Below are 129,006 nucleotides of genomic sequence, written 5' to 3' on the forward strand. Positions count from 1 at the left end.
GTGAGAGGGAGGGCAGAGTCAACGAGAGTTCCCCAGCCATCTGGAGCTCCCGGCAGGATGGACACAGGTGTGGCCCTTGAGCCCGGTTCACATTGGTCACGCCCGGTTCTGCTCTCCTGACGCTCCCGTTGGAATCACCTCGTTCCCCACCGCAGCCCTCGTCTGCGGAGAGACTGCTCCAAGGAGAGGACTCTCTTGGGCTGAAATTTTGGCCGGGTTCCAGGGAGCTAGCTTGGTCTGATTAGGTGGCAAGGATGGTCAGCCGTCAGAGGGGAGGGGGAGGAGGTCATGGAAAGAGGCCGCAGGTGTGGAGGAGGTGGGAGGGGGAAGAGGGAGGCGGGGATGGGTGTGAAGTGGCGAAGCGGTTCGGGGTGGGATGTGGGCAGAGAGAACAGGGAAAGATGGAGCAGAAAGGGGCTCTGAGGCCAGAAAAGGGGGAGGGGGCAGCGTGCACCCCAGGGCTGGAGGGAAGAAAAGCACCACGGTGATCAGAGCAAAGAGGAAGAGCTGAGGGCAGTTATAAAATAGTTATAAAATGCTTATTGATCAAGGCCCTTGGGCAGGAGGGGCCGAGGGGTCCCCAGGTCGAGGGCGGAGCTGTCCCAGTTTGGGGATGAATGCTGTCTGGGTGTGTCTGGCTGGCAGGAAGCTGGGCAGGGCCCGGGCTGCTGGGTTTGGGCTTCAGCCTGGGGCACAGAGAGCAGCGGCAGGGCGCTCAGCCCCGGGGCCCTGGCGCCGGCCTGGTACCTAACGTGTGAGGTCTTCTAATGGTAGTGATATTTAACTCTGCCACTTACAATCCCATCCGTGGGACTCACATAGCTCCCACCATGCCCAGCCCTTAGCACGCGTTACGTCCTTTAGTTGCCCAAGCCCCCTGCAGGCAGGGAAACAGGCTCCGAGCCCAGTCTCTTCCCAAATGGTGGGACTGGGGTTGGGACCTGGGTCCTTCCTCTGGGCGTGTCCCCCTGTGTCCATGGAGGGGGCAGGAGCTGAGGCGGGGGCTGCAGCTGCTGGGGGCAGTGGACACCAGCCAGCTGGTCCCGTTGACCAGGACCCGTCTCCTCTCGTGGGGCAGCAGGGCAAGGTGTTCTGAGCCACGGGGAGGGTGGAGAGGGTGTGTGAAGGTGGGAGTGAGTGTGTGTGTGTGAGCGTGAGCCTGCCCTCTGTTCTGGGGCTGGGCCAGCCAGGAGACAGGACCCCCCACGGAGTCTGGCTGGAACAGGAAGTCGCTCACCCTCGGCATATGCAGCAGCCCTCCTGGGCCAGGACAGGATGCTGTGGTCTCCACAGAACAACGGGAACCAGGGAGGGACCAGGGAGGCAGTGGCTACGAGGGCTGAGTGGGAGATAGGCCTGGAGTGGGGTGGGGGAGGCCAGGGGCTGGGTTGCTTGCAAGGTGAAGAAACTTCGGAAATGCTCCAAGACACTGAAGGGGGGGCGGGGCTTTGCCTCACGTCCCCGGGGATGTACTGGGGGATCAGTTCCGTATGTGCCCACCTGGAACTGACTTGCCCCTATGTCAGCCTGGCCTCTCACTGCTTTCTTACCTCCTGGGTTCCTCTGCATGGGCCCTAACTGCCAACCCGGGGCCCCAGCCCTGGGAGAGTGCTTTCCTCGGCTCTGTCAGCAGGAACCTTACCCACCTTGGAAGATGTGGCTGGTGCATCATGTGTGAGAAGCCTTTCCACTCGTGGCACAAGGGGTTTCTCCCTCGTGGTCCAAGCTGCTCATTCTTAAGACCTTAGCTCCCCAACTCTGCTGGGGAGTCTTTCAGTCCTCTTCACCCCCCACAGCATCCTGTCAAATGTGGCAGGGCTGGGCTCACAGCCGACACCACTGCTAATGATAAAAACCACATGTGTTGGGTGGATGGGGTCGGGGAGGGGGCATGGGGGAGGCAGGAGAGATCCCACCCCTGCCCTGTCCCCAGAGGAGCCTCATTCCTATTTTTCTTTCAACACCCTTTGTTAGGATTAAAGGCTGAGGAGTTGGGAGGGAGACTAACTGGGTTCAAGTTCACCCTGTTACTTCATGTGTGGCCACCTTTCACATTGTAATCCCACATCTGGAAATGTGAGAATCTGAAGACAATAATCTCCAAAAAATGAAAGACTTTTCCAGATGAAGATGTTCACAGCAGTGTTATTTATAACTGTGAAGAACTGGAAACTACCTGTATATGCTAACATGGGAGAATGGCTACAGGAGTAATGGTATTATCTACTGCATAAATATTAGATAGACATTTTAAAAGATGCTTTGTTGATTTTGTGGTCACATGAAAAAGGTTTGTAATAATGTAAGGTGATCACGGCTATGTGAAACAAACAACAACCTTACATCAGACATGTCTGCATAGGAGAAATAGTGAAAGAAAACACAGTGAGACGTTAATGGTTGACAGTGCCGTGGGTGATTTCTAATTTCTCCTTCCCACTTTTCTATAACAAGCATGAATACTTACATCAAGATTAATTTTATTTAAAAAAATCTTTTTTCTTATCTTGAGAGTCTTTTTTTAAATTTATAAAACAGCACCAAAAAGAAGAAAACAAGCATGTGAACATTTTACGTATTTCCTTCCAGTCCTTTCTCCATGCATATTTCCACATCTATAAATAGACACTCGGTTCACTAGAAAAGAAAAATCCCAAGGAATTTTGGAGGCGTTCTCTCTGGGCTTGGAGGTCCCAGTTCCCTGGAAGTTTCCTGTGGCTATGGGAAGAGTTAGGACATTGGCTCAGGCTCCTGGGACGAGAGCTGTTCCCTGCGTGGAGTCTCGGGCCAGGGTGAGGCCACCACCGCCAACCTGAGAGCTGACCCCCCGGGAATCAGCTTGCTGACGGGCTGCCCCCAGGCCCACTTTCTCCATTCTGGCCTCTAGGTCCTGGTCCTGTGCCCTCCACTGCCTGTCTAAGTATCTTCTAAGCAACCGATTTGCTCATTAATCCTGACCTTTGCAAAGTCTGAAGTTTCTAACCAGTGGGAGACTTTCCCTTTCAAATGGTTTTGGCAGTTGTTGGCCACAGGCTGGGGGTTTCCATCTCAGTTCCACGGGTTGGCCAATCAGGCAGGTTTGGCCCTGGGGGTTCAGTGGGTCCCGGGCCTGCTGGGCCTTGCCCGGCCTCGCCCTGCTCAGTTGGGGACGTTTGCTCCAGGGCTTTGCCAAGGCCACCTCCCTGGTCCCCTGGTAATGTGCTAGCAGGATTCAGGTGACTGTTGACTCATTCACCCCCATAGACCAGGCCAGCTCACTCCTCCCAGGCCTGGGACCATCTCCACGCCCTTGATCTCAGGGATAGTTGCTGCCTCCACTCTTCCTAGGAAATGCCGTGCACTCTGGGGAGGGGGGCAGGAGGGAGGCAGGGGATGCAGAAGCCCTGCTCCGTGCAGCCTGCCCTCGGCATAGGACTCGGACTCCTACCCTCGCCCCATTCCATCCTGTGGCCACATCTGCCCCATGAATAAGATCCCGTGATTCAGAACTTCTCTATTCCCCCCAACGTCCCTCCCCGTAACCCTTCCTCCTCCTTCTGCCCCCCCCACTCCCACTCCCAGCCTCTCACTTGCTCTCTGATAACCACAGCTGGGTTTCTGTCTTGGTCAGAGGTGAACATGAATCAAGAGTTACTGGGTTCTGCCCTGAGCTGACTTTCTTTTTCAGCAGACTGTTTCCACTTAGAAGGCAAAACAGGTCAGGCTAGCCAAGCCCTGCTTGCTGGGTCAGGGTGAGGACAGGGTGGGAAGGCTGGGCTCGGGACCAGGGACCAGGGACCAGAGCAGGCATGGGAGGGAGGGACGCAGCACCCAAGGACTGCCTGCTGCACTGCCCTCCAGAGCCTGGCACACAGAGGAACTTCAGAGTACTTTTGTAGAATAGATGCTCTTCCCCAAGGCCCAAGGGGATGTGGCACGGGATGTGGCCACGTTTTTATTTTTCAGTGATGGGAATTATTTTGGTTCCATTCTCTAACAGCCTACATCCATCAGAAAACATCTGCTAATCACCTACGGGGTGCAGAATATATGGTTTGTTTTCAAAGGAAACCTCTGTCATCCCACTGCTCACCTCTAGCCCAGACTTGGAGCGATGCTGTCTCTTACGTCTTAGGCCCTTCAGGGGATGGAGTGATGCTCTGTAGACCTGGCCTCCTGTCTAGGTCTGGTGTGTTGGAATTTAAGTAAAACTTCTTAGCGACTTCCCTTTAATCTATTAGACATTTATTTTAGGTTGAGATTGTATTTCTAACATCCTTGTGGGTGGTACGAGGGGGCCTCAGATACCAAGATGCCCCAGAATCAGTGGCAGAACCCACAAGGTGGCCGCTCACCCAGGACAAGGTGGTGACCCAGAAGGCAGAGGAAGGAGGCCTGAACCACCCTATGTGCTGTGATCGGACTCCTCTGGTTTCAGGGACAGAAAGGTCCCCAGAGACTGGGGTGTCCACTGGAAGGATGACTGCACAGCTAAAGCTGGGAGGAGCCTCAACAAGGCCACCCCAACCAGGGGGCACTGCTCTTTCTGCAGGACCAGCACCCCTCCCATCCCCTGGTAGCAGCAGCCCACTATCACGCTGTTCCCAGCATTTCCAAGACCCGGCCCTCCTCTCCTCAGTGGTGGGCCCATGACTCAGAGCCTGCCAATCAGGGTACCCATTCACACCTCTGACTGCAGTGATTGGCTTAGGCATAACACATGCCCCAAGCTGGCCAATCAGAGCCCTCCCAGGAATTTTCTGCTGGGCAGGAGCTCTCCTTCCTGCTGGTGAGGGCAGGTGAATTGGAAAAACGGCAAGTTTTAGGTTTCAGGTGACCCCCCCCACACACACACACACAATCTGCTCCTAGAGAGACTTTATCTTAGAGAAGGATGGAGACCTGATGACATCATTTGACCTCATAGATCTTGATGTACCTGAAGCTGAAGCTGGCCCATCGTGAAGTTTTCAGATCAGAGCTCATAGGTTTTCCCCCCTTTAAGCTAGAATGAATTGGGTTTCTGGTACTAGTAAGTAAGAGAGAAGACCACAGGGGTTATTGTTGCTGCTCCACTCTGCTGGATATGGCTTGGGTCCTCAGGAGGAACCGATTCAAGTTGATGTTTTTAACAACTAGACCTGGTACACAAAGTCTTGACCCAGATTCTTTCTGTGTCCTCATGGCACCCCCAGCCCCTAACACACACACTGCACAAGCTGCTCTTTGGCTGACCAAACTGTGGTAGGCAGAATAAGGGTCCTCCACAGACGTCCACATCCCGGTCCCCAGAACCCATGACTATGTGCCCTCACACGGCAAAAGGAATTTTGCAGATGTGACTATAGTTAAGGACCTCGAGATGGGGAGAGTGTCCTGAATTATTCCGGTGGGCCCCTGTAATCTCAAGGATCCTTATCAGAGGGAAGCAGGACGGTCAGAGTCAGAGAAGGAGGCAGGACAGTCAGAGTCAGAGAAGGAGAGGTGACAACAGGAACCGAGGCTGGAGCGAATTGAGGAAGGGGCCATGAGACAAGGAATGCAGGTGGCCTCTAGAAGCTGGGGAAGGCCGGGCAACGTATTCTCCCCTAGAGCCTCCACAGGAACATAACCCTGACACTTTGCTTTTAGCCCCGGGTGTGGTCTACTGGGTAAGCCGTAACAAAATATCATAGTCTAGGTGGTTTAGACAGCAGAAATCTGTTCTCTCACAGTTCTGGTGGCTGGAAGTCCAAGATCAAGGAGCCGGAAAATTGGATTTTTGGTGAGGGCTCTCTTCCTGGCTTGGACATAACTGACTTCTCACTGTGCCCTCACCTGACCTTTTCTCTGTGCATATGGAGAAAAAATGAGAGAGTTCTCTGGTATCTCTTTCTTTTCTTATAAGGACACCAGTCCTGGGAATTCCCTGGTGGTCCAGTGGTTAGGACTCTGCGCTTTCACTGCCAAGGGCCAGGGTTCAATCCCTGCTCGGGGAACTAAGATGCTGCAAGCCGTGCAGCGTGGCCAAGAAAAAGGACATCAGTCCTATCGGATTAGGCCCCCACCCTTATGACCTCATTTAACCTTAATTTTCTCCTTAAAGGCCCTCTCTCCAAATACAGTCACGTTGGGGGTTAGGGCTTCAATATGTGAATTTGGGAGGAGGAACACAATTTAGTCTATAACATTCAGCAAGACTGATTTTAGACTTCTGACCTCCAGAACTACAAGAGAGTAAACATATTGTTTTAAGTGCCTAAGCTTGTGGTAATTTGTTACAGCAGCAGTAGGAAACTAATACACTCAGCCAGCAATGCTCTGTCTCTCTCTGTCTCTCTCTCACCTTCATGTCTTGCCACATGCTGTGCCTTCTGCCTGGCGCTCTTAGCTGGCTGGCTTCTTCCGATGCTTCCTGATTCTGCTCAGGGGTCCACAAAGTTTTCCTTGGCTCCGTATAACTATCTGTTTATGTGTCCGTCCCCCAGCCAGGCTGAAAACTCCCATCTCTCATTCCTCCATTCAGCAGGTATATATTGAACACCTACTATGGGTTCTGCAAAACCCAACATTCTTGTCCCTGTGGAGCTTTTGTTCCAGCAGGGGACAGAGCACAGGGTCTCTTCCCCTCTCAGCTGTGTATCCCAGCACCTGGCAGTGTCAGGCACCCGGTGGACTCCATAGCTCTTAAATTAATCAGAGCCACGGTGGGTGAGTCTGAAAGAAGTCCACCGTTCCAGTCCTCTCTCACACACAAATCCCTATGGCTGCCATTCTGGAAAAAGCCCAGACTTCACAACTCAAGGCTGGCAGATATGTTGGAGTGTGTTTTGCTGGCTCCTCCCACTGCCTGGCTCCTCCCACTCCTGCCAAGCCTTCCTGTTGCTCAGCCAGCAACCAAGGCCAGCTCTGGGGCCCAGGGCACATGTAGCCCATTCATCAGTCTGAGCTGGGTTCTCCCTGCTCCTCCTTTCCCAAGCCCGACGGTTCTCAACATGGGGATGGTTCTTCCCTCCTCTCCTGGCAATGTCTGGAGACACTTTAGGCTGTTGTCATAACTCTGGGTTCAGAGGGGTGCTAGGGCATCTGGTGGGTAGAGGCCAGGGATGCCTCTCAACATCCTGTGATGCACAGGACAGCTCCCTTCAATACAACAAAGAAATGACCAGCCCCAGATGTTGGTAGTCCTGAGCGTGAGGAACCCTGAGGCCTGACTCCATGCTTTTGAACTATTCAATGTTTTTGTCTGAAGAGCTTCAGCATTTGGGTTATGAGACTTGACCCCTCTTTTTAGAACTAGATGGGCAAAGCTCTCCTGTACTGTGTTATGGAAAGGAAAACTCTGCCACCATGTTATCTTCTTTTGAAAGTCTCCTGTTGTTAACTTTGTTCTAGTGGATTCTACGTGCTGGGGCTGTGATGTCTGCAGGCCACACCAGACTGAGAGGAGTGTGTTCATGGATTCCTGACACAATAGCAACTCCCCAGACACACCTGCTGTTCAGTCCCTGCTCACGTCGGCCCCACGGAGCGACGGGTGCATGTCACCATGGCATCAGACCGTCCTGGGCACAAGCCCTTGTCCTGTGGCCTCTGAGCCCCAGCTTCCTGATTTGTGAAACAGGGAGACTAAATCCTACCCTACAGAGTTGTAGGGGGATGAGATGTGCATTCACTGGAGCCAGCTTGGACCGGCTCATGAAGGTGGAATGGTCAGTTTTCAGGAATTTCGTGAGCCAGCGGTTAAATGTGGCCATCACGAACAATTCAGTTTTACAAGCTTACAATTCAATAAATTCTATTAAAAACGAAGCAAATACTCAAATCTCATCACTTCCTCATTATTTTACTATATTTTACTATTGTCTGTGCTCTGAAGGTTATTTACGTCTGTCGCATCTGCGTGGTGGAAACATTGTACAACGGCGGCTGCTAGGTGTCTCTTCTCAACTCCACGGTCAGTGACACCGCCTTGGTGGCTTGGAATCAGCCTTGGTGGAAGCTTTACACCAGCGAATTGGTAAACACTATCAGTCAGGGCTGGCTTGGTTGTTTTGTTGATTTTCTAGGTTTAAGAAGGTGATGGGAAAAATGGTAATAATGCAGGTTAAACTTGAAAGTGAGTCGTGTCTCGGGTCACTGCATCGTGAAGAGCACAAAAAATTAAGGACGTATTCTTCCTGTGTTCAAACACTGTGATGCAATTCAGCAAAAAAGTGAAGTTCCGATGCATATCTTCACTGTTTCACTCTTCCTCATGCATTAATGTAAGTGGAAATATTAATCAACCTTCATGTCAGAACAGCGCTCTCTGTTCAATGATGTGAATGATTTCTTTTGCTGAGGTGGATGGTAATCAAGCACTTATTTGTAGTAAAATTTATACTAACCTTATGTACATATAGTTACGGGCACACCTCCCCCCAGAGAGCCAGTTGTTAAGCATTTATCAGCACAGCACAGAACGTGAGCGTGGATGTCAAAGTTCTTAATGCAGAGACAGTGTTCCATCCGCAGCGTCAGTTCAGCCGATGGCCCTGCAGCCGGAGCCCCGTGGGAAGGTGACCTGCGTCTGAGCTGAGGTGGGGACTGGTTCTTGTAGCCATGGCCTGCAGGGTCCACTCTCCCTGCCCATCAAGACACCTTGGCTGGACATCCTTGTGGCTTCCTGGCACACACACAGGCTGTGTCCTGGGCGCCGGGGAGGCATCTCAGAACCCAAGGTGAGGGCCTCCTGGTTTGGATGGGTCCAGTGCCCACCCATCCCGGGAGATGGCCCAGAGACCCCAGGTGAACCTGGGCTGAGCTGGTGGGAAGGGCAGGATGTGGGCCTAGGTGACCTTTGGGGATGGGGGGGTGACCTCGAGGGGCACACTCAGGGTGAGTCCAGCCTAGCAGGCAAAATATTGGGCACCAGGCCCTTTGCACTGAGTCATTCATTTATTCAAACACCATTCAAAAAACATCCTGTCTGTGCCGGCTCTGGGCTGGGTGCTGTCATCCAGCTCATTTATCTTTCTTTCTCTTGGGGTGATAGTGTTCCAGGCAGAAGGGACAGGCCCCGGCAGCTCTAGAGCATGGCTGGAATTGGTGGAGGATGGGGGAGTGGCCGCATGTGCAGGGCTACATGGGGAAGAAGGGTCACAGTGACCGCTGTAAATAGTAAGCTCTAAGCCAGGCTTACATGTCACTCTTTTGCTGGTGAAGCTCATAAGCGAATGTTGGTTGAACGAAACCATCAGGAGACAGGAAGCTGACACCTGAACTTCTAGGCGGCAGGAAGGAAAGGTTCTCAAATGTCTGAGAATCTGCGTGAGCCTCATTCTGGGAGGGTAAGCCGGGAAGGAGGTTCAAAGCCTGCAAGGACCCCCGCCTGAGCAGGCACAAGCTAAAAGCACATCCCGGGTGGCAGGACCAGTCCACCCGGGAGGATGGTTGGTGCAGTGGGTCCTCGACTAAGATCACGCACCTCCTGCCTGACAGGACTGGCACCGGGGGACTGGTGAAGGCCTGAAGGTGGGAGGAGGGATAAATTGGGAATCTGGGATTCACAGATGCACACTACCGTATATAAAATAGATCAACGACAAGGCTTAACTGTATACCACAGGGAACTATATTCAATGCCTTGTAATAAACTATAATGGAAAAGAATTGAAAAAAGAATATAGATATATACACATATATGCATAACTGAATCACTTTTCTGTACACCTGAAACTAACATAACATTGTAAATCAACTAGACTCCAACGATAAACAAATAAATAGATAAATAGCAGGCCCAAAGGGGAATCTTCCCAGGATATTTCATCCAAATCCCCTTCCCTTGCCCCCTCCTGCTGGGAACTGCCACGTTGCTCTGCAGTCCCGCCCCTAAGAGTGCCAGATTTAGCAAGTGAAAAGAAGACTTCCAGGTAAATTAGAATTTCAGATAAACGACAAATAACTTTTTAGTCTAAGTACATCCCTCGCAATGTTTGGCGACTCTGTGCCACCCGCACCTGCCTGAACCTACCCTGGGTCGTCTTCTCCAGCCATCCCTCTGGGTGGGGACCCAGACTCAAGGAGGAGCCCAGGAGCGGGAGAACGCCGAAGTGATGTGTCAGGCTGGACCGCTGGGGGCAGACCTGCACCTGAACCGGGCTCTGGTCTCAAACTTCTTCTTTTTTTTTTTAATAACATCTTTATTGGGGTATAATTGCTTTACAATGGTGTGTTAGTTTCTGCTTTATAACAAAGTGAATCAGTTATACATATACATATGTTCCCGTATCTCTTCCCTCTTGCGTCTCCCTCCATCCCACCCTCTCTATCCCACCCCTCCAGGTGGTCACAAAGCACCGAGCTGATCTCCCTGTGCCATGCGGCTGCTTCCCACTAGCTGTCGACCTTACGTTTGGTAGTGTATATATGTCCATGCCTCTCTCTCGCTTTGTCACAGTTCACCCTTCCACCTCCCCATATCCTCAAGTACGTTCTCCAGTACGTCTGTGGTCTCAAGCTTCTTAACTCCCACCTGCCAGAGGGCGGGCTGGCAGCTAGCTTCTCTGAGCCCATGTTGTCCCATCTGTCAAATCAGAATACTAATACTACACAATAGGTGGTCGTGAAGGTTACGGGGGATGGAGGGTGCTGAGCATGTACTGAGCATGTACTGAGTGCCTGGCATGTACTGAGTTCTCAATAAATGGTCGCCATGACCATATACTGACCCCTTATTATCTATATTATGTTAATGATTTACCACAATAAAAATGATTATTACTATAGATTGGCCTCTTGTTTTGCCTACTGTTCTATTGCCAGCATCTAGAATGATGCCTGGAACACAGTAGGTGCTCAGTAATTACGCGCTGAGTGACCGTATAGTGGGGGAAAGGTCTTTGCCTCCAGGGAGCTGGAAAGGGCCCAGGCACCCAGCCTGATCCCTGAGGCTGGCCCAGCCTGCCCCCACCTGACCAAGCCACCCGGCATTGCCCTGGTGATGAATAAACAAGACACGCGGGAACGCAGAAAATCCAGGCTGAGATGTGTGGCTTCGTTTCCACTGAATTCTGGGAAATCAGACCCGTGACAGGAGGCGGGTGGCCTCTGGGTGCATCTCAGAATCCTGGCTCCCGTCGAGGGCCTTGTGGGGATGAGGGATGGCACGGTCCCAGCCCAACCCATCCCTCCCGGCAGATGAAGAGGAACCTGGGAAAACAGATGTGGGATGGGCAGCCACACAGTTTCTGTTCTAGACGTCCCTCTGTCCGTCCTCATCAGGCCCCAGCTCTGCAGTGTCCAGCCTGCCTGCCTGGCGTTGCCAAAGGACACAGCATCCCACGGCCCACGCCTGAGGTCAGAGTCCTGGTTTCCCGGGTATTTGGCCAGAGGCACTTTCAAATTCCTGGGACGCTAACAGAGATGCCCTACAAGCCCCAAACTTGGCGGGTCTGAACCGAGCTCTGACCTTCTCCCGCTCCGAATCTGCTTCTCCCCGGGGTCTCCGCCTCTGACAGTGGCACCTCCATCGTCCTGGATCTCAAGCCGGAAACCAGGTCTCTCGATATTTCCCCACCCCCTCTCCCCACGCACAAGCCAACACCAAGCCCTGTCGACTCTACGTCCCAGATAGCCCCTGCTTCTCTCCACACCCACCACCAGCACCCCTGTCCTTCCATCCTGCTGCATCCTGCCTGCCACGTCCTAAGAGTCCCAGCCTCCAAGCTGTTCTCCGTGCAGCCACCCCTGAGTGCTGGCCTCTGCCAGGCTGCTCTCTGTCCCGGGCACCTTCTCTCTGCTTTTCTCAGCTAATTCCTGCTCAGGCTGCAGGTGCCTGCCTCCTCAAAAAACACCTAAATATTCAAGTCGATCACAGGCACAATCACCCTCACTCCTGAATATTCAAGCAAGTGTCTTCTAAGATCCAAATCAGTCTCCTGCATGACCCAAATTCCATGTTCATCTCCAGGAATTTAACTTTGAGGCAGGACTATTATCTAATATACGATCCATGATTTAATTCTCCGATAGTCCCTAAAAGTAGCGACTGGCCTTAGTTTGCTTCAATCCGGGATCCAAGCAAGAATTGCGCGTGGCGTCTGGTCGCAGGCCCTTTTCATCTTGGTGATCCCTCCGGCAGCGCCCGCCAGAGGTGGCCCAGCAAAGCCCTGATCCTTCCCCGTGGAGCGGCTTCTTTAATCCTCTGCTTTGCACACACTCTAAGGGCGAGGCCGAGCCCGTCTTGGGTTTGGTTGTGTTCCCCGGAGTTCCTGGCATATAGAAAGCAGGGAATCCGTATTTCTTGAAGTTGAATCTGGAGACGACCGTTAATTCTGTGTGCTCACAACTATCCTTTCCTCTCATGATGAAATCTGTACCCCGTAAAGGGAGAGCAGTTGAGGAAATACTGAGAATTCAAACTCTCAGTCTAAACCATGGGAAGTGTGAACCTTGAAAACGGCAAGGGCAGCTTGTCTCTGCCCGGTAGGTGGCGTCCATCTGAGACAGGATATTGTCCTTTCGGAGCACAGAGGGAGGCAAGGGACACCCAAGCAAGGATGTGGGGGGAAGGGCAGGGTCAAAGTTGAGCGTCTTTCTGGGTCTTTCTGAGTCTGGGCCTCGCAGTGTCACCCATCCCTCTGCACCCAGGTTCATGAATTCCCAGAAGGTCTGGACAGTTCTGGGTACGTGAAAATGCAAAGCTGGGACGCGGCACACGCTTCCTGGATTATCAGCTCGCCAGGCCATTCATTCTCCAAGGCCCTCTCACTAGCAAGAAGAGTGACATGCTGGCTGGAATAACAATGGCCTGGACTTGATCTTTGGAGGGGCAGGAAGGCCCGAACGGCCCTGCGAGATGGAGAGGTCATTCAGAGTCACCAATATTTATTGACACAGCCATGACTGTTCCTGGGACAGCTGTGAATCAGAGGAACTGCCGGGAATAGCACTCAAAGTCCAGACTCACACTGTCTGACCAGCTGCCTGCCGGCGTCTCCCCTACCCCCACCCCCAGCAGCAGGGCAGGAACCTCACTGGGGCCCATCCTGCCCAGGCTCGGGCACTCTGGGTGTGGGAACCTGGGCGGGGGGCACAGCAGGGTCCCTGCTTCTAGCCGACTGCATCGTGCCAAAGACAAACCTCATTCTTTCCTTTGTCCGACACATTTATATTGAGCTCCTACTACGTGCCAGGCGAAGTTCTAAGCACTGGATTCCGCTCTTCAGTGTACCTTTCTTGGACACCTACTGTGCGCTAGGCATTGTCTGGATACTAGGTTCCAGCTATTTGCCCTGCATGTTCTTGAACACCTACTGTAACGTGTGTGCCAGGCATGGTAGTAGAACGCTTGCTCAGGGCAACCCAAGGCAATAAAGTAAATCCCAGAAGCAGGCCCTGCCCCCATCCCTTTGAGTCCTGGCACTGGTGCCCTGGGCAAGGGAGGGCAGTTTTCCCTCAGCCCAACAGGGATCTCTGCTCCCCAAGGTCAGCCCTCAAGGGGGCCGCAAGAGTGGGAGTACCGCCTCCAGCCCAGGGTGTCCAGGCCTGGCCGCTCACAGGCCTGTGCAGCAGGCTGGCCTCGGCTCTCGCCAGCTCCCGGGGTGCCGCCCCCCCCCCGCCCCCAGCCTGTATCAGAGTGCCCCCAGTTGCTGGGAGACACCGGTACAAAACAGTGCTGGCCGTTCTGCAAACCTGGCGCCGCCCCCGGCCCCGAGGGCTCCTGCAAGGAACCCAATCCCCTAATTAGAACCGGCCGGCTTGGCCCGTGCCCGGCCCAGGCCCGAGCTGACTTCAGTGGCCGTAAAACTTGCAAACTCTTTCCTGTGGGCTCCCCCGGGATGCGGCCGGCAGGAGCCTGGGAGGCGAGTCACTTCCCCTGGCCGCCGGCCGGGCAGGTGCAGCTGCGGCCTCCTGGACGGCAGAGGCTCCAGGGCGGGGGCCTGCGCGCTGGCTCACGCCTCCTAGGGCCTGAACCCTGGATGCTGGGAAGGGAGGGATGGCTGAACAAATGAGCCCCGGGCCCCCTCAGCCCTGCAGAGCCCTGTGTCCAGCATCCTCACCCCTTCCTGCCGACCCAGTCTGCCCGTCGTGCAGGGCCCAGCTCCGGGACACTTCTCAGGTGGTTCACTGGAGGCTTCTCTGGGCTTCTGTGCACCTGTGCAGACATACTGTGATGCCGTAATTTTACCTGTCTCCAGGGAATTCCTCTAAGCTAGGGACTGGTTTTGTGTATTTCCACATCTCAAAACCAACCACAGGGCTTGGCACAGAGCAGAATTCAGGGGCATTTGTTGGCTGCTTGAATTGGAGGCTTAGCTGCTGGTCCCCAAACCCCTCTTGGGTCCTGGCAGGAAGGAGCCCTCCCCTGTCCTCCGGGGGCCAGAGATCTCGAAGCCAAACTCCTCCTCCCTGCGGAGCCCCAGAGGCTCACGTGGTCTGGGCCATCGGTGTGTCCAGCCAGGTGGGCCGGTCTGATTCCAGCTCATAGGCCAACTGCTAGCCAAGCCTGGGCCGAGGTTTTCACTTGGAGAAGGTCCCCATGGTTGGGCTGGCCGAAGACCCAACTCGGAATCTCTGACTAATCCCAGCTGCCCGACCTCTAGTCCTGGGTACAAGGCAGCAGCTGGCACTAAACATCCCCCCAAGGTTCTCCTCAGCCCTGCCTGTGCGACAGGTGGCTGGGACGGGCTGGCCTCGACACCTTGAGGCCTTGTGGTTCCCCTTTGCACCCCAAAGCCCACGTCAGTTTGCAGAGAGCCACGGCCCCCACGGTCCCAGCCCTGAGAGCTGCAGGCAGCGGCTTCCAGCAGGCCCCTCCTGGCTGCATGTTTTCTGGAAAGATGGCTGCTCTCTTCCGAGCTCTGGGGGTGTCTGTCCACACCAGAGGCAGTGGGATCCCCTAGTGGGAGGCCAGAGGGAAGGGCTGTCGGCTGAGACAGCGACTTCCAAGGGCTCGTCCGGGCTCCCGGCTCGGGCCCCCAGCTGCAGGATGGGCTGAGCTGCCAGTCCGGCAGCTGGCAGAACAGGGCTCCGCTTGCTCGAGGCGCCAAACTGCAAACAAGGACGGTGCCCAGAGGCAGCCTGCGGATCCAAGTGGCAGCGGGATCCTCCCAGGGAGTGGGGCTCGAGGGCGGCTCCGCTTACAGGCCCAGGCAGGGGCTCCGCCAGCATCTCCCTGGGGCGGGGCCGGGGCAGGGGGAGCCCAGGCTGCTCCTCGGTCACCTCCTCCAAGGGCACGCAAGCCAGCTCTCGCTGATTATTTACTTTCCAATTTGTGAGTGACCCTACTGGGGCAAAGCGGACACTGGAAAGACCCTGTGTCATGATACTAAGGAGGAGAGGACCCTGGCATTTACTGCCCCCCAGCCCCCTGCCTGGCTTGGTGTTGGATGCTTTGGGGGTAGAATGAAGAAGGAGCAGCCCGCGGGGGTGGCAGAGAGCGGCGGGCTGTGAGTCCAGGCTGTGGGACGCCCTGGGATCCGCTGGGGTTGGGGAGGCTTGTCCCCTGTCCTCGTGGGTGGGGCCCGCCAGTGCATCCAGAGAGTGAGTCCTTCGGTGGGCTACGTCCCTGGAAAGGAGGGAGGGGTGACTAGGCTGAAGCTACAGCTGGACCCTCCTCCCAGCTTTCTTCCAGCTTCACTCGCTGGCTGCCGGCCCCCTCCCCCCTGCCCCCAGCCACCTGCCTCCTGGTCTCAGATGGTCCCGCGAGACTCAAGAGGGTGGAGAAACTGCCTGGAAGCATCTCAGCATCCTCTCCCAGCCCCTCCCTGGCTGCCGGCCAGAATTCCCCACCTTTCCCATGGGACCCGGATGACCTGCCTGCCGCTTGGGTCCTGCAGGGCACACGGGATGTGAACCCTGCTTCATCCCACTCAGGAAAAGCCTGGCTTGTCCAAGGGTGTGGCCGGCTGGCCTTGGCCAGAGGCCCCGTGCCAGCTGAGCAGCTGCCGCGGTGCCCGGGCTTGTCCACCCTGAACAGGGGCGCTGCTCGGCTCCACTGATTTCACTGAAGAGTCCTTTGAAATCTCTCCAGCGGCTGGTCGCTGAGGGCTGAACAGGGGATTCTGGGCTCTGGAGTCCATCCCAGGGGATAAGCCTGCTAGGTCTGGGAGAGCTCCAGCCCCCAGCCCTGCAGGACCTATTCCTTCCCAGGAAAGAAACCTCAGGGCCCAGCCCGAGCCTGGGGACTCGAGCTGTGGAGGCCTCAGTCCCCTGGAGTCCAGCTTGACAGGACCTGGCGTGGGCGGTGCTGGGTTTTTACAGAGTGGCCCCAAGGGTGGCAGAAGGCAGCAGGGCAGCAGCCACGGCCGGGATACTCTCTTGGGAGCCCTTTGCCTTCCTTCCCCTTCCTGGGGTTAGCTGAGACCGGGACCCTTCAGCAGGGCCCAGCCCCTTGTCCACACACACCACTGCTGGGGCCCAATGGCTGAGCAGAGGCCGCCAGCATCCTGCTGAGTGTGCAAGTCCGTCCTGGACGTGCCAGCTCAGGGAAGGGTGACCATGTCGGAGCCCACCCCCTTCTCTTGTAAATCACTCCCTTTTTCTTCTTTTTAAAAATCTCTTTATTGAGTCTGGAATTCTGACCCAAGTCCACGTAGGTGGGTCTGAGAAAGTGTAGGGAGCAGCTGGGTTCCCTCCCTCCTTCCAAGGGGCCCTTCCCCTGGCTCTACCTTCCTGTGACTTCCTGGGCAGCGGGGGACAGTGATGCACCAGGCACCGTGTCCTCTTGACTTTCAGCAGCATTGGGCCTCTGTTCCTCCACCTCTGGGGTGTTTTTTGAGACGGTTCTCTGTCTGCCACTGGACTGAGTGCTGGGCCCCGTTTGCATAGGTCAAAACTCGGGGCAGGATCTAACAGGCAGGATGGTTCTCTGAGGCAAGACTGAATAATTTGCCACTAGTAGGAGTTAGGGCTTGAACATTAAGATGGATATGAGGTTAATCCTCGCGGGGGATGTGGTAGGATAAGAGCTGCCCGGAGAGGTCTGCTTCCGAATCCCCAGAACTGTGGCTATGAGACCTTCCTGGCAAAAGAGATTTATAGATGTGATTAAGTTAAGGATCTTGAGATGGGAGATTAACCTGGATTATCCAGGTGGGCCCCCTGTGATCACAAGGGTCCTCACAAGGGAGAGGCAGGAGGGCCAGAAAGAGAGAGAGACAGTTATGGACTGAATGTTTGCGTCTCCCCAAAATCCACATGTTGAAGGCCTAACAACCCCCAACAACTCCAGTGTGGCTATATTTGGAGATGGGGCACCTAAGAAACTAACTGAGATTAAGTGAGGTCATAATGGTGGGGCCCTGATCAGGTAGGATTAGTGTCTTCATGAGACACGGGAGAGGTTGCACTCTCTCCCCTCCCTCCCCTCCCCCATGCTTCCCCTCCCCCTCTCCCTCCCCCCTTCCCTTCTCCTTCTTCTTCTTTTTTTTTTGAAGTCTTTTTTCTATAAGCTTTTTCTAAAATTTTATTTATTTAATTAATTTATTTTTGGCTGTGTTGGATCTTCGTTGCTGCGTGTGGTCTTTCTCTAGTTGCAGCGAGAGCGGGGGCTACTCTTCATTGCATTGCACGGCCTTCTCATTGCATTGGCTTCTCTCGTTGCAGAGCACGGGCATTAGGTGTGCAGGCTTCAGTAGCTGTGTCACGAGAGCTCAGTGGTTGTGGCTCGCGGGCTCAGTAGTTGTGGTGCACAGGCTTAGCTGCTCCGCAGCATGTGGGATCTTCCCGGACCAGGGCTCGAACCCGTGCCAGCTGTGTTGGCAGGTGGATTCTTAACCACTGCGCCACCAGGGAAGCCTCTCCTTCTTCTTCTTCTTCTTCCCCTCCTCCTCCTCCTCCTTCTTCTCTCTTCCCGCTCCCGCCACCCGCCATCGTGTGCATACACTAAGGAAAGCCCACGTGAGGACAAAGTGAGAAGATGACTGTCTACAAGCCAGGAGTAAAGTTCTCACTAGGAATTAAATTGGCCAGCACCTCGGTCTTGGACTTCAAAGCCTTCAGAACTGTGAGACATAAATTTCTATTGCTTAAGTTATTCAGTCAGTGTTATTTTATATGGCAGCCTGAGCAGAGAGAGAGAGACAAAGAGAAGGAGAGAGGGAGAGAGGAGATGGAGGAAGAGGCCATGAACCAAGGAATGCAGGTGCCTCTAGAAATTAGAAAAGGCAAATAAACAGGTTCTTCCCTAGAGCCCCAGAAGTCAGCCCTGCTGACACCTTGGTTTTAGGACTTCCGGCCTCCAGACTGTAAGATAATACATTTGTGTTGCTTTAGGTCATTTTGTAGCAGTTTGTTATAACAGCACGGAAAACTAACACAGGGGCCGTCGAGGTCTGCCCTGCCCTGTCCGGCCTTCCTTCCCCATTCCCTGGTGGCAGCTCCTGGACCTTCTTCTGGGAACCTCCCGTCCCTGCTGTCACTCCCTCCCTGTGTTGGGTGGAACTGACCCCAGCCCCCAGCCCCTGAGTGGAGCAGGTGACCAGAAGATGAAAACATCACAACATCACATCTCGCCAGCCCCAGGGCAGGTGACCTGAATCAAAAAGGCTCTGTCTGGGACTTTTGCAGAAACAGTGGAGGAGAATCACTGAGGATGAACGGGAGCTGGGAGGGCTGGTGGCCATCAGCCACTGCAGGGGGAGAGGCCTCCTAGAGATGGAGGCCACGCAAGAAATCAGGGACCCGGAACTGAGAGGTGGTCCAAGTGCCTCCTGACCTCCTGGCCAAGCCCCGAGCAACCCGATCCTGAACTTGCTGACACATGAACCACTGGAGCCCCCGACTGGCTTAACCCAGTTTGAGGTGGGATTCTGTCACTTGCAATAACGATGTCACCCCCTGCCATTTGTATCGAGGTCCGTTTCCTCAGGTGGGAAAGAAAGGGATGGAGTCACAGCCGCAGCGCGGGAAGTCCTCCCCAACCTCATCCTGCCTCATCCCTACGGCGGCCGCTTCAGTGCTTGTCGTGGGTAATCAGGAAGTATCGCCCTATTCCTTGGACCGTTTGACTGGGGAGCTTCTGCGATAACCTGAGCGCTCCCTGCTTGGAGGTCCCCCCCCATCACTGCACTGCCTGGAAGGAAACAGAGAACTACCCCTCCCCAGGTGGCCCCCACCTCAGTCCTCCTGGACCCCCTCCTGGCGAGGGAGGCCCTCTTTGCTGATGATTTTACCTACGATGATCTGGACCCGAGGGCTTGGGCTTGGGGCACGGGAAGGAAGCACATGGTGTCTCGCTGGCAAATCTCGTGGATGCCCAGGTTATCATAGGCAGAGAGTGACGTGCACAGATACCAACATTACCGTCATCAGCACAGACACGGGTGGCAGGACTCCCCATGCCCTCGGGCAGGCCAGGGTCCACCGAGGTCCCCGGGGCTTCAGTTTCCACCTCCTTGGGATTAGAAGAACCACAGCTCTCCCTTTGGGATCGGGGTGGGATGTCCTGTAATAATAACTGTTATCTAGTATCCTCCACTTGCCCCTCCAGATCCTGGCCTCAGCATTCCCGCCTCAGAGGCTGCCTGTATGAACCACAGCGGGTCTGTGCCCTCCATCTTCTGGCTGGGGAGCCCCACCGCAGGCTAGGGAGAGGCAGGAGGCTGAGGCAAGGTGTTCATTCTCCCAGGCCCCTCCTTTCAAGGCCTGTGTTAGTTTCCTGGAGTGGTCACTACGGGCGCCACAGACTGGGTGGCTGAAAGCATCAGACATGTATTCTCTCGCAGTTCAGGAGGGCATTATGTTTGAAATCAAGGTGTCCTCCAGGCCACGGTCCCTCAGGGCTCTAGGGGACCATTCATCCTGGCCTCTCCCGGCTTCTGGTGGTACCAGCTCTCCCTTGGTTGTGGCAGCATCATCCAATCTCCTCCTCCATCTCCACATGGCCTCTCCTCTGTGTGTCCTCTTCTCCTTAGGACGCCAGGTAGAGATTTAGATCACCCGAGATCCAGGGTGATCTCATCTCGGGATCCTTAACAGATTACAGCCACAAAGATCCTACTTCCAACTCAGGTCACATTCTGAGGTTCGGGGAGACACGAGTTTTGGGGGATAAGCCCTCTTGGACTGGTTGTGTCCCCTGCCCGACGGTCACTGCCCGATAAGGTGCCCTGCCCCACATGCCTCTCTCTCGTCATTGTCCTCTTGGATCTCGGGTGGTAACGGCTCTCCTGGTGGCAAGCCTGGCTCCCACGTTCCCCTTTTCTCCCTTGAGGTTCCCCAGCTTGTGAATAAGCCCTCCCTGAAGGACCCAAAGGAGGCTTCTGCGTCTCACTGGGAGGCCGATGACGGGCACTGAGCCCCTACTCCGTCTCCTCCCGTCCCTACAATTAGTATCATCCCCACTTGAAAGAAGAAACAGGCTCCACGAGGCCAAATTAGCTGCCCAAAGCCGTGTGGCTGAGATGCGGGGCTGTAGGACTTCTCTGGGCTTCACAGTCACGGGCAGTACCCTCCTTCTCTCAGGGTCCCAGAAGAAGCCAGTTCTGCCTCCAAGAGGGGTCCTTCAGGGTGTGGAGATGCAGGGAGAGTGGGGTCTGACCACCCGGACTGCTCCAGACTCTTGTCGCTGCAGGTGATAGAAGCCCAGCTCTCACAGGCTTCGGCAAGAAGAGAATTTACTGGCTCATGTGCCTTAGAAGCCCTGGGGGTGGCCTGGCCTGAGGCGCCTCTGGATTCAGGTGTGCAAATGATGGCCCGCAATAGGCGTGTTTCCCTCCCCTCTCTCAGCCCTGTGTCCCCCTGTGCCGGCTCCATCCTCCAGCAGCTCTGCCCCGCGGGGCGGGGGGGCCCAGGTGGCTCTCATCCTCCCAGCTTCAGCCTCTCAGCAGAGTTGCTTTCCCACCAGAGCCTGCAGGAGTCCCAGGGAAGAGAGTGGTGGATTGGATCACATGCCGGGCAGGCACCTTCCCCCGCCCCCAGCCTAGGGGAAGTCAGGGTACCATGGAGACTTCTGGAAAGGTCAGGTGCAGCGTCCTCCAGCTTGGTGAGGTAGGTGGGCAGAGGTTTTATCAGTCACCTGCAGCAGTGGGGGCGGGGCGGGCAGACGTGGGCCTGGGGCTTCTTCCTCCTCCGTGCCGGGGTCCTGCCTGGCCAGAGATCCGGGAAGCAGGAGGTGGACAGTCTGTCGGGGGCGGGGTAGGTGCAAGCTCCTGGGTGCTGGTTGCAGGTGGACAGGACTTCAACACCATAAACCCTCCCGAGGGACAGGGCTGCTACTTCACAGTCTGCCCTTGCAGCTCCAGACACTGCAGGCCCCTAGAGCTCCCCAGCTGCGCCGCACAGAGGCTCTGATGTAGTGAGAGAGCAGGCCGCACCCCTGTCTGCCACATCCTCGCTGCGTGAGGGGCTGGTTGGCCCCTCTGCCCTCTGGGCCTCAGTTTCCTTTGCTGTAAAAACGAGGCCCGCTGCCTTTGTCAGGACAACTAAGTAGGACACTTTGGATGAGAAAAGGCTGCCGGGGGCCTCAGCAGACATTCACAAGCACCCTGTCCCTGTCCGAGCCTGAGATCCCGACCTCTGAGTTCCACCTCCAGGCCTGCGACGGGCTGGTGCTCTGCAACTAAGGTCTGTGTTTCCGGTCCCCTCTGTGTCCTTCTCTTCACCGTGTGCCCAGCCAGGCCCGTAGAGGCTGGGCTGCTGGTCCTCTGCTGTCCCTGCCACCCCGGCGTCTTCAATAAGTGCTTGTTGGGAGGCTGACGTGTGGGAGTGGGGCAGGGACGGCTCTGTTTTCTCCGGGTCGGACGTTGAAGAAACACGTCTTATTCCGACCCGGTGCCAGGCGGCGGGGGGCACGGGGAGGCATAGGGGCTGGGCCAGCCTGGAATCAGAGCCGCCTCTGTCTGAACTCAGGCCCCCCCTCCTCCCGGCTGCGAGTCTCGCTTTGGGCCAGCCTTTCCCCCCGCCCCGGGCCTCAGTTTCCTCCTCTGTAAAACAAGGACAGGCAGCCAAGCTCCTGGAAGTGCGGCAGCTTGTAAGTGAGGCGGAATGTTCCAGTGCCTGCAGGGGCCGGGTCCGAGCCGCAGGCTCTGCGGCTGGCTCATCAAACAGCCTGGAGTGGTTGGCCTGGACTTTGCTCCTGTCACTTGCCTCCCAGCTGTGCACTGTCAGACCGCTCCTTCCTGGCCCTTGACTCGCAGATTTTCAATCACTTTCAATTTTACACAGCAAAGGCCTCCGCATGCTAATTCTCTGGCCCCTCCTTTGCTCTCCCCCTTCTGCTTACCCGGCATTAACAGGTTGGAGGCGTGAGAATCACCCAACGGGGGGATGAGTGGCCGGTGTCCCCTTCTTTGCTCCCCTCCCCAGAATTTCCCCGGACCTCCTTCCTTGCAGCCAGGGAAGGAAGATGCCTGGGGTGGGGGCTGGCCCCCCAGTAAGGGGAGGGCACTCTGGCCCTGGTGGTCGGAGTCTGTCTGTATGACTGGGGGCGGGTGTAATCTGGGGCAACAGGAAGCGTCTCACTCACTCTCCCCTTATAACATGGTGTTACTACCGAATGCTCGGGCCAGAAATCCCCTGGTTTTGTGCACACTGTCTGTTGGTGTGAGGGGAGAGAGAAGGGGAGGAGAGAAAAAGCTCTCAGGAGGGTGCAGTCTCCTTTCTGAAGAGAAAAAGGCCTCTCCCAGGACTGCCCCTTTGTCTGAGGTGGTCCTGGCAGAGACCTGTCTGCAGCCAGAGGGGCGAGTGGGATGGTCCCTCCTCATGGCGGAGCTGCTCGGCATGGTTTGGGGAATTGCCCACTGAACATTCTGGCCTAAAGATGCCGTTTAGTCCCGATAGGCCAGAGAGCCCCGCAGAAGACACCCCTGCACCCGCCCGGCTATTTCTCTGGGAGCTGGGGAACGGCCCAGGTGCACGAGTTTCATGGCACTGACCCCTCCCGTTCTACCTGCGGCCCCCATTTTCCTCTGACTTGGATCCCAGAGGCCCTGCCCGGTGTGGATGGAGCCCCCTAACAAGCACTCGTCGAAGATGCCGGGGTGGCAGGGACAGCAGAGGACCAGCAGCCCCGCGTCTATGGGCCTGGCTGGGCACACGGTGAACAGCTCACAACTCCCCGAGGCCAGGGTCCATCTCAAAGCATCTGCCTTTTGGCTCTGTGTAAATCTTTCTTCTGCTTTACCCAGTGACCCTCAGGACTCCCCCAGCCCACACCAGAGGCCACACTGACCACGGAGGAGCTAGATTTTCTGTTACAGAGACTCAATCTGGCTGGACCTGGGGCAAGAGAGACGAAGTGGCACAGGGCTGCCTTGTACAGATGTTCAGGTTGTGTATTGCACAAGGGCACCTGTGAGGACAGTTGTCAGTGTAGATATAAACTGACCTATATGAGACCATGTGGGCAAGTGTGAGAATCCAGGCCTGTGCTTAGCCCCACACTGGCCTGGACACCCTCAGAGAGGTGCCTGCACACTCCTGGCACACACACACACACACACACACACACACACATACGGCTGTGCCATCCCCCGCTGAGCTTGGGGGATGCCCCAAGTTTCCTCCACCTGCCTGCTGCTCCCAGGGCTCCCCGAGGGCAGACCTGAGTCAGAGTTTGAGGGACAAGCAGAGACCAAATAAGCGAACGAATGAATGAAGGAGGGGGCAAGTGATAGTTGAGGCAAATGATGACAAAAGGAGAGGGCAAGCGGCTGAAAATCCTGACCTTGTGCCTTGACCTCCTGGACTGAGCAGAGCTCTGGACCCTGGTCGGCTTCGGGGTCTGGGCCGGGTAGAGGGAGCTCCTTCTCTTGGTTTAACCCCCGCTGGTTCTGGGCTTGGGTCCGTAGCCTCTCCCAGCCCAGACCTGGGCCCAGGGACCAGTGGGTGGAGTACTGACCTTGGAGTCCGAAGTTAAAGCCTCCAGTGGCCGCCTGGGTGTCCACTGCTCCAGCAGCTACCACAGGCCACGTGAAGGAGGGAGTGCCAGGGTCCCCGTGGGCCCCTCCAGGGGTGCCTGGCCTCCTTCCTCCCCCCACAGGCAGTGTGGACTCCTCGGCCCCCCAGGTGCGGGGCTGGGGTTTGGAGGCAGGGGAAGAGGCAGGCAGGGCGACGGGGAGCTGTATCCCAGCCAGCCTGCAGGGAGTCTGCTCTCCCCTCCCCAGGCTCTGGCAAGAAGTTGGAAGACAAAGCTATTTTTATTTATGACAGTGTCAGTGGGCTGGCCTCCGTCTAGACAGCTGGTGTTATCATTCGAGGCCATCCTGGAATGCGCAACCCCATTTATTGAGAACAGAAGACAGTGTGCAGATTAAACAGCTCATAAAAATAAGCTGGGAACAGGACTGGGCCAGGGAGACCAAGGTAACCCAGCTCGGTCAACGGTCCTCATTTATTTTGGACACAGGGATGCTTTCAGAGAAAACAAGGAGTGATGTGGCCCTGGGGAAGCCAGCAGCTCTGCTGGTGCCCCTCGGCAGAGATCCGTGGGGGGCTGGGTGGGGGGAAGCTGCAGAGTCTCCCCCTCAGGGGCAGGAGGAGACAAAGGACTGCCACCTGGCCAGGACAGGCCTCTGGAGAAGCCAGGACTCTATCTGCAGAAGCCTTTACCTCCCCGGGGCTGCCAAGCGCCCAGCTGCTGTCTCCTGAGGCTCCCACCCTCAGTGCAGAGGCCTTTGCTGGTCATCCCAGTTATCTGGGCTTCAAGAGAGAGCCAGGCTCTGGGTGACTGATCAAGGAGACACGTGTCTGGGGCATACCTCCTATGTTCATTCATTCACTCACTTATCCATTCATTTGTTCATTCATTCAATCAATTCACAAATATGTACTGAGCATTTTCCACAGGCCAGGCAGCCGTTCAGGTCTTGTCTTCAAGATGCTTCCAGAGGGACATGAGGGGAAACAGATTTGAAAACACAGGTTCGTGTCCTGGAGAGAAATGTTGGAGTGATCTGACCTTACTGCTCCCTTACTTAAGGGGCTCCCTGGTACCCATGAGGCAGAGGCGGGCACAGGAGCCCAGCCTTCCTCGCCACCAGCCTCATCACCCCTCAGTCCTCGCCCCCTGCCTGCCTCTCTGCACCCTTCAGCCCGATGCTGGCATCCCACCCTCCCCTGGGCCCCCCTTCCCCTCCTCGGAGCCTGTCCACGGGCTGCTCACTCTGTTCCAGATGGTGTTTCCCCGGGTCCCACCTGGGGCACCCATCCCAGACGTGCCCACCTCGAAGCCCTGGCAGCCCCCACCCCAGGCAAGGGTCCTCACTGCCACCTCTGTGGGCTGTAAAGGTTCACTGTCCCCCTTGCCGTCTGAGATCCTGCGGGGTGTGGCCTGGGAGCTGAGCGCATGTGCGTGTGAGCCCGGCAGACTGGGGCCTGAACCTCTTAGTCCTGTGCGGACGGTGCAGCCAGCTGCCCTGTGCCTCAGTGTCCTCATCTGTAAAATGGGGATGACTTGGACCCTCCACCTCGGGGAGAGGACTGCGTGGATAAGAGAGCGCTGGCACGCCGTGAGGGGGTCCCAGTGTTAGCACCACTATTGCTCTGTGTGGTCACTTGATCCAATTTCTACCTTCGGGGCCTACACAGAGTTGCAAGCTGGGTGTTTGCTGATGACACGAACCAAGTGACAGGGGGAGGATTGCTGGGAAGTCTCTCTCTCTGTGAGCAGCTCCGGGATCCATTTCTAAGCTCCAAACACAGAAATGTCAGTTCTGGGCAAAGGGAAGGAAGAGAAGGCAGCAAGCGTGGACTTGATCCAGGCCTCCCCAAGGGGCAAGGCAGCTGCTGTCAAGGCTGCTGTGTGGACACAGCGGGGCAGAGCTGGAGGGGCCAGCTGGGGCAGGAGAGAGCTCCCACGGGGCTAAGCACGGCAGCACCAGCTCTGCCCCCAAATCCTGCCACCCTTCTGAGCCTCGGTTTCTGCTTCTGAGGAATGGGGACGCTAGTGGCTCCCCTGCAGGCTTGCCAGGGACGGAGCACCCGGGGCTTGGGAGCGCAGGATGCTGCTTGGACACCTGGGTCCCAGCTTCTCCTATAAACAGAAGGCCAGGGCGTGACAGCCCATGACAGATAAACCCTTCAGGCAGACTGGCCCTCCCACCCTGACCCCCACCCAGTGCCAGCTGAAGGTACAAGTTCCCTCTTCGTCATTGTCTTAGAGGCTGCCCTGGCTTCTCAGTGTTAAGCCCTCATCCTAACATGGCCCCTGCCTCATTCCCTGGGCCTGGGGTCTTTGTGGTCAGAGAAGACTTGGCTGCCTCTCCTTCACTTTCAGAAAGCCCAGGGGTTTCTCCTGCTGGCCCTCCAGGCCTTCAAGAGCTGAGCCCTGCTTCCCAGCCTCTTGTTCACTCCATGTGTATTTGCTGAACATCTACTATGTGCCAAGTTCAAGGAGGAAGACAGACAGACACAATGCCCACCCTCCCATTCCTGTGGCAGGTCAAGTCCACTCCGTGCCCAGGGACCACACTCAGCGTCCTGCACAGAGTAAGGGCTTGGTGGACACCTGCTGAGTGAATGGGAGCATGGCTGCAGGGGTGGCAGAAAGCTCTCGACTTCTTGAGAGAGGCGGTAGAGCCTGGGGTGACGGGTCCAGGGTTTGGTGTCAGGGAGGCCTGATTTTGAATTCTGGCCTCACTACTTCAGCTGTGTGACCTTGGGCAAGGGAATGAGCCTCTCTGAGCATCTGAGGTCATGGCAGCTCCTGCCACAGAGGGCTGCTGACGGGATCGCACATGTTAATGTGTGCAAAGAGAGTCTGCTGGCACAGGGCGAGATCTCAGGATTGCGTTTTTGCTTAGACGTAGACATTGTGATCACACCTGCTTTGGAGGGTGGCAGCAGAGGCTCAGAGAAATGGGTCATTTTCCTAGAATCACCAACCAGTAGCAGAGCTGGGGCTGGAGCCCAGGTCTCCACTCTAAGTCCTTCTTTTTTTTTTTTTTTTTTTTTTTTTTTTTGCGGTACGCGGGCCTCTCACTGTTTTGGCCTCTCCTGTTGCAGAGCGCAGTCTCAGCGGCCATGGCTCACGGGCCCAGCCGCTCCGCAGCATGTGGGATCTTCCCGGACCGGGGCACGAACCCGTGTCCCCTGCATCGGCAGGCGGACTCTCAACCACTGCGCCTCCAGGGAAGCCCTCTAAGTCCTTTTTTGAACCCACATCCCTCAGGAGAGGCAGACCCCAGCTCCTCCTGGACTCCCGCTCAGGAACGACTCTAGGGGAAAGGCAGCCTCAATTCACCTGGGGATGCTGGGCCCTGTTCCCCCGAACACACCCCAAGGTACAGCAGCAACATCGCTGGGGGCTGACCCACTGACAGCCCCGGTGCCCGAGGGAACAGTCACCGTGCTCGGAAGAGGTCTGGGAGCACAGGACCCCCTTCCCGGGACACTCTGCACCGCGCTGAGCGGGCTCCACGCAACCACTGTGATGCTCCCAGACAAACCAGACACCAAAGGAGCCACACAGATAAGCCTGGGCTCTTCTCAGGAGTATAGACTCTGGTGGGTTTTGAGACTGGAGCACTCAGCGGAATTCAGAGCCAGCGCCTAGACCAGGAGCTGCCCAAAGCTGGAAGAACTTCTGTATGCAAGCAGAATAAAGGACCCCGGATTCCTAAAGTTCTGGGTTTAAGGTTCCTTCAAGGGGCTGCCCGTGGGAGGCAGAGAGGCTGTGAGCTTAGACAGCATTATTATTATTAGCAGTAGTAGTATTACTGTTTCTACCCAGCACTTAAATGGCACTCACTGTGTGCCAGAAACTGAATCCTGTACCTTACAAAGAGCCACTCAATGAGGCAGGTCCTATCACCATCCCTATTTTACAGAGGAGCCTACACAAATGAACTCATTCTCCTTCCCCCAGAAAACTCCTATTTATCCTTCAAAACCCTGCTAGGGCATCCTTGGCCTGATCACCTGGTGGAGTCCATTGCTCCTCACTCTGCCTCACTTGGATGCAGAGCCCCATCTCCCACGTTTTTCTGAGTCTGAATCCCTGGTGTCCCCACGTGTCTGGCACAGACAAGGGGTCAAGATGGGCTTGCCTAATGGGATAACAAAGGCTGTGGCACCTCTTCTCCTCATTCCCACAGGGCCTCCTGCAGGAAGAGGTTGCTTTTCTCCCTCCTAGGTGGCCAGGATGACTTCAAGGGCCTGTCCTCCAGAGGTGAGTCTGGGCAGGCTGCTGCTTCAGTTCAACCCCAGCTCACCCTTCCAGGAAGCTACTGGTGGGGTATACTCAGAGGGGATCTCCAGCTTCCAGGGATGGCTGCAGGGTACATGAGGAGAAGCCATAGGACCAGAAGAACGGCTGCTTTCTGGGAGGGGCAGGCTTATCTAAGATGCTTATTTTCCCCACTTTCTTGTAAACATATTACAACAATCAGACCTCAGGCATGCTTGCACTTTGCAACTTCTCCAGGCTGTGCCCCACACCCAGGCCTCGTTTGATTTTTGCAACACCGTGAGCTTGGCTAGAAGGTATCATCATTCCCACTTTACAGGAGAGGAAATTGAGGCTCCACAGGAGCGTGACGCGGGGTGGGCAACTGATATTCTGAATCTAGATCCCAAACCCCAGCCCTTCCGCCCCCTTGCCTGGGTCTCTCTGTGCGTCTGTGGACTGTCGCGGGCTTCACGCTGTGGTGGGCAGGCCTGGGGACTTCCTAAATTCTGCCACCATTTCTGGACTGGGCACACGGGCTCTTGGGAGAGGGCACCCTGGTCGTTGTCTCTCTCTGGTTCTCTGGAAGATTCAGAAGTTCAAAGCGAGCAGGGCTGCAAATGGGTGGTGCAGAGGTGGGTGCCTGAGGGCTGGCGGGCAGGCTGGGGAGTCTCCCGTTGTACCCCAGGGAGGCAGGCCGGCGAGCTGCTTCCCCTTCCCCGCATCCCATCACCCACCCCCCCGCCCCGCCCCTCCCAGCACAGCCCTCAGAGGCCTTTCATTCGCGGAGGGCGAGCCAGACACGGGCGCGCTAGCAGAGGATGTTTTCTTGCCCAGTGGACAAAACATTTCTGGCGCGTTCAGGAGGGGACTGAACACTCTGTCCACTTTGGCGGCCTTCGGGATTCCTGGACGGACACAAGTGTGCTTTCACATGCAACAAGATTAATTGCACAGCCTCCCTCCCTGCCCCCCTCCCTCCCGCCTCCTCCGATCCCCACCTCTCATCCCCTCCCTTGTCCCTGGTCGCCTGCTCTGCTCCGGAGCAGACTTTGGAGAAATCATTCCAAGTGGCCTCAGGAAGTGAACACTTGGATCACGTGACTCTCGCCACAGGCCTCCTCGGGGGGGAGAGGGGATGAGAAACACCCCCTAACCCTGAGTCCTGTGGACCCCAACAGTCTCATGCTGGGACATCTTGGCCTGCTTGATGGGGTTGGCCTCTGGCCTGACACGGTGGCCTCCATCCAAAGGTTGGTCTTACTGGTGCCTCCCTGGAACTTCCCTGGTTCACTGGGATTTCCAGAGGTTTGGGAACCTTTCAGAACCAGCCCCCTAAAATGAACTGTGGTCTCAGGCCCGGTCCCCTGTGGCCTTCTGTGCTCCATTAGAAGAGGCTGGCATCAGGTGGCCAAAGTGGGACCAGGAAGGAAAAGCAGGGAAGAAAGGGTGAGGTCTGTGTCCATGCCTCCCAGGGGACAGCCCTGGCACTAGGGCCTGCTCCAAGGGGCGCTCACTGCAGAGCTGTCCTTGGGGTCTCGAGGTTGGTTTTAGACCCTGCCTATACCAGGGGAACATTCCACAAGCCTCGGGTGCCTGCAAGATGCCCTGAAGTCAGGGCCACGCTGCCACCCCAGGTGGGTTGGATGCTTTGGGGGTCGGACTCCCACTCTCGCTTCACTCGAGGAAGAGCAGGCCTGGGCTGCGCGGGGGGAAGTGGCAAAGCCGCTGAACAAAGGCCCGTGGGCCAGTGCCAGGGCCCCCGAACCCGCTGGGGCGAGATGCACTCCAGCGGGAGGCAGGCTGCTAACCAGTAAGCAAGTTGTAAAAACCCAGCTCAGACACAACATCTGGCAGCTGCTTCAAATAGTTCTCTGTCTGAAGTTGGAGTTGCTCGCAGCCCTCCAGTAAATCAAACCATGTGCAAAGAGGAGCCCTGGGCCGACCTGAGACACCCTGCTTGGCCCGGTCCCAGCCTCGCCCCCGTCTCTCTTGCTCTTTAAATAGCCCGGGGTTCACATTCCATTTCCTTGTACAGATCAGCACAAGTGGGGCCTGGCTGGAGAGGCTGCAGGGATGCGAGCTGCCTCCCCCCACCCACCCCGTCCCAGAGAAAGATGGAGGAAAGTGGGCAGTAAGACCCCACGGGGAACTTGGCACCCGGGCCTCCCATCCCTGGCTCGGTTTCCGATGACCCCTGAGCAATGTCCATGCCTTTCCAGACCTTGCGACCCGCTCACTATAGCCACTCAGAGGGAGACCCAGAGAGAGGGGCCACATCCTCTGTCTGTGGTCACGCTTCAAGTTCTCTCCACATCCGCTGTGGTTTCCACACACAGCCTGGGCACCTACCTCATAGAAGACGCCCATCAATTCCAGAGCAGATCTGCTCTCGTGGGACTGGCCACCAGAGGCTGGGACAGGAGGGCCATGGTGCCGTAGCTAATAACTCTGGGAATTCTTGCCTTTTTGGAAGCACCCCTCACAGGTCTGGCACTGGGCTGTTTACCACCGTCATCATTTCATAAAACCTCATCGTCACCCTATGAGTGGGTATTATTATGAACTCTGCTCTAGAGATGTGTGTAGACGGTTGAATGGTAGAAAGATAGGTCTGCGTCCCAACCCTGGAACCTGTGAACGTGACTTTCTTTGGAAAAAGAGCCTTAGATGCCATCCAGTTAAGGATCTGAAGATGATTTCATCCTGGATAATCCAGGTGGGCTCTAAATCCAGGGACAATTGTCCTTATAAGATAGATACGGAGACACAGAGGGGAGAAGGGCATGTGACAACGGGGACAGAGATTGGAGGGATGCAGCCCCAAGCCGGGGAAAGCCTGAAGCCACCAGACGCTGGGAGAGGCAGGAAGGCTTCTCCCCGAGAGCCTCCAGAGGGAACACGGCTCTGTCCACACCTGGATTTTAGACTTCTGGCTTCCAGAACTGTGAAAGAATAAATGTGTGTTGTTTTAAACCCCCCAGTGTCTGGTAACGCACCGTGGCAGCCTCCAAACACTAATACAATGTGGAGATTGGGGATCAGAGAGAGTGAGCGAGACCACGCAGCTCTTAACTGCTGGGTAGCCTGCCGCCCTGATTATGAGACTGGTTTTTAGAAAAGTGACCTCATTTCCATCCAGGAGGACAGGCGCTCCCAGGCCCAGGCAACGTCCCTGCAAGATGCCCTCCCTCCCGGGAAAGTCTCGTTTCTGACAGCGGCTTCGGGAGATTTTGTAGCACAGACAAGAGTCTCTGGGCGCCCCAGGCGGCGTGCGAATAATCACATCGGCTGCTTTTACTGACCACTTACTATGGGCAGGGCCGAGCTCTAAGGTTTTTACAGACGTACGTTAAAATGGTGAATTTGATGTTATGTGTATCTCACCTCAATTTTTAAAAAGAGCCGGCTGGAAAGCGGAGAGGCACTTCACAGATGGGGACAACAAGGCTCCTGGGGTTCTCGTTCCCTTCCGGGCAGCAAGGAGGGTAACTGGGCATGAATCCCGGGCTGTCCTGGCTCCGGAGTCCGGGCCCTTCCCCTGTCAACACGCAAACCAGCAGGAAGGTGAGGTTCTTTGCTTTTTGGCTGAAAAAACCCTCACCCTTTCTTCCCTGCTTTTCCGTCCTGGTCCCACTTTGGCCACCTGATGCCAGCCCTCTACCTGCAGTCATCAGCAGCCCAACGGTGGCTTTGCTTAACTGAAATCATTGGGAAGGTACTTCATAAACGGGCTCTGGTTGAAAATTTTTCAAAAGATGGGCCTGGGGGTGCAGGTGGGAGGGGGAACGGAACGTCTGCTCCCTATGCCGTGAAGAGACAGGGGCGGGCCGGGGGGTCGCCGGTCTGGGTGGGCGCTGAGCTTGTGGGAAGGAGGCGAGAGCATCTCTGGAGTGTCCAGCCCTGATGGAAGGCACGAGGGCAATGGCGCCTCTCAGCTCCTGGTTCAGCTTTCCGGGGTCTGATTTCCCTGGGGAAAGCGAGGCTCGGGGCAAGAGCCCGGGCCTGAGGTTTCCCCGCCCCCACTCCGGTGCTTCCCCTTGGACCCACTCCGTTCACTCCTCCGAGACAAGGGCCTCTGCGCCTGCGTGAGCTCTCTGGGGCTGTTGCTCACGCTCTGAAACAGTGGGTGGAGCTGAATCCCATGGAACCTCCCACAGCAGTGCTCGCCAAGCTTCTCTGGGTCACGGCCCCTTGCAGGTCTCTGAAGGAAATGGGGACCAGCAGGGGGTTCTGTATGGGTCCAACTCTGCAGGAGACTCTGGGGCCCCAGGGGACAACGTCTCAAAATCAGCTACAGGGTGTTTCAAGATGCAGATTCCCAGGCTCCACCTACTGCATCGAAGTTTCTGAGATTTTGCTTTCTCCCCAAGGTCACCTGGTGATTGGGATGCAGGAGGTACTTGAACTTCAAGTTAAGGTCCCCAGACTAGGTCTTCTTACTCCTGTGCTTCTCTAAAACACATTCTTAGGGGCGGCTGGAAGGTCCACCCTCAGAAGAGCCAGGGAAGGGATTCGTGAGGCCTTTGCCTTTTCTGCTTACAAAGTAGATCCAAACAGGCTGCCGCTGGGCTGGGTGGGAAGACAGACCCGGGGCAAGGTCAGTGCCACCTTCCATCTAGCCAGCTGCCCTCGGCCTGGGCTTTTCTGGCAGGAACATCCCCTCTGCCCAGGAATAGCATTATCAGACCAGCAGCTGTTCTCTGGCCCAGGAAGAAAAGTTCCAGAGAAGCGTTAGCTTTCCCTTTTAGAAAGAAAGAAAGAGAGAGAGAGAAAGAAGAAAGAAAGAAAAGAAAGAGAGAGAGAAAAAGAGAGCGAGAGAGAGAGAGAGAGAGAAAGAAAGAAAGAGAAAGAGAGAGGGGGAGAGAAAGAGAAAGAAAGAAAGGGAGAGAGAGAGAGAGAAAGAAAGAGAAAGAGAGAGAGAGGGAGAGAAAGAGAAAGAAAGAGAGAGAGAGAGAAAGAAGAAAGAAAGAAAAGAAAGAGGGAGAGAAAAAGAGAAAGAGAGAAAGAGAAAGAAAGAGAGAAAGAGAGAGAGAGAGGGAGAGAAAGAGAAAGAAAGAAAGGGAGAGAGAGAGAGAGAAATAAAAGAAAGAGAGAGGGAGAGAAAAAGAGAAAGAGAGAGAAAGAGAAAGAGAGAAAGAGAGAGAGGGAGAGAAAGAGAGAAAGAGAGAGAGAGAGAAAGAAATAAAAGAAAGAGAGAGAGAGAAAGCGAGAGAGAGAAAGAAAGGGAGAGAGAGAGAGAAAGAAAGAAAGAAAAGAAAAAGAGCCCCATGGAGGGCTCGGAGGGCCGAAGCTGGGACAGGAGCTGCCGAGCACACCAGGAGGATGCCCGGGCAGTCCTGCGGCGGCAGCTGAGCCCAAGAAGCCCTCAGCGTCCCTAGCGGCCCCCCCCCCCCCCCCCCCCCCCGCTCGCTAGGCCAGGACATCATTTGTTGATTCTACAACCAATCCCTAGCTCGTGATTTCCTCCCGGGTTGCCATGGCCCCGCGCAGAAAACACAGCAAACTCCTGGCCCCAGGCAGCTCATTTATTTCAAATATTCCTTGCAGCTGGCCTCCAACCATGTTTGGGTGTCTGGACTGGAGCATGAACTAATTGCTCTGTCTTCGGCCCCCTCCCCAGCTCCCCCTGCATACTTTATGGTTCAGTAAATCCACATTCCTCGTCTCGCCGCGGAGGAGCTGGAGGGCGGGCGGGTGGGAAGCCGTGTGCGGGAGATGGACGGCAGAAGGAGGGGGCTCTTGCCATCTATGGCAAAGCCGAAAGCCTGCTACCTGCTCGAAGGCAGGGTATTAATTACAACCACATGGGCCAGTCTGCACGGTGGTTTTATGAAGACCACTCCCTTCAACATAAAACCCTGCTCCCCTAGAAGTCTCCCGGCAGCACAAAGGCCCTTATTTTCCCTGAGCGTCTACTGCCGCCCCCTGCCCTGCCCCCCCGCCTCCCCCTTCTCCTCCCCCTGCCATCCCCTCATAAGCAAGCCCGAGTTCCAACCCAGACATGAACTCCAATCTAAAAATAATTTCAGCCCCCCCGCCCGCTTTTCCTCCAACTGCATGTGGGGAAGGCATCTAGGGGGCCCTTTTCTCCATACGCACCTTGATCTCTGGAGACTTTACCTGGGAAGAAAGAGTATTTGTCAGGAGGTTGCTTGAGGAATGTTCGGTTCATTCTCGGAGACCAATTCCAATCCGGGAGCTGCCATTTTCCAGAAGTGCAGGAGCTAGGAAGGCATTTGTTCGCACGCTTGTTAATAGGCCCGGCTATTCTAAAGCTTTACTGCGCTCTTGCTCCCCTCCTCCAAGGTGGGCACTACGGTGACCGTCATTTTGCAGAGGCTCATCCCAGATCACACGGCTCGTGGGGGTCACAGCAACACTGGGACCCAGGTCTGACTCAGGAGGCCACGTGCTCCTCGCAGGTCCAACCCAGCCACACACCGAAAGAATTTCCCTTCACCCTGCAACTTTTCCAGAGGCAGAGCTGACACGGTGGCCAAAAGTGGTCTCCAAACTCTCTTAGACAAGGTCACTTGGGGAGTTGGAGAAAACTGCACATTCCTGGGCCTGGCCCCAGAAATGTTGATTCAGTCCATCTCAGGCAGGGCACTGAGACGAGCATCTTAAAAAACACCTCCCAGCTGGGGCTGACGCAGGTGGCCTGAGGAAAGCTGGCCAGGAGGCTCTCAGAGAAAGGGACACGGGACCTTGGTGCCAGGGGTCTTGGGCCCTCAGACCAGGGTACTTTTCCCAGCACCACCAGATCCTGACACGCCTTTAGAATTTAAAGTGCCCACAGGGAGCTGAATGCGCTCGTTAATTCTCTGGAAACCAGTCATGGATCATATCTAGTAAACCTCTTGACTCTTCACTTATCACTCGCCAATCCTCTGAGCCGGAATTTCCTGTCTTCTCTGCTGGGGTGTGGAGTGGGGGGACTCTGCCCACAGCAGCTGGCAGAACGGGTTCACTCGGCATCCCTGTGCGCTTGGCTCTGGGGACACAAAGACGAATGAAGGACCAGCTCCTCCCACTGAGTGCCCAGCGCTTGGGCTCCGAGCCCACATCTGGGCTCCAAGAAGCCCAGTCAACTCAACGGCAAGCCAGAGGCGCTCGCTCATGTGCAGAATCCTTTCTACTAGGTCAGCAGTTCCCTTACTCTGAGCTGCAGGCTCAGAAACTTCTGAAAAAGGATGGGGATGGTCTAGGATCCCCCCTCTGGGATTCTCGTTCTCCTCCATCTGGGGCTCCAGCTGGCATCCCACCCTCTGCTAAGGGGTCGGGCGGGGGCAACCACCCAATTATCTGTTGAAAACCATGGACCCGCCCTTTTCCCTTCCCCCAAAGCACAAAGAGGGATTCCGAAGTGTTTGTGTATTTTAATAAACTTTCCTTTATTAGGTGACTATTATCAACCATCATAAAATAGAACGGGAGTTTCAAAACTGTACAGGCCACAAGGCTCCGGGCTGAGAGGAAAGAAAGGTGGGGTCGAGGTTCAGGGAGCTGTGGGGGCGGGAGGTGCAGGGAGATGGCAAGGACCCCCGTGATTTGCCCAGCGTCCGTGGGAGACGGCTGGGTCAAGGCGATAAGGCTGGGATCTGTATAAGTGAGACCCTCTCGTGTGTAACATTCATCAGAACATGACCCACCCCGAAACAGGAGTGAGGAAAATCTTTAAAAGTCTAACAGGTTAGGTTCCCCCCACCCGCTGGGGGACATAAAACCTCCAAATAATAAGGGGGTAATTTACATTCCTCACCCAGTCTTGGCGCCAATTTTGTGCTTTAAAAAATATACTCCACTGGAAGACGTTTTTTTCTTTTTTTTTAAAAGGTACCCTACAGCAGCTGTTTAAAACACAATTCTTACAGACAAATATATATGCATATATATTAAACATTTTAAACAAATAAAGTCATCTACTGTACCTGTACAGAAATGAGAAGGCAGATTCTAAGAGAGTCGACTTCAAGACATAAGAAACGGTGACTGTGCCGGCAGGTGCTGGGGTCTGCTACATGGGGGAGTTGTGCATGGGAGGGTGCGTCCCTCTCCTGCTGGCTGTCCGCCCCGACCCCCTGCCCCACCTCACGGCTCTGGGGCACCATGATGAACCCGGACAGGGGCACCAAGCGGAGACCTGCACTGGCTTCTAGGACACGTGACTCCGCTCTGGTCTCCCCCACCCCGCCCTGCCCCCGGCCTCTCAGGGGATGGAGAGTCACTCATCCTCCCGTCTCGGTTCGGGTGGTCCTCAGGGAAGCTAGAGCTTCCGAGGATGCACGTGGCAAATCTCAGGTAGGAAAGCAAAAACAAAACCCAACCCACACCGAAAAACCCCACAGAAGACTAAAGAAAGAAAACCACGCGCAAAGACGGATGAGCCCCAGCGATGGGTGGCTGCCTGGAGAGATACGGGGAGCTGCCGCTGCCCGTGCGGACGGGTCCCCCAAGGCACTCATATTGCACGTGAGGCTGATGCCCCCTCAGGGGCCCACTCGGGCACTCGGAGCAGAGCCCCCTGGAAACTGTAGGTCAAGGGACCCAGACAAAGACACCCCTGTGCCCACGTGGGGACACACGACAGACACGACCCAGCGAAAAGGCCAGGTGAGGCACACACATCCCAGGGAGGGGCAGGTGGAAGAAAAGCAACAGAACACTCCAGAGAGAGGTGACCCGAACAAGGTGTCCTTTCTAAGTGGAATAAATAAATGGCTTTTGTTATTGTTAAAAGAATAAATACAGGGTACGGGGGCACCGACAGCCAGGACTAATGCTGGGTGCTCACGTGCCTGGGGAAGGTCCCGGGTTGGTTTCTGCCTCGGTGGCCACGGTGAGCTCCTGACGTCCTGAGCTTCGTCCGGCGCGGCTGCCCCGCTGGGCGGGCACCGGCCCTCATCTAAGCACCTCTTAGCACCCCCGGGATCTGCTCTCGGCGCCATGGGACCCGGCAGGTGCGGGGGCACCCAGGCCACCCCGAGAGCAGATCGGAGCTCAGTGTAGTTTATCCTCTGTGTCCTCTTCCCAGGAGGGGCTGTGAGGCGGCATGCAGGGAACTTCTGCCAGTGTCCGGAAGGGGGACAGAGGGGCCCGTGTCCGGAGCAGTCCGTGTCCGGCGGGGCAGCCGGGGAGGCTGCAGAGGAAGGGCAGGACTTCCATGCCGCAGACGCTGGTCCAGGGCGCGGGCACGGCGGTGGCTCAGTGAGTTGGCACCGGGGTGGACGGGGGCAGCCGTGCTGGCGGTCCCGGGTGGGGCATCACTGGTAGTGGAGGTAGGCCTTGAGGGAGGCGGGCAGTGGCAGCGCGTGGATCTCACCCAGGCGCTCCTTCCCCAGGGCCAGGCGCACCGAGCGGCGGCACAGATCCATGAGCGGCAGGGGCTCCGCTGCGGAGACGGAGGAGAGACAGAGGACGCTGGGTTAGCACAGCTCTAGGTGGTTCTAGAACAAACAACACTGACAACAGCAATAGCATCGTTAATACTAGTTTTAACGCCCAGATGAGATGACTCCAGATTAACTCATTTTACACTTTAAGTGAATTATTAGTTGCTAGCACGGAGAACTCACTGGACCAGGCCCCTTTGTAAGCCCTCATCTAATCCTCACAGTGGTTTATTATGAATGATTTGATAATCCCAGGGAGTTATACCATGACCATCATCCCCATTTTGCCAATGAGGAAACTGAGGGACAGAATCCAAATAGCTTGCCCAGGGCCACACCGCTGGTAGGACACGGAGCAAGTATTCCAAGCCAGGCCGTCCCTGCTCTAACCCATCAAACTAGAGGCCCCCTCAGTGCACGTCCATCCGGGACACACAGGATGGACTCTCCCCTGCACGTACCCCCAGCACCAGACCCCACGCGGACCTTTAGGAGGGGAATCATGTGTGTTAACCCAACTGCTCACGGGGACTGTTCTCCAGTCCCTCTTACAGCTGAGGGCGCTCAGGCACAGAGGAGACCGAATTGCCAGGGCTACAGGCTGGGATCCAAATCCCAGCAGTCTGGGCCCAGCGCACGGCAGAGCTGCCTCAGGAATCTGGATTCGAGAAGGCTTCTAGCTGCAGCCTGCAAGGGCACCTCTGGCCTTGTGTCCCGGAGGGCCTGGGGCCTAGCCTCCTGCAAGAGAGGCTCCGTGCAGCCCGCATCTCAGGTAAATTCTCAGCTCCAGAAGGAACCGGAAAGTCATGGCCTCCAAGGCCCTGGAGGCTGCTGGGAGCATGGTGGGCCCTGCTCACCCTGGACCTCTTGGAGCTGACTCCTCCTAGCTCTCGTACAGGTGAGCACACCGAAACAGCCTGGGGTCCCCCCACGGTGTCCTGGACAGGCAAAGAGGTGAAATGAGGGCATATGTGGCCTCATCCACGGTCTCCCCCAACTCCTTTGTGAACAAAATAAAGGTCAGACTGAAAAACTGAGAACCCCCCCACCATTTCCCTTGAGATCCCATTCCACCAATAAAAAGTGGACGCAAGTTCTGTAATATTCACCAGTGTGTCTCAGAATATTAAAAATAACATTTAAAAATTCAGTTATTGGGAATTCCCTGGCGGTCCAGTGGTTAGGACGTGGTGCTTTCACCGCCGAGGGCTTGGGTTCAACCCCTGGTCGGGGAACTAAGATCCCGCAAGCCACATGGCTCAGCCATAAATAAATAAATTAAATTAAATTAAATTAAATAATCAAAATTCGGTGATTGAAGGCCAAATCCTAAGGCTGGGGGCGTTGGGGGAAACGGGGAGCAACTGAGTAGGGGCTCCGTTTGGGGCGATGAACGCATTCTAAGATGGCCTGCAGCAATGGCTGCAGTCGTGAGCATGCAGCAGACCACTGCATCATGCGCCTTAATGGGTGAAACGTATGGCATGTGAATTCTATCGCAATAAAGCTGCCATTAAAAAAAAACAAAAAGTGCTTCCCTGGTAGCACAGTGGTTGAGAGTCCGCCTGCCAATGCAGGGGACGCGGGTTCGTGCCCCGGTCCGGGAGGATCCCACATGCCGCGGAACGGCTGGGCCCGTGAGCCATGGCCGCTGAGCCTGCGCATCCGGAGCCTGTGCTCCGCAACGGGAGAGGCCACAACAGTGAGAGGCCTGCGTACCGCAAAAAAAAAAGAAAAATAAAAAAGAATACATCTTAGGCTTGATAGTGCATTTACTAAATTCCACGCTTTAAAAGAAGACAAACGATGGCTCTTCATCTCCCATGGGCAGTCACAGGAGACGGGATGGAAGTAGTAAATGTTTTTCATGGAAAGCTTTGAAACGGGGCCTTTCCTGGAGGCAGGAGGATGAACTAAATGACCTTCCATCTTTGTGGGTCAAGGATTCCACAGACCTGGTGGGTTGGGCTGGGATCCTTCCACCTGCCAGCCCGCAGAGACTTGGGTCTCCTTCACTGGACCTCGACCTGCCTCGGTGGCCCCAGATCTGGCCCCTCACTTTCACCCTGCACAGCAGCCTGACCTCGAGCAGATGGCTCCCTCCACCCAGGCCTCAGTTTCCCCAGCTGGAGATGAAGGATGTGGACCAAAGCCTCCCCGGAGTCCTACGGGCTGAGCTCCTGAAGGCCACCGACGGCTCACAGCAGCTCTCGGCCGGACCTGCGGCTGAGGAGTGAGTGGTCCTCTGAGCAATCGAGGGGGGAAGTTCAGTTCCTCTCCTCCATCCTCCTCCGGCACCCCCTCCCCCAAGGATGTGGCTTAGCTCCCACTGGGAGGCAGAGGGGCCGGGCTGGGGGAGGGAGGGCCGAGAGGGAGGTCCCGTCACCACCTCTTGGCTAAATGGGTTTCGGGTCAACTTACCAACACCCTCAGGAAGAAACGTTTCTAAACAGCAGGTCATTCCCACCCCACCGCCACTGATCCTGCGGGAGGGCAAAACAGCGATGGCCAGGGTCATGGTCTGATTGCAGAGACCGTGCGTGAGGCTACAGAAACGGACATGGGAACGGTGCCAGGGAAAACGTCTGTCCCACAGATTTTGGTTGGTCGCTCACAGGACCCAGAAGGCCTCCCCGACGACCTCAGTCCTTTCGCCTGGGGGGCTGCAGGTTCTGCATCCGGCTCCATCCGCGTGGTCGGTGCCCACCGCTCTTCCGCGGAGGCGCGAGGGGTCTCTGGCCGCCACGCCCACCTCTGGGAAGCCCAGGTGCCCGCTCCTGTGCATGGTTTATATGAATGAGAAGGCGTGGTGCTCAGGGACCAGGAAGCGAGGCCGGCGCTGTTCCTGGGAGCAGAAGGTTGAGCAACTGCACGAGGCCACGCGCCCACGTCTATATCTCCAGGAGAAGCGGCCACCTGGTGGCCTGTTTGAACACGCACGGCCGGGGCCACCTCTCGGTTCTCCGAGAGACTGCAACCCAGCCGGAGCCCCAGAGCCCGGCGCCGGGTCCAGTTCACAGGCTGTGAATGAACTTCGGGTCTGTGAGGTCAAGGATGAACATCTCAAGTCAGGAAGTGCCCGGTTCAGCAACGTTCCCGCCCGCCGCCTTCACAGCTGCCGGGACTGGCCCTATGCTCCCTCCTGCAAGCAGCTTGCCGTGAAAACGCTCCAGAAATGTGTTCTAGAAAGTCGTGGGTGGAGGATGACCATCCCGGGACCTGTGTGTATTTTCCCTTTACCTCAAGGCATTTTTACAAAAAAGAAGCAAAAGAAAACCCCAACCCCTTGTCTTTGCCAACTGGGGAAGGATGCCTGACACCCGGTCAGGTAACGTGGGCACACTTGGTTCTCTGCCGCCCAGTTCTGAGAACATGCTGTCCTCATGTGACCTCCCCCCCACCCCAGAAGGAAGCCCCTGCAGGGCAGGGTGATCAGTCCCCCCGATGAGGAGCTCGCCCAGAGCCCAGCTGGAATGGGGGAAGGAAGGAGCCAGCGTCAGGTGTGGGCATCCCAGGAGGCTGGGAGGCCACAGGAGGAGGTCACCAAGGCAAAAAGCAGGAACAGAGGTGGGCCTTCCCTGAACCCACAGTCATGACAAACCACACCAGATGTATCTGGGAGCCAAAGAAAGGGAGAATTTGAAAATGCTGAACTGCAGGGCAACGCTTCCTTAGTGGGAGGCACCATTAACAGCAGGAGGGAGGACCCACGGGGCAGGGACTCTCCCTTGTGTGACGGCCAGTCTGTCGCTTGCAATAGGCCTTTTCCCTCTTGCATCTCCAGGGAGCGTGGTGGGCAGACCTAGGGGCCAAGCTGGGCCCTGTCCCCTCGCCTACAATGACCATCACTGCCCCTTCACCCCAGAAAAGAGCAAGGTGACACAGCAGCCCCTCTGGTTGCAGCCTTAGCCCTGGAAGTCTTGAGCCCCTAGAAAGAGTCAGAACCAGTAGCCTGTGATCAGAGGCGGTTGGACAGTGGTGGAGGTCACATAGGGACACGCTGCCTTTGCTCTGGCCTCGGCCAGCTCAGCCCATGGCCCCAGCACTGGGGCAGAGACTCTGCGGGGGAGGGTACACCTGGCGTCCCGGGGAAGGCGGGCTGGGAGGACAACATGCCCAGCGCAGCAGCCGGGGTGGAGGGGAGGGGGCCGGGCACAGGCCTCTGGCGGCTCCGGCTGCCCCGCTCTGCAAACAGCTGCTTCCTGCTGAGGTCAGGACCTGGCGGCCGGGGTGGGGTGGGGCTGGGTGGGGAAGGAGAGAGCAGACTTTCCAGACAACCCAGGGAGCACTAACAGGTCAGAATCACCCCCCAAGACTGTGAGAGCAGAGCCCGGCCCAGGCCTGACACCAAGAAGATGTATCTGGCCAGACCTTCTGTCTGTCACTGCCTGCTCCCCCTGGGTGGACCCTGACATTCCTCCTTCCTCAGCTGCAGTGGAAAGCCAAGCAAACCCTCCTGGGCAGAGGACTTGGGTGTCCCTGACTTCACTCCACAGACACTCCACGATCTGAGCGCTGGGCTCTGTCTGTCACTGTCTCGTCTCCCCTGCAGGTGGTAGCACAGGGAGGGGGACGTGCTGTGGGTGAAGTAGCACTGCCCCTCCCCCCCCCAGTTCAGGACCATCTGGAACCTCAGAATGTGATCTTATTTGAAACAGGGTCCTTGCAGATGTAATTGGTTAAGCAGAGGTCATACTGGAGCAGGACGGGCCCTGTCCTTATGAGAAGAGGACAGATACAGAGGAGGTCACGGGATGACAGAGGCAGAGACTGAGCGATGCGTCCACAAGCTGAGGCGTGCTGGCGTGGGACGGACTCCCCTCCGAGCCCTCAGAAGGAACCGACCCTGCCCACGCCTTGGTTTCGGACACCTGAACCGGCACAGAACACATTTCTGTTGCTTTAAGCTCCCCAGCTGGCGGCCATCTGTTCCTGGGGCCCCAGGAAATGACCACACCACCCTCCTCTCCTGTCTACACCAGCCCCTCCCTCAGGCTTTTGGACCCACCCCATCCTGATGCCCCTCGTCAAGGTCACCAGTGATGACCTCATTGCCAAAGCTGATGGACAAGTCTTGGCCGTGAGTGTACTTGATCTGGCATCACTGTGGCCTTCTTGAAGTATCCTTTCCTCACTGGGTACTCAGGACACTACTCTCCCCTCCAGCCCCACGGCTACTCCACCTCCCCTTCCCCATCGTCCACCCGGTGACGCGCCCCAGGGCTCGGCCACGGCCCTCTCCTCCTTCCTCTCCTTGGTGACCTCATCCAGGGGTTGCAGGTTTCAGCTCCATCCCCACTGACCAATGTCCTGGACCCTGTCTCCAGACCCGCAGAGCCACCAGGATGTGTCACTTCCCCGCATCCACGGCACCACCCTGGCTCTCACCTCCAACGCCTCTCCCCTGGACAACCGTCACGGCTCCTCCCTGACCTCCCGGCGGCCACTCTTACCCCTACTGTCCATTTCTACACAGGAGCCAGAGTGACCCTTCTAGGACATGAGATCTAACATCCTGAGTGGCCCCACCCTCATGGGGTTTCCCATCCGGATCCTCCAAAGTCAGCCAGCAGCGCAGACTGGGGCTCTTTCATGTCTGACCAGGAGCGGGGAGGCGAGAAGCCAAGGGGCCCCAGCACTGCCTGGCATTATGGTGGGGAGAGAGGGGCGTCCTCATCCATAACCAAGACTGTCGAGGGGGCCCAAGCCTCTGGGCACTTCCGGTTCCCCCCTGCCCCCGGGTCCAGCACAGGGGTAGCCTCTCGTAGTGCATGCCCATGCTACTCCTCTCCCCCTCAACCCCCTTTTAAGTTTCCCAAACAAGAAAAATTGCGAAAGCATCTGACTTCCCATCTTATGCAGAGCTGACAGGGCATCTACTGATGACGCCCGTCTGGGCCTCCAGGACTGGGCCTCCAGAGCCTCGCCCTGGCTCCGCAGGGGAGCAGTTCTGCTTGCTCGTGCCCTGACTTGCCACAGGGGGAACAGGCCCCAGCCCCCTCCCAGCCGCTCCGGGCTCTGTGTTCTGCCTTGGAGCTGGGCATGTAAACAGTGAAGCCGTGTGAACCCCCAGCACTGATGGACTTGTTTCCAGAGGGGACAGGGTTGCCCTGTTCTTGTAGAGGCCAACAGTCTCAGAGGCCTGGCAGCAAGGCAGGGGACCCAACAATTCACCCATCTGTCGGCACAGTGGGCATTAAACTCCCTGGGGCCGTGGTCACTCTCTGTTGGGAAAAGGCAGACAGAGCTGCAGGCAGGGTCCTCTGAGACCCTAGGTCCTGGGGCTTCCAATCCCTGCCCATCCCCACACGGGGCAGATGTGGCTGTGGACCTTCTACCCTGTTACCTGGAGAGACAAGACGCACAGCACTCGCCCTGCTGGTTCCCTAGACCAGGTCTGAGGTTCCTTCCTCAGAGAGGTTACCTGCTGGATGCCCACCTAGCCACCCCTGCCAGGAGTGCCAGGACCTAGGGTGCAGGCTGCACAGGTGAGGCGATGCCCCACCTGGCTGTGGGCTCACTGTCACCGCCCAGCCAAAGCCTGAGAGTGGCAGCGAGGGAAAGAGGGACGGCACAGGCCTCCAAAGAGAAACATTTTAAGAGTTCGCTCTGACTGATGGCCCTGGATGTTTTCTGGTATCTTCCAAAGACTAAAGTGGGGAAGAGGAAGAGTGGGGGAACCTGAAGGTTTGGAGGCTGCAAGACCAGAGGAAGCATCTGTGCTCCTGACCCTCGGCCTCCCCCATGGCTCACCTGGCCTGCAGGTGGGGTTAGATCTCAGGTGCCAGGCCATATCCGCCCCTTAAAGAGGTCAGTGCATGGATGGACGAAGCTTTCCAGCCCACCCCCTTTCCAAGGTGAGATCTGCAGACGGTAGAAGGGACTCATGAAGGAGTGAGGGTTGAGCATGGGTATGGACAGTTCTGGAACGCTGGGGCCTCCTGCCACCATGGGCTCCCAGCCACAAAGCCACAGAGCCCTCCGCTTCCCAAACCAGGGCAGTGCTGCCACAGGTAGGCTATTTTCACACGTGGTCTGAGAAAGGCCACTCCCTTTTCCAAAGGGACAGGTGGAAATTGCCGCTGATTCAGCCTGTTTCTAATCCATGTTCTCCTCTCCAAAGGCCTCCTGACATCATAACTGAACAAACCCCCTGCGGGGGACTGTGTCTCAAAGAAGCCCACTCAGAAGGCTCCAGCACCAGGAAAGACCCTAAACCTGTCTAATGAATGAGAGGCCACTGGCTTTCATTTATGTGAGAGGCCCTAGTAGCCCCAAAGCTGCAAAACCCAGCTCAATAATATGCTGGTTACTGTGCTAGAATGTGGTCAGCTGCAGATCAAACCTGGAGGCAGGTCAACCAGAAACAAACCATGTTTATCAAAGACCATCCATCCACCCATCCACCCATCCATCCATCCATCCACCCATCCATCCATTCACTCCTTTAGTCATCCATCCACCCATCCATCCACCCACCCATCCATCCATCCATCCATCCACCCATCCATCCATCCATCCATCCATCCATCCATCCACCCATCCATCCACCCATCCATCCACCCATCCATCCACTCATCCATCCATCTATCCACCCATCCACCCAGCTATCCATCCACCCATCCATCCACCCATTCATCCATCCATCCATCCATCCATCCATCCATCCATCCATCCATCCACCCACCCATCCATTCACTCCTTTAATCACTCATCCACTTATCCATCCACCCACCCATCCATCAATCCATCCATCCATCCATCCATCCATCCACCCACCCACCCACGTATCCACCCATCCATCCACCCATCCACAAGGTGCTGCCATGTAATCTGCAGACTCTGGCTAGAAATCCTCACTTAACCAGAGGTAGGCAAGAGTCGCCTCTGAGGATCTGAATGCTGGATGTCTACTTACAGACATTTAAATTTCAACAACTGTAAACTTCTAGCTGGGCCCAGCGAGGACCAAAGGGGACACAGGGAGTCCAGGGACACTGCCACCTCAGACAGAGCAGAGGACACTTACGGTCAAGTCCATTCAAGTAGCGCATGCGGATCTCACAGTGGCCCCAGACGGCACTCACTACGGGATAAAGTTTTTTGCCCTTGAGTCCCCGAAAAGCTACTCCCATGTACTGTCCATCCACAATGAAGCTCAGGGTCCCGTCGTCCATATCCAGGGCCACCAGGAAGGAGTCAGGGACAATGAAAGTCTCGTCCGGCTCCAGAAAAGCCGGGTACGTTTTGCTCGGCTGGTTTTTGCCGTCATGGTAGAGCCGGTTGCGCCCCAAGTCCCAGCCCCAGGACTCGTGGTTATTCCCCACGAGTGTCGTGTACCCCACGGAGTGCAGGGGGGCGTCTGCCGTCGCCACCCCCACCACGGCGTGGGTGCCGCGCTGCCTCATGGCCCACGTGATCTGCCACACGTGCAGCCCGCGCGTGTACCCGACTTTGCCCCTGATGGCGTCCGTGCTCTGGGCCACCGGATGCCGGTGAAAGATCAGCTTGTCGTCCTCCTTCACAAAGACGTTGAGCGAGCGGTCATTGTTGTTCCAGGAGTGGAGCAGCTGGACGTCGTAGGACACGGGGGGCATGTCCAGCAGCAGGTCCAGGCGGGTGGGCTTGCAGTAGTCCAGACCCTGGAGCTCCTGCTTCAAGGGCCGGTACGTGGGGTCCCTCATGTCCACCGTCTTGATACCTCCAGTGACCTTCTGACCCATGTCGGCCTCCCGTTTCACCTGGTCACCAACGCCCAAGGCAAACTCATCAATCACGGGGCCTCTTCTCCAGTTTCCCAATCAGGCCTGGACGGCACTCCTAAGGGAGTTTGCTAGGCGGCCTCTGCCCGGTGTGGAGCATCTGGTACTGCCTAGTGGATGGAAGGAGAAACAGGAGGCCAAGTGAGCAGGAGATGCGGAGAGAAGGGGAGAAACTAACTCGGTTCGTGTCACGCCGGCACGTCCCAGCAGTCTGCCTTCCGGGCTCCTATCACACCGGATTCCGGGCAGGCCAGAGCCTCGGCACACAGTGAAATTCCCTTCTGTCCCCGCAGCTAGGTTGGCATAAAGGAGGGAGGCCGTCCACCTGACGGTCTACGTGGACAAGCGGACTTCGGGTGGGCACCACTCGTAACTGTGTCGGGTGCCCAGCCCGAGGCTCACCAAATACCTCATCACGGTTTCTCAGGGCAGAAGGCCAAGGTGGCCCGATGCCGAAATCAGCCCAGTGCACTGGGCATCTCTCCTGGTCGAAGCAAGGGGACACCTACTCCCTGCGCCGGCTGTTTGGAAGGAAGGTGAACCCCCGAGTGTCAGCAGAAGCTGTTTGAGATGCCACCTCCCGGTCCCTCTCTCTTCCGGCACAGCCATCTCCGAAGACATACCGCCGGTTCACACCAGGGAAGGGAACCCCAGCGCACATAAAGCTCCTGGTCGGCGGTCCCTGAGGCCGCAGCAACCCCCCAGCGGGCCCCGAGTCGGGTGGGCGCAAAGGCTCTCAGCCCCGGTAGCTCTGGACTAACTCATAGACGGCCACCCCTTCCCGCCCACACTCTTCAACTTCTCCTCGGGTCCCCACAGCCCATCTGGGGAGGAAGTCCGACTCCAAGATGCCTCACTCCCGCCCTGGCTCCACCATCCCTTGGCTCCTTTAAGGGAAATCGGAGCCTTGGGCTGGAGGAGAGATCTCAGTGCATCCGTCCTTCGTCCTCTGTCTCGGCAGCACCAGGGGGAGGGGCTGAAACGTGCGATGGGCAGGACTCCGGCCATCCCTGCCACGCCTGTCCCCGGTGTCTGCCTTGGAGAAGGAACAATCGCGAGCTACCTGGGTTTCCCGAGACTCACTCAAGAGAGAAGGTAGTTCCCGCCATCAGAACCCCACCCCCGCCCCCGGCAGGCAGAAGGGGCTCTTGGCTGCCTGGTTTGGGGGGGATGGGCTCCCAGGACTGACCAGACAAGGGAGCAGGCAGGCTCCTAGCTACATAAACACGACCAAACGAGGATACAGAGGAGCTGGGCGAGAGGCCATCGGCGCCTGCTGGAGAAGCATCCCAGGGCCACTTGTTCCGAGGAGCACGATGGTGCCCGGGTCAAGGAGAACACAAAGGAGCCCAGTGTAGGGGCTGCAGCGGGCGTGTTGCTGTCCCACTGTGGCAGAAGACAGAGCGCCTGCCGGGGGGCGAGGGCAGGGACCGGCTGCGGGAAATCTGGGAACCTGGGACCGCTGGCCTCCCTGTCGGGCGCCCAGGCACCAGCAGGGCCGGGAGGAGGGGCGGGACCTGCGCGGGGCCGGACACCGGTCTGGTCTCTGGCTGCCCTGGAGACGCCTTCCTCTCAGCTGGGAAGAGACCCCGTGAGACGCCGTCCTCAGGGTGGCCAGGGCCCCTGGAGACTGGAGACCGGAGTGGGAGCCCTTGGCCCGGACCTCCTTACCTCCGTGGGCAGGTCCCCCTTCTCGCCCTCCCCTTTGTGGTGTGGAACAAGAGGCTCCCTCATGGGCACTGCTTCAGAGAGGGGCTGGGACCCCTCGTGTCAAATGTTTGCAAAGCTGTACAGAGCTGAGGGGTCCCTCGGTGGCCGGGAGACCACCCTGGTTCTGGAAAGTTCTGTGGATATGGTGACCTCACGATCTAGAACTCCCAGGACAATCCCAGTTTCAAGCTTTCAGTCCCATCAACCCTCAAGAGCCATCGAAACCTCCAGGACTCCCCCCAGGGCCCTGCTGAGCGAGCACCCATGGCTCTGGGGCCTGATTACCAGGATGCGGGGAGCCTGGGTTTTGGTGTGGAAACGCGGTCCTGGTAACTGAAGAGACTGGCTGCTTGGCCTTCCCTGACCCCCCTCTTCCACGCCTCCCCAACAGCATCTTTCTGAGCCGGGGGACAGCTGGTCCAAGGCAGATCTCAAAGTCAGAAGCACCCACACCCATCTCTGTCTGGATACCCGCTCTGGCTGGTGCCCAGCAACCTCTCTGTGCAGGACCCCGTGGGGACACAGCTCAGCTCTCTCGGAGGACAAGGAGGGGATTAATATCTGAAGAGAGTTCATTTCACCGCTTCCTGGAGTGAAGCAGTCTGTCGCCGTCCTGTCGGCTGCCTCTGGCCTCACAGCAGGAAGGACCTCTCTCACAGAATCTCACGGTACTGAAGATCCCACTCTACCCACGACCCATGGGAACAGGTGGGAAGAGTCATGGGGAGGCTGGGGGTCGGGGGAGAGGAGACCCGGGGCAGGTGGGCTGTGTGTGAAGGGAAGGTGGTGGGGAGAAGTCCTGATAACACATTAATTTAAAATACTTGGAGAGAAATGGGTGGGAACAGAGAAGGACCACAACAAGTAGGTTGGGGACAAGTCAGAGGTTGTGGGGGGAGGGTTGAAGGGGTGGGGGGGACGAGAAGGGAAGAGAGCGAGAGAGGGGCTCATGGGCCAGTAAACCTGGGTCTGTGCACACATGTAACTCCTACTTCAGCTGGACCACGACCAGTAAACTCTCTCTGTCAAGGGCTAGCTAGTAATGTTTTAGGCTTTGTGGGCCCAACAGTCTCTGTGCAACTACTCAACTCTGCCTGTAGCACGAGAGCAGCCACAGACAATGCATAAGTAAGTGAGCCTGGCTGAGTTCCAATAAAACTTTATTTACAAGAACAGACCAGCAGGTAGTCGGCCAACCCCCGAGCCAGACTAAGGGCCCTGCACAGGGATCACTGCAGTAGGAAAGCACAAGACGGAGGCGAAAAGGAATCTCGTGGCAGCAAGGTCAGTCCAGCCTCAGAACGAGGGGTCAGAAAAGACAACGTAACCTCACAGTGACTTGTCGGCTGTCTGTCCAGGTCAGCTCCACCAGCTCTTCCCTTTCTGAGATTCTACTTCCTGGCTGCCAAGCAGGTTTACTTACATGGCCCTTGTGTTAAGCTCCTACCCTCCTGGCCCCCCATGTTGGGAACCATCCAAGCGGGGGAGCCCTTCTGGCCCCTGGACCATGTGACCTTGAGCATGGGGGGCGGTCCCTGGGAGGAAGAGGCTGGGGAGAGGGGGCAGAGAGGGCAGGCAAAGATGCCTGCAGCATCTCGGGACCACTCCCACACAAGGGCACCCTGGGGCCTAGCCAGGGACGTGAGCCACCCCTTCTGCTGTTCCTGGGCTGTCCTGCCATCTGAGTCACCTCCTAGGTGGTCAATCACTGTGGCAACCCTAGGGCCACTCTTGACTCACCTGTCACCTGCCCAACCCCACCCTGTGTCCAGGCCAACACCTCCTGCTGTCCACACACAGCCACCTCCTTGCCACGCAAGGCCACTAAAGCCATCCAGCTGCCCTCCGCTTTCCGTCTACTTCCAAATGTGGCCGCAGAGATCCACTAGCCCTCTTTTTGGGGACTGTAGCCTGGCAGGGCGTTCCCTTCCAGGCTCCGCCCCAACCTCACCACCTGACTCTGCATCATTCCTCCAACAGCCCTGCTCCCCCAGCTTCCAATCCTCGGCCTTCTCTGCCTAGGATTCGTCCTTAGCTTTTCTGAGCCTCAGTTTGCTCCTCTGTAAGATGGGTGTCCCACGCTTACCTAAGACTCAGCTGAGACGATGTTCCAGAGAGGACCTGGAAAACTGGCATTTTCACTTCTTTGTTTTTATTTTTAGACCGTGCTCCGTACACTGAACGAAGATCACTGTTAGCCATCTTCTTGGTCACCATACCTGGTCCTACAGATGGACGCTGTCTTTGGGCCAGACCCAAGCGCTTGGAATGCTGAGCTAGAGCAGATCAAGTTTAAGGTCCCTTCTAAGCCGGGGCCAGCAAATAAGGAGCCAGATGGTAAATATTCTAGGCTTTCTAGACAATATGTAAGTGAATGGGCATGGCTATGTTCCAATAAAACTTTATTTATAAAAACAGTGGGACTGGATTTGGCCCAGGGGCCATAGCTTACTGATCCGTGTTCTAAACCCAAGCAAAACTGCTGACACTCTCGTTAAAATACCTGGACATGAAAGTCGGGGGGGGGGCAGGGGGGAGGGGAAGTGGGTTACACCATCCAAAAGTGCCGAGTGATGGAGATGCTGTTTTGGCCTATGCAGATCCTGTTAATGCCAGGCCAAGGCGGGAGTCCCCGGTGGGCACCAAACTTCAGGTAGGAAGTGGGAGAAGCAGTACAGGCCCCGGCTCCGGGACCAGCCCCCTTTCCTGCGTCTGAGACACAAGTGCGGATGTCCAGGCTTTGCAGGGCCTAGAGTCGCTACAGGAGTGTCAGGGCCTGGGCTGGCTCAGCAGGTCCTTGGTGAGTCCCCAGGAGGTGGGAGGACCCAGCCCTCATCCCCACCCAGGAGAAGCAAAGCCACAGAGGGGGCGGAGGGCGTGGCCGTGTATTGCCCTGCGGGGCTGGAAGAGAGAAGTGGGGGACAGAGGTGGCCTTGTTGCCGCCGCCACTCCCCACCAGTCACACGCAGACACACATACACACACGCGTGTGTGCACACTCAGAGCTCCAGCAGCTGAGGTGGCATCAGGGCCAAAGAGCAGGAGGGAGGCGAGGAGGTCAAGGCAGTGCCGTGGCCAGCGGTCCCCACTCCCTTTCAGTGCCGTGACAGCAGTGCTCTTTCCCAGAAAGCACTGCACATTAGCTACGTGTTCCTAAGATCACATCCACCCGTTCCTCCTCACAGCTGCCTCAAGCCAACCCTCAGACAACAAAGTCCTGCCCCCCAACCTCTGATCGCCCCAATAAGACACTGTTCTCACTGTCCTCAGTCCCTGAGGCTGCAGGGACAGGTTGCCGCAAACAAGGTTCCAGCGCCTGGTGCTTCCCAAAGACCAATGACGTAGCCAGAAAGGGGTGAGAAGAGACACCTGCATGCCCCGGGCTCCGGCGGGACAGGGGACTCTCGTGCTTGGTGGGTGGGTCATTACCCTCGTCATATACAGCAGGATGAGTATCTCAACCAGGACTAAGAATACGTGTGTAGGGCTTCCCTGGTGGCGCAGTCGTTGAGAGTCTGCCTGCCGATGCAGGGGACACGGGTTCGTGCCCCGGTCCGGGAAGATCCCACATGCCACGGAGCGGCTGGGCCTGTGAGCCATGGCCGCTGAGCCTGCGCGTCCGGGGCCTGTGCTCCGCAATGGGAGAGGCCCGCGTACCACAAAGAAAAAAAAAAAAGCTCTGGGACACAGGGGGAGGGAGGTCTGCGAAGCCCTATGGCTTGACTTGGTTGGACACTTTCCACCTACTGAGAACCCCCTTCTCCCCCAATGCCACACACATCATCCTCACTGGGTCAAAGGTCAGTTCATGGTTCACTGTGAAAAAGGATGCCACTTGGACCCTCTAACGGGCAGAAGCCTTCCATGCAGTGTTCCCAAGAATCCACCAGAGCCACCCGTCCACAGAGGAATTCTAAGTGGACGCACCTCCTCCCGCTGCTGCCGCCGGCAGCCAGTTAAGCGCTCTCTGCTCAGGGTCCGGGGACCAGTACTCCTACCCCAAAGCCCTGCTTCGGAGAGGGTCTGCTGGGGACCACAGCTCTCCACAGAAAGGAGGACCAAAGCCTCACAAACCACCTGCCCTCTAGTTTCTTGGGCTCCTCCAGGTGGCCTCTCTGTGCCCTCGGAGGGAGGGACAACCAGATCCAGAATTAGCAGACGTGCAGGGAAGGAAGCCCAGGACTGGACAGTGGTCCCCAGAGGGTGGGGACGACTAAGGAACACCCCCAAAGCGTACTGTTTGCGGGTCTGAACGGTGGGCTGGGTGAAGGGCACCCAGCCTTTAGTGACCTAAGGCAGTGATTCTCTCTGAAGGGGGAGGGAAGGGCATGCTCCTATCCATGTCTCCTGGGCACACGTGGTGGAGAACGCCTGTTGCATACACCCATGGCTTTCACTATGCAAGTCACAGAGAAAAGTGATGCTGGCAGAGTTCTATGGGTGACGGGGGACCAGCAAGCCTTGTGGGATGCACAGGGTTAACAAAGGTTAAGGGGAACTGGAAAGGATGTTGGGAAAAGGCCATTTGTGTACAGGTGTGGGCATGTATCCCAGACAGACCCCAACTGGGACATGCTTCTCGGCGTGTGGGTGCCACGTGGCAGTCCCCATCCAGGTGTAAAATATGCCGCAATCACCCACCGACCAGCTTTCCAGGGGTCTGGTCTACAAAACCTTACAGCCCTGCCCAGGGACATGTGGGCAAAGATGCTCACTTCACCATGAACTCCAGCAGCCTTGGAGAGAGGGAGGTAGCCCCTCAGATGTGCTGATTTAACACAAAACGTAACATGACGCTGTTAGATTTTAAAAAGCAAATCGGAGAACACCATGCAGAGCATGATCCCATGTCTGTAAGAACAGAGTTTTTAAAAGATGCTATCTGTGCGCGTTTGTCCGTAGGCAAAGAGAAAGGTTTGGAAGGATAAACACCAAACCTTCCACAACAGTTAGTCCTGGAGGGGGGCGGCGGGAGGAAAGATGCGTTCACTTTAAGGACTTCTTGAAATGAAAAAAAAAATTTTAATGCATGTATTCCCTTTTGCAATGAAAATAATGGTTAAGCAAAGAAAAAAGAATAAACGGCTGCAAAATACTGACTGAACGCACTACAGTCACAAGCACAAGTTGTCCCCAGAGCAATTGTTCCTACAGGCTCTCCACGTGTGTCACTTCTTATAAACCAAGCACAGGATAAATGTTTAATTTACCCAGGAAGATACACATGGAGACACTAGGGCATTTAAAATAAAAGGACAAGAATTCCCAGCTACAGCTCTGGGGACATCCCCAAAGGGGACAGTATTTCTATAATGAGTTCTCCTAAGACTTCCAATTATACTGTTTCCACATAACAAATTTTAATTTTCCCAGCAAAGATGGGGTAGCTATCTGTCTCCGTGGGCCCCAAGCAAGAAAAGAACTGCTCCGTGCTCAGACTGGAAACCCAGCCCCGGCAGCTGTATGTGGTTCTGTGCCCTGCCAAGGCCAGGTGGGGAGGTGAGGAAGGAGGACCTCGGCAGGGGTGGGGCAGGGGGAGCAGAGGCTGGAGGGAGCAAGAATGCCAACCTTGGCTCAGCTGGGACAGCTCACTCAGCACCTGCTCGTAACTTGACGCTGTCCCTTCAGTTAAAGCCACAGCTCCGCAGTTCCGCCTTCCAAAAAAGCACGTTCGGATCAATTGGCCCTGGAACTACTAAAAATTATCCTTTTGTTTTGTTGTTTTAAAAAAAAAAAAAAAAAGTTTGTTGAACGAGCAATACCCTCTGTTGGAAACACGGCCAGGGCGACCGGTGACAAATGGATGGAACAGGGGTGGGGGGCAGGGGACACACAGAGGCAGCCACTGAGAGCGGCAGACGTACACTCACCCCCCTTTCAGCTCAGTTCCCCCTCAGTGCATCTGACTGACCCCAGAACAGTCAAACCATTGTTTCGACCCAAGATGGGGAAAGAATAAAATTCAGGATGTGGAACAAGGTGACCTATTTATAAAGCCTCCTTTCACCTGCAGATCAAATAAGCTCCCTCCCTCCGCCTCCCCACCTCACACATCGCTGGTTGCAGCCCAGGATTTCGCAAGAGAAGCAGGCCTGAGCGATCGGTTATTAGATCAGGATGCAACGTCTGCAGCCTGCATATTAGGGTTTTGTGCTTCATCAGCCGGGGCTCCGGAACACATTTCGGTGGTGGGAGCGCCCAGGGTGGGCGTGCTCCGTGCAGCCTGGCCACGCAGCCCCGGCCAAGGTGCCACCAGCCAGAGGACAAGAGCTGTGTGGTTACCCTAACCCTAACGCTACCCCATCTCACCTGCACCCTTCCCGGATGCCCGGGAAGACCCAGGAAAGCTGTCTTCTTGCTCCAGCAGGGATGTAAAAGTCAGTGTCTGGCCCTAGAATCCACCAAAAGTATTGGACCTTTCTGGAAAGTTCTGACGAGTGATTCTGGAGAGAAAATCCCACACGGGCCGGAGCTCTAGCCTCTGACTTGAAAAGACCAAAAAATGCACCTGCCGTAAACGCCTACGGAAGGACCCAGATTACTCACGGCACTTTAAGAAAGGGCTCGAATCAGTTGAGCCTTGTCCCTGGGAAATAGCATCAACATTCATTCAGAGACTAAAAATTAAAAAAAAAAAGTCACGGCTGCAGCCGAGTCAGGGTTATAACGGCAACGGCCTCCGCTGTGTTCAGACGAGCAGCTCTGCTCTCTGGAGGGAGCTGAGTGACACAGTGACACACAGCGACCTTCCTGACAGTGTTCTGAGACAGCGGCAGATGTGCCTTTGAGCGGCAGTGGGAACGAAGTCTAGATGGTGACCCCCAACCTTGCTCAGGCTGTGTGGTCCATCAAACTGGGCCTGCCTGGTCCACGCAGGAGCTGGGGGGCCCCGTGGAGAGGGGGCAGGAAGGCAGCACGGAGGACAGTGCCATAGCCACCCCCGAGGGAAAGCCCATGGGTGCCCACGGGGAAAGGCTTGGGGATGCAGGTGTTTCCTCACCCCACCTGGCTGGTGGCAGAAGCCTACAATCTCCGGGTGGCCTGGTGGCCCCAGTGAGCTCACTCCGGTCCCGAGAAAAGTGGGGCTCACCTTCCCCGAGGTGGGCACCTGGAGAAGGCTCTACAGGGAAACAGGGGTCCTCTCTGGAGGCCCCGGCCTCCCGCAGGATGCTCGCCTACCCGCTCACTCCACCGGCCACTGGCCTCCATCAGGGTCCCTGGAAAAAAGTCTGGCCACGCCCAGGCTTTAGGGCCCGGAGGCCTGAGTGGGAGCAGGTGACACTCTGGCCTCTTTCAGCGGGATGTGCCAACTGGGAAAGGTCACCTCTGAGAGTGATCATGTGGGTCGCCCCACATCCCTTCAGGAAGAATGAGCAGGAGGGAGGCCAGGGAGAGACGTAAGGCCGCGAGAGGAATCAGCTCACAGAGAGGTAGAGGGGCCCGGGTCCCCTTATCCCACCCGGCAGATCCAGGTGATGCTCTCAAACCACGCGGGGGTGTAAAAGGAGGGGCAAGGGCAGCATTCAGGGTCGCTAAAGCACTCAACACAGCATCGGGCGTACACAGTAGGTGCTTAATACATGCTGCTCCCTGCCCCCTCCTGCCTCCTTTTAACATGAGATAAAGAAAAGGACAGAATCTTGAATGCCAAGCGCAAGAGAGCGCTCAGCCAGGGAATACCAAGACAGGTGAGAGTTAAGGCCTCACGGGGTGGCCCAAGGAGCCCAGTCCCATCGTGTGAGACCACCGCTCCAGCAAAGCCACCCGTGGTTGTACAACCTCTCAAACCCCATTCAATAATGTAAACCCTTTAGGTCAAGAGCAGGGGCAGAAGTCCCGTAAAATGTCTACAGTGGGGAGAGGCCGTAGGGATGCTCTCTTGCAAACAGGTTCACAGGAGTGGTTCTCAAAGTGGGGTCCCCAGATCCGCAGATCAGCATCACCCGTTAGAGACGCAGAGGCTTGGGCCCCACCCCTGACCTCCTGAATCGGGGACGCTGAGGATGGGGTCCAGCACTCTGCACACTAATGAGCCCTCCAGGGGATTAGGACACTGCTGGTTTGAAAGAATTATATCTCAACATTCTGGAATCTCAAATCCACATTAAGTGAGAACTGACAGGCTTGGATTGATGAACACAATTTTAAAAAATTTCCTGTTCTGTCTTGATTTGAAATATTTCAAATGTTATACGTGCTCATAAGAAATCTCAAAGAAATGTATACAGTATAAATTAAAGCGTCCCCCTCCCATCAAATGCAGACACAGGGGCCATCCACTTATGGCAAAGGATCACACCACACACACTTTTTCCAAGCCATAATATATCAGCTCCTACATCAATTTTATGCGTTAGTAGCTGCACAATATTCCATTCTCACAATTTTGGTAACTTTCCCTTATAGAAGGACATCTGGGTTGTTTGACTGTAATGACGGTCACGTGTGGGAGGTTAAGAATTTCTCCCTAACAAGCTGGCCTTAGAGCCTTTTCTTTCTTCCTTTCTTTTCTTTTTCTTTTTTTTGGCCACACCGTGTGGCTTGCGGGATCTTAGTTCCCCGACCAGGGATTGAACCCATGCCCCCTGCAACGGAAGCATGGTCCCAACCACTGGACCACCAGGGAAGTCCCGTGTTTCTTTTCAGTTTCACGGCCACCTCTCCTCTCATCACCCTCAAAATCTTGGGCCCTCAGAACCCCCCATCCCTCACTGTCCATTTTTTGAAGAAGAAAATCAAACGTGAAAGTAACCTACCGAAAGGCTTCCCGATCTTGGAACTGACCGTGGGGTCTGAAGGCGCTCAGGAGTTTCTGCACAACTAGTTGGGCTGAAGGTTTTGTCAACTGGACCTTGAATGGACCGCAGCCAATGAACTTGGACAGGATTCTAAAAGGAAGGGGCAGTGCGTCTTCTGGTGCAACCTAATCACCGTACCCTGGGTGGGATTTCACGGAACTCAACAGGATGCCAAGGGAGCGGTAAATCCCTGGGCCTCACAGGCCAGTTGGTGAAAAAAGGACTGAAGTATCCTTTAAAGCCACAAGAGCCTGCAGGAACTTCCTGTTAGGTTGCTGGTCTTCCTCCGCCAATCCTGTCAACCTGGAAAGTCCAGAACACCTGGGCTGATAACTCGACAAGGTGGGGAGGAGGGCGGGGGGGTGGGGGGTGTCTCAGCAAGCCCACAGGTGGTGGATAAATTCACCCTGAACCTCCAGGCAAGTGGAAGCGGCCGGGTGCTAGATTCCCACGGCACCAGCTGGTCACGTGGGGGGGATGCGAGGAGGCAGGAAGGGGGCTCCCCAGCCACATCTACGGAGATGGACACAGCCATCCAAGATGCTAGCTGAAAGGATCACTCTTTGAGAGGCACGGAAAAAGGTTTGCTATCTTAAGTAAAAGGAAGGACACAGCTGTATCTGCCCTAAGGTAAAATCTAGAAAAAATTATACAGGCACATGCAGGAAAAGAGATGAAAAGGAAGGCGGAAACATGATGCTTCTCTGTTTAGAGGGATGCGCTTATGAGTTTCCCTTTCTTTCACATTTCCTTACTGTTGTCCTATTGTTGTTACAAAACCATAAATGGATGAAACCAGATGTCCATCAATGCATGATTGGATAAGCCAATTGTGGAATATATATTCAATGGAATATCATTCAGCCATAAACAAGAATAAAGGACTGACACCTGCCGTAACACGGATGAACCTCAAACCCTTTATGCTGGTGAAAGAACGCAGATATAAAAGGTCACCTAGTGACGCTCCCACTTTTATGAAATAGCCAGAATACGTAAAGCCATAGAGACAGAAAGCAGACTGGTGGTTGCCGGGGGAGGGGGAATGGGGAGTGACGGCTAATGGGTCAGGGTCTCTTTTGCAGGGGATGAAAGCATTTCAGAACTGGATGGAGGTGGTGGCTGCATGGCATTATGAATGTACTACATGCCATGGAACAGCCCTCTTTACAAAGGTCACTGTTATGTGAATTTCGCAACAAATAAAAAAAACATAAATGGATGAAAACCATGCACTTCTCCAAAATCCACACGGCAGGAGGCAAGTGTGGAAAGGGGCTGCAGAGCAGAGAGGAGCCAGAGCTTGCAGAGACCTGGCGGGCAGAGCCAGGCCCGCCAGCCAGGGCTACACACGGGTACACAGCTAACGATATTCATATGTGGGGAGCGTGCAGCCTTCTAGAGCTGAGTTCTCTGCTCCCTGCCCCACCCCCCTTGTCTTTCCTCCGAAAAGCGCAGAGCTGTGGTTCGGCAACCCCGCTGCCTTGAGACGGCACCTGTAGATCGAGTTTCTCTGGAGGAATTCGGAACGCGGGCCTGCATCTTCATCCCTGCACCCGAAACGGTGCAGGCAGGGACTGACCAACACATGCACAGCTGCCGCTGGTCTGAGGATGAGCCTGCGCGTGAGCCGAGGTCACCGGGGACCCCCCGCCAACACACCCCCGACTCTGGGTACAAGGCAGGGCTAGGATTCCCAGGTCCCAGCTTTTCCACAGAGCACGTCAACACGCCGAGGACAAACTGGCAAAGGCTGCGCACTCTGTGTTATCAGGAAAGCATCCCAGCCACTCAGCCCCTTGCTCACTCCCTCTGTCAGTGCCCGTCTGCCAGCTAAGACGCCACACCACGGGGCTCTGGCTCAGGCCAGCCAGGCCCCAGGCTAACGCACAGTGTGACCGCACCTGCTACCATACGCAAACCTGTTCTAATGGGTGGAGTTTCCGTGTTCTCGTGAGGATGGTCGCTCAAGACCTGGACAGACCCCAGCTTCTCATGCCAGGTACTACCATCTCCCACGGACCCCTTCTGGCCAGACTTGCTCGTGGAAAACACGGAAAGTGGGCCCCAAAGGGCCATGCTCAAGGCCTATGTGTATACAGTAGGTGCTCACGAACACCTGAGTTGTTTACTCACCCGTCCCACAAGCACCTGCTAAAGCCCAGTCGGGGAGCGCGGGCTTCCCGAGATCCTTTCTTTGTTCCTTAGTCCCCGAGAACCTCAATGAAGTGGACGATTCAAAACTGGGGGCCACAGGTGGTCGGTGTCTGAGAAAGTAGGAGAATGTTCCACCTATGCTCCCAGAAAGCATCTTCCCCAGGTGGAAACCAGCAAAAACTGACAAAACCTACAAGATGGACACCTGCAGAAGTGATCCAATCTGAGAGGTGGTCTGTAAATGTTTAGCTGATGAGTGTTTGGAAAACAGCCAAGTCCAAATAAGGTGACTTAGGGCTGGAATTCATTCCAAGAATATTTATTAGGCACCTACTATATACCTTATGCACATACATACTCTATAGGTAGAAATCATTGCCCCCATGGAGCTTACAGTCTAGTGGGGGAGACATACAGCCATCGTAACAATCACTTGAACAATCAATGCAAGCTTCAGGGCAGAGATTTTTATCTGTGTGTTCACGGTGGGAGCCCCCGTGCCTAGAACATTGCCTGGAACAAAGCAGGTGCTCAAGAAACAAGCGTTGACTGAATGAATATCTAACGTAGGGCCAGGTAATAAGTGTTAAAGAAAAATGAAGCAGAGTAGTGAGGACAGAGCAAGGGATGGGAGAAGGTGGTGAGGGAAGGCTTCTCTGATACAGTGATACATGGACAGAGACCTGGGGCAAGGGGAGGAGAAAAGCATGTGACTATTCAAAGGGAAGTGTGTTCTGGGCAGAGGGAACAGCACATGCAAAGGCCCTGAGGTCTGAGCATGCGTGGCATGGCGGGGGAAACACAGAGATGCGGTATGGCCAGAGCAGAGAGAGGAAGAGGCTGAGGAGACAGTGCAAGGTGGGCAGACGGCAGGCACACCAGGCCCCGAGGGCCACAAAGAAGGGCTTTGGATTCTGTCTTCAGTGTGACAAGAAACCGGCAGAGGGCTTTGTGCAGGCAGAGGGCACAGTGCTTCCCTTCTAACAGAATCCCTCTTAGCTGCTGTGTTGAGAAGAGGCTGTTGACAGCTGGAGACCAGCTAGGGAGTCAACGCAAGGATGCAGCTCGGACCACGGGGTGGTGGGAGTGGTGGGATCCAGAATGTTACCCGAACTGGCTATAATCCCATAGGTGAGATCATACCTTGCCTGAGCAAAGGGCTGCTTAAGCTCAAAAGTGGCGGTGAGTGAGGACGCAGACACAGAGCCCGGGAAGATGGCGGCCTGATCCATGGACCAAGGACTCCAGCTCTCGTTCCATCTACTCCTGTGACAACAGGGATATCGGGCTACAAAGCTTGAGGCGCAAATCCTGAGGGCCTCTCGCCCGTTTCCCTGAGCTCTGGTTCAGTGCCTCCCATTTGCCCCTTTCAGAGGCAAACGCAAATCTTCAGTACACTGAGTGTCCCACCTCAGGTTTATACATCAGTCTCTTGTGAGTTTGGTAGATATCTCTAAACTGTATCAATATTGGATACACTGGGGGAAGAAGTCCAGTTCTTGAACCTGCAAAATGTAGATGGGCCATTATGACCCCAAGGGCCCAGTCCATCCCTTTGGGATCCTCATCTGAGTCGCCCTGAGGCCCCTATCCAAGACTTCTTGGAACTGAAACACGGTGGATCAAGGAGAAGATGGAGAAGACTACAGTCTGGGGCTGGGCTGCCTAGGCTTCACCTTCAGCTCCACAAGCTGGGCGACCTTGGGCAAGTGCTCCAACCTCTCTGAGCCTCAGGTTCCTCATCCACTGAAATGGGGACAATGACAGTTCAACCCTACTGGTTTGCTTTAAGGATTAAGTGAGGATCCCATGAAAAGCTTAGCACTCAATAAAGTGCCAACACTGGCCATGTATTTGTAGTTTGTGATCTGAGGAGAAGGAAGGGAGGGAGGGAGGGAGGGCTTCTTCAGAAGGCGTCTCTGGTAGCTCCCCAACGGTAGAATGTAGCCATGCAAATCCTGACACCCATTCCCCACTGCAAACTCAGCAAGCTCTCAGAGAACAGCCACCTCGGGGTGTCCGTGACCCAGCTCTGTGGCTGCCTCTCGCCATCTCAGGCTCACTAACGGCAACAGAGAGGTCTCCACGGGAAGCCCGAGGCTGGCAGTGGTTTTGTCTGCCTCTGCAGAACTCTCCCGATGCCTCCCCCCCATTCCCCGCTGCGCCTGCTCCGGGAAGGGGGTGATGGGGGTGGCAGCCGTGGCGGTGGGGTGCCATGCCTCTGTGCTCTCTGGGGCCAGGCAGCCGGGACAGACACATCTGGAGAAGTTTCTCAGGAAAGCAACTGGGATCTGGCGTGAGCCTGGGCCACTTACCACATTTGAGAACTCAAAAGGAAGAAAGGGGAAGTGGAAAAAGGGAAATTGGTCCAATGTCCATTTAATGGGCTAGTCCGGGGTGACAATCAGGGCAGAGGGAGGAAGAAGCCAGACGGAGACACTTGCCTGTCTGGCAAACTTGTCAGCCAAGTTTGGAACCAAGCAAGCTCAGGATGGGCCATTCGAGCTGGACCAGGGCCCCCCGGTACCTAGTAGGAGCCGTGCACACGCCTCGGCTGGGCTGCTCTGCGACTCCATACAGACCACGCTCAGAAAGGTATTTCCTCTGCAAGCTGGACTTTCCATAAAATCACCACAGCAGCGCATCACCTTCACAGGCGACATGGGGAGCAGAGGACGTGTCCCCCACCCCTCAGTGTCAAGGAAGGCCAGCCTCGTCACAGCCGCGGGGGGCACAGACCACAGACCCAGGTGTGGGGAGCCCTCCCCACCCCCCGGTGGGCAGCCAGGCAGTGCGGTCCCATAACTGCAGGAAGACCACGGTCCCCTCCCGCCCAGCACACTGAGTGCTTCTAACACTGTCCCAAGTTTCCGTTCCCATATCAAAAGCGCCTCTTTTCTGCTGAGGCGGCAAGACCTGCCAACAAAACAAGCCGCTGGGACCCGCGTTTCTGTAACACAACGCCTTCCCTTGAAACGCACTTCAATGAATCACTGAGGTTAAACAGTATCGACAGCTGGGCTGGTGGAAGGAATCCGTGTGAAAGTCGGACAGAGGCGCTCAGGCCCCTCCCCCTGCGCCGTGTCCCAGCCCCCCGCCCAGATAGCCCCGCTCTTGATTGACAGCACCCTCCCTCCAGGCCCCCAAACGGAAAAGCAGACGCGCCTGAGATCCTGCATGCGGAGCAGTACGAGTCCCTCCTTGCGAAGTGATCCCTTTAGGAGCGAGGGAGCCAGTCACCACATGTGCCCTGCATCCGGTCACGCCCTGGGGAGCCCGTGGGCCCGCAGCAGGGGCATCACCTGGGAGCCTGTTGGAAATGCAGACTGCCTCCGAACGCCCCTAACACAGGTGCTCTGTGTGCCCAGGTGGATGGCGGACGTGCTGTGGGCCCTCCCCAAGGCAGAGGCCAGGAGGAAACACATCAGCAAGAAAGATAAATGGAGCCCCGTCCATCCCTCTTCAGGAAGCCAGTCCCGAAACGTATCTGACTCCCAACAAACCAAATCTAGAAGCCGACGAGTTTAACAGAAGTTGCGGGCAGAGCCTGTCAGGGCCCCGTCGGGCGCACAAAACAGGCTGTGGTTCCCTAGCCCAGACGTTCTGGAAGCCCCCGGTCACTCGGGGTCTGGGAAGACCAAGGTGGGGGCAACACCACTTCCGGGCCCCGCCCCCCAAGCTCCTTCTGAGCCCTCCTCAGCTCTCTCCGCTCCTCCAAATATCCCCAATTCCCCCACCAGCCAAGCCAGTCCAGCCGCGTCCGGGAGCCTCACGCTGCCTTGCAGCCACACCTGTTATAACGTCGTTCCTTTCACTTCAAACAACCCCACCCGGCCAGAATCCCAGCCATCCAGGATCAGTCCCTCTCGGCCACAGAGCCCTCCCTGGCTGGCCTCCACGACCTGGGCTGTTTCACAGCAGGTCTCCATTTCCCTGCAAAGTCTCCCCCCAGACTAGCTCAGGATCCTGGCTTCTGCCAGGATCTAGAATGAAGGTCACCCCCGGGGCCCAAGCAGCATCCCGGCTGAGGTCCACACCCTGCCCTCGACCCAGCCCCACATGGCCTGCCAGCAAGTGGCCTCACGGTCTCCCAGACACCTACCGGAGGATCGGAGTTCTGGAATGTTTCGGGCCAGTGCCCAGGCAGTGTCGGTGGGGAACCGCAGGAGGGAAGCCCTTGGTCCTCAGGCCAGGGAGAAGGAAGCGGAGTGCAGGCGGCTCACTGGTGCCCCGGGAGCAGGGTGTCTCCCTGCCAGTGGCTGGGCCCTGCGGGTCCCCAGGCCTCCCTCGCCCGGGCTGGATCAGCCCTGGCCTGAGTGAGCTCCGCCGTCACCAAGGGGAAGCGGCCCTTGGTTACCACTGGCCAGGAGAACACAGAAGGCAAAACAAACACTGGACTCCCTCCTCACTGCTGGGAACAATTACAAGGTAACCGGCCAGTTTTTAAAAGCCCTCCAGAAAGGAGGCTGCAGGCCCAATGGGAGGCTGGTTTGTAACCCGTTCCCTTCCCGCTGCTGCCGCTGCATCCTCCCCGAGACCCAGGGACTCTCCCTCCACCCCACTCAGGGGACGCCCAGGAAAGCAAGGCTGTAGTCACAGCGGAAGCGTGGCAAACAGTCATGGGCAGGCAGTGCACCCTTCCAGTGTCCAAGGCATGTTCCAGAACGGCAGGTGGGCCCAGCCTGGCAGGTGTGGACCCCAGCCGGCATGCAGGGGCGGATTCATGACAGCACTCACCACTGCCCCCTTTCCAGATCCCCTCCCAGCAACGAACAGCTGTCTTGTTCCCAAACAAGTTGTCGTGAAACGAACAGAAACTCAGCAGCGAAGAAGAGAGTGCCTGCTTGCCAGGCTCCAGCTGCGGCTGGTGGGCCACCAGGACTGCCCCAGGGAGGGGCTTCAGGTACAGCCTGGGCTCTGATCCCCAACTGACGCCTGTCAGCAGGCCTGAGACCCCCCAGCCAGTCGCACACCTCCTCCTGGGAACAGAGGACGCCCCCTGCGCCCAGGGCCTTGGCTGCGTCCAGACCCCGGAGCAGAAACCGTGGAGAGCCCCAGTGGAAACGGGGGAGGGGGAGAGCAGAGTGACACCCCAGCCCCACCCCAGGTCTCCCCCAGGTGGGGGGCACACGCAGGAAGAGGTTTTCTTCCCCCCACCATGGACCTGCATCTGAGCCTCAAGGTCCTCCAGGTACCGGTTCCAAGGCTCCCTCTCTTCCCTGCTCCCTCACTGGGAAGGTGGGGCACCTTCTGGGGGGCCAGACTGCTGACCTTGGATGGGGAACGTGGCAGCAGGTCCAAACCCCCGACAAACAGGACCCGTCTCACCCTCTTGAATTCCCTCACCCCACCCCACAGGGCACACTGCTCAGTTTTCCCATCCTGCTCAAGTCACACTGGTCTCGGGGAGAAGAGTCCACCCTGGCTTCACTGGCCTCCCAGGGGACAGACAGAGACAGACAGACAGACAGAGACAGAGACAGAGAGAAAGAAAGAGAGAGACTGAGGCAGAGAGACAGAGACAGAGAAAAACAGACACAGAGAGACAGAGACAGAGAAGCAGAGAGAGACAGAGACAGAGGTAGAGATACAGAAGGACATGGATATAGAGACAGAGACACACACAAAGAGACAGAGAGAGAGATACAGAGAAAGACAAAGACACAGAGAGACAGAGACAGAGAGACCCACACACAGAGACAGAAAGGCAGAGAGAGACAGAGACAGAGAGACACAGAGAAAGAAGTGCAAAGGAAGCAAGGGGACGGGAAGCAGGAGGGTGGAGACCCTGCAGCCTCAACAAACTTGGGCTCCGCGCCGCGGCTGGCCCAGCATCCCCATCAGGAGGGCGGGGCTGAGGCTCTGAGTGGGAGCTGCCTCCCATGGTGCCGGGGGGGCAGGCAGGGATGGTGGGGAGCTGGGGGCAGGGCAGGAGGTTGGGGGTGCACCTCTGCCCAGCCTCACCCTGCTCCCCCGTCCCCACAGACAGGGTCTCCTGTCCACAAACCAGGAAGGGCCTTAAGTTAAAACAAGTCAACGACCTCCCTGGCCGGGCAGGCCAGAGGCTCCAGGGTGAGAACCTGGGCCCCTGTGGGTGCGAGGACCTGCCTGGGCTGTGCTCTGGAACGGGGAGGGGAACCAACAGTGGCCACAGCGGCAGTGGCAGGCACCTTGAGGGCCCCCCCCTTTATAAAAAAATCAAACCAGTACCTTTGGTGGTGAAGGCCTGGCTCACCTGAGTATCAGGTCCCCCGGCCCACCCGGCCAAGTCCCTGCCCATCTCAGAGGGACCTGGGGGCCAGCCCCGGCCACCCCAGACGCATAGAGCTATTGTTTAGGGGGCGCTGGGCAGTGGGGGTTATACTGGGCTTAGAGTCTCAGACCTGGCTCCGGCGCGCTGGGAACTGAAGTGGGGCATTTCTAGGACAACTGGACAGAAGCTACCAGAAAGGCCCCCTCCACCTCTCACTTGAGTTGATGGAGAAGTGTCTCCCAGACCTTCAGGTGTTGACTTGGATGTTGGAGGGGGAAGGGAAGGAGACAAGAATCACTGGACTAAGACGCCAGAGCCTCCTTGGTGTGACCCCGCCCCGTCCCTGCCTCCCTTTGGGGACGTGGGCTACGGCAACCGTTGCTGCTTTACCCACCAGGAGCCCAGCTAGGGAAAAAGCCCCTTAGTGCTATCTTATGTTTGAACATCCATAAACTGGCTTTCTCTCTCTTTTTATTTTTGGCCACACTTCGCGGCATGTGGGATCTTAGTTCCCGGACCAGGGATCGAACCCGTGCCCCCTGCAGTGGAAGCGCGGCGTCTTAACCGCTGGACCGCCAGGGAAGTCCACCCACAGACTGACTTTCTCCTTGTAGTCTTTCTCCTCACACAGTGAAGGAAAATTTAAACCCTCAGGAAAAAGTACAAAGAGTCTTGACACAGCCTTGTTCTTGTCTAACCACTAATGATCCGTTCGGCAAATTCGACAGCCTGTCCCGCGAGGCAGGGCCTGGGGCGGGGCGCGCACGGAGACTGAGGCCAGCAAGCCGCCTGATGCCCACAGCCTCACAGGAGAGATGACGTCTTCAGAGAGCTACAGTAGAAGCAGGATGCGCCACCTGGGGGGCTGCTGAGACGGGTGGCGGTGGAGGAAGGGTGGAGGAGGGGTGGGACCCTCAGGGAAGTCCCCTTTGAGGCCTCCTGACCAAGGCTGGGGTTTCAGTAACAGAGATGAGCTGAGGGAAGAAGCAGGCAGACCCCGCCACCCCCTGGTGAGAGAACCCCGCCCCCCATCAGAGGCGGGCAGCTGTCTTTGGGATCCGAAGGGTAGTCAAGTGATGAGAATGCCATTTGGAAAATTTGAGCAGTAACTGGAGAGAGGGAGAGAGAGGAACAAGGTGTGGACAGCAAGGGCCTTGAACGTCATGACAGGGATTCAGGACTCAGGCACTGGGGCCAGGTGGGGAGGCGACAGATCGACAGATCAGAAAGCCTGCTCCTAAAGTTCACCCAACACCCCGCCCCGCTCCGCCGCCGGGTTTCCGGATGGAACCAGAAAGCACTCAAAACGGAGAGATGACGTCCCTTCCTTCCACAGAGCAGCTACCCTTGCACGGCTTAACAAAAAGTGCCGTGAGGGGCAGCAGTTCCATAAATACTTTGGGGGAGGCAGGCTAAGAACCAGCAAGAAAGAATTAGAACATTTCTTTTAGGTAAACAGAAAATCTTAAGTGTGTTAACAGCCCAAGAAATACCACTTCAAACCAACATCATGAGAAAGCATCACTAATTTTTCACCTGTGAGAATGAGCGAGAGGGATTTCCCTGGCAGTCCAGTAGTTAAGACTCCAGGCTTCCACTGCCAGGGGCACGGGTTCGATCCCTGGTTGGGGAACTAAGATCCTGCATGCCGCGAGGCACGCCCCCCCCCAAAAAAAAAGAATGAGAAAGACAGTAAATACCTATTCTGCAAAGATAATGAATATACTCAAAGAGGCCAAAAAGGTCCCAGCACATAGTAGGTCCTCAGACAATACCGGATGCTTACACGGCCCTCACGACATGTGAGGCACTTTTGGGCACCTTGCCTTTCATATGTATTAATGGGTTAGGTGGTGGCTGTAATTATTACCGCCACATGACGTTCTGGTGAGCAAATCTTAACTCCAAAGGTCATTTCCAACCACTGACCACAGAACCGGATAAACACAACCTGCTTTTAAAGCACAAAGATATCTTAAAGATCACCCAATAAAAATGCTTCACTTTATACAATGGTGCAGCTGCTGCGGCAGGTAGTAAGGCAAATCCTCAAAAAGTTAAACATAGAATTACCATTCCCATATGATCCAGTGATTCCACTTCTGGGTATAGAACCAAAAGATTTGGGAGCAGGGTCCCGAACAGATATTTGTACACCTGTGTTCACAGCAGCATTATTCACAATAGCCAAAAGGAGGAAGGAGCCCAAGCGGCTACCGACAGATGAATGGATAAGCAGTGTGGAGTGTACACACACGCTGGAATGTCATTCAGCCTTAAAAAGGAAGGTAATCGCGACACACGGCAACATGGATGCACCCTGAGGCTAAGTGAAATAAGCCAATCGCAAAAAGACAAATACTGTGTGATTCCACTCATACGAGGCACTGAGAGCAGTCAAATTCAGAGATAGAAAGTGGAAGGCTGGGTGCCATGGGGAAAGAGAATGGGGAGTTAGTATTTAATGGAGACAGAGTTTCACCTTGGGAAGATGAAGAAGTTCTGGAAATGGATGGTGGTGATGGTTGCACAACAGTGTACTTAATGCCGCTGGACTCTACTCTCAAAAATGGTTAACATGGGGCTTCCCTGTTGGCGCAGTGGTTGCGAGTCCGCCTGCCGATGCAGGGGACACGGGTTCGTGCCCCGGTCCGGGAAGAGCCCACATGCCGCGGAGTGGCTGGGCCCGTGAGCCATGGCCGCTGAGCCTGCGCATCCGGAGCCTGTGCTCTGCAACGGGCGAGGCCACAACAGGGAGAGGCCCGCGTACCGCAAAAAAAAGAAAAAGGTTAAAATGGTAAATTTTATGTATATTCTACCACAATAAAAAATGCTTCATTTTATATGAAAATAAGGAAAATAAACCTGAGGCATACAAAGTGATGAAAGGGGGGTCCCTCTATCCTGATGCTAAGGGAACAAACGCTGAACAAAGCTAAGGCATTTGGCAGCCATCCCTGGTCCCACCCCATCTGCACCTTTAAGCCAATGGCCAAGGCGGTTCAGACAAGGAGCTGTTTTCCCAGGAGTCATGCTGGAGAGGAAAATTGGCAGAGACAGAATGTCACCATTTACTTGGCTAATGCGTTCCTTAGACCTCCTGGCCAATCTCTCTTCTTTTCATTTGGAATAAGAAAAAGAAGGACGTGAATACTCGCAGGCGTGCTCACATGCTGTTTCTCACTGCAGGTGCTTCACAGACCCGACCAGGAGACAGAATTGGCAGGAAATGGAGGTGGACTTCAAAAGGAAGATAAATTTATGAAAGGCCAAGCCCAAAATGGCTAAGAAGCTGGGACAGGTTGCTGTCCAGGAAATGACTCATGTCTCCCCTGCTCCCTTGGGGCTGCTCTGGGAACAGACACTGAACAGCGTAGATCAAGGTTCTTGAGGTTCTCAGGAGGAAGGCGGCATCTGGTGGATTCCCCTGCGGACCCTGAGCCTGTCAAACCCGTCTCGGACACCTGTAGTGGCAGGTGCCTAGCATGGCCCCCAAGGGCAGCTCAATCCACAGTCGTGGGTGAAGAGCATTGGAACCAAGCCGGAATGCCACAGAGCCCAGTGACGGGGCACTCTCCTGCAGCCAGACACACTTCCTGTGGCCTCGGTCACCCTCCCTGCACTCAGGCTGCAGAGCCCAGCAGGCTGACTTCAGGCTCCAGCCACTTTAGGGAACGTGCTCTTCCAAGTTATGACCTGCTAATCGATAAATTGAACGGACTAAAAAAAGCATCTTCTCTACCTCGCAACTACATTTGAAAACCCTGACTATGACCTTGACCTTGAAACAGTACTTTCCGTGATGGTGTACTCCCTGTTCTGCAAGGCTGCCATCCAGCTCCTTTGCCAGTTTTTCCTCCTCCCCTTAAACACAGATGTTCTTGAGGGGCCCTCTTTCCTCTGCTCTCGTGGCTCCAGGGAGCATCTCTCCTTGAACTTGACACATGACCCTTATTATGGCAACTGCATCATTGAACGGCATCACTCTTACGGCAACCCTGCCCCTCACTCCCACTCAGCTCTTCTCCAGACTCAAACACAGCCCCCTCCCAGCCTCTGCACCTCTGCCAAGTTCCGTCCTTGTTCTCCTGCTCGGTCACCCAGATTCAAACCCCTCATCTTCCTGGACTTCCTCTCTTCTTGGCTCCCCACATCATCACCAGTTGGTATAAATTCCCCTATAATTGCCCAAATCTGTCCCCACTCTCACAGTTCAAGTCATCATCACCCGCAAAGTTATTGCAAGAGTCTCCAAATTGGTCTCCCTGCCCACAGCACCTCTCTGACCCCGACCGATCTTCCTAAAACACTCTCATTTAGGTATTGGTCTTTTTTCCATTTTGAAAATTTGTAATTCAAACATGTACAAAAGAGACGCATATTTTCAGCACCTAAAATGAACCACTGTCAACAGTTTGTCACATTTGCTTCTGATCCTTTTATTAGTCAAATGGTCAGAGGACTTGAAGAGGCAACTCAGAGGAAAAAAGTAAATGCAAATGGCAGATAAACTTGTACCAAAAGACGCCCAATCTGTCTAGTAAACAGGGAAACAAAAAATTAAGTACTAATGAGCTATCGATCGCCTTGTGACCCCCAGATTACTACACAGTCAGTAGACAGATGGTGCCTACTGCTGGAGGGCAGGGGAGGAAGTGTACACCCACGTGGCTGGTGGAATCTGAAATCTTGCAGCTTTGGGGAAACAAACTGGGGATTGACCCAGCAATTCCACTCCTGGGGCTTGGGTCACAAGAATAAAAGCATCCGGGGACTTCCCTGGTGGCGCAGTGGTTAAGAATCCGCCTGCCAATGAAGGGGACGCGGGTTCGAGCCCTGGTCCGGGAAGATCCCACATGCCGCGGAGCACCTAAGCCTGCATGCTGCAACTACTGAGCCCATGTACCTCAACTACTGAGCCCATGCACCACAACTACTGAGCCCACGTGCTGCAACTACTGAAGCCCACGCACCTACAGCCTGTGCCCTGCAACAAGAGAAGCCACCGCAATGAGAAGCCCGCGCACCGCAACAAAGAGTAGCCCCCACTCACCACAATTAGAGAAAGCCCATGCACAGCAACGAAGACCCAACGCAGCCAAAAATAATTAATTAAAAAAAAAAGAATAAAAGCACTTGTACTGAGGATATCTGTATATGTGCTTATTACAGAGGCACTGCCATTTTCTGCCAGTCCAAACTAAGTGTTTCCATCATATCTGACTCATCAGGTGGACGACTCTGGTGCATCTGTACCATGAACCATTCATCACACAGCAATGAAAAAACAAGGGAGAACCACACTGGAGCCTAGGGGCATTTCCACACGCATTCAGTGAGAAGAGCAGGCTAGAATGTGAAAGGCAGCCCGATTTCATTAAACAGCGGTGTCCCCTGAGATACCTATACGTATATGCCTGGGCAGGCAGGAAGGCATGGAGCTACTCGGGGTGTCTTACCCCTAAATACAAGGTTGAGGTTAAAAAGAACTAGAAAAGAACAGACGTTGGCGAGGATGTGGAGAAACTGGAACCCTTGTGCACTGTTGGTGGGAATGTAAAATGGTGCGGCCACTGTGGAAAACAGTATGGCAGTTCCTCAAAAATCTAAAACTAGAATGACCATATTTCATTTCTGGGTAAAGACCCAAAAGAATTGAAAGCAGGGTCTCAAACAGATATTTGTACACCTGTGTTCACAGCAGCATTATTCACAATAGGCAAAAGGTGGAAGCAACACAAGTGTCCACTAAGCGATGACCGGCTAAGCAAATGGTGTAAATCCATTTGAACCTTAAATATTAATTGACCTTAAAAAGGAAGGAAATCCGGTCATAGGTTACAACATGGATGAACCTTGAGAACATTATGCTAAGTGAAATAAGCCAGTCACAAGAAGACAAATACTGTGTGATTCCACTTATATGAGGTACCGAGAGTACCTCAGATTCATAGAAACAGGAAGTAGAAAGGTGGATGCCAAAGCCTGGGGGAGGGGGAAACGGAGTTGCTGTTTAATGGGGACAGAGTTCCAATTTTGCAAGATGAAAAGAGTTAGGGAGCTGGATGGTGGTGATAATTGCACAACATCATGAATGTACTCAACACTAGTGTACACTTAAAAATGGTTAAGATGTTGTTATGTTCTAACTCGAAAAGATACATGCACCCCAATGTTCAGAGCAGCACTATTCACGATAGCCAGGACATGGAAGCAACCTAAATGTCCATCGACAGATGAATGCATAAAGAAGATGTGAGATACACACACACACACACACACACACACACACACACACACACACACACACACACACACAATGGAATATTACTCAGCCATAAAAAAAAAATGAAGTAATGCCATTTGCAGCAACATGGATGGATCTAGAGATTATCATACTAAGTGAAGTAAGTCAGACAAATATCATATGATATCACTTATATGTGGAATCTTAAAAAACAATGCAAGTGAACTTATTTACAAAACAGAAACAGATTCACAGACATAGAAAACAAACATGGTTACTAAAGGGGAAAGGTGGGGAGGAGGGATAAATTACGAGTTTGGGATTAACATATATACACTACTATATATAAAATAGATAAGCAACAAGGACCTACTGTATAGCACAGAACTATACTCAACATCTTGTAATAACCTATAATGGAAAAGAATCTAAGAAAGAATATATATATAATATATATATTATATATATATGAATCACTTTGCTGTACACCTGAAACTAACACAACAATGTAAATCAATTATACTTCCATTTAAATAAAAAAGAAAAAAAAAGATGGACTGAATGTGTCCCCCCAAAACTCATATATTGAAATGCTAACCCCAAAGTGATGGTTTTAGGAGGTGGGTCTTTGAGAGGTAATTAGATCATGAGGGTGGAGCCCTCACAAATATAATTAGTGCCATTATAGAAGAAACATGAGACAGATGATCTCTTTTTCACTGCCACGTGACTACACAATAAGACAACTGTCTGCAAACCAGGAAGAGGGCTCTCATCAGACACCAGCTCTACCACCTCCCTGATCTTGGACTTCCCAGCCTCCAGAACTGTAAGAAATGTCTGCTGTTTAAGCAGCCTTGTCTAGAGTATTCTGTTTTTTCAGCCCAAGATCACGAAGACAAACTTCTGAGACAAGCACCAAAGACTGTTCCCACGCTGACCTCAGCCCGCTTTGTCACACAACGGCTTTCTCAAACGGTTCACGTGCTCCTGCAGCTGCTCCTGTCCCCCAGTTTGGTTCACACACATGTCCGTGCTACTCCACGCCATCCACCCGCTTGGAAGACCATCACTACAGAACCAGGCAGACCCTCCGGAGCCCTCTGCACGTTCTCCATCACCTTAAACACCTAACTGAGCAACCACAGGGCGCAGTCCCTCACCTTTCCGTGAGCTCATGTTAGACTTTGATACGAACCCTCCCCATGTGCCCGGCGCCCTAACGCAGACACCTAGCGACTGATTAAAAACTTTGGTGAGGGGCTTCCCTGATGGCGCAGTGGTTGGGAGTCCGCCTGCCGATGCAGGGGACACGCGTTCGTGCCCCGGTCCAGGAAGATCCCACATGCCGCGGAGCGGCTGGGCCTGTGAGCCATGGCCGCTGAGCCTGTGCGTCCGGAGCCTGTGCTCCGCAACGGGAGAGGTCACAACGGTGAGAGGCCCGCGTACCGCAAAAAAAAAACAAAAAACAAAAAAAAAAACAACTTTGGTCAGAAAGGGCACCCCATGTACCCCCAAATGGTGGCCTGAGACCCACGCAGCCCATCAGGTTTCTCCTTTTCTCTGCACAGATGTGTGGCCGCCTGCTCCTGGGCTACTCTGAACCAGCTGTCCATCATCCAGGGCAGTTCTCCTCCCTGGACTCTAAGGCAGCAGGCCCAGAAGAAACCCTAAAAGCTCCAGAGCATCAACGTTTCGAGAAGAAAATGTCTGTAGATGACACCAGCTGCCGAATGTTCTCCACACCCCTCCCACGGCACACGTCCGCACTCAAGCCCCCCATCCTCCAAGGCCGAGATCTCAGAGGCCTCCTGGACTCCGCCCTGTCTTCCGGTTGGCTGTCAGGCTCACCTCCCAAGACAATCTCCACCCCACGGCCTTCTGCACCCTCTCACCTGTCCCCTCCACCACCCCCATCGCCTTTCCAGAACACTCCCCACCCACAGGGTCGTTCCCCTCCTGGTCTGGCATGAAGTCAACTGACCGTGGGGCACACACCCTCCATCCATTCAGGATCTCACCTTTGCCTTCCTCTCCACCTGCATGTGCCCCCTCGCCCTGGGAACCCCTCAGCTGGGGCCACCCGACCCTAATGCAGAACTGAACCACCTCTGGTTCCCCCTGTCCTGCTTCTCACCCTCAGAACTCTTCCAGCAACCTGCCTGGGACGCCTCCCCCACCACCCCGTGCCCCCCCCCCCGCCCCGAGAACTCTCCTGCACTCCATCAGAGCTTGGGCAAATCTTTCTACCATTTACCAACAACTCCAGGAAATGCAGGCTCCACACGGGCTGGCTTAAGATAGAACAGTGGTTCTTAACAGGGCTGATTTTACCCCCAGGGGATATTCGGCCAGGTCTGGGGACATTTCTGATGGTCACAAGCCGGGTGACATCCAGTGGGTGGAGGCCTGGGATGCTGCAAAAAAATTATCCTGCCCGTAAGGTCAACAGTGCAAGGTTGAGAAAGCCAGAGACAGAGTGGGCTTCGGATGAAAGGACGCAGTGCATCCCTGGGACAAAACCGCCTTCGTGTGGCCAGAAGCACAACCCCGGACACCCTTATCTGTGACTCTGCGTCAGGGCAAGGCCACGCCTGGAGGCAGGTGGCGGAGGAGGAACTCAGTGCACATCCCAACACCGTCACCAGCCTCCTCTGTCATCCTGAGCAAGACGTTCGGCCTCTCTCATTCGGGCGTGAGGTTTCCACGTCTATAAAACAAAGAGTCGAAGGAGATCAGCTCTTCCCCAAAGTGGTCTGGACAGATCCTTAAGCACCTAAAACACTGTTTCTGAGTTTGGGGAAATATTATACCCCCTCCTAGAGACTCCCAGGGCCCATCCGCATCTTAAAGGCTCTGAGAAGTCCTGCAGGCGAGGAGCTTGGCAGATTTCAACTCTAGTGGTTCCCACCCTGGAAGAGAAGGGGACGTTCTTCCCACACACTTTCCTGCCACATCCCGAGGGACAGCAGTTTGAAGGGCCTCTGAGTCTCTCTTGGCTCTGCTGCCTCTCGATTCTACGACGAGCAGGGCCCCGCCTCCTCCCATAGCCATGTCTCTCTGGCTCTAAAGGAGGCGTGGAAGCGTGCTGCCGAGCTGCCTGTTCTACAGGGTGATACAAGGGGCTGCTTCCTGCTCTGCCAACTCTCTGTGGGGCCACCCCTGCCCCCAAGACCCCCGAGGGTAGTAGACCAAGGTCAGGGGCTTGCTTTTTTGGTGGGTCATCTTGGCGGGTTCTGAGCGTCGCTGGGCCTGTCCTCTTAATCTAGCCCAGGGTTTGGCAAACGATGATGCCATGGGCCAATGTGGCCCACAGCCTGTTTTTGTAAATAAAGTTTTATTGACACACAGCCACTCTCTTTGGTTTACAGGTTGCCTCTGGCATTCCTTCTTGCCCGCTATACCAGCATACCAGCAGAGTCAAGTAGTTGCAACAGGCCTAAATATTTACTATCTGGCCCTTCGAGTTTGCGAACCCTTGATCTAGACCTTAAGAAATGGTGCCTACCATGGTGTCTACAGGGGCCAAACTTCCCCCCCAAACTCCTCCAAGAGCCTGTTCTACCATCCCCAGGCCCCCGTGTCCACATGTACCTGGATGACACACAGTGACCAAAGCACAGGAAAGAAGAGCCAGGATCCTGCCGTCTGCCCACCCCACGCCCACGCCATCCGTCCCCTGCACCTGCACATCCTCTGCCACAGCCTCCCCTGGACCCCAGTGATGCCCCTCCCTTCACAAACCAGAGCTCATTTACAGCAGAATACATCAGCCTTTTCTTGGTTATGCACCCCATTTGCAAACTTTTGAGCACGTATCCTCTGAAGGACATATATTGTGCATGCATTCTTCTCACATGCTTCTGTATCGATAGATGACATGCATTATGAAACACACACCCAAAAAGACAGAAATTAAACAGGAGGAAATAAAAGTCAAAATAAAGCTACAAATTTCTACCTACACCCTGGCAGACCATCTCGGAAGCAGCCACTCTGGAGGCGGCTGGCTCAGGTGTCACCCGGCGCCCCCAGGTGCTCAGCACTCAGACAAGGGGGCTCTGCTCATCCCCAACCAGCGGCAGCAGATGAGGACGCACCCTGACACCCAGGCCTGAGCGTCTGCCCCGGTCGGCGGGGGGGGGGCCCTGGGATCTCAGGACCCGGGAGCCTCGCCCACCTGGCTGCAGCAGGAAAGGAAGGATTAAGGACCCCCCAGAGAAGGCGCCAGCTGCTCCCAAGGCAGTGAACACCACGGCGCATCCAGGGGGATTTTTATGTTTTGACTCAGAGGCAATAAGTCTTTCAAATTAAACCAACGCAGACTAAACTGCAGTAATGAGGAAAGCCCCTTCCAAACCGTCGGCCGGGGGTTACCACTGCCAGGCGAGTGGGAGGGAAGACGGCTGCGGTGGGGCTGGGGAGCCGGGGGCAGGGGAGCAAGGGGGACTTTGCCCAGCGGCTCCTTTCTGGAAGGTGGGCACTGCAGCTGCAAGAGAGCAGGTGGGCACAGCGGCTTTGGGGGTCCTCAGACTCGCTCGCCCCCCAGTTCCTGGGCTGGGGCCCCCGGCCCTCACTCCCATCCTTCCAGGCCAGCCCGCCCACCAGGAAAACACTGGGCCAGAGGCAGGCAGTGACCCTGGAGGAGGGAGGTCCCATCTCACCTTCTTAGCCACTACTCAGGGGGCCATTTGGGCCACCATTCAGACCCCACCCACTGATTTCTGCCGGCACGTCAGGCGGCTCCGAGGGGCGATGCTTCCTTACCTAAGAAATCTCACGGGCACCAGAGGCCCCCCCACACGCAACCACAGGCAGGTAGAGCAAATTCAGCCCCACAGAGAATATCCTGCCGGACCGCTCCAATGCCAGCCGCCAGCCCAGCCGTGCTCCTGGCGACCGAGGGGACACAGGAGGTGCGGGGGGAGCGGGTGGGTTACTAAGACCTCACGGACCTCATCTTGTAGCATCTTCTCTGCTCCCGGGAGGAGCCAGGGCAGACGAGGGGATCCGGATACCTCTTCCCTCGAGTTTTTATGGAGAAAAAAAATTCAACCGCAGGGAGTTTTGTGCCAGCCCAGGAAGCAGGGCCACCCAAGTGAAAAGGCGGCCTCACCGGGCAGCCAGCTGCTTTTAGAAACACACCCTGCTCATCCGCCACAAACATTCGCCGGCAGCTAAAAGAGGGAAGTGAACAAAACAGCTCTCCGGATAAGACAAGGGCTGAGAGGATGCTGGGGGCAAAGCTAATGATAGGATCCAACTCCGCCACCCAAATGTGTCCAGACAGCCTCATGTGGAGAGGGCCGCGCGGGTGAGCGTGCCAGGCTGTCACAGGAGGAAGCGGGAGGGAGAGGGGGCTCCCCCCACCCCACGCCCGGGGCCCGCGGCCCGTGGCCAGGCTCTGCGCTGGGCCCTCCTGAGGTCCCGGCCCCAGGCCCCCTCCCAGCCGGGGTCTTCCCAAACGCTCATCTGATTGCATTGCTTCCCTGATTAAAACCATCTGGAGGGCATCCACGAGACATATAGGTCACCTAGGCAAGTTTACCAAGTGTCTGCTATGTACCAGGCACGGGGCCACCTCAAGGACGACGGTCAAACTCTCACATATGAAGGCGTTTTATGACCCGGTTCTGCCTGCCTTCCTGGCCTCATCCCGGCCCCCTTCCCTGCCCCTGCCCTTCCCGAACACCCAGAAGAAAATATGCACGCTGTCCCTAACAAGTTGGGGTGGGCGGCTGAGCCGTCTGCCCAGCACCGGGCTTCTCTTGTTCTGGTGTTGCAGCTTGATTCTGTCTTGGACTCCCTGACCCCAATCCTGGCCCCGGGCCCTAGGGGTGGGTACACAGCCTCGGTCTGCTGCATGGGGACATCACCCACCCTTGTGACAGTGAGTATGCAGGCCAGCCAGAGCCAGTCCTGAAACTTTTGCTTAAATGACTTTCTGAGAATGAGGCCAGGAAGAAAGAAAACAGATGCTTAAACAGAGAGAGAGGTAATTACTGATGCCAGGGTTTCAGCTTCTGGATCCAGCTGTGCCTGAAACCCCAGGACTTTTTAGCCGCTTACAGTTCAGCAAACCACTTGCCTTTTGCTTAGGTTGTGTGGATTGAGTTTTTTTAATCTCTTGCGACTGGAAAGTTCTAACCGACCCAACAAGCCAAGCTTTTTAAAGACTCCACTTTTTTGCTCATGCTGTTTCTTCCACCTGGAACGTCCAGGCTTTCTTATCAGGCTTTTTCCCATGTGTACTTTGAGATTGGACTCAGATTCCCTCTGGAAAGCCTTCCCAACCACTCCCCGGTGTCATTTCAATGCCTCTATGCTGTGTCTTACGCTGTTGTACCCGTGTGCTCTTTCCGTCTGTTCACGTGTTCCTCAGATATGTGCTGGACAGCCAAGCCCTGGCCCTCAGTCCGCTCGGTCCAGGTGGAGAGATGCTGTGACTACTGATTTTCTCACCTGTCCCGCCGTCCTTGCAGGCAGGGACCAGGCTGCTCTCACCGGGCACACAGCAGGATAATGTCTGCAGAAGGAGGGAGCAACCCTGCCTCTCAGTGGTGCACCTCATCCATGGCCACACTGTGTGTGATGAAGGGGCAGAAATCCAAGCCCGCCCAGGAGCAAACCCCGGACCATCAATCTATCCAGAGCCCGGCCACCCTCACCAAATCGCTGCTCCCTCCCTGGCCCCAGCACCAGCTTCCTCTGCCCTGACTGCCTGTGGTTTTGCTCGGGGTTGGGGTGGGGGGAGAAGCAGGTGCCTCACAGCCCCACCTCCTTGTTCCTCCCCCCGACCCTCCCACGCTGTGTCCTGCCTCACTGGCCTTCTTGCTGTTCCTGCCACACGCCAAGCTCCTAGCTCAGGGCCTTTGTACCTCCCAAGCCCTCTCTGCCTGGTACACTGAGCCTGGGTACCCAGATGGCTATTCCCTCACTTCCATCAGGCCTCTGCTCTGGTTGCCTCATCACAGCCACCCCACTTTAAATGGCCACCGTTCTTTGCCCCCAGAACTCCTGCCTCCACACTTTCCAATGACATCCACTTGGTTGTCTGCTTAGGGCCTGTCCCCCTATAAGAACGCCTGCCTCGTGAGGACAGGTGTCTTGTTCACTGCTGTGTCCCAGGGCCTGGAGCAGCGCCTGGCACACAGTAGGTGTTCAGGGAGTACCTGTTGAATGAGAGCGGCTCTTTCCATTCTGAGAAGCCACTGGCCCTCACCACCATGCTCCGCAGAAGCAGGGTCTAGGCTCCCCTCCTACACCACTTTCCTAAAGGGGGTGGTGAGGCATCCATATATCCGCCCCCGACCTGCTCTGGAACCTTCCTCCAACTGACCTGCAGACCCTTTATTCCTTGAGAACTCAGTCCCCAAACAAAGCAAGAGCTCATTCTTTCACAGCCCAAACCATCCTTAAGTGTGCCCGGCCGGCTGGTACCCAGAGACAGGGGCAGCCTCGGTCCCTTCCCTCCTCCCGCACCAGCTCCTCTTTGCTGGAAATCCCGGGAGCAGAAGCAGCTCTGCCAGCTATACAGCCCGAGCCCCGGGGCCCCAGCTTCCAGTGTCCACATAAGCCCTCCATTCAGGGGGCAGCAGCCGGCGGGGCAGGGGGCTGGCTCCCAGACGGGGCTCCCGCGGCCCCCCACTGCCCGTTGGCACAGACCGGCTCACGAGATGCCTCCCATCACAGCCCCGTCCCTGCTGCCCTCACCCACTCGGTTTTCCAAGAAAGAATGTGTCTGGTCTGGCCCCGACGATGCCAGCCCCGAGACACGGAGAACAGACTTGTCCCGAACACGACTGTCTGGACACTGTCTGGCCCCATGTCGGCTCTAAGAGGTCAGGGGTCACAGGAGTTATCGTCCCAGAGAGCTGTGGCTCCGAGGCGGTCACGCCTGTTCCCAGGGAGTGTCTGGGCGCCGGGGCGTGATGCTGGCCGCCTCTCCACCGCCAGGAACCACACACAAAGTTCCCTTTATGGGAACAAGGCGGGCCCGGGCATTGGCAGTTTCGGCCTCAGGGAAACTCAGGTTTGGGTTTTCTCTGAGGGCACAACCGGGCCTTTGTCTTGACTTTGCCCATCCCCACCCGGGGCTGGCCTCCTTGCTGGGTACACGGCATCCAGGACTCAAGCCCTTCCAAGCTGACCCTTCCGAGGCTGGGCGCCAAGACACACCACCGAAGACAGCACAAGGGATGTTCCCCACCAAAACCTCACCGGGGACCTACTAGGCACTGAACGACGGAATCGCAGTGGGACCTGCTACAGAGGAGGGTGGCAGATGTGACAAAGCTAATTAGGCCAATTCACTGATGCTAGGAATTGCTGAGAGCCCCACTACGTGCTGGTGCTGTACCTGCAAAGCGCCGTCCACCTGGAGCCCATTTCAACTGCATCCGACACTCCAACTAGTTAAGAAAAGCATGAACGTGTGATTACCCAGCAGGGATTCAGCCCCCTACTTTGGTACACAAAAAAGATATGGCCTACAAAACCTAGGAGAAAAGAAATGGAAGAAAACCTAGGAGAAAAGAAATGGAAGAAAACCTAGGAAGTGTGACCGAATGGGGCAACCAGGATGCCCCGGGGAAGAATTCGGGGGCCGAGGGGAGCTGGCATACATCAAGCCTGCGTGTGAACCCCTCTCTGGGGTCTATATCCCGGTTCTCCTTCTTGCAGGAAAAGTCCCCCCGAATTTCCCACTGGCCACAGGGAGGAAGAATCCGAGCGGAGGGAGGCAAGAAGTCCACGGTCCCACGGTTCCGAGGTCCCACGGTTCCGAGGTCTGGCGCTCGGCCCCTGCCGTCTGCTAGCACGGCAGCAGAAAGGTATTGCTCATCACCACGGGAGCCCGGCAGCGGGATGTCGATGGCGTGGACATCATCAATTGTCTTGCTGAGGCCCAGGGTGCTTTAAGGACCTGCCAAGGCCACCTCCCCAGAATCTGCCCAGCTTGGGCTCCTGGTGCCCAAAAACCCAGGGGCGGCCAGGTGTGAGAAAGAAACCACCTCCTTGGAGGGAGATGGGCCTGGTGTTGTCCCTTCTCTGCTCTGTGCACATCTGGGTTCCATGAAGCCTGAAAATTAAGCCCAAGTTAAGCTCTCTGTGGCAGACAGGGTTCCAGGCCTGGGGGAGGGGCAGTGCTGCCCAGCACTGACTCTGGGCACCAGGCAATGTCGAAGCATGGACCTTCGGGGTCAGCCTCGCACCCGGGCCACACAGCAAGCCTCTTCCAAGACCCACCATGATCTCTGCCAGCAGGCCCTGAGGGGTGGCTCCCCAGGCCAGCCAGGGGGAGAAACAGAAAAACCCCAGCGATTCTGCGGAAGGAGCATCCCCTCGGCTTCAGCCCAGCAGGAATTAGCCTGTTCCATCTGGACAGTCAAAGCTGCCAGCCCAGCTAGGGCACTTCAGGGAGCGGAAAAGGTCGGATGCTCAGACCGAGGGTCGGGAGTGTGGATTTCCTCTTTCTGATATGGTCAAGGGAAGGAGGGCCACTGGCAGACGCATCCGGCAGGCGCTGCCGCAGGGGCGACAAAGTCCTCGACGGCCAGAGAGGGGAGGGGCAGCCACCCCGCCCCTGCACATGCACTGCCCCTCCACAGACAGCATCAAAGAATGACGGCCAGACACTGTCACCACGGGGAAGGTCACATGTGGGTCAGTGCCGGCAGCACGGGAAGGGAGTGACCTATTTCCAAGGCCCATTCAGGAACCTCCCTGCAAACCCAGACGTCTGACGCAGCCAGACAACAAAGGACAGGGGGCTGGGGGGGAGGGCTGGAGGTGTCTGATGGTGCAACGCGGCCCGCCCCTCTATCACGGGGGCCGCCCACCGCTGCAGCTCGGCCTGCTGACCATCGCAGGGGCCGGAGCGCATGTACACCCCCGCCTGCGTTAGCTCTCCTCACCCTCCGGGTTATTCTGACACTTTTTATACTCCGTGGAACCAGAGGCGGTCCTGGCCTCTCCAGAATTCGGCCCAGGACCTCAGAAGCACATCTCTCCCCGGCATATATACCACTTCTCACGAGGCTTTGAGAAACATGTGTCACCCCGGGTCTTATTCATAGAAAGCCCTTCTCGATCAACATCAAGTCAGGACTTTGAAATCCCACTTTGCCAAGAGGTCGAATCACGATACAAACTGGGGAAGAATAACAAACGGGAATCTGTCGGCAACTTGTGGAAGGGAGAGACAGGCGTGGGCTTTGGAGTTCAAATCTCAGCTCTGACCCCTCCCCAGCTATGACCTGAGATGTCCTGGGCCTCAGTTTCCCCAGCTGTAAAACAAGGACAATAGCCATCTGTTTCACAGGGACGGTTTGAGGGTTGGACGATGCTGGGACACATGCATCCCAGTGCCTGGTACACACCGAGCGCTCGCTAACGACGAGCTACAGAGGTGGGGCCAAGACAAAGAAGGAGGAGCCCCGGCACCAGGGGCTGAGGCCCAAGGGTCTGGGTCGTTAACAAAGAGCCACTCATGCCCCTCACAGGACGGGAGCTCAGGAAGAGCAGGTCCTGAAATGCCCTGCCTGACGCTATGCCTAGGTGTGAGTTACCCGGAGGGCCCTCGCCCACCTGTGAAACAGACTCATCGTGGCTGCTGCCCCAGAGGGGGAGAGGCTGTAGTGAATAAATGAACAACGAGGGCCCAGGACAGGGCCACACGGTGAACACTTGGTCAGCAGCGCCCACTGGCATTGATCTTGCTGCTGCTGCTGCATCCCCAGCCCCACTCTGCCCAGAGACTGTGTCCCGAGGTACCCGCTGCAGCTGAACAAACCTCTCCATGAACTCGGCAATGCCCGCTGGCCAGGACAATGCCCCCGTTCCTGTCTCTCACGACTCAGCATGATTTCCCATCGTAACATCGCTGAAATCAGGCTGGTGTTGAAGTCCAGGGCTCGTTACAGGTACAATCAGAGGCTCACTACAGAATGCCGAATCCTCCTCTCGACGGGTCACAGACGTGACGCAACACAGCATCAATGAGCGGCCCGTGTCTGTCTCCCGCACTGGCTCATGAGCTTCTGGAACAGCTCTCTTACCCATTTTTGGCTGAAGAGTCAGTGTTCACTGAAGGTCTGAGAACCGAACTGCTGAAACACCTCTCTCTCGGGTACCAAGGTGATGCCTAACAGGTCAGGGGGAGTTTAGATCAAGTGCAGGGCCTGCTCCCCCCTGAGAAAGGGCCCAGGTACTTGGAGGCCATTCTGTACCATCCAGGATATTTGGAATTCCACCACACACACATGCGTTCTTTGTCAAGACTTCTGGCTTCACCCTCCATGTACCACTAACCCAGAAACTTGACACTCTAAAGAATCGGCTAAGCCCAAGGAATGCAAATGTTTAAGGTCCACTGCCTGTGATGCCTCTGTAGACTAAACTGAGGAGGTTTAAGAGCTTTTTCCAGCTGTGTGTGTGTGTGTGTGTGTGTGTGTGTGTGTGTGTGTGTGTGAAGAAGGTTCAAAAGAAAATAGGACTATTTCCAGTACCTGTAATTACACTGCTACCGGTCCCACTGCCTTGGCCTGGGGAGGGGGTCAGAGACTCAGGAATTGAGACGTGAACGGAGCAGAGGAGAAGCAAGATGACTATTTTTAAAGGTGAGGACGGTCTTCCACTGGAGCCTGACCCCTCCCGGTCACGCCAATCTTTCATGAGCAGAGCTTCTTGTAATTCCGTTCCACAAAAACCAGCCACGGTGGGAGGCGTGGCTTCAAAAACACCAGTGATGTAAATGAAAAGTCCCCACAAGGAAACAAGAGACACGGAGCCCACCATCCAGGGCACCGTCAAAAGGAAGGGCGTGATCAGTGGGAGTGCGGGGCAGCCACACAGGGGTGCAGTCAGCCCCTACAGCCGGGATAAAGTGATGGCTGAAAACGAATCCACTGATTCAGCCCCATCGTGTTCCACGCACTGTCTTAGGTGCCAGGCTGCCTAAGTAGGTAGATGGAGCCCCCGCCCTCGTGGAGACAGACAGTCCAAAGAATCTGAGCTAATATGAGCTGATTAGATCAAGGATGCTAACTTTCCCATGGCCAGTGAAGAGGCTGCCTAGCTCATTCATTCATTCATTCATTCCTCCAACAAGTTCCTACTGAGGCCCCACCAGGTCCCAGACAGCGCGCTAGGCCTGCACCAGGACCTGACCATGATAACCAAGATCTTGCCCTGGAGGGTGTTTCAGGGGCTCCCACCACATCCCCCAAGACTCCCACGGCCCCTCCTGGATTCCTTACAAACCCCAAGGCCCAGCTCTGTATCACCAGTTCCCAGGGTGAATCCACCTGGCTGGGGGAGGGAGGGAGGGAGGAAGATAGAGATGCACCCGACATACAGAGGGCAGTCCTGGCCGGAGAAACAATAATGGTTAATTATCACCCTCCAATCTATCTTATTGCTGCTATAACCTCCCTGCCTAGAACAATGGCCAGGACATAGTGGGTGCTCAGTAAATATTTATAGAAGGAGGTTTCCGCCATGTAAATTTAAGAGGGAGACAAAGAGAAACCAAAGATGGGTGGTGGGGGGGTGCCCAGAAACAGTGAGAAACAGACACCAACCTGGACATCTGGAAGCCTGGGCAGAGAACTCTGGCCCTGTCCTGAGCAGGTAAGTCTGTCTTACCTTCCAAAAGAAGTCACCTGACCCAATGGGCTTGAAGAATGGATTCCTCTCCACCCTTCTGAGAGTCCTACCTCCAACTCCAGGACCAAGCAGGCAGGTGGCCAGCCCAGGGCCAGGCCCAGCCAGGGTCCTCCCAGGAGGTCTGGGGGTGGATGCTTGCGGACAGGAAAGGCGGAGAGGCAGCAGCTCAGGTGGCCAAAGGACCAGCGGGTGTGGACTCAGGAGGTCGTTCCAACTGGGCTGTCCTGTCTCCTCCCACCAGGCTGGACAGTGCTTTGAAGCCCCGCCCTTCGAGAAGTGGCCCTACCAACATCACCCCTGACCCAAACCACACCAGACACGCCTGGGCCTGGGGGGAGCCTGCACGTCAAAGCCCCAGAAAATCCGTCACCCGCTGCCGCTGAAACCCAGCTGTGCTCTGCTCCTTCCCGGCCCCTGCGACCCCCTCTCTGATCCGGGTGGACGTCCGAGGCCTTCTCCCCACTCACAATCAGCCTCGCAGGCCAGGACTTCACCAAGCTCCTAACCCCGGGCGGCCCCCACCTCCTCCCCAACTTCAGCGGGACAGCGTCAGCCCGGGGTCCCGAGGGGGGAGGGGGCTGCACTGTCCTTGTCCTTCCAGGCGGCCTCCTCTCCTGCAGTCCAAGGCCCCAGGTGAGGAGTAGCCACTGGGGGTGAAGCCCTGCCCTGAGGGAGGCTCGGCGTGTCCCACGGGCAAGGCGAGCGGCACCTGGCCGTGGTGGTCCCGTCCGTCTCTCTCCCCAGCCTGCCGGGCCCACACTCTGCCTGCAGCCCACATGCCGCTGCTGCTTGGTGTCCGCCCTGCGCTGTCCGCTCAGCTCCCACCCCCCAGTCCCTACCTACCCTCCAGGCCGTGTTATGATTATAGCTCACGTGACTGTCCCCACCACGGACGGAAAATCCTCAGGGGTCCCTGCTGTGTCCGGAGCGCGGCAGAGACACTGACCTGGGCAAGCCGCCCGAACTGCCAGACGACCAAAGATCAATTCTCTGAATGAAGGACACAACGGCCTCCGAGGCAGCAGCCACAGGTAATTAAGTCCTTCCTTTCATCCTCGTGATGACCCTCACGCCCATTCTTACACACGTGTAAACTGAGGCTCAAGGAGGCTGAGGCACCTCTCCAGGACAAAAGCCAGAATCAAAACTCATGGTCTTCCCAGGCTGCTGGAAGCCGGACAGTAGAGGTGGCCTTGCGGGCAAACAGGAACACGGCCGGGGGGCCTCGTGTCCTACCTCCTGTCCCACCGCTGCCTGGAGACGCTGCCTCAGGCAGGGCCTACACAGCTGGGGAGGGAGCACAAGGAGGCAGGGGCCACAGGGAATGGACTGCGTGGGCAGCGCAGACCCAGCGGGGCCAGACTCGGGGAGGCACGCACGGCCGCCCCCTGGCCAAGGACCAGGGGCCTCAAGGGCCTCTGGGTTCCCACGTCCATCTTCACCCCTCACCGCATCAACCCAGACCCCCGGGCTCCGCCCTCACCAGGCCACAGGAAGTGCCGCTTCCCCCCCGCCCAACATATACACACACATACACACGCATCTTCCCGGAAAGGAAGAGGGAGAGCAGAGGCTTCCTGTGGTCCCCACCTGGCTGTCAGGGGTGCGACCTTCCACAGCACTCCCTGGCTCCCCGCTGGCTCCCGGGGGACGCTTGGTCAGACCCTCCCACCCACCGCGGACGCTCCAGGACAGGCCCGGGGCACGGGGAAGTCCCAGAAGAGCCTGGGCGCAAAAACCCAACAACGGTTGGGACTCCCCTCAGGCCTTCGCCTGTGTCCCCGCTTCCTGTCTGTGCGACCATGGCAGGACGGAGCCCGGCATACGGACAGAGGCCGGAAGGTCAATGGAGAATAAAAAGCATCCACCCGAGAAGCCCGCGGATCTGCGAGGGCTCAAAACACATCAGTCCCCTTTCGCCACAGGAAATCAGCTACGCGCGGCTTCTAAACCGCCTTTTCCCACACAGCGGCCTGAAAACCTCTACCCCACACCTGCGCACGTGCACGCGCGCACACACACGCTTCACCCCTTCACCTCTTGACTTGCGAAGGCGATGAGTTTGTATTCTGTCTTCCACCCTGGATCCTGGACAAATTACTCAGCTTTTTTGAGCCTCAGTTCCCACATCTATAAAAACACCTAAACTGAAATACCAGACACCTAATACCAGACACAAAATACCAGACACCTAAAGTGAAAACCCTGGAGTCCTGTTGATTTTGATGATGGTATTTATTAAGTGCTTACTGCACACTGGGGACCATCTAAGCTCCTAAGCATATGCACATCCCCTGCCACCAGTGAAAGATCACTTCCCCTCGTCCCTTCCTTTTCTCTCTCTAGTTCTTACACATCTGAAGGGCCAGCTTCAGTGTCACCTCCTCCAGGGAGTCTTCCTGGATTCGCCTTCTGACCTCATCAAAATCCTCCAGAACTCCACTCACCTCTCATTGCCTTTATTACCCGATGCCTAACATGATATTGTTTGACCGTTATCAGTATATTTGCCCTTTTTCCCTTCCAGAAAGCACATGGAGCAAGCTCTCAAAGGCCAGGATTAAGGATTGTAAATTCCAAGGCATGTTCCCTCCTCGGAGCAGGAAAGCCCATGGGTGGTGAGGCCCCACCCCACCTCAGGCCTTGGAGCCCAGTTATAGAAAGGACAGCACCTGGCAGTTCACCCATGTCAACCCATTCCAGCCATGGTGTCCTCTGACACCCCCCTTTCACAGATGGGAAACTGAGGCCCAGGTCAGAGAGGCAGGAAGTACCACAGCAGGACTCTGGCCACCTCTGTCTGACTCCGAAGCCAGGTTCATAACTGCTCCAGCCCCTGCATCCAGACTAGATGCGGCTTCTGGGGCGGCATCCTCCAGAGAAGAAACCGTGGGCCAGAGACACCAGCCAGCAGAGCGCCTGCGTTTGTGCTCTGAGGCACAGGGACACGTGTGGGCTCTGAGATCCCCCAACGTTCCCAGACCTGCTGGGAAACAGCGACTTCTCTGAGGCCCTGGATGCCCCCTCCATTGATCAGCCCCTTTGGCACAGCCCATGCCCCCTCACTATCGGGCATGGCAGGAGCCCCAGGACCCAACCTCAACGCAAGTCTGCTCTGCTTGGCCAGTGGCCGCGCCAAACTGGCATGCAGACATTACACGGTGGAGCCTGTGTGGGCAGACACACACACACACACACACACACACACACACACACACACACACACACACACACACACACACACACACACACACACACACACACACACACACACAACCCCCTTGCCCCTGGGGGCTGCCTCTCAACCCTTCCCCAGAAGAATCTACTGTGACTGGGCACACCACCATCTCCAACTCACCTGAAGCAGGTGGCCTGGCCATCTGGGCAGTGTCTCTTTCCCAGGCCCAGTCCCTTGGGAGATGCAGCCAGCCCCAGGGCAGGCGAGGACGGCTGTCTCACCTGGCACCTTCCCCAGGTGCCCCTCCCCGACCCTGCGGGACAGGGCTGAACGGGGAAGAGGCTGCAGGACCCGGTGGCCGCTGCACCTCCCTGACCTCCCGCACCTGGTCCCCACTGGTAAATGACTAAGCGATTTCCACCTCGGAGCCCGCCTGGCAAGAGGCCCCGCTGGCCGCGGATCGGCACCGGGATGCCCGGAGCCACACGCAGTAAACCCGTAACTGGCGAGTCCTCTTCTTGGGAAAGAAAACCCCCTCCATGTTTTGTTTTGTTTTGTTTTCCCCTTAAATGAAACAAATCCACCCACGTAGTTACTGGAAACTCAAGCATGTGAAACTGAACCGTTTGCAAAGAGAATTAGTCAGCAACCTTGTGAGCAGAGGAGCCGTCCCTCTGTGGGTGGAACTGCCTATGCTCTCCAGGTTCCTGTCCAGAAGGAACAGGGAAGCAGGGCAGCATTGATCTCCATGCCAGGTTCTCCAAAGTCCAGGTGATGCCCCGGGGGTGGGTCAGCATGAGAATGCCTCGCCTTTCGAGGGTGCGTCCACTGGCACCGGGTGGAGGGTGAAATGCACTTCTCACTACTGTACACGGGCAATGGTGATAAGCCCGGGCTCAGGGTCAGGCTCACTTCCAAATCCCACCCCCTCCAGTGAGTTGAACCGCCGGGTCTCAGTTTCCTCATCTGTAAAATGAGGATTACAGAACGTGCCAGGTGCATTGTCAGATCACCAGAGACAATCTAGGGGAAGTTCTTTGTGCCTGGCGCTAGAGAGGCAGCCATAAACGCTGACTCTTGAGAAGGTGCCTTTCGTTGGGGAGCTAAGGAGGGCACCGATGTGACTGTATTAGGGTCTGTCCCGTGGAGCTCTGTCCCTCTCGGTGCAGTGGAAGTTGCTGAGCTGGTTCCCAGCCCTGCTGCTTTACCCAGCCTGTGGTACAGCCCAGTGGGAACTGGGACAGGTCAGGTGCCAGCAGGTATAGGTCTAGTCCCAGAGCCCTAAGCCCCAAGCTGGGGACTCCCCTGGTGGCACAGTGGTTAAGAACCCGCCTGCCAATGCAGGGGACACAGGTTCAAGTCCTGGTCCGGGAAGATCCCACATGCCACGGAGCAACTAAGCCCGTGCGCCACAACTACTGAGCCTGCACTCTAGAGCCCACAAGCCACAACTCCTGAGCCCACGTGCTGCAACTACTGAAGCCCGTGTGCTTAGAGCCTGTGCTCTGCAGCAAGAGAAGCCACCGCAATGAGAAGCCCGCGCACAGCAACCAAGAATAGCCCCCGCTCGCTGCAACTAGAGAAAGCCCGTGCTCAGCAACGAAGACCCAACGCAGCCAAAACTAAGTAAATAAACAAGCCCCAAGCTGTGTGACTCCACTGGGTGCCTTGGCCCTGCCCCCTCATCTGTACAGAAAGGGCACAAACATTCTATTCTGTGTTGTTTCTTTAAGAACAAACAAACAAAAAAACCCACTAAGTTATTTAAGTTATTTGCCTACTTAAAAAAAAAAAAAATCTGGATGCCTGGCTTCTCTTAGGGGAGAAAGAAGTGGACGCTAGAGTGCCCTGGACTCCACATCTCTGGGTAGGAGAGGCCCCCGCTTCTACAGGACACACGCATGCTTTTTGCCACAGTCCTCATTCCGCCCTATAGCCTTCCACTGGCTGCTTCATTTGCACCTCTTTCCTGGTCCCTGGGGCCAGCTGAGTTTGTGACCCAGTTTAAAACCCTAATTTTATTTAGGAGCACAACCTCAGCCCCTTGTCACTGGAAATATCTACAGGAAGTGTCCTTGGGAAAGTAATTAAAGTCTGACGCTTAAGGCTGGTTTTTTCTCAGAGAAAAACATGACAATGTAAGAAGACTTATGCCCCACTGTGGCCAGGGGAAACCCAGCAAGGGGGCAGTAGTCTGCTGAAATTCTTTACGGGATTTACTAGAAAAAGAGCAGAAGCGTGTGTCCAGGGTTCTGTCCTTCACCGCCCGAACTTCCCTCCCTCTCCTTTGGCTTCTGAAGCCAAAGAGGGCTAACTCTTCGGATCTCGCCCCTCTGGGTGTGCAGAAGGTGGGCAGTGGGTCAAGATGCTGACAAGGACCCTTTAGGAGGGTTCCGGGACAGCTGCTCCCAGGACGGGGAGCCCCCAGCTTTCCGAGCTGGGGGGCTATTTCGTTTATTTAAGGGGGCAGGAGAGAGAGGATTCAGCAGACACGGCTGAGCCTACTCACAGCTCAGCAGAGACACTGAAACTGTCTAGTGGACGTTTGAGGATTTTTTCAAGTTGTCTGGGTCCCTCCTGAAGGGAGAAGTCAAGACTCAGGATCTCCCGTTTCCCTGCCTCACCAATGACACTTGGCAAATTCAGCCTCCACTGCAAAGGGCCGGCCATGGCGACACAGCAGGGCGAGGCTGGACCTGCCTCGACCCCGCACTGCAGCATCACGTGAACCCGTTCTCCCCTCCTTGTCTTGACTCTCGTGCCCCCTCCACCTGGGGCACCCTTCATGGGCCCTTTCCTTTGCTTGGCTAAGGCTTCTCTCCTCCAGAAAGGTTTCTCCCCCACCATCCCCCCGGAGCACCCCAGGCACACCCATATCGCAGAACTGCCACTGTGCGGTCTCCCAGTGACTGCTGCCTCCTGACCCACTCCCCATCCCCGCCAGATCGTGAGCCTCCCCACGCCCTGAGGCCATGTGGGCGGTGATTCAGAGCAGAGCACAGACTGGGTCTGCGTCCAGCTCGACCCCTTGGCTCTGTGTGATCCCAGGCAAATGATTCGATGTTTTTTGTGTGCTTCAGTTTTCCCATCTGTAAAATGGGCAGAATAACCCCCCACTCAACGGGGTTCTTGGGAACAGTGTAAGTTAATGCACGGAAAGTGCCGAGAACGATGCCTGGAACATAGCAGATGCTCAGTAAACATTAAGCAAACTGGTCTAAACACAGGAGGAAAGGGTGGCCCATGTGCGCACGTCTGCTGGGGATACGCACAGCCTCGAGCCCGGTTTGAGCAACTGGCACTCACTGTCCCTGGTCACCTCACCTTGGTATCCTCCACACAGCCCCAAACTCCACATGAGCAGCTTTCAATAGGTTCTTTCCAAAACCGCACTGCTTCCGTGAGATGACAAGACGTGAGGTCGTCCAGTCCGCAAAACTCAGCTCATGAGCTGCTTGCCCAAGAAACCTCCATGATCGTACCTGCCTACATCGCTACCAGCATTTACGGACTCAGGAAAACTGCAATCCCCCTACCTCAGTTCCCACCTGCAGAGAAATGAATCCTGCATTAGCTCCTACGGTTTACACTCTGAGCCTCGAAGAGACAGCCTCCCGCTGCTACAATATCCAGAAAGGTTGGGTACTACCTGCTTTGTCTTATAAAAAATTCAGGAGAAGCAGTTACACCAACACAACATTTGGTCCTCAAGAGGCTCCCCGTGACTGAAGAAGGGAAAGCCAGCCCCACTTTTCTACTTTGTCTGAACACAGCTATTTTATCTGGCTAGGATGGAAGTGTGGTTCAATCCAAGGAGAAAAGTCCCCATAGAGGCTCCAAACCCACCTTGCTGGGAAGAAAACAGAGATCCCATCCTCAAACCCATAACATGGTGGATAAAACCACATCTTGTGCCCAACACGTGGTAACTCGGGCAGAACCATCTTGGGCGCTGCAGTTCACCCTGGTCCCGACCTTTATCTGTTCCTACAGGTTTACTGACGCATGTTGCGGGGAGGGCAGAGGCAGGAGTGGGTGGGAGAAGACCACCCCTAATCTGCCTCTGGGAGAGTGGCCCCCAAAATTATTTTTAGCAGCTCCGTGATTTTCCCCCCAAATTAAGCCTTGTACAAAACTCCACCCCGCTCAAGAAAAAAGAAAAGAAAAAAGTTGAAGTGCTCTGTTCAAATGGCCTGTCTCCCTGCTCTGTGTGGCATCCCTGAGGCTCTGTGGGAAATCGGGGGCTGGGGAGGTGGCGTCCACACAGGCATGGGACAGAGCCCTGCACAGCCTTCCGAGCATGGGGTCCCGGGACGCCCAGTGCCCCTTGTCAGAGCCGCCGAGGAAACAAGAGCACAGTTTTAACCCCCAAAGCACGAGAGCCCCATCTGACCCTCCCGGGGCTTCGTTGTCATCCCTCAGCCCAATCTGTCCAGAAAGGCGGATGTCTCCTGCGCGCAGCTGAGCCGAATGATTGGGTGGTGCCCACTGCCAGTGTGATGCAGAAGGGGGGCTCCAGACACTGGCCTCTGCTCTTACCTGTGTTCAAATTTTTCCATTAGGACTGCCCTGGTGGCGCAGTGGTTGAGAATCCACCTGCCAATGCAGGGGACGTGGGTTCAAGCCCTGGTCCGGGAAGATCCCACATGCCGCAAAGCAACTAAGCCCATGCGCCACACTACTGAACCTGCGCTCTAGAGCCCGTGAGCCACAACTACTGAGTCCATGTGCCACAACTACTGAGCCCATGTGCTGCAACTACTGAAGCCCGCACGCCTAGAGCCTGTGCTCCACACCAAGAGAAGCCACCGCAATGAGAAGCCCGTGCACCGCAACTAAGAGTAGCCCTCGCGCGTCGCAACTAGAGAAAGCCCGCGTGCAGCAACGAAGACCCAACGCAACCAAAATTGAATAAATAAATAAATTTATTTAAAAAAATTTTTTTCCATTAAAAAATACATGTAAACACTGACTGCAAAGCAAAACCTTAGCAGAGTGAGACACCCTGGGGGTGCAGACGGGGGAGACACCCCAGTCATGGCTCGGGACTCGGCTCAGACACTGCTTCTGGGTCGGCGCTGTCTGGACACCTTCCAGTGCGGGCACTGTGGCAGCCGAGACAGAGGGGGCATTCAGGGAAGACTGGTAAATGAGGAAGGAATTTAAAAACCCTTTATCCCAAGCTGTCTAGACACCCCTGAGAGTGACATAATGGTGAGGAAGATGGGCTTTCTGGGGCCTTGGAGGGCACAAGGCAGGGGGTGCGGGGCAAAGAGACAAAGATATAAAATATACAAAACGGCTCAAAATTGGCCCAACCGCACGGAATGGGCGGGGTGGGGGAAAGCCCTATCTTTTGAACCTCACACTTCTCCAAAGATGAGGAAGATTTTTTAAAGGAACCCTGACATTTCTATATAATTTATACGTAATTAGAACAGATTTCACATTGGTGTTGCCCCTAAGGATGATCCTGCCAAGCTTCCCAAAGGCAGGGCAACCGGTCTCATTAGAGCTTCTTAAAAGCTCCAAACGGAGACACTCAGACAAGCAAATCCCCTCCCCCCTCCAGAAATCCACAGAGGCGCCCCCAGCACTAGGCAGGGCCCCTCCCCTCTGAAAACCCACCTTCCTCTGAACTCTCGGCTTCATCTCAGGGCTGCAGGAGGCTCCCTGGCATCAACCCATCGAGGCCCATTTCCCGTGCGGCCTTCCCACCATGGGTGTGGGAGCTCACAGGGTCTCCCCATCAGACCCCATTCCCGAGGGAAGGTGCAGGGCCACAGAGGCACAGCACCACCCCAGCCAGAAACCCCAACCTCAGTCAGACCTGCAGCCAAAGCGCCAAGCAGACGGTTGACGATCGGCCCAGCAGGCGCCCAGTGCATCCAGGCAAAAGGACCAGGGCACTGACCTGAGGCTCCTAAGAGGCACCGGTCAGAGCGCTGACCCCACAGCAAAGGGAGACAAAGTGTCTTGTTTATGTGCGCTTCACAGGAGCAACGTTTGGGGCAAATGGGGGCGGGGATGCAAGGTCACCCCCTACCCACTGATAACCAACCCCTGGACCCGGCATTCGGGGCTCCCTCCCACACAGCAGCCTTCCCGTGATCCTCCTCGTGACAGCCAGTCCGTCCTCCTCGGGGTCACTCTGTGTAAACCCCCAGCCTAGAGCAAACCCTTCTGGACAGCCACAGGAGGCCCCCTGCGCCCACTCAGCACACCTGGCAACAAGCTAGTGTTTCCTGCACACACCTGTCATCTCTACCTGCTCGACCTCAGCCTCTTGAGAGCCCGGGGCTGCATCCCACACCTCCAGCGTGATGTCTGGCAAAGATTAAGTGCCCAATAGATGACGTGGTGTGTTCAGCTGTCACGGTAGAAAGAACACAGCTGCGGATCAGGCCAACCTTCTATCATCCACGGAGCTGTGTCACCTCCGGCGGCACAGAAAATGTCTCTGACGCTCACTTTTCTCATCTGTAAATGGGGAGGTCATACCTGCTCACAGGTTGTTTGAAGGATGAGAAATCCGTCTATGGCAGAAAGCACAGTGCCTGGCACATGGGAGACATTCGATAAAAACTAAGACCATTTCTGGTAGAGTCATACACAGAGCAGACGGGAGTCAAGATACCCTCAACTAGGTGCTGGCCCAAGAATGGGAGGAAAAGGCGGGAAAATGTTGTCAGACGGCTCCTACAGCTACAGGGCCGGTGTGCTCTCGGGCAGTGACGGCGCAAGGTTCCCTCCCCCCGCCCCCGCCCGGCCTCTGTGCCTGTCTGCAAAGTGTCTCCTCACCCACAGTCATGGCACCAAGGCCGAGGACCTAGTCAAGGGTGGACGTAGAGCAAATGGCCCCACTGTTCACGGACACTGGTCAGGGCATCACTGCCCCAAGGCAGGGCAGGAAGCTCTCGGTCACACCGCAGATGAGACAGAGACAGTCAGGTCTCAGGAAACTGGGAGGAAAGGGGAGAGAAAGGGCCTGGCTAAAGCCGGAGCTCTGCCCCCAGACGGGCCAACAGGATTTGAAAGTGGCACCGAGTTGCAACGCTGTCAGAGACCAATCCTGGAAACAGCTTCCAGCCAGGGGCGGCGGGGGGAGAAGGAGCGCCACGACTCCCAGCCTCTGAGCTGGTCCACAAAGACACATGTGGCCTCGCTGCCTGAGATGGGGCGGGGGTGGGGAGGGGGAGGTGCCCAAAGTGAGCCTGAGACCAGGTCACTCCCTGAAGGCCACGTCACGGGTTTGGGAATTCACCCCAAGAGCAACGGATGCTGTTGGTGGGCTTTAAGAAGGAAGTTGATGTTGTCAGGTGCTCACTTTTAAAAGTTCACTGGAGGGACTTCCCCGGTGGTGCAGTGGTTAAGAATCCACCTGCCAATGGAGGGGACACGGATTCGATCCCTGGTCCAGGAAGATCCCACGTGCCGCAGAGCAACTAAGCCCGTGTGCCGCAACAACTGAGCCTGTGCGCCGCAACTACTGAGCCCGCGTGCCGCAACTACTGAAGCCCACATGCCTAGAGCCCGTGCCCCGCAACAAGAGAAGCCACCACAATGAGAAGCCCACACGCCACAACGAAGAGTAGCCCCTGCTCGCCACAACTACAGAAAGCCCGTACGCAGCAACGAAGACCCAATGCAGCCAAAAAAATTAATTAAAATAAATAAATAAATAAAGACCTGGTTTTAAAAAAAAAGGAAAAAATGAAGAACAATGAAAAAGTTCACTGGCTGCAAGAGGGCAGTGGCTGGGTCTTTGGTGGCTATGGATACAGGGGGAAAGGCAGGTATCTGCAGTTTCCTGCTTCATCCAGGTCAATGTTTTAAGACAAGCTCTTATTTCCACCTTCGAGTAGCCCCCAAGTGAGCCAGGAGGGGAAATCCAGCTTCCTTCTAGGGAACACTTCAATGTGCTGCGCCCAACATAATTAGCCAGAAGCCAGACACAAAAGGTCCCAGAGTGGATGATTCCATTCATAGGAAATGTACGGAATCGGCAAATCCATAGAGACAGACGCCGAGTGGCGCTTGCCAGGGACTGGGGGAGGGGCACGGGAAGTGACTCCTTAATGGGTACGAGGTTTCTGTTTGGAGTGAGAAAAACGTTCTAGAACTAGATGGAGGTGGGTGCACAGCATGGTGAATGTACTAAATGCCACTGAATTGCTCGCTTTAAAATGGTTAATTTTATGTTATGTGGACTTCACCTCAATTAAAAAAAAAAAACCCATGGGGCTTCCCTGTGGGTGCAGTGGTTAAGAATCCGCCTGCCAATGCAGGGGACATGGGTCCGGGAAGATCCCACATGCCGTGGAGCAACTAAGCCAGTGCACCACAACTGCTGAGCCTGCGCTCTAGAGCCTGTGAGCCACAACTACTGAGCCCGCGAGCCACAACTACTGAGCCCGTGAGCCACAACTACTGAGCCCGCGAGCCACAACTACAGAAGCCCACATGCCTAGAGCCCGTGCTCCTCAACACGAGAAGCCACCGCAGTGAGAAGCCTTCCCACCGCAATGAAGAGTAGCCCCCGCTCGCCACAACTAAAGCTCACACACAGCAACGAAGACCCAACGCAGCCAAAAATAAATAAATAAATTTAAAAAACAAAACAAAACCCCCCAGAGTCAGCCAATATCACAGAGCACATCAGCACATGGAGACCTCTTGGAGTCTGCAGCCACCAATCCCATTTCTGTTGGGGGAGGGTCACCATTTCCCCATCAACCTGGAGCCACTTCTGACTCTCATCAGCCCCCTACACCCTATGCATCAGGCCACAGGAGACATGTGACCCTCTGGCCTGTCTCTCAGGCACTCGTTTCTGCTGCTTTCCTTCTTTGTGGCAGAGCTTGACGATGAAGGGCGCAGACCCGGGAGAGCCAAGCTGCAGGGTTCAGCTCCCAGCTCCTGGGCAGCCCTGAACTCCTCTCAGTTTCCTCATCTGTAAAATGGGGCAGCACCTACCTGCCCTACAGGCCTCACTGACATTATGAAGACTGGGAGACTTCACGCACACACAGCCCCTGGGAGTGCACCCACACAAGCCAGCCTCCGTTAGGTGGCTGTTGTGACCGTGCTCTGAGCCCAGCCTATGCCTGCACTTATGCTGCCCTTCTCTACCTGATCTCTTGTGTGTGGCTCTTCTTCCTACACTGGTGACTCCATCCCGTCCAAAGTGTCCAGCTTGGTGCTCAAGTGCCCCTAAGCCCATCCTGCTCATCCACCTGCCCCCACATCTCCCACACTCCCTCCCACCTCCACCTCCACCTCCCGCATCTGGGCTGCAGGGTAGGAGGCATCCTGCAGGAAAATGGGTTCTCCTCTGACACACACACCAGTTCTGCTGTGCCCAGAGTCCTCTCCACGGTCAAAGTTTGTCTATTTATAGCGAGGACCTAGTGAACAAACTGCAGCAGGAGGCGGCATCTGCCATGAGAGTCAGCCATCCCGCTGCAGGGACCCAAGGTCGAGAAGGTGAAGACAGCCAACAGCAGCCAGGCATTGACCGGAGGAGTCCAAGTCAGAGCACACCCTCCAGGTGCCTCCCCTGGGTCCCAGCCCCTGGACAGGAGCATCCCCCTGTCCTCCCCCTCCCCATGGGAGCAGCCCCATGTCCTCCCCCTCCCCATAAGAGTATCCCCCTGTCCTCCCCCTCCCCATGGGAGCAGCCCCATGTCCTCCCCCTCCCCATAAGCATCCCCCATGTCCTCCCCCTCCCCATGGGAGCAGCCCCATGTCCTCCCCCTCCCCATGGGAGCATCCCCATGTCCTCCCCCTCCCCATGGGAGCATCCCCATGTCCTCCCCCTCCCCATGGGAGCATCCCCCATTTCCCCCCCCTCCCCATAAGCATCCCCCATGTCCCGCCCCCCATGGGAGCATTCCCCATGTCCTCCCCCTCCCCATAAGAGTATCCCCCATGTCCTCCCCCTCCCCATAAGAGCATCCCCCATGCCCTCCCCCTCCCCATGGGAACAGCCCCCATGTCCTCCCCCTCCCCATGGGAGCATCCCCATGTCCTCCCCCTCCCCATGGGAGCAGCCCCCCACGTCCTCACCCTCCCCATAAGCATCCCCCATGTCCCGCCCCCCATGGGAGCATCCCCCATGTCCTCCCCCTCCCCATAAGAGTATCCCCCATGTCCTCCCCCTCCCCATAAGGGCATCCCCCATGTCCTCCCCCTCCCCACAAGCATCCCCCATGTCCCCCCCCCCATAAGAGCATCCCCCATGCCCTCCCCCTCCCCATGGGAACAGCCCCCATGTCCTCCCCCTCCCCATGGGAGCATCCCCATGTCCTCCCCCTCCCCATAAGCATCCCCCATGTCCTCCCCCTCCCCATGGGAGCAGCCCCATGTCCTCCCCCTCCCCATGGGAGCATCCCCCATGTCCTCCCCCTCCCCATGGGAGCATCCCCCATGTCCTCCCCCTCCCCATAAGCATCCCCCATGTCCTCCCCCTCCCCATGGGAGCATCCCCCATGTCCTCCCCCTCCCCATAAGAGTATCCCCCATGTCCTCCCCCTCCCCATAAGAGCATCCCCCATGTCCTCCCCCTCCCCACAAGCATCCCCCATGTCCCCCCCTCCCCATAAGAGCATCCCCCATGCCCTCCCCCTCCCCATGGGAACAGCCCCCATGTCCTCCCCCTCCCCATGGGAGCATCCCCATGTCCTCCCCTTCCCCATGGGAACAGCCTCCATGTCCTCCCCCTCCCCATGGGAGCATCCCCATGTCCTCCCCCTCCCCATGGGAACAGCCCCCATGTCCTCCCCCTCCCCATGGGAGCATCCCCCATGTCCTCCCCCTCCCCATAAGCATCCCCCATGTCCTCCCCCTCCCCATGGGAGCATCCCCCATGTCCTCCCCCTCCCCATAAGCATCCCCCATGTCCTCCCCCTCCCCATGGGAGCATCCCCCATGTCCTCCCCCTCCCCATAAGCATCCCCCATGTCCTCCCCCTCCCCATGGGAGCAGCCCCCATGTCCTCCCCCTCCCCATAAGCATCCCCCATGTCCCCCCCCTCCCCATGGGAGCAGCCCCCCACGTCCTCACCCTCCCCATAAGCATCCCCCAATGTGCTGGCCCCTCTCCCCAAGGCCCATCTCCTGGTGTTCTCCAGCCTCTCTGCCTGCATTCAGCCCCACTCCAGCCACACACTGGTCCATGCTCACCTTCCACACCTGCCATCTTTCCACCTGAAATACCCACCTGCCTCCCAGCCACCTTCTCCCTGTCAGTGTCTCCCTACGTCCTGGCGTCAGGTCATCACGCGAGACAGGCCTACATCTCCCACTAGACAGACAGGTCTCTGAAAGTGAGATTCCCCCGCCTCCATCCTTTGTATCCTCAGCCCCAGCAGACTGGCTGCATACTGTAGGTGCTCAGAAAATGTCTGAATGAAAGAATGAACACCAGTGGTCCATAACAGCTCACGAGAAGAGACCTGTTTTGGAGTTCCTGACCTTCCACAGAGCCGTGGGGGAAATTCTGGTCTGTGAATTGAAAACTTGGCAGTCAGGCCCCATGACAAGAGTCCAGGAGGGGTCAACAGGATACGGATGCAGGTGACTGAAGCTGGGAGGGGTGAGCGGGACCTGAGTGAGATGGTGGGCTGCCTGAGAGAGATGTGAGGAGGGGCCGTGCGTGCGGGTGGGAGGGCTCTGTGAGGGAGGCATGGCAGGAAGGGCCAGGAGGGGCGCAGCAGTGGCCGGGGCGGGGGGAAGAGCTCTCTCTATGCAGGAAAGAGGGGCAACGGCACCAAAGCAGCAGGGATGGCGAGTGGACATGAACTGAAAGGTCCTCGCGAGCGAGGGCAGTTAGGATGGTGACCTCCAGGGGCTGCTGGGAAGACCTAGAAGTACCAGGGAAGCGAGGAAGTGGAAGCCAGGTGTGTGTTGCCCTGGGAACGAGAGGCTGCATGGCTGCTGCAGAGGCCGCTTCTCCCACCCTGAGAGCACCTCCGGGGACTCGCGGCCAAGTGAAGCCTGAGCCCTGGCTCCCCGGTCCCTGCAAGTCCCCACAAGGGGCCTCACTTTACCTCTGCCCAGCTGGAGGGGGCAGCAGGCTGTGAGGCTGGGCCAGTCACATCGTGGCGGCTCAAGAGCCCCCAAGCCCACCATCAGAGCCCCTCGTTCCTCATCCCCACAGGGACCCCAAAGGTCCACAACGAGGCCCCTCCCTGGAGCCTGTAACTCTCAGGGAGGGCAATGAAAAACCAGAGACCAAGCGTCCACTGCAGATGAACGGATAAGCAAGATGCGGTCCATCCATACAGTGGAACGTTATTCAGCCTTAAAAGAGCAGGAGACTCTGACACGGGCTACAGCACAGATGAACCTTGAAGACATCACGCTAAGTGAAACGAGCCAGTCACAGAAGGGCAATCCTGTATGATCCCAGTTATATGACGGACCTAAAGTGGTCAAGTTCACAGAGACAGAAGGTGGAAGGGTGATTGCCAGGGGCTGGAGAGAGACGGGGAGATGGGGAGTTAGTGTTTAATGGGGACAGAGTTTTCGTTTTGCGAGATGAAAAGAGCTCCGGAGGTGGAGGTGATGATCGCTGCAGAATAAACTGAAAGTACTTCATCCCGCTGAATGACACACTTAGAAACGGTTAGGATGTAATTCTGATGTCGTGTGTATTTACCATGATTAAGAAAAGAGGGAGAGAAGCAAACCCCTAAACCAAGAGGAAGCTCCCCAGGTGGCCTTCGGGCACCCCGACGCCCACTGTGGAGACCCCAGCACACACCCTCCTTGTCACAGGTGCACTCTCCCCGGACATGGCAGGCCCAGACAGGAGCGTTAGGCCGAGGGCTCTAGCGCCAGGGTCTCTTCCCTGGTTCTAGGTGGAAATGCCAGGAATGAGGGCTCCATGCCCTCTGCAGGCTTCATCTCATGCCAAATGCTCTCTTGCTGATGGCATCAACCCCCTTTAAAAGAAGGTTCCAAAGTTTCTATCTCCAGCCCAGGCCTCTCTCTCGAGCCCCAGGCCTAGCTGCCATCTGGACACATCGGCATAGACCATTTCCACCCGGGACAGGTTCAAGGCACGTCTGTGTCCTTAGCCCCCAGCCCTCGCTATAGGGTCACCGTCCACTCTGACCCCCCAATAGACAGCCACAATTCTTCCCCCTTCTTTAACATCCCACGTCCAACTAGTTACCAAACCTGCCAACCCCACCCTGAAGACGCCACCTCCACCCTGCCCGGCAGGAAAACAGACGCAACGTAACCCAAGGAAACCTTTTTAACAGTCAGTGGCCCCGAGAGCAGGGCCGGCAGCTGTGTGTGGCCACAAGCAGCCTGTCTGGCGAGGGCTGTTCACAGCTGGAGCAGCTGTTGAGACCGTGTCACTAGGTCGACCCTAGATTCCTACTCAGCGTGGCGCTACGCCCTCAGCCTTGGGCACATATCGCCCACCGCCTCTTTCATTTCCCCGGAGGCACCCCAAGGGCGGCCACTGCTCCCACACGCCCCCCACCCACCATAATCCACAGGGGGAGTTCAAGACGGTTCAGCTTGGGTTTACGGTGGGGGCAGCGCTTGTGGACGGACCACTTCCGCGTCCCTGACGCCCAGCCCTGCCTTGAAGCCCATGCCTGCCTTGCAAGGGCCCAGCCTCAGTGGGGGGGACACGGACGACACACAGCCTTGGTGGCTTCTCCGAGGGAGGCCCAGGGAGCTCGCGTGCTCTGTCTTCTGACCAGCAGACTCATTTATTTGTTATGTTGGGCAACAAAGAGAATTTTTAAAACACAAAACAGCAGGAAGCTTTCCAAAGGCTTTGGGTGGGGGGGTGGGAGCTTTGGTGGCAACAAGACAGATCCCCTGCCGTGAGCCACCCTCCCCTCGGCACCGCCAGGAAGGACCCTCAGCTCCAAGTCCGGAAGAGTACACTTACCCCAACTTGCCCTCCAAAGTCTACCTCTTGGAGACGTAATGCTTCCCCTAAACGCTTTCTAGAAAGTACTTACAGGTGACTGACATCACGTCTGAGATCTGCTTCCAAATAACCCAGGATGAGTGTGTGCATGTGTGTGTACGTGTGGGCATGGGCATGCGTGCGTGCACATACGTATGTGTGTATGTGTGCTAACACCTGAAGCTGGTGAGGGAACCTTACATTTCTCACAACTTTGGTATATGTTTGAAATTTTCCATAATAATAACAATTTTTCATTAAAAAATTAACAAATGGGGCTTCCCTGGTGGCGCAGTGGTTGGGAGTCCGCCTGCCGATGCAGGGGACGCGGGTTCGTGCTCTGGTCTGGGAAGATCCCACGTGCCGCGGAGCGGCTGGGCCCGTGAGCCATGGCCGCTGGGCCTGCGCGTCCGGAGCCTGTGCTCCGCAACGGGAGAGGCCACAACAGTGAGAGGCCCGCGTCCCGCAAAAAAAATAAAAACTAAAAAAAATAATTAACCAATGCTTCCTGAAGAAAAGGCTAAGGTGATGGAGGTGGGAGACTACTGGTTAAGGGTCTGGGTGCCAAAATCACGTTTAGGGTTTTCCTCCACCAAACAGTAGCAAAACTCTAACCTTAGCCAAGTCGCGTGGCTGTTCCAGCCTAATAGAAGGTGGACGACGGGAAAACCCACTCACTGCCCTGGGTTCCTAGGAAGAGGACAAGGGTTAAGGACTCAGATCAGAGTCTGCTACTAGTGCAGGACTATAACACTGTTTCCCTCTGTCATTATTATTACTGGTATCATCATCATCATCACCAAACAAGGTCGTACCCACAAAGCACTTACAGCACAGTGCGTGGCACTTACTAAAGCAGAATTTCACTCTTAGATTGGGAGGGATGCTAGCAGATAACAGGGAGACGGGAGAGCACTCGGCTGAAAGTCCAGAATAAAGGTCCTTTTAAGCCTGGATTTCATCGGTCAGGCTCGTGGGGGAAGGGTGAGGTCCACTCTAGGCGGACCGAGGCGCACCTACACCTGCTCTGTGCTTCTGTCTGATAAAGATGCTCATTCTCAAACTTTTCAGGAACTGAAAGATAAATCGGTCATGAAAGACAGCCACCACCTAGTTCTTGGGAAGAACTGTTGCAAAATTCCCAGACTAAGCTCTTGAACACCGTAAGAATCACAGGCTTTGCTAAGTGTGAAAACGCACGAGCAGGCAAGTCTCTGCTCACCCAGGAGGAGGAGGAAGGTGCGAGAAAGGACGGCACAGCATGGGGGAGCACAGCATCCTTCATCCTCAGCGAGCAGTGGGCAGCGCGGGCCTCCACCAGCTGGACACCCACCACGCTCCCCCGACCCATAGGAAGATGATTCCCCAGGGGGTGTCAGAGTTTTACCGGGCAACCCAAGGGAGCCCACTGAAGGGTTTCAGCCTTACTGGAGCAGCCCAAGGAACGCAGCCTCGCCCAGCTCCAAAGTGACATCACCCGGGACCCCGGGCTGGACCACTTCTCCCTAAGAGGCCTGGAACCCACAGAACCCACTGATTCTTCCTAGAGCTCCGACCTCCCTGAAGCCAGGCCTGCCCCCGGTCTTGACTGTCAGAGCCACTGTGGTCAACGTGCCCCTGCTTTTACTCTCTCTGCTTCCCTGGTGGTAGCCAGACCGGGAAAGAAAAGGAAGTTTGTAATGTTATTGCATTAGGCCACTCCACGCCTCCCCATCTCTGTCTCTTGCTTTCTCTCTCTCTCCATCTACTGGGTAAAGCCCTCCCTGCAGAAAACAAAGCAGTAAGGGAACGAGAGAAGTGTTTAAATGATCTAATCCAGCCCATCACTTTACAGCTGGGGAGACAACAAGTGCCTGGCACATGACCTCAGCACTGCTGACAGTAACCAAAGGCAACAGCTTAGGGCTCTGGGGACTTGGTCCGCAGCCCCTGGCTGTACGGTACGGGTAAGCCCGCCACCCTCTCTGGGCCTCTGCAGGGAAAGGAAGCGTTGGCCCAGACAGATGCCCTATAAGTAACATAGGGCTTCCCTGGCCCCATGACTCCTCAGTGGGGGAGACGTCTGCCTATACCCCTAACACTTAACCTAGCACGCTTCCCGCGGTGGGAGTGGGGGAGGTGCCAGGAAGGGGTGCAGCAGAGAAGGTGGGGCAGCCCCGCCCCCTTCCTTGCTTGCTGTCCACACACCCAGACCAAGGTGACAGGTCTGCCTCCCCCCAAAATGTTCTGCCCAGGAGAGAATTCTTCCAAGGATACCCACCTTTAGTCAGCAGAGATGGCATTTTTACCATCAACACCTGTCAAAACTCAACTCATGACCAGTTTCTGATGCTACCGGCTGGAGCATTTAATTAAATATTACTCACTCAGGAAGCAGCCCTGCCAACTCACCTCCAAACCGTACAGTTCATTTTCAGAGAAAAAGAGAGGGAGGGAGGAGCCTGAGCCCTCCTCAGTTGGTACCAGCAGAACTGCCCGAGTCCCCTGTTCCCCTGCTCCCGGGTCCAGCGCAGCGCTCTTTTGAGAACCAAGCGGGGAAAGTCGAGGTAAGCAGATCTCAGGAGCCAGCAGGTCCCACTGCCAGATTACCATGGACGGCACACGCACACACACTCACAGTGACACACTCACCACACACAGACACACACACAGTGGCACTCAGAGGTGCACACCAACTCACACAAGGACACACACATGCACTCAGAGACACACCCTAGCACATATACATTCATACACTTATTCACGCACACACACACACAGAGACGGGCTCACACAGACACACTTTCACACAGCCCTCCCACACACAGACGTACCCTCAGCACACACCATACACTCACACACACAACTCGCAGTCTCTCCCCACAGACCAAGCCACGGCGCCGCAAGGGCCGTGAGCATTCCGAGGAGCCTTTGCCTTGAACTTGAACAGGACAATTACCGCCGACGGCCCCAGGCTGCTCCGGTTTTTCCGTTTTAATCGATTTCCTGACAGAACTCTTCGGCTCTCCCTTGGTGGCCGGGAGAAGCCGCGGTGGCTCCGGGGCGGCGGTGAAGGCGGCACCGCCCGGGTTGTTGCCCGGTGGGCTCCCCGGGGTAGGCGCTGCGGGCAGAGCTGGGGAGCCCCGAGGGGTCTAGTCGGGCTGCGCTGCGACACCGGATGGCGGGAAAAGCGAAAGTAACTTCGCGGAGCGGGGTCGCGCTGCTCCCCGCCTCGGCCTCAGGGATGGTCCCGGGAACGGAGGCCCCCGGGAGTGCCGGCACCTACAAGTCGGCGGGGGCCGCTGCGCGTCCCGAGCCCCTTCCTGGGCCTGCAGCTGCCGAGGCTCAATCCCGGGTGCGACGGTCGCCGGGGCCGCCGGGACTCCCGCCCCGTCTCGTCACCCCAGGTGGGACCCGTGGCCGCGCGACCTGCCCGCGCCTGCGGCGGCAGCGGCGCTGGGCGGCGCCCCGGCCCCCTCTCCTGGGACCCGCGGCGAGAGAAGGGCTCCCCGCGCAACCCTACCGGGACCCGCGGCGAGAGAAGGGCTCCCCGCGCAACCCTACCGGGTCCCCAGCCGGGACCCCACCCGGTCCCCACTGCCCGGCCCCGCGCCCGGGTGTCCACTCGGTCCCCGAGTGCGATCCCCGCGCGCACCCGGCCCGGCCCCCTATCCACCCACCCAGTCCCCGTGCCTGGCCCTGCCTACCGTTCCGGGGAGGACACCGCCGCCGCCCGCTCTCCGGGGCCGAGGAGGCTCCTGCCGCCGGGAGAGAAGCCGCCTCCTCCCCGCGGCCCCGGCGCCAGCGCCTGGAGCCTGGTTCCTGCGAGCGCGCGGGCTGCGGAGCGCGCGGGCTGCCGAGCGCGACTTCTGTGCGAAGAAGGAAAAGCACCCGTAGGCTTTAAAGTGAAAAAAGGAAAGCGCAGGGGGGCGGGGCCGGCCCGCCCCCGCCCCGCCCCGCCCCGCCCCCCGGCTCCGGCTCCGGCTCCGGCTCCGGCTCGGGCTCCGGCTCGGGCTCGGGCTCGGGCTCTGGCTCCGACTCCGGTTCCGGCTCGGGCTGCGGCGCGCTGGGCGCTGAGCGCTGCAGCGGGGGCGGCGGCGGCGGGGGCGCGGGGCGGGCGGTGTGTCACGTGCCCGGCGCTCGCTCGGCCGCCCCAGCTGCCGCCCCACCCGGAGGCCATCGGGGCGCGAGGGGCTGCGGCCGAGCTGCCGCGAGGGGCGGCGCCGAAGCTGTGGTCCCTCCGGAGGCGTCTTTGGGAAACGCCGGGCAGCCTCCGCTGGGCAAGAGGCCGGAGTTGCAACACCCGGAGGGCCGCGGCGGCGCTGGGCCCGGAGTGGGGGCGGGGGGCTTACTAATAATAATTTTTGTAATCTCTTGGGAGGATCAGTGTTGTTTCAATAACCTCGGGAGCAAGGCCTTGCTTGCCTCATTTCAAATTCCCAGCAGCTTAAAGTTCCGTAATTCTAGGGCACAGGAGAGGAGTTCCTGGGCCGGCAGATAACCCAGGGACTCGCCGCCCTGCCGGAACCCCGGGATGCATTTCCGTCTCGGTGCCCACAAGGACCGCGGTCTTGGGACTCCCAGAACCTGGGGGCTCGGCACCTCGGCATCCCCAGCTCCTTGATGGCTCTGGGCATACAGCAGGCGGCTTCGCCTGAGTGTTTGTTGAATGAATGAAGGAAGGAAGGAGAGAATGCCTGGTAGGTACCCACCACCCCCAACCCCGCCAAGACTTCTCTAGGTCACCAAAGAAATTCCTCCCCTGCCCTCAACAGAGCAGGCAGTTGCACCCTAGAACTGGGAAGATTGTAAGGAAAGAAGGTTTCAAAGACCAAAATCTCTTTACATTCCTCCACCCCTCGTTGTGTGTAGTGTCCCTGGAAGGGAATGGAGAATTAACATTGTTGGAGAAGCTGTTGGGAAGAACGTGGCTCCACAGTTATTTCATCTCTACCGTAACTATGAGGGCGGGACTGTTATACCGATTGCAAAGATGAAGCAGTGAAACCGAGCAGGACCCTGTAGGGGCTCCTGGGCGTAGGGAGCCTTTCTGTGCAGCCTTCATGACCTTCTCTGAGTTCCAAAGGGCAGATTTGAACAGTTGCCAATCCGGGAAGAGAAGGCATGCAGAGTCAAGGGAGGAACACCCAAGAAATAGTCGTACAGCCTTGGGGCAGGGTCCCAAGGGACACACACAATAATATCTTTAAACCCTTTTTATGGAATTAAAACCCAACAAATGGAAGATGTCAACATTCTCCATACCAGAGAAGACCACCTGAGGCCAGACTAAAGGAACCAGAAAAGCTCATCAAGAAGCTTACCTGAGGGGCTTCCCTGGCGGTCCAGTGGTTAAGACTCGCTCTGCCACTGCAGGGGGTGTGGATTCGATCCCTGGTCAGGAAACTGAGATCCCACATGCCTTGCGGTGTGGCCAAAAAATTTAAAAATAAATAAATAAAAGATGACCTGAGACCAGATTAAAGGAGTGCAGGTCCTGCACACACCCTAATCTTATCAGCAACCCCACCCTTTGAACTGTTGCTATAAAACTCCTCACCAAATCCTCCCGGGTCGGGACACATATTTTTCGAGGGCAGGAGCCTGCTGTGTCCTCCTCTGCCTGGCAAAGCAATAAAGCTATTCTTTTCTACTTCACCCAAAACTCTGTCTCAGAGATTCAGTTCGGCACCGGTGCACAGAGGCTGAGCTTTGGGCGTCGGCAGCAGTAACTGGTGAAAGGCCCTGCTGGAGCAGAGCTTGGGGCCCGGCTGGACTCTGTGGCATCCCGGACTTAGCTGTCTGCTCACCTCACTGGTGCTGAAAGTCAGTTTTGTTTTATTTTGAATTTAAAAAATACTGCGGCTCAAGGAGCAGTCACGGGCAGGGCGGGCCTGTGTTCTGGCCTCGGTTAACACGCTGGGTCACAGTTGTCTAGTATGTTGGACCTAGGCCTGGCAGGCAGGGAGCCACTGCCAGCACCCCAGGGGTGCTTCGCATTAAAAAGAGCACCGGACTCCCTTTAGCCGCGTGCAATTTGAGAACTGCTAGTTGCCCCAAGATGAAATGGGACTTGGGAGAACCATGAAGATGAAACCTTGTAAAGCAGATTGGGATTGAACCCACGGTCTTTTAACTGAGATCACACACCTGGTCTCAGGACTTAATGAAGCTCAGGTTCTTCATGTCTCATCACAGAAGGAATTCAGTGAGAGCCAAAGTGATAGCTAAGAAGTGGATTTATTTAGAGAGAAACACACTCCACAGACAGAGTGTGGGTCCCTCAGAAGGCGAGAGCCGCCCCAGGGTATGGGGTTGTCGGTTTTTATAGGGGTGGGTAATTTCATAGGCTAATGAGTGGGGGGAGTATTCCAGCTATTGGGGGGAAGGGGTGGGGATTTCCAGCAGTTGGGCCACCGCCCACTGTTTGACCTTTATGGTCGGGCCTGGAACTGTCATGGCGTCTGTGGGTGTGTCACTTAGCGTGCTGATGTGTTACAGCGAGTGTACGATGAGGCTCAAGGTCTAGTGGAAGTGGACTCGTCCACCGTCTTGGACCTAGTTGGTTCGAACCAGTTTATACCGTGTCCTATGGCTATGTCATTCTTTTAAAGGTTGTGCCCTGCCCCCTTCCCCCCTGTTTCAAAAACACCCAGGGTGGCAGGAAGTCTTCCCGAGTTCCTGGTGTGCCCCCAGAGTAGCCTAATCGCTGCAAAGTACAGCTGCCTCTATGGCCTCTGTGCTCCATTCCTCTCCCTCTAAAGAATAACCATAGTCAGTGTGTTATGCGGGAAGTGGGCACCTCTCGCCAGGAGCTGTCCTGGCCGGGACAGGGGGTGGAGGGAGGCTGGTGATTCAGCCACACAGCCTGGGACCGTGATGCTGTCAGCCTTCCTGAGGGGAGCTCCTCCAGGCCTCGCCCTTAGCCTGGATGATATTTAGATGTTATTATTGACCTTCCAGGGCAGACCAAGTGTAATTCAAGTGGCAGCGTCCGTCCATTTGGGACCAGAGCCCCACTTCTGATGTGAGGGCCCTGAAACAGACCGTTCCCAATCAGAAGTCCGCAGCGCTCCCACCCCACCCTCCTTCAGCATTAATCTGGACCTCTCAGCTCTGATCCAGTTGGGTAATTAGCTCCTGCTGACCTAAATTTCCCAGAGCAATCCCTGGGGAGTGAGCCTTCCTCTCCACCAGGGCATGGGCAGGTAAGCCTATCGATGCTGGGAAGCTGGTCATCCAGCAGTGACCTGGAACAGTGTTGAGCAATTGTGGAGACCACATTGTGTGAAAGGGGTGTATACTCATGCCATCAGCACTGATACTATTGTTAAAAAGATACAGAAACTTGGCATATTGTGACATCAGCTGATAAACACCATCCAGGAGTTTGAAGACTGACTCAAGTCTTAAACCAAGTATCTGTGTTCCACAGGGGTCAGTAGGGAGGGGGGGTGGCTGTGGCTCCTGGTGGTGTCATCTCCCTGCAACTCCACCTCCGCCTCCTCTCAACATTTCATCACTTACATCAGCACTGTTTGCTCACCTCTCTAATCTGTTTCAGGAAAATGATGGGGAGAAATTACTAGATAGCAAATTAGCTATCAGCTGCTTTTTCTGATGATGAAAAGTCTGTCCAGAGATGATGTCTCAGACACACGTGGAGCCTTCAGAGCAGACTCCTGCGGCCCTCACAAGCTCCTGCCTCCTGGGGGCTCCCATTGTCTTTGAGTCCCTTTTGTTGATTGGGATTTGGGATTAGACAAGTCTAGGGCAAACCCCGGAGCTGCCATTCACCAGCTGTGTGAGTTTGGGCAAGTTACTTAATCTTTCTGGGATCCAGTTTTCTCACCTGTAGAATAGCTCTAAAGTTTTCCAGGATTTGGTGGTGGGGAAAGAGTAGCAGTCATTCCACAAATATTCATTGAGTACAACATGTGAAAGGTATTGTGCTAAAATGAGATCCAGAGGGTTTAGAGGAATGTCAAGATAATAGACACATTTTAGATATTATTGTTGACAATAAGAAAAAGAGGTTTCCTTAAAAAGCATGGGATCCATAACACAAAACTGTGGCAAGATACACCAAAACAGAAAGAACGCTGAAGCATATTTAAACAAATTTAAGCCCATTCTGCATCCCTAACACGGCATATACTTAGCTCATGAAGTGAAACTGGAGTAGAATAGACCTCATCTTTCAGAACTTTGATCTTAAAGCATTCATGAATTAGTACACGGGTTCTTTTCTTAGACTCTTCTCTGCTTTAAAGGTCTGTGGGTTTCACGCTTGATCACAGAATTAGTAGACAGGGACACCTGCTGGCAGAGTGTGATATTGCAGTGTAGCTCTATCAGACATTGCCGGTCATCAGAAAAAAGGGATGATGCCGAGCAAAGTTTCAGACGCTTTAAATGAGACACTGGGTGGCAACCAGGCTTGAGGAGAGTTCCTATGGCCTTGAGAAGAAATTAATAAAGAGATGACCTTGGACTTGTGACAATCGTTATTGTAAAGTTATTCAAAAACACTTTCAGTGACTTAAAAGTGAGCCAGCTGAGACCTCGATGCCTGTCTTCACTCTTCACCGGAGGTTTTCAATAGTCCTTCAGTGTATTTTTTCCCCCGTGGGAACATCTTCAATATTATAGTAAAACGCCAGCACAAGTGAAGCACCCCTCCAAGTATTTATTTTATTTTATTTTTTACTAAATATTGAGGAACTGAATGAATAAATATCGAACAGCACTCCTCTGCAGGCTGGAGACAAAGTAGTGAACAAAATGGACCAGACTCCTGGCCATTTCCATGTAAGTGAGGGAGACAGACAATAAACAGTAAATGAGATCATTTCAGAGAGTAACAAGTGATAATAAAGAATCATTTTATGGGCTTCCCTGGTGGTGCAGTGATTAAGAATCTGCCTGCAAATGCAGGGGACACGGGTTCGAGCCCTGGTCCAGGAAGTTCCCACATGCCGCGGAGCAACTTAGCCCGCGTTGCACAGTTGCAACTGTGCCCCAACTACTGAGCCTGCGCTCTAGAGCCCGTGAGCCACAACTACTGAGCCCGCGTGCCACAACTACTGAAGCCCGCACACCCAGAGCCCGTGCTCCGCAGCAAGAGGAGCCACCGCAATGAGAAGCCCGCGCACCACAACGAAGAGTAGCCCCTGCTCGCCACAACTAGAGAAAGCCCGCGCGCAGCAACAAAGACCCAGCGCAGCCAAAAATTAATTAATTTTTTTTTAAAGACTCTATGTAAAGATTCTAGAAAGGTAACCCTTCTGTCCCAAATGACAGATCAGAGACCTCCGATAGTCAGGGACTCATATCTCCTTCCTGTCCCCCACAGCAGTTTGCCATGTTTGGTAGACACCTTGAAAATGAGTTCAAACTCACAGGTCTGGCCTCTCTACTCCATCCTTATCACAGGATGCCCCATCTTCCAGCGAGGGGGTCAGCTGCCACATTCATTACGCAAACATTTAGTGGGAGTGAGCTCCCATTCTGTGCTGGGAGCTTCTAAGGTTAGCATTGATCCCACAGGGACCAGTTTGGAGAATGAGATGAATCAGCTCCCATTCTGCCTCACTCCTGGAAAATACCTCCAAGAGCTTAAAGCATCAGGCCTACCACCCTTCTGCACAAAGCCCGGCACTTTCCAGCTGGGAATTGGTGATGCTCGTTCTGGCTGGACTACTTCCTCACTGGGGATGTCCTGAATTTTTCTCTCCAGGAGGGATCAGGTTGGAAGAAGAAAGAATTAAGGCATCCAAACCTATAGCATGATCACAGACGAGGATTCTGAGAGTGGAAGTCTGCCCAGCCGAAGTTCCAGGCTGAGCAGGGAAGCATCAGTTGGCTTCCTGCCTGCCTCTGGGGACGGGGTCTGCGAGGTAACTCCCAGACACGGGAACATGCCATCACAAGGAGGCAGGGGAGAGCAGGGCACTGCTGGGTGTGGCCGGCAGGGCAACATGTTCTCTGAAGAAGTGCATCTAGGGCTGACCGCCGGCCAGCTGTGGGCTGTGAGGCATCAGCGGGGCCAGTGTAATGAGGGGAGAGACCACCGGAGCAGTGAGGAAAGAGAAGAGCGAGTCCACCCCCAGGGTCTCCCTCTGTGGCCACCCCGTGATGGAGTTGGACCGGCATCTCTACGTTCTTCCACGGGATCTTAAGGCTGACCTTTGCAGGGTCTCCCAGAAACACTCTCCTGAAGGTCAGCACTGGGTATGTCAAACTTGCAAAGCATTCAGGACCCTCCTGGAATTCTGCATCACTTTATTTCCCCATGACTAATCTTGCTCAAGCAAATATTGATTGAAAACTGCAGGAGGGAAATATTTATTGTCCTCCACCCCAGCCACTGGAGACAGCCCTTCCCCACCCTGTGACGTGGAGCTCAGACTTGGTGTGGCCAATGGGAAGTGAGCAGATGTGCAACTCAAACAGACACTGAAATGAGCTTGCACGATTGGGCTTTCCTTCTTGGCACCTCTGTGACAACCAGGAGAAGAGCTTCCCAGGGGTTTCCGCTTCCCCTTCTTCCCTGGGATGAGTGCATAGAACACAGCTGTGAGCCACATCAGGGAGCCCTAGAGCCCAAAGCAGAGCCACCCAGTCAAGCCTGGTGGGACCAGCTGGCCCCCAGCCACCTTGCAGACATGTGAGTGAGAAGAAATGGTTGTAACTTGAAGCCACTCTGTTTTGGGGTGGTTTGTTACACAGCAACAGCTGACTGATACAAGAGCCTATGGTGTACCAAGTTCTGAGATAAGTAAGAGTGAACTAACTCCTGCGACAAGTGTACAGAGGAAGGGGTACATGGGATAGTGTGCAATGAGAAAATAGGATCAGGCCGGATAGGATGGGAGCTGGGAGCTGGAGGAGAAGCAGGGGATGACTATGAGAAGAAGGCAAGGAAGGGAAATCCAGGCAGAGAGGCCTTGGGGCAACACTTCATGGCCCCAAGGAGGGAGGGAGGGAGAATGGCACTTGGAGGAGCTGTAGAAGGAAGGAGCCAGGAGAGGTGTGGTGGGGGGGGGAGGGGGTGGTCCATGCAGGCTGAAGGGACAGGCAGAAGGCAGACTGCCTAGAGCCTTGTGGGCACATTAAGAATTCTGATACACATTTTGCAAATATCACTTCCACTGCTGAGTGGGAATCAGATGGGGAGGAAAAAAGTCAGGCAAGACAAAATAATAATAGTTTAGCCATTAAACAAAGTCAAGGATCTTTAGTTGTTCCTCAAGGACTATACATAATATTCTGAGCCATGTCCTTTGAGCTGTTTTGCAGGTAGTGACGCCCCCACCAGGTGGAAGAAATTAAGTGCATGCTGCCCACAAGCACATAGACCCCAGACCAGTTGGAATCAGAAGGTTGATGATTCTGACTCCTGATTACCTCACCACCAGCCAATCAGAAGAATGTCCACAAGCTGATCACACACCCCACAAACCCCCTCCCTCACCCTGTCTTTAAAAACCTTTCCCTGAAAGCTTTCAGGGAGTTCAGGCCTTTTAAGCACCAGCTACCTGGACTCCTTGCTTGACGCCTGCAATAAACGTTGTGCTTTCCTTCGCCACAACCTGGTGTCAGTAGGCGGACTTTACTGTGAGCAGGCAGGCGAGTGAAGCCAGGTTTGGTTTGGTAACAGTGGGACCCCTGCCCCCTTCACCAGCTCCCAGGGCACTGGTGGCCAAGGTTTTTCCCCACGGACAAGAGACTAGAGGGAGCTTTTTTGGGGAAACTAAACTGTCCAAGAGCAAAGACCTGCAGATCCTGACATTTGAGGGTCCTCGACAAACAAGGGCACTCCACGGTCGATGAGTACCACCTCCACAATCCCATCCCCCCACCCACACATGCACTGAGCTTCCATCAGCTTTCTAAGCCTCACTTTCAAACAGGAAGGGGAGCCCAGGATGGCAGACATCTGAGCAGAGTCTCTGAGTCTGTCAGGAGAGGTGAGGTTATGATGGTACCCAGCTCCCCACAGCTCAGAGCACTGATTTCTCATCCACACTCCCTGTTCATCTCACTGTAGGGAAGCTCTGCTCCATGTTGCCCTCACTAAGGGACCCAGACTGGCGGGACCTCCATCATCTGTGGGCTGCTGTAGAAGAGAAGGCACCATCACTTCCATAATGACTCTCTACCCTTATCAATAATTTTGGTTGTTGTTTTTCAATGACCTGAAACTTACAGAAAAGTTGCAGGAACAGTGTAAAGGATTTTTTTTCTTGAACCACTTGAGAGTTCTAGCATGATGCCTCATCACTCCCAAAACAAGGCTTCTCCCCTGCCGAACCACAAGACATCCATCCAGGGCTTCCCTGGTGGCGCAGTGGTTGAGAGTCCGCTTGCCGATGTAGGGGACACGGGTTTGTGCCCCGGTCCGGGAAGATCCCACATGCCGCGGAGCGGCTGGGCCCGTGAGCCATGGCCGCTGGGCCTGCGCGTCCGGAGCCTGTGCTCCGCAACGGGAGAGGCCACAGCAGTGAGAGGCCCGCATACCGCAAAAAAAAAAAAAAAAAAAAAAAAGGACATCCTTCCAAATCAGGAACCTCACTTTGGGATGTGAGCACATCTAATCCTCAGACCCTACGAGTTCTGCCAGTTGTCCCAATAATGGCCTTCAGAGCAGAAATCCCAGTTCACAATTACATGTCACCTTTAGTGGTTGCACCTCTTTGCCTCCCTTCTATATCTCCTTGAGTCTCACGACCTGGCCCCTTTGGAAGACGACAGGCCAGTTATTTTGCGGATGTCCCCCCATCTGGGTTTGTCAGTTTCCTCACGGCTAAATTCAAGTTGGGCCTCTTTGCAGGAAGATCACAGAGATGATGCTGGCTTCCTCTCACGGCCCCCCGTCAGGTGACGCTTGATTTGTATTTGTCCCATTACTGGTGACACTAACTTTGACCATGTAATGAAGGTAGTGTCTGCCAGAGTTTTCTATTGTAAAGTTACTCTTTTCCCCTTTGGAATTAACACCTATTTTGTGGGTAGGTGCTTTGAGACAATGTAAAGATTACATTCCTGGTCAAACTTTCATTTTATTTCTCTGTTTATATTGGTATGAACTCATGGATTCCTACTTCAAAGGATTACAATCCATTACTATCATGATTTTTTTTTTTTTTTTTTTTTTTTTTTTTTGTGGTACACGGGCCTCTCACTGTTGTGGCCTCTCCCGTTGCGGAGCACAGGCTCCGGACGTGCAGGTTCAGCGGCCATGGCTCACGGGCCCAGCCGCTCCGCGGCACGCGGGATCTTCCCGGACCGGGGCACGAACCCATGTCCCCTGCATTGGCAGGCGGACTCTCAACCACTGCGCCACCAGGGAAGCTCTATCATGATTTATTTTAATGCTCAAAGTGTGCCTTTTTGGCCAGTGGGACCCCCATCAAGCTGTCTTCTGTAATGTCCTTTTGACAGATCTCCACCATACTCTGAACATTTCCATTCCTACACGGCTAGATGCTCCAGGCTCATTTTATGCTTACCCTGTAACCAGCCATTTCTCCAAGGAGCCCTGATTCCTTTCGCAGGAGAGGGATATTTAGAACCCTGATCTAGGTGTTCATTCTCACGGGCCCTTGCCCATGCTGGAGCCCTGCTCGGGGAGCAACCACGCTGGCTTGGAGCAGGAGGCTGGAAGGCTCCAGAAGTGGAGCTGATGGATGACCGTATTGAGAGGAGAGTCACAGTTTTCTCAGGGATTTGAAGGGAAGAATCAGTGATAGGAAATTAAAAGACAAGGCAATAATTAACTACAGGAAAAACGTAACAAAATACATACCAGAAAGGAAATTTAATTATAGCATACGATGTGGCTCAGCTGTATATGATATTTGGATACTCATTACAATAGATACAATAAATGTTTATTTAATCAAAATGGTGATATAACTAAATTATGAAGTTGGAAGGAAAAGAATGCGGATTCTCATCTCTCATAGATGGAAGATAATAATAACAGGAAAAATGATCACGATGTTGATAGTCAACACTTATTGAGAGACTCTTACGTGCCAGGTCCAAAGTACATGTGTTGGTCCGTTTCTTCCTCGCATGAGCCCCATGGGTAGGTACTAGTGTCCCACATTATAGATAAGGAAACTGAGGCACAATGAGATAAATAACTTGTTCATGGTTGTTCTACTAGTAAGTGCAGAGCCTGGATTTGAACCCAGGTAATCTGGCTCAAAAGTCAGCATCTTAACCATTATTCTATGTAGTTTCTTAGATTTTAGACATTTGGATGATGTTATAAGTGAAAAAAGAAATGAAACAATAGTATTAGCAAGCTGTTGAGAAGTACAGCTCTAAACATCAGAAGAAACAGCTAAAAATAATTGCAAGTAGCCACCTCTTGGGGGTAGCAACTGGGCCTGGGGAGGGGCGGGACAGGAAATTGCTGGGGTTTTTTTGTTTTACTTGTTTTACTTTACTCCGATATTTTAAAAACTATTTGCATGCATTATTTTGATTAAAATAGAAATCAAGTCCAAAAAAGGAGCTTCAAACAGTACAAAAGGGATCCCCAGTCTCGTCCCCCAAGGCAACCCTCTGGCCAGCCTCCTCTGTGTCATCCAGACCCGTCTGTGCTCTAACCTGTGGGCTGTGTACCACACACGGCTCTCTCCCTTTGCTTCTCTCTCGGAGACGGTCCAGTCCAGGCACTTGCATCTCTCCATTGTGTTCCACTGTGGCCCGGAATCAAGACAGGTGTCCCGGCTGGAGGGGGCCCCTGGAGAGCTCTTCCCCACGTGCCTGAGGGTCCCCATGAAGGCAGCCACCCAGAAATGAGAGCAGGGCTGTCAGGTCCAGGCAGAGCTCGGAGCCCCGGCGTCTGACACAGAGGGAGAGCTCCTGCCCGGCCTCCAGGCCCATGGAGGATCTGGGGGAGGTGAGGTCAGTAAGCCAGGTGGCCCGGGGCATCAGACTTTGCATTTTAGGGGTCATCTGGTTGCCTTTGTCCTCTGATTTCTAGGTGCCACACAGACGCCCAGTGCCTCTCAGGACGGATGGCACTCTGGGACACTGGGTCCGCCCTGCCCCAGGAGTCTGCCCTCAGGAGCGGGTGGGCCCCTCCGTGTCCCCCACCTGTCCTTGTTCCATCCCCCGACCGCTCAGTGTTGGGGAAGCTGAGTCTGGGTGAGGTCCCCAGGGTGCCCACTCACTACCCAAGAGGAGGACTGGGGTGGAGTGAGTTGTTTCCTTTCTATTTAAAGAAAAAAACCCAAGTCAATATTTTTAGGTGCCAGCTAAGAAGTTGCTTCCTCTGAACAGGGTCTTCGTCTGCCGTGTGGCGGGAAGGTGGCTCACCCAGCCTGCAGAGCTGGGATGGGCAGAGGAAGGCAGGGTGGTGTCCGGCTTCCTGGGCTGGTTCAGGACACATGCTCACATCTGGTTTTAAGTGAAGGGTCTCATTTTTTCCCCACTCAGCCAGTGGGTTTGTCTGGAGCTCCAGAAGGAACTTTCAGGAAATTAGTGGCAATTTGAACCCAGGCTCCTTCTGGCCTCTGGATTTCATTCTGATACCAGACCACCCAGGCGGCTGGCACGTACCAAGAGTGAGCTGAGCTGTCTGGAAGCCACATCTGGGAGACACTCTGCTGCGGACGCCTGCAGCCAGGGCCATCTGCGGGACTGTCAACCTGCGTTTCTCTGCGCCCAGCAGGGCCGGTTGCAAGAAGGCTCTCCAGTGACTGTAGCTTGTACACATGTGGGGGTCTCCTCTGTCCCCCGGGGTGGCTGGGAAGGACACAGGGGCTACAGCCAAGGCCCAAGAGAGAAGATCAGTGTTCCCTTAGGGGCTTCCGGCCTCTGGGTGCCCCCAGGGAGGTGAAGGCCTGGGCATATGGGCAAGGCAACTGCTGAGGCGGGGCTGGGTGCCCCCCCGACCCCCAACCAGGGCTGGGCTGCTGGATGGACAGCTTTGCTGGTAAATCGGCCTCCACAGCCACACCCTGTGAAGGCCCTGTGCTTTCCAAGGGCTTCCAGGTCATAAGTAGGAGTAGGTCCCCCAGGACCCTGGGGAGGCCTGGGAGTTACATCCCATCAGGGCTGCCAGGACCCGAGAGAGAACTACTCTCTGGGGTTCTGGCAGCTCCAACACCCTCGGCTTGTGGATCATGAGACCGAGGCCCAGAGACGGCAAGAGGCTGAGCCTGCGTCCCACAGCAGCCTTTCCTCTCCTGACTCCCAGTGCCTGTGAGACCCCCCTGGGGTGGGTAAGCACCCCTGCCATGCGCTCCCACAGTTCCCAGCCAGGCTGCTGTCGCCTGGGCCTTGTCTCTCTCCCCCACCAGACAGGGAGTCCTGGGGAGGGTCCCGTTTAGCCAACACCACGCACAGTGCCTGGCACACAGTAGGTGCTCAACAAATGTGAGTGGGTGACTGTGACACCAGTTGTCGGCATTTCCTGAAGACGTAATTTGTGACCCCAACTTGTGGAGCTGTTTCCTGACTCCCTGGCCTGCTCCCCGGAACCCCAGAATTGCCATCTTTCCCAGAGCCTTGCTGCTCCAGGCCGAGTTTAGCACCTGAGAGCCTGCTCTGGTGTAAGACAGAGGCCCTGGCACCCAAGAGACCCCAACTGTCGGAAGAGTGGGCATGGCGGAGGACACACGACCTGCTGTCGCTGGGGCCCGTGCCTCTGGGCTGTGGGCCTCTCCTGACAAGGGCCATGCTGAACCCCTGGCTCTGTGCCTCCTTCCCACAAAGCCGGGTTCATCTTCCCGGTTAGCAGAGGAGGAGACCAAAGTTCATAGTGGTGAAACTGGGCCATCACTCTGCAACGAAGCAGCAGGGCCAGGATCTGAAGCCAGATATGACTGACTCCAGGGCTGGACTCTTAACCCCACAGAGCGCTGTCTTCTCCCAGGGATCCTGGGGAGGCCCAGGATGGCAGGACCCGCATCCTTGCTCCCAACATCCTACCGAGGGGCGGAAACTGTGCCACAGGCTAGTCGAGCACCCTCGCTCTTTGGATAGGCCTCAGGCCCGACAGGAAATCGCTCTTGGCAGGAGCGCTTCTGGAGTGGGGGCCACTGTGTGGACAGAGCCGGAGCGGGGACCTCGTGGAGGCAGCAGGCGCGGCCTCTCTGCGGATCCAAAACACACGGCCGCACAACCTGACGAGCTGGTCCTGAAGCCGTCGCTGACTCCATCGATGAGCACGAACTGGCTGCCGAGTGTGTACCAGACAGCGGGCCCCAGAGACGAGCCGTCGGCCGGGCTAGTGGGGAGGGTATGTCACCAGACACATCACAGGCTGCTATGGAAGGGGGGACCCTGCCTGCCTTGTTCACGGCTGTGTCCCCAGCACTTGCCACAGTGGTGAGTTATTTGTGGAACGGATGGATGGATGCATGCATGGACGGATGGACGACTCCAGGATGGACAGTTTCACTGATCCCCGTCTTGCTGAGCCCTCACACCACAGCCAGACCTGGCTGGACCCCTCCCCAGTTAGCAGCCCCCTTGACAACCCCACCATCCCAGGAAGTGACGCTCCAGCTTTCCCTACCAACCATCCTAACCCAACACAAGTGGGAGTATCTTTGGCATCTTGTGCTTTATATTGGAAAGGGATAGAATTTTACTTTCTGCTCCAGCTTTGTTTCAGCATAAAAATGTTTGCCTTCAACTCCTGGGGCACAGACTTTGTCCTAGGATGTGGTGCTTTGCTTGTCCTGTGGCTTCAAGTCCCCCCAGCTCTGTGTAGTGAAGTTTTTGAGAAGTTTGAGAAGCTGGGACCGACCTGGGTTAATGTCCACACTCCTTGGCTGGCCTTCAAGGCCCTGAGGTCTGGCCTCTTGTCGCCTCTGCTGCCCACAACGGCCCCTTGGACTGTTCCCCCCAGCAGCACAGGACTGTGTGTGGCCCCCCTCAACCAACACAGGCTGCTTCAGGCCCCCACCCTCCTCTTCTGGCTGATGTCTACTCACCCTTCAGGACTTGACTCAGCACCGTCTCCTCCAGGAAGCCCTCCTGGCCCCCAGGTGGGGCTCAGTGCTCTGCCGTGTCCCCCATCACCCCCTTGTTGATCACACTTCCAATGTAGTGTTAGAATAGTGCTCCACATCTGTCCACTGTAAAATCCAGCGGATGACAAAAGTCTAATCCAAATTATTTGAAGTTGGAAAAAGAGGTGGGATGGATTGATTCACAAAACTGGGATGGCGTGGGCGGGGCACACCTGGGAGCCATGGAGATGGTTGGAACCCTCTGTGCCTCTTGTCTAAGTGGCTTCTTTCTCTGGGACAGGAGGCCTGGCTGCCTGCTCCCCAGGCAAACACATAGACAGGTCTGAGTCACAGGAAAAACACTCTTTTCCACCAGTTCCAGGTAGAAAATTCCAGGGAAGCTGTATCAGTCCGGACCCCAGCCTGCTGGCTCACACAAATTAGGCTAATTTGAGGAGAGCTGCAAAGGGGACTCTTTACAGAGGCCTGGGCCCATTAGGGAACCCAGGGGGACAGCACAGCCCTCGGGATGGGGTGGGAGGGCTATTCCCACCCCCAGGTCTGAAGGGCCCGTGCGAGGGAACAAGCACTGGGACCCCAAGGGAGAGACACACGGGGGGTCTGGCTGCACAGCGCTGTGACCTTCCTTCAAGGACATGGCCAGCCCAGGGGACCCTTCACAGCTGGGGTAATAAATTACCCTCCTCACTCTTGTCCCATCGATGGATCCGACTGGAACCGGGGGCCAAGGGAGCCTGAGATGTAGCCCATGCAGACCAACCTGCTGGGACCCAGACGGGGGTGAGGGGTGGCAGGAGGCAGAGTGGGGCACACGGAAGACACCTGTGCATCACCCTCTCTCCGTGGACCTCTCTGCGGCCGGGGAGGGAGCCCTCCTCGGGGGGGCGGGGGGCGGGCAGAGGGAGGGAAGCGTGTGGGAAGGTGAACCCCACAGTCTTGACACCCACGCAGCACACCGGGCCCCAGGGGTCAGGGCCTGGGATGGACCTCCTCCTCTCTCCGGGGCTCAACACCAATCAATAAATGTTGAAACATGAAAGAGGCTGTCCCCAAGCCTGGTGCTCAGGGGCTGCTGGGCACAGACGTGTTCAGCCGCCTCCTGGGCAGTGAGCGAGGCCTTTGGTTCCAGCCTGGGGTTCGCGCTGCAGGGACAGCGGGAAGACGGGCTTTGGGCTCCTTCCCTGCCACGCTCACACCACGCAAATGGCTTCTCCAGGGCGTGCGGGCAGGCCGGGCGATCTCAAGATCAGGCCTGGGAAGAGGCCCAGAGGGGCGGCCTCCCTGCTGGGCCAGGCTGAGCGGGTACAGCAGGCATCCCTGAGCAGAGCTGCTGGGTGGATTCTGGGGCGCTGGGGTGTGGGGAGAGGGAGACCTGGAGAGCAAGGAGAGAGGCACGGGCTACGAGAGTCCCTTTCTAGGAAAAACCGAGCCTGTTTGTGATGGAGTCGCCAGGGTGGCCGCCCCAGGTTGGGGACACATAGACACAACCCTCACAGGGGAGGCTGCAGCGGGACCCCGGCCCCAAACTGCTTCCGGGTCACCTGAGGTCCAGCCCAGGGACCTTCCCGCCTCAGATGGCCGGTGCACAGCACCTGCAGCCCCTCGCAGCCCGTCTGTTGGGTTCAACCAGCTTGGAACGTCGCTCAAATTCAAGATACGGGCACCTGCGCCTCTGCCGTCCCTGGCCGTCTACCCCGCCTTTTATGATTTTGTGACAGCCCGCCACAGAAGCACAAGAAGTCATAATATTTGCAAAGAATCAAACCACGGCTGCAATGGGAGAGGTCGTTGTTGCCCTGGACTTTTTGAGGCACTGGGAGTAATTTTAGCGTTTGCTGAGGAGAAGGCACGGAAAGTACCATGGTTGTGTTGACCTTGAGGAGCACGGGGACCCCTGTGGACACTCCCTCCCGCCTCCCCTTCTCACTTTGCTCCTGGACACGGGTGGGCGTCGGAGCAGATGACCTGAAAACTGGTTGTAAACACGATTCTCAGCTTGGGCTTCTTGGAGGATGACTTGCTTCTGAAACAGCTTTATGACTAGAAAACTTTTGGGTGGATGTTCCGTTCTCCGGAACACGGAGCAACAGCTGCTGAAGTGGTCACTTCTGTTCACAGGACGGCCCTGATTTCTAAGGACCGGAAGGCACCGAGTGAAAAGTTTGAAGCTCTCCAGCGTGCGTTCAGCCTGCGTGGTGGGTCCACGTGGGTCTGGGCGCATCTGCTTCTCCTTTGGGAGCGACCCACCCGTTGATCGCAACACCCCAGAGATGGGCAACTGCCTCCCATCCCCATCCAGTGATCAATTCAGAGATGGGTGCCACCCGAATTCCCACGAGGAGGGGCTTTGGGGCAGGAATCTGATCAAAAAGGGGAGTCCAGTACTTGCCTTCGGGCTGCACTGATTGCCCAGAACTTGACAAACATTGAGAAAACCTCAACTGTTCATATCCAAGAATTTTCGGGGTGCTCTGATGGGGTGGGGAGGGAAGCGAGAGGGCTCTCCAGGCACCTCCCGGTGCCGCCACCACAGTGACCCTTGCTGGACCCAACCAAGTCCTCCCCAGGGTGTCCCAGGCAGAGCCGTGAGCCCGAGGCCCTCTCTCCCTTGGGCGTCCCGGGGCCATCGAGATGCTGTGAGCTGCCAGCAACCACCATCCCTCCCAGGGAAGGCCAGGTACATGAGGCAGGAGTGAAGCCAGCGTGCACAGTAGGATTGCCAGATTAAACACAGGCCACCCCGGTAAATTTGCATTTCGAATGAACAACAAATAATGTTTCAGTCTAAGTCTGTCCCGTATGTTGCCTCGGACATACCGCTACTAAAATCGTATTTGTTCTTTACCTGAAACTCAACCTTAACTGGGCGTCCTGTAGATTTATTTGCTAAATCTGGCAGCCCTAATGAAAGGAGAGCCTAACAGCTTCCTGGTGACACTGGCTGACTTCCCTGAGCCCAGCCCGGCTGAAGCTGCTCCCACCCTGGGCCTTCCAAGAAGAGGAGCCGGCCACTTCCTTCTTCTTTCAGATCTAGTTTGAGATGGGTTTCTGTCATTTGCGACCAAAGGAGTCTGGGTTAAAGTAGCAAGTGATGGCCACCATTCAGCAATACAGTAGCAAGTGGCCTGGGAATCCAAGGGCTTGGAAACCCAAAGTGTAGCACCAGGGGCTCGAGAACTCCTGAAGGAGGATTTCTGGGCCTGGCGCCCTGGCCTGCAGCCTCTTCTCACTTCTCTTTTCAGGGGTCGTGCTCCCGACACAGCCTGTGACCGTGCCAGCCCCATGGTTCCCTCCTCTCTCTTCTGACCCAGAGGTTTCCAGCCTCCTCCTGTGTCTTCAGATTCTCCCCTCCTTTCCTTCCTAGGCCACTGATTATTCTTGTGGTTATAATTACTGTCGTATCAGGGTTTGTTTCTCGACTACAAAGTCGTTCACGTGTACCGGGTCCTTTTAAACCTCACATTTCCGTAATTTTAAAAGAATAAAAAGGGTTTTTGCCTTCTAAGTACGCTTTGCTGCAGCACTGTCTTCCAACAGGTAAAAGCTAGACATAACCTACGCGTTCCACCACAGAGGACAGGACCTGTTAACAGGATGCTATCAGCTGATGGATCTCATGCTTGCGTGGAAACAAAGTATGAAGGCCATGAGGACGTATGGAGAATGCTCACGATGAGATAAACATGAAATAAAGCAGGACACAAAAGTGTGACGACAGAGACCGCTGAGATGAGAGTCTCGTGGGCGAGGGAGGTGGCTGGACACGACAACGATTACTAGGCAGGGTGGCAGGCGCTGTGAACAACTCTCCTCTATTTCAAGTTTTTAGTGGTGTCTTTTTTATACGTAAATAGAAATCCAAACGGGAGACAATTCACCTTTTCCAAACTGCCTCCCCTCTTGATTGGAAGTGAGAAGGGGGAGGGACACATAATGAAATTCACAAAGAGAATCGAGGAAGAGGACAAGACAGCAGTGAAAGCAGCAGTCCCCCGACCCCGGTCAGGGCTTCACTCTCAGGGTCGGCGGACACTGACCTGGTCCCCCAGATTCAGTGTCAGCCGGCAGGTCTTGACGACGGTCACCTCTTGATGACCATCAGCGAAACGAGGTCTCTCGCCTAGCCTGCGTCGGCCGCCGCTGAGGAAGCCACTGAGCCATCTGCTGGTGAAGAGGGGGCAGAGGAGAAAGAGGAACTCGAAGAGGGATGGACGGACGGACGGACCACCCAAAACAAAGGGCAGATGGAGGGATCAAGAGAACGAGGAGGAGAGGCTCCAGGAGGACATGAGCTTTTGTTCACCTTTTGCTAATATTGCTCATTTCTGCAGTGAAGGGGACTGGACTGCAGTGATTTTTTTTTTTTTTTGAACATTCATTTGTGTACTTTTTGGCACTCTATGAATTCACTTATAATAAGTAAGCCTTATTTTACCAAAATATTTGTGATGTTTTTCCTTAAAAAAAGACAGCAGGCAAAGATCTTACAGTGTTTAATGTTGAGTGGAAGTAATCTGCATGGATTTGTAGTTGTGCCTTTGCGCTTTTTTCCGTATTTTTCCCTTTTTTTTTCTGTAATTGAAAAGTAAAGGTTTATGGAACAGGTGTGTGTGGGCAGGGGGCACTGAGCTTAGTTTTACGGTTTTTATTTCCAAGAATGCTTCTTCAAGCAAATAATGTGATGATGGGTTCCCACAAGCCAGGGACAGGAAAGAGGACGGCAGAGCAGAGGGTGAGGCAGGGCAGCGGACGGACGAGCAGAGCCGGGGCTTCGAGGCCCTCACCTCCAGTGCCTGGCAGCTGGCCCCGACCTCCCAGCCCTGCTCTCCACCTGCAGCAAGTGGGAAAATCGCCACGTGTGGGGCTCAGAGCTTGCCTTGCTTTTGTCATGCCTCCCACCCCATCCCTCTAGTGCCGACAAGCGCTGGTCCCCGACATGGATGGACCACCTTTCATTGCCCCCTCTGCCTCAGCCCCCTGTGAAGGCAAGAGGTCCAGTCTCCTCTAGAGATGACCACCCAAGGCCGGGTTCCCCCTCTGGCTGCCACCCCTGCCTCATCCTCCGCCCGTCCTGTCCTGCCTCTCCGCTGGCCGCCCCGGCTGAGAAGCTCCTGTCCAAGGTGCCGGCTCCCATTCTCCTCTCCTTAGCCACAGACAGCGGGCCTGGGGCCTGCACACCCATCTTGCGTCCTGCTGGTGGACCCTCCTGAGCCTCTCTTGGTGACTCAGCCCCGGTCCCAAGCCCTGGCCGCTGGGGCCACCTCTGTGCGTTTCCAGGCAGACGGTCCTGCTCAGCGTCTCCTTCAGGAGAAGGGGCCACAGCAAGTGTCCAGGCGGCCTGGACCACGACACCTGGGCCATCCAAGAGCTCTGCCAGCTGCAGCTGATGCTTCCTCTCCTGCTTTCATGACTGCCCTTCATTCACTCACACATTTACCGCAGGGCACTAAGTACCCGAAATGCAAGAGACGCTGGAGTCTGCAGGCTTGGTCCTCAGCCGGACAGGTGAGGGGTGGACGGTGTGGAGTGGGGGGAGCCGGAGCCGCGCTGTCCCCTTGTGTTGGGAGCTGGGGCAGGCAGGCTGACACCGGCTGGCACAGCCAGAGGCCACCAGCAGAGACCCGGGCACGCTCCCCAGCTCTGGGTGCCCTCCCCGAGGGCATGCGTGCTCCGTGTGTTCCCAGGCCAAGGCTCCATCAAGGATGTGACTGCAGCCTTCACTACTGCCCACGGGCCTTCCCTTCTTCCCGGGGGGGGGGGGCGAGGGGGCGGGGGCGGGGCTCTGGGTGTGTCTGTCATCTGTGCCTCTCGGTCCCTCGGGATCCCACCCCCTCTGGACGTGCACGCTGCTCCCGTCCCCGCCTTATGAGGCCTCCAGGCCCGCTCGGGTCCTGCACACCACGGACGACAACCAACAAATCCCTGGCGTGTGCATCCCCAGTGGTCCTGCAGCTTCATTCGACTCCCCCGGGACCCTGTGTTCCTGGGATCACGACACAGGCTGGAGTGATGGCAGAGAACGCAAGAGAAGACAATGATGGCATCAGGCGCTGCTGCTTCCAAAGGTGCTCCGTCCCGACCTCCCCGTCAGACAGCACGGTGAGCGCCCTCCGCTGGTGGGCTGCCAGCTAGGCTGACGGGGGGTAGGGGGACAGCTTTCCTCAGACTGCTTGGGAACCTATGAGACCCAGTCGTCTTGCCCTCCCACTGTCTCTCCCAGGAGCCCAGGGGCCCTCAAGCAAGTGGAGACCAGCTGGTTGCTCAGACGTCCCACCTGTGATGGGCACGGGGGTAACTGGGTCTCCCCCCCCCACCCCCTGCTCCAAGCACACACACAGCCGTCACACTCCATCTCCCAGAGAAAATGAAAGCATGAGTTTTGGCAAAACGATTTCATTGTTTAAAAGAATACATGGTACATTTGACATACAAAAAGGCATTTTAAAAACTCTGTTCTGAATATGTCTCATTGTCAGAGGCATCGTTAAAAGTGTGCAGTATTTCCATAAAAACCAGGGGCGGTTTCTGTCTCTGCAGAAAGGCATGGCATGTTCTTGCCACTGGCGGCGGGCGGGGGTGGAGGTGTTCACGTCCACGGTCTCCCAGCACACGAGGGAACAGACAGGCCCTCTGAGAAAAGAGTCTTCCTGTCTCTCTTCTCTCCCGGCGAAAGTTCGTGCTGTGCTGGCTCTCCCAGCTCGGGACAGCACGCACGGACACGACCCAGATTGCAACATGCCCTGATTTCAGTGCCCACACGCCCACCCCCCGCCCTAATCTAGGTCTCATTCTGGCACTCGCTGCTAAGCACGGCGCCAATGTGCTGGAGACGAGGCCCTTCACTCAGCCATGGGCAGCGACGGCTCTTGGACCCAGCAGAGGGCCCACGGTGTCTGTTCTCAGCCCGTTCTCCCACATGAAGGGCCAAGAGGGGCAGAGTGTACAGGCCACTTCTCGGAGAAGTGGATGCAACTGGGCCCTTGACTACCAGCTCCTCCAGGGTCCTTTCCTCTCATACTCAAGTCTAGACTTCTGTGGGGGTACAGCTAAAGACCCAAACTGACAGATATATGTAGTTCTGTTTACACTTCCACTTTCAAAGCTACTCGCCGTTCAAACATACTCCATGCAGCTTTCAGTGAATGAAAACGTGTTTATCCCTTCCCACGCTGGAGGGACAGAAAAGATGCAGAGACTTCTTTTAAAACACCTGAGAGGAAGGTAAGAGTTTTAAACAAAGACCATCCTGGGAATCAAGAATAAAAGCAGTGTACTTCACCTAGATCCCCGCCCTTCCCCTTCTGTGGGTCACACACACACACACACACACACACAGCGCTGGGGACTCGCTTTGCAAACAGATGGGCTCTCCCGAAAGTTGGCTGGAGAGGAAGTTTCATCAAAGGGATCATTTTCCCTGGCTGGCTGTGCTATCAGAAGCACCTCCTCAAATCTCTGGCTACTCCTCTCTGGTGCTGACAACAGCTTCAGTTAAGTCTGCGCCTTGCTTCGCAATGAGCCTCGGAATCCTGGGAGTTTCTCACTCCGGCCCCACCTCGAGCTGCTGACAGTGCGAGGCCGGGAGTGCGCGCCCCTAGAAGAGGGTCCCGGGATGTCCTGGAAGACGCATGTCCTCCGGGAACACAGGCTGGCGTGTGTGGCTGGCTTCCTCCGGCGAAGGCTGATCTACACAGGAGGCAGCAGCCTGCTCTAGAGCAGGAAGGGAAGTGGGATTTTCATCTCATGTGGACACTACCTAGCAAAGGACCACAAAGCACACACTGGCGCCCAACCTGAAACTTCAAGTGACCAACGGAAGATGGACCTCGGACGGCAGGCTGACACCTGGGCCGACACTGGCCAGTCCACGGGGGCAGAGGGGTGGGTTATTAGAGGATCGAATCCGTGACTGCGACCAAGATGCTCGGGGCCTCCGAGAGCTCTTCGTCCCAGGCTCTGAGCAGCTACCAAATGTGGATGAGGCTGGAGGAACCACCCTCCTTCTCACGGAAATCGCCCTGAACAAAGTGAGCGCCTCGAGCACCACGTGCTCAGCTGCAGCCCCGAGGTCTGCGGTGCCCAGAGCAGCGCCGCGGGAGGGCTGAGGGCATGGGGCTGCTCTTCCGCTCAGCAGGCACGGCCCCTGGTGGGCCACGTGGGCCACACGGGCAGCCTCCCAGGGCCTCCCCGCTCCCCGGAGTCTATGTCTGCGGGGCAGGCAGGCGCTGATCACGTGGGCCTGCCGCCACGGCCAGCTCCCCCTCGTGTCACCACTGGCCTTTCCTGTGACCTGCTCATTCTCTGACACGGACACGCTGCCCGGCAACTTCTCTACCAATGGGCTGAGGTCCGCAGGGCCCGTCTCCTAAGGATAAGAACAGAGCTGGTAAAGCTGACGCAGAAGCTGCTCCTGCAGGTGGCACGTATTTCTGTGGAGGGAAAAAAAACTCGTTTCTGAAAACTAACTTGTAGGAAACTGCCCCTTGAGGTTCTGCAGAGGCGTCTCCCTCCCTTTCTCAGTCACACCGTCCCCAGCTCTCTGTACAAACGGGGAGGAGAAAGCCCCCAGACCGGGGAGACCAAGCCCTGTGTTCCGGAACAGCGGCCCTCCAGGGAGCATTGTGAAACAGCGCCCGCTGGCAGACAGCTTGGGTTGTGCTGCTCCGCGGGAGGCCCAGGACTGGGAAGAAAGCACTGTCTGCAGAGGAATGAGAAGCCGGGCAGGTCAACAGGACTGTTCAAACTTGTGGTTAACAGAAAACTTTGCTCCCGGAGCAAAATCAGAATCTAGCTTACAGCAACCCGGAAAGTCCCAAATTCTTTCCCTACAGCTAATGGTAGTAACGCCTGCTCTAGAGATGGGGATTTGACCCGGCTTCCGGGAGGAGGGGCCCTGCTGCCTTTCACAGGCCCACACGGCCTCTGACGTGGGGTCTGCTCCGAGAGCCTGGGTTCTGGGAACCGCGGCTGCACCGAGCTCCCTGGGGAGGTGGTGGCAGCGCACGTCTAGAACCCTGAAGGCTTGGGGTCCACGTCTGGCTTAGAACAACTGGCCTGTTGTCATTAGACAACTCCAGTTTCAGTTTCAAAATCATTGGTAAATCAGGATTCCTCCACCTCCTCACAGGATTGTTGTAAAGATTAAACGAGGCCACACAGTGCAAAGCGTTTAGTACTGAGCCTGGAACGTATCACCCTTCTGTAAAAGGCACAACATCATCGCTCCCACAAGCCCCAGGGTTCTGGTCACCTTGCCTTCAACACCTACTCCTCCCCTCCCTCGTGATGGAGGAAGCAAGCATCCCACCACAGAGGCTGGTGCAGCATCACCTGGGACTGGTCCGAGGCGTGGGTACCAGTCCCAGTGCAGTCATGAGCATTCCCTGTGTGAGCTGGACTCATGTGCTCCCTTCCAAACCCTGGGGCCTCGGCTTATACCACAGGGTAAAGTCAGATTAGAGCAGCACTTTTCAAACTATAGATCAACTCATTTTAGCAAATTACAAGCAGCATTTTTAAAAGTAAAAATTAGAGAAGGTATCCTGAATTCTCAGAGTGAGAATTCCTTTATGAAACTTTTGCCTGAGACGTAGATTCATACATGAACGTGAGCCCTCGCTCATGCCCTAAAGTGTGTTTTCTGCTGTGCGTCATGATCCAAACAGTTTGAAAACCACCATCGCGGGGCAAGGGAGGGAAAGGGGAAAGGGAGCAGGTGGAAGCAGGAATACGACAGTGTCTCCCAGTGGATCTTCCTGGTGTGACTTTAAGACAGCACTTGATTCCGGAAAGGAAACCTGCCCCTGCCCCTAGAGGCGCTCTCCACAGATGAAAGTACATTTTGAGGCAACGCGCTCCTCTGAA

The 129,006-nt window shown here is 55.8% G+C and overlaps 1 protein-coding gene across 1 annotated transcript; it reads right to left on the reverse strand.

The window, feature by feature from the left end:
• Nucleotides 1–35,454: 35,454 nt before the first annotated feature.
• Nucleotides 35,455–104,983, reverse strand: SPSB1 (splA/ryanodine receptor domain and SOCS box containing 1). The gene is made up of 3 exons (XM_082668450.1): nucleotides 104,845–104,983; nucleotides 45,479–46,321; nucleotides 35,455–37,448 (listed from the first exon to the last, which is right to left on the reverse strand). The coding sequence occupies exons 2-3, from the start codon at nucleotides 46,170–46,172 to the stop codon at nucleotides 37,321–37,323; spliced, it is 822 nt and encodes a 273-aa protein (XP_082524576.1). The 5' UTR covers nucleotides 46,173–46,321; nucleotides 104,845–104,983; the 3' UTR covers nucleotides 35,455–37,320.
• Between the last annotated feature and the right edge of the window lie 24,023 nt (nucleotides 104,984–129,006).

This window comes from Grampus griseus, assembly GCF_964374135.1.
Source record: "Grampus griseus genome assembly, chromosome: 1".
Classification (NCBI taxonomy): domain Eukaryota; kingdom Metazoa; phylum Chordata; class Mammalia; order Artiodactyla; family Delphinidae; genus Grampus; species Grampus griseus.

Bases quoted from the DNA above. Each gene is read 5' to 3' on its own strand.
- SPSB1 (XM_082668450.1), bottom strand. From the start codon at position 46,172: ATGGGTCAGAAGGTCACTGGAGGTATCAAGACGGTGGACATGAGGGAC. The intron at 37,449-45,478 runs GTAAGTGTCCTC...CCGTCTCCGCAG, and splicing joins CTACTTGAATGGACTTGACC to CGGAGCCCCTGCCGCTCATG.